This window comes from Scomber scombrus, chromosome 22 (assembly GCF_963691925.1).
Source record: "Scomber scombrus chromosome 22, fScoSco1.1, whole genome shotgun sequence".
NCBI classification, from domain to species: Eukaryota; Metazoa; Chordata; class Actinopteri; order Scombriformes; family Scombridae; genus Scomber; species Scomber scombrus.
Window position 1 is genome coordinate 11128391 of NC_084991.1, and position 128746 is coordinate 11257136.

Here is a 128746-nt window from a genome sequence, read left to right on the forward strand (position 1 = left end):
CCTTTTTGGCTGGTGTTTTTTCTTGGTAGTGGCTGCAAATCATAAATGTAAAGACAAAGCAGATCATGGATTTACATCTACAACGGGCGGTTACGCCCCTCGCAATTTATGTCCAGTGCCAGTACAGTTAGTAGTTTAACCAAGCATTCTAGTTGCCCAACACTAACATACACATACACTACATCACAGTTTGCCATAACCGCTTGTTGTGTGTTTCCATAGTTGCCATATACAGATATTGTAGAGGCAAGACTAGGTTATTAGGTACCACATATATTCCATTAGTTTTGTTATCTTTCTATTAGCTATCCCACTGCATTTAGAGGCATAGCATCAATGTATTTCATGTTGATGCAATTGCAGAAAGTTTTCCTTTTACCAATGATTTAAAAAGGTGGATTTCTCAGGCTGTACTTATCCACATTCTTGTGCTTTGAGTTAATCTAAAATCCTTATCCTTCTGTGAAAGAGAAAATGATTTTATATTTAAAGCCCTTGTTCACCCTTTGTGACCAATGAATACAGCTTATAATTATAGCCTTAATTTAGTTAGGGCTACACTATAAAGCACATCTATATGACCTTCCAACGTGAATATCATGTATATTTATTTTTCTGTTTTATTGGGATGATATCATTTTGAGGTCCAACTGTTTTCAGGAGAGCAATATCCGCAGCAACAAAATGCCCTAATTGCTATATTGGCTATGACAGCCTTTGTCTTTTCATCGCTAACACACTCCATCAGCCCTTTCTGTGTCCTCTTACTATGAACTCAATTCTCTTCCACATCATGCCCTGTAACAATGAGGAAAAATGTCCAATCTCACCAGGAATTTTTATACTTCTCTTTTTTGTCCCTCACAAACACACACACACATTTAATAATTCTGTGATTTCGCCATTTTTCCCCTCATCTTCCACTCTACCCACTCTACCCCACTCTAAATGCTGGAGGTCACATATCTATTTTAAATAGTTTCTCTTCCAGCCATGATGGCACAAAAGAAATAAAAATCAGAGTTATTTATTACGATATAAAACATGTAGTTTCAAGAAAATGAAACCGTGGAAGGATGGACGATATTGAATTTTTCAACATGGTGCTCAATTCAAGTCATTGTCTCACTCTCCCTGGGGACCTGGCCTGTTACATGTTGCATTTAAGCACACAGGTCAATAAAGGTAATTGATAAGCTCTCATATGGATATATAGTGATGAATGAAGAATATTTCTGGTGTAATGAATCAAACTACCTCTGGAGCCATAAACGGATGGTTGTATCCCCCACCTAATGGGAATAAGCATAAACTCATTCCCTATAGTCAATGCCATACAGTGATACAGACAGGCAGCTGTATAGGCTGTGTTATTGGTTCATCACTTACACTTTATGAGCACCACAGAGCTGAGGCAGAAATGGTGTAGCATCTTGGGTGGAGTAGTCATACATTATTGGCAAGTCCATTGATCTATCCAAGGAGGCGATAGAAACATGGCATCAATCATCAAGTTGGACCCTTGAAGAAAAAAAAGAAGTGCCTTATACTAGTTAAAACAGAAAAATCTAATGTGAGATGTTCATATTTGGCAGATCCAAACCCATGCGACAGCAAATAATGTAAAATAAAGTGTTAATTTGAGTCTAACCTCAGAAATAGCTTATTTTTATATTCTCTGAGTTTAATCATAGAATATATCGTCTTTTATAATAAAACAACATTTTGCCTTCTTCAAAACACATACTTATATGTATAACATACCTTTTTCAAAAAACATCTAAAAAGATGTTTTCATCACTCAACACTAGTGGACATATGAAAATATGCTACCATCTGGTGGTTAAAAATAACACAATTTTACAAAACTGGAATGATCTTTAATATAAAAAAGACATTGTTTTACACAGACATATAACAAGTATACATGGAAATGTCACAAAGGAAATCCTAACATTACAGCCATATCATAAATGAAACTGACGATAATAACATTTTGTTTTTGATCCTCTAGTGTCAAAAATACATTCAAAGGTGCAAAAACCAGTTCCAGTAATAAAACAAATACTTTGGTATCAGGAGAGGAATTTGTAGCTTATTCTCATGTTCAACAACATTTTTTTTGCACAAGTGTATACTGATTTATGCCAACTACACTGTACATTAAAACTAACTAAACAAGATTTTCAGCACATTTGTGTGTCTAGATTGACATAACACATCCTTTAAAAAAAAAGGAGTAGCTAATATCTAATTATGTTCATAAAACATGCTGGCTCAAACTGAAAATATAAAAAAGTGAACTGAAAACCTGACATCAATACAAAAATGTAAACCGAAATAAGACATAAAAACAATATTTTCTCAGTGAGTGAGCATTATTATGATTCAAAATATGAGTTGTTTAACCTGTGTACTCAGGAAAACAGTACTGACAGACTTGCTTAGCCCCTACTACTGTATTGCAGAAATCATTTATACAGTCTCTTGAAAATTCACAATACAAGATGTCATTTTTACTTGCATGACTATGTTGTTGCTAAGCAAGTGGTTTCAGAAGGTTGGAAAAGTGGTCCAGTGCATCTATCTCGGAAAATGGGCTCAGCAGAAAACCCCCATTGTCCAGTTTTGATATGGTTTTGTCTCTTAATAATAAGAGTTTTTCACATGGTTCAATAAATTCTCCAATATGGAAAGTCAAGAGCTACTCTTCCAAACATTTCCAGATCCTTTACAGCACAAGGACTGATCTCCTTTAGTCAATAACCAAAGTCACCAGAATACGGCAACGTGGAAGAGAAACCTGTTGGTTTGAAAAACAACTCCAGTTGTCATTTAACTATAAAAATATTAAAACTCTGACAGAATAGAGAAAAAACCTTAAAAAGTCTGTGTGTACACCTGTAGCAAATTGTTTTTGTTTGCTGAGTTAGCACTTTGCTACAAAGCCAACTGGCCCACATTTCATTTAGATCACGCTCTTATCCAGAGCAATTTACAAGAGGAGAGCATTCGGTCTAAAATCAGTTTGTCGGGTAACAAACTGTTAACTAAGCTATAGCAGTTGAGTTTTTAAAAAATATATATATTTAAAAATCATCCTACTGTTCAAAGCAGGGTTTGATGATTAGCTGTCAGGCACTCAATTTTTATTGATCAAGAACAGCAAGCACGTATGGCCAGCCACAATTAGCACTGTTCCTTCTCATGGCGACAAATCCTGTAAAACTGATGCTAAAAAGAGACAGTTTTTGGCCTCTATTCAAGCATTGTCATTAATTTTTGTCATCGTCCATGTGGGGCCTTCCTGTTGATGTTTTCCAGGCTGTGTGCCAGCCTCTTGGTGAAGAGCGCGTGGGATTTACCACAATAAGTATGTGTGGTCTTCAACAGTTCGTCCTCAAGAGGAGTCAACAAAGAAGTCAGAGGGTCTGCGCCAAATAAGTACTGGAATGACAAAAACGAGTCATGGGTTAGATTTAATGCAGCATATTGTTTTCAGATTCCGACATATTGATTCCAAAGCAATCGAATACCATCATCGAAAGAAAAAAAAATGTTATTATTTTTTTAATTTCTTATTTCTCTGTCCAGAAAATTTGATTTCAAAAAGTGCAGTCCAATTCCTCAGGCAGTGCTTAGAGTATTTCCACCATCCTGAATGATAACGCCAAGGGTGACGTCTCTGGGGGTTTAGGGTTTAGAGGGGACACTGGAACTGGCCTGGAGACTGCCTGTTTTCCACTAATTTATATGGACCCCAACTCTTCACGAAGAGGCCAAGAAGTCCTGTTCTGAGCGTAGTCGTAAACTGATAATGAATAACTTTTGAAATGTGCTTCGCCAGTGCAGCTTATCAGAATATTAATTCATGTTCTTTTATGTGTCCAACTAGTGTAATTTTGCCAGGGGAGTTCACTTAGATTTTCCTACCTCTCCCTCTTCCTTCAAAAAGCTAAAAAAAAGTGGGCGGTGGTGGCCTAAAGGTTGTGGAGCATAAACTGAGCAGTAGAAATCCCAAACTACTGTCAAACTCCCCTGAGGAAGACTCTCAACCCCCCACTGTTCCTGTGGAATTGATCAGATTCCCTCAGTAAGTACGCAGAGTAGTGCTAAGGGCAGCATTTGGGCGTGGAAGATGTCTCTCAACTGGATAAATTAAAAACTAAATCCGCAAGGCATGCTGAACTCAGATGGGACTCCAAATCAATTCTGATTGGTCAGCAGGGCAAAACATAAAGCAGTCCGCGCTGCTGAAGTCACTTTTATGCTATAGGCTTACCGTCGGGTGATAACTGGGGATTACAGAAGAAATTTCATGTCTTCCCAATAATGAAGGAGCCTTTACAATGCTCAGAGGAAATCAAAGGGGAATTACCATTTTTATGCTGGCTCATTTGCTTGCGGTTGGGTTCCTGATATTGGGTCACAAAGAGAATGGCGTTTTTATGAGCACATACTTACACACACACATATACACACCCGCCGGTCATAAAGTTGCATTTACAGTTGTTGTATTGATTTTGTGTGGCTGATGGGGCACTGTTGATGTGCGGACTCCAACTCTAAATGTACCATCCGTCGTAAAATTTAACTACAGCTTCCTGGCTCAGCTTTTGCAGAGAAGGGAGGGAGGGAGGAGATTCTTTATGGCCAACAGACTGCTGCGGTCTGTTTGAAACACAGACATACATACAGAGGGACAGGAGCACTGCCGTCTGTATTCTCATCTCTTTGTGTCAAATTTTAAAGCTGCTATTAATATCTTATTTTGACATAAACAATACACAGTGCAGCAGTGAAACAGTTTTAATGATCCATTAATTGTTAAAATAATTTATCAAGCAAAAATGCCAAACATTTACCGGTTCCAGCCTCACATTTGAGCATTTCCTGCTAACAAGAATGTGTATAGTTTTGCAAAGTTGGTTGGACAAAACAAGTAATTTTAAAACATCATCTAGGCCTATTACAACATGTGAGGCCACCTTTTCATAATTTAACTAATGAATAAAAAAAAATCTAAATAAAAGGATATGTTTATCAGCCTTTGTCTCACTGTGGTGTGTCTTGGCTTTTCAGTGACGAGTAAAGAACTTTTTAACCATTTGCAGTTGGTGAGCATTATGTGACTTTGGTAAGCAGAAAAATAGGTTGTGTTTGTTTGGTCCCCTCTAGCAAAGATGTTTGTGTTTTTTACAAAATACTACGTACAGATATGTGTTTATATATGTGTCAAACTGTGAATAAGAAAGCTGAGGAAAGAGTAAATGCTACTTTTTTCAATGGTTTTATCAAGTTAATCCTCCCTTCACAGCACTTCTGCTCAACCTGCATTACTACTCTGTCATTTACTCACCTGTCCACCAGCTGTCCTCAGGGTTAGGGTTATGTTTCCCTCCTTGAGCAGTCACCTGACTACACACCTGCTCCCCATTAGTCATCAGCTAAACTATATATGTGCCTCCATATTGGACACTTGCATGGCTGCATTAGCCTCTTTTGGTTTTGTCTGCCTCTCTAAATGGCTTCTGTGAAAGTCAAAATGTTCTGCCTTTGCAAACTTGCATATCAGATGAAGAGGAGTTGAACTTTTCATTATTATTAAATGAGACAATAGATGGGAGGATAGGAGTGCACATTGAGTTATCCACATGTGGGTTAATTTATGAATTACTATAAACACTCTAAACTTGAATTACTTGTTTCATTCCTGAGATGTTTAAGATGTCCTAATAATTACGATATATTTCAACATGGAGTAAAAAGAGTACCCATAAAACTTTTTACGTTTTTGTTACCTCTATGTTTTCTGTGTGAGTCTGCATTTGACTCCTCTTTCCTCTGCTAGTTTTTTGAAACATGACACTTTTACCAAGTTGCCAAGGTGTTACCTTAGTTATTCACTCCACGCAGTAAACAGATAGCCTGAGGTGCTGCTGCAGTGGAACAAGAAGAAATGAATGAAATGGTCTGTCCAGGGAGATTAAATGCACAGACTACCAATCTATACTCCTCCATCCTCCAGGCAAACCAGACTTAATCACATATCTATAAGTATCAATACCTACTGTATGTAAACTATTGGAAAAGCAGTGTACATGCACGCTGTCTGTTCATGAATGCTATGGGCCTTTTGGTATGTTAGGGTTAGTGTGACAGCACATACAGTGCAGGTACATATGTGTCTACTGTCGTAATTGATCTTGCCCTATAATGCTGCAGTCTTAACTGCAGGCCATAGATAAGGTATGGATCAGCCATCGCCTTGATCTATGTTCAATGCTTTGTTAATAGGAAAGCAATGAGACCCTCAACGTTGATGGCTTCATTAAGTAAATGCCACTCCTGTCGTCAATATCATTACACTGCTACTAAACAGCCCATAAACATCCTCACGGGGGGAATTAGCTTTCCTTCCAGCCTTCTGCCAGAGGTGGAGATTTGTGTTTTCCAGAACAGATAATCAGGTGTCACCGACACTTAAGGTGCCCACACAATCAGCGGTAAAACCGCTCTCTCCTGGCTGTGCCATTGCTTTCCTAAGGGGAGAGCAATGTGCCCAACTAGGCGGAAGCGTTACCCTTGGTGTGCAGCACCGTTCGAAATTGCCACCGAGTGGTACACTCAACGTTCAAATTATTTCAACTTTGACCTCCGTTGCCACTGACCTTTCAAAGTGCAACAAATGAGATAACAACTGTTTGTGGTGTAGCCAGAAGGGACTAATGCAACCAGGGGAGGAAGAGAGTGATGGAAGAAAAACTGCACTATGCTCTATGCCCAACCTCACAGTGAGCAAGAGCAAATTTCTTATCATCTCCAGGCAGCTTTACGGCCTTTAGGGTCAGCACCAATCCAAGATCTCATCTTGGATGGTAAAGAAACAGCAGAGGTGTGTCACTGGGGGTTATAAAAGGCCTCCTCCCATCAGATGTTTCACTAAACCACCTGGAACACTTTTTAAAAGGCTCACCATGTTTCTTTTAACCTTGATGTACCCAAGAGACATTTGATGGGTTGCACTTGTTCCCTTTCAGTCACTGTTCTGGTGGACTGCTAATTTTAAACTCAGCCCTGTGGGCACAAAACTAACTTAATGCCTGTAATGCATACCATAAAAACACAATATAGAGGATTCTTCACACACTAACACAACACACACCGAGGGATACACACCTTTCGTATGGCCTCATAGACGGCTCTGAAGGCAGGTTGTTTGTGGTCGTGATAAACCCCTCTGTTTCCGTGCAGTATGTAGATGCCATCTTCCTCAGCCGAGGCACAGTTACTGCCATAGATACAATGGTCTGGACGATAATTCCACTGGCACGGAAACTCCAGCAAGCTCTCTGGAGAGGACAACGCACAAAGACCATTTAGTTGACAAATGAATGCTACAAAGTGGGGCATCCTGTGCTCTTTTACAGGTGTGATAAACTAGCAAACTTGGACCTGTCAATGACAACAAATTCCACTTCACTTTACCTAATGAGGGCTAAAACACAATATCTGTGTCTATGTGCATATGGACTAGGGCTGGGCAATTAATCGAAAAATAATCAAAACCGACATTTAGAAACTCTAATCGACTTCATCTTGCTCATGTCAATTAATCGTGCTGTTCACTGTTGCCATGACAGTAAAGGTTACATATCTTTAAGGAATTTGAAAACTTGTCTCCAGTGATCATTTTAACCCAAACCATGATTTTTTCATAGTTCTAATCAAGTAAACTAGACAATAACCACAGCGTTGCATCTTAAAAAATCATTATTTTCACTCCCTAAAGTTACTCATGTGCGAAAATATCACAAAATATCGTGTGAGGGCAGTGTAAAATACAAAACAAAAGAAACTGTGAAAATACATAATGGTTCATCAAGGGTGGAGATAGTCATTCATTAATCGTAAATCGAGGTTAAAATTTCAATTAATCGTGATTTCTTTATTTTTGTCATAATCGCCCAGCCCTAATATGGACATATACATACTGTATATGCACTTACCAGGGTTATGGTGGAAAATGATATTGAGAAGATCCTGATCTCCCCATGTTATGTTGAGTTTGTATTTTTGAAGTAGAGGCATCAGCAGCTCCTCCCAACGTAGCCCCACCGACGTCATGTCATTCTGTCAGCACACACACATTTAAACATAAGTCACACTTATATGTTTCAAGTTAAGCATTGGCAAATTTGTATTGCACCCAGATCAAACTGAAGCCCTATAAAGAGCTGCAAAACAATTGCAGCAGAAGGGAGACACCAGGTGGCCAATAAGGGTAGTACATGTAAATCCCACAACACAAATATATCAGTCAGGATACCTTAAAGAACATTTTCCTCATCCTTGTCATGTTCATGAGCATGACCCCTGAGTTGATGCCTGTCTTGCCGTAGAAGGGGTGACGGGCAAAGCGGTTGTACCAGGCAATGCGGGGCTCCTCGTGCTCTGGGGCCATAGCCGCCAGCTGTGAGGAGTTAAACTGGGACAGAAATGCCCACAGCCGGTCTACAGGTTGCAGGAAGAGGATGTCTGAGTCCACGTACACTACTGAGTCAACGTGCTTTAGAATCAGCTGCAGAGATGGCAGAAACAAAGGAAAATGGTCAAAAAGATAGTAATTTAAAGGAAAATATGAACTAACTAACTAATCTAACCCTAAATTTCGTCAGACACTGATTTCTGCTGAGTTTTCTGTTTGTAAGAAACTCACAGGTAAGAAGAGCCTCTGAGAAGCGCAGGGTTTGAAGAGTTTTTTCCACTCTGCTGCATTCTCACTGGGGAAGCTGATAGAGTACACTGTGTAATTGAACCTGGAGCGAACAAAACCAGGCCAGGACTCCAGCTGGAACACAAATAACATGGGTTTGCTGGCGGCAGAGATTTATAGTTTTGCTGTTTAATAGTCAGTTTCAAATATTTCCAACTCACAGCTTCCATGAAGCTGGCGTGTAGCTGATCTTCAGCGAAGATGTGCAGACAGATGCGTTTGATGCTGAGAAGCACAGCAGATTTGATCATGGTGAGGGTCTCCTCCAGCCTATCACCACAGGCCACCACAGCCAAGTGCATGGGAGGTTCAGGTCTGCTGCCACCACCTGCCTCGACCTGTCCTCGCTGACGCATGATGTACCTGAGTGAGAAGACAGAGTTATAAGTGAGGAGACCAAATTTAAAAACATTGGTCGCAGTGTGGCTGACAACAATTAAACCTTCCAGGCACACAAGTTTTCATATGTTTTTACTTCTGATTTTCTGACTCAAGACTATGACTTCATGATCCAGAGAAGGTTGCATTCAGTGTTTTCTTTTTGTTTTAAATGACTTTCCTTGGATTATTGTTCGCCTACCACACCACCATGTCTTCTGTCCTCCTGATATAAAATAATGACTTATGAGATAAAACTACAAAAATCCCGTGGAGGAAATTCAATAATGTGAATTAAAGTCATTATGACCTGATCATTAAGCAATAATAACCCCTACTGATTCTACTGATTTGAATTTAACTTAGTAGAGGAAGGTGCACACAGGTTGTCAGGTGTGGAAAACATAGCTGGGTTAGCAACAGCATCATATACTAAAGATTCTTTTGACTATAATATCATCATGATGTGATGGCTGATGTATGGATTTCAAATATACCTTAATGGTTTTTTATCCATTTTTAAATTCAAGTTGACCAAAAATGTATAATTAACTTGGGTTGTGGTTGTGGTATTGTATGACAATGGTATGAATAACCTTGGTGAAACAGACGTCATACTCATGGTAATCTCTGATCTGCACGTTAAGTCTCACACCTGCCCACATTTTGTTTCCTAGGATGGCATAGCATGACCCGCCATACTATGCCTCTAATTCGCTTACACTGACATTTTTACCTCTGCTTTAACCAATCTCCTCGTTCCCCATGCCTAAACCTAACCAGCCCAACCAACGAAAGCAGTAGTGGTCGTAGCCAGTCAGAGGCTAATGCAGGAGTGTGCCTTCACCATCCTAGGAAGGAAAATCGGCATACAGTTCCAACTATTATGATGTATTCGCTTCACCAGCAAGCGTCACATTCCCATACATTACACCAGAATGTGATACCTACATGTGAACCCACGCTTACCGTGTGAAATACAAATATGTCACCTGCTTGGATATTTAAAAGTAGGAACACGACAAACCCCGACACTTACCTATTGTACCAGTGTGGGCTTTGGGGCCCAGTTTTGTCCCCTCGTCTGGCTCCGGGGACTCTCGGTGGGATGAAAATCCTCTTCGCTCCGTTTCCGTCCGAGTCAAACAGTTTACTGTAAACATACAAGCCCGAAAACACGGCGAACACCGTGCACAGCATTAGTGCACGAATGTAACGCCGCATTATGGAGTTTGAAAACGCAACTCGGAGCCAAAGTCATGACACAGAGACGAACCAGTAATAATAACTGTGAAGCCTAACGCAATGGTTAGGCATTTCCGGTTAGATTTGAGAAAATAAAACTTTTTGAAGATTTACAGCTGTAGATTTACGCCCTCTGGTGGTCTGCAATGCGTTGGCTGCTGAATTCGTGGTTCAAGCTTTAAAGGACTAGTGTGTAGAATGTAGTGGCATCTAGTGGAATAGACTTGGCATAAATGGAGTAACAAACACTGGCATTTTTTCATGAGTTTTGCAGCCACCATAAGTTCTCATACACGTTTGGACTTTGAAAGTCAGAGGTCGATAGTTCTGAGTTAGTCTCGTCCTAACTTCCAATCTAAACATGTCCCATTTCTACTCAGGAAAACATGGACGCATGCAGCAAACTAATGACTGAAGGACCGTGCACATGTAGGATTTCACTACAACCCAACACTACAACAGCTGATTTAATCTATTGTGTCTCAAGTTCCAAGTACAGTGATGATATATTAGTTGGTATCACAAGATTACTTGGTCTGTGTGGTCATTTATGACTTTTAAGACTCAGTTGTGCAGATACACACACTATGTCTTTTTCATTTGTTTTCAAGATAGTACTTGAAAGCCTCAGACTGAGTGAGACATGGCATGTTATCTCAGAGCTGCTGAGATATATATCTTTTGTGTATTATCAGTCTTGGGGCCTCAAATATAGAGCAAACCTACTTGTCAGTTTTACTTTAGTCCAATCCCTACCAATTCAACAATTGACATTGGACAAAATATCTCTCAACCGCTTAAAAGACAACAAGTCTAGGACTGTCAAGTAATGGATCAGTTTGTATTTGATTTTATTGTGTGTAATAACACTTAAATGCGTAACAAAATGTTGTTTTGATGCTTACAGTTTAAAATAAGTTTGGAGGTTCTGTGTCTTTTAAAAAAAATGACTTCCACACAGTTAACGCTTTTATGTTGAAGGCGATAACAAATATCCGGATGTTGTCCTTGTTCCCTGTCCTTTTACTTGACGCACATCATGAAAACAGAACCAACAGGTCGGGACCCTAAATGGGGGAAGGGTGGGAGCAATAAGCAAAGTTGATCCCCCTCCTGCCCTCCCCTCCCCTCCCCTCAAGCTCTGCCTGCTGCAACTTTCAATTGATTTCACCTCTGAAAAGACCCATTCATGCCTTTAAGTGACTAGTCGTGTATTGAGGTGGCTGCTCTAGACAAATAGAATAGAATAGGATGTCAATTGCGTTTTCATGTAGTGTGGGAAAACTTAGGTTGTTGACTGACGATGTAGTTAATTAGCATATTAACAATAACTGGGTGTTGTTTGATCATTAAAACCATTTGATAATTTACCCTCCATCCAGGTGAATTCAGGGCTAACCTTTTTAAACTAATGAAGATACACAGTACAGTCTACATACAATGTCATGAACATGCTTCAACCTGCTTGATGTAGAGCACCTAAAATGAACTAGTAGACAGGTAAACACTATACCATTTTCATGCATAATTGTGCCTTATAAACCTATACATGGGTGACAAAGGAAAAACCAATTACTAACCATTTACTAACTGTCTTAGTAAACTAGGCTACAATGTTCGCCAGAACAGCTTCAGTGCTCCTTGGCATTGTTTCTACAAGTCTATGAACTCTACTGGAGGCATGAACACCCTTCTTCCAAAAGATATCAACTTATTTAATCAAAACATCGGTCCAAAATCTCCCATGCATGTTCAATTGGCCAAAACAAGTTCTGCTCAGCATCTTTATAACTGCCACACAGCATGATTGGATGTTAATTGTTTGATTGTGTACCATGCAGTGCACCTGTCTGGTAGCATCTGCATTAATTATGCTTCTCCATTTGTTTATTCAGGTGTTTCCTTTGATTTGTCACCCATCTGTAATCTGTTAATTGAAGTCTGAACCTGAATATAAGGAGATGAAGAAAGAGTAATTATTGAATCACTCAACAGATGGCGCTAAAAAAAAAAAAAAAAATACTGACGTTGCAAAAGGCTAAACAATCAAACCAGTGTATATGCATGTGATTAAGTGCCAGAAGGTGGCTACAAGGAGAAAAAGTAGAACCGTGCATAAGAAGAGGTTCTTTGTTTTTTTTTTACTTTTGTTATTTTCTTATTCAGACATGTAATAAACAAGTTCACACATTTTAAAACAATAGAGCATGGCAAAGCAAAACAAACAAATTATCATCAAGTGACACCAACACATTTTTAAGTGTCTTTCCATTTTTGCCACAAACGAATAACAAAATGTCTCTCTAAACAGTTCTCATCAGCCCACACACTTAGTCCCAGCTAGTGCAGTGAACCTATGAGAATACGTCTCTGACACATTAAACGATACTAACAAACTAAGAGACATAGCCTGTCCCACATTATACCGAGACCATATATTATCATGCCATGACAGTTCTCAGGATCTGTACTAAAATGTTAAAGAAAGAGTCTTGACAATAACACTGTATGATGGATAATACAACCACATCAAAACATTGTAGTACAATATTTTTTAGAAATATCCATTTTTATCTGTGTAATTCTACAGGTTTTTTTATAAGTTATTGTGTAGTTAGGTTGATCTATAGTTGTTCTGCTGGGAGTTTAGTATACTCTAAAGCTCCTCCACTTTGCTACATCAAAATGAAGGAATTTAAACAGTTTCTGAAGTCCTTCACACTGTAAGCCATCGCCTATACAGCAAATAAATGTGTCTGTCCAAAAGTCACAACTCTTTTTTTTCCTCCTCCATTGTGCGCGCATCGTGCTGTATCCAAAACTGGGTCCGCTGTGGGTGCGAGGACAGTTTTCGCACCTTCTGGGTTTCCACTGGGATACTGAGCAGGTGTAGTCCTATTTGTGCAGCAGAGACAGAATAAAAAGGAGAATACCGATGTTTCTTTTTTTAATCTGTTGAACTAATTTCACTGTCTTAGACCTGGCTTGAAATGAACTCTTGTACCAGATACCGAAAAACAATAGCAATAACAGACACATGATGATACATGTTACAGGCTACAAGTTTTCAAAGACTTATTACAGTATTTGCAGAGACTTGCATTTTGTTCTGCAGGTGTCAGCCCTGAGATATTATCAAATTTAGCTGTTATGGCCTATGTACATATATATAGCAGACACATACCAACATAGGCGTCTCTTTAGATTCCTGTTTCTAGCCGTCTGAGATAGACAAGTTCAATATTCACTTGACTTTTAGTTCTGGTTGGGTTTCTACCAACACTGCTAGAGTCTCAACTTTAGCACCTACTAGTTTACTTTAACTCTCTGGTGTTTTTCATGCTGCCCAGGTAGCGTAACAGTTACTGTCTGTAGTTTATTATGCAGAGTGGGTAGCAGCAGTAACACCATCCTGTCTATGTAAAGCCCAGCAAACCAAAACAATGAGCTAAACGATGCATGGTAATTCTGTGTATGCTCAGCTTCTCACATTACACTAGGTCACTTGTTTCCATGTTTCTATGAAATATGACTTAATGCAGATTTATGTCTGCAGTAGTTATTAATATACTTCACATAAATGAATAGAAGCCAGTAAAGAACAAGCAGCCACATTAGCGGCTTTGTGCGGCTGCATTTAGACACGGCGGGGCTTTCCAACTAAGTGCTAACATCAGCATGCTAACAGGCTCACAATGACAATGCTAACATGCTGACGTATTACAAGAATGTTTACCATGTTCCCCCTCTAAGTTAAGTATGTTAGCATGCTAACATTTGCTAATTAGCACTAAGCAATGTATAGAGTAGCTGATGCTGATGGGAATGTGATTAGTTTTATTAGAATTGATCCTAGGGGGACACATACATGTGTGCAAATTTCATGGCAATCCATACAATAGTTGTAGAGACCTATCACTCCAGGTCTCAATGTGAACCTCAAAACTCATCAAGTTGCTAAGAAATAAGAATAATGTAGCCTACATTACTGGCACAAACTTAAAACACACAACACACCGGTATCATCCTTTTTAAAATCTGCTGCTGTATCTTCCTGCACCATTAAAATCGGGCTTTTCCAAGAACTACCAGGTGCCTTTTATATGGGCGAAACAAGCATACCTGCACTGAACAACCTGCTCCAAACATTATGGATGAACACCAAATGGTGCCGGTAAGAGTACAGCACATCCGCTGTGTCAAAAAAGTCACTCTAAAGTTCTACAGCAGGAGGCAGTCCAGAAGTAAAAGCTTGGGAGTATCAAGATCAGGAGAGAAGGTTCGCTGTGAGGTCGAAGGTTCAGTGTCGGGACACTGACGGGAATAGATGGTTCAGGGTTATAACAGGTAGGTAAAGCGTCCAGACGGAGGCTGAAAATTCCACATGGGGGAAGAACAGGTCAGTCTGCTGGTCACTGAGGATAGTAGGGATAGGGCTGCACACTTCATTTGACAAAAATATTGTTGGGAAAAGAATGAAAATTCGTGAAAAGGCAGGTGCATCTGAAGGAAACGACAGAGGATTTAAAAAAAACAGAGACAGTCGAGCACACTGTCCAAAGCTTGTCCAAACATTTATTCATCTTTCTCAGGTCCTCAGGTCAGCTCTGAAGCAGCAGAGTAAATATACTAAGTGGCAAGCTTTAAACAGTGTGTGTTCTATCGATTACACAAAATATCCAGATGAAAATGTGGATTACTGCAACTTCCACGATGGAGCAGAGGAGGATTCATATTGCTTTCTAAATGATGATGAGTTCCAGAGGTGTGGAGCATCTTTCAACTTATTAAAACTGGGCAAATCTGATGGGTTGGCACCTCGCTCTCTGACAAATGGGTTCACAATTCCTACTGAAATTCAAATATCCATAAGATTAAAAAAAAACATTGTGCAGTTCTAAAGCAGAGGCGGGGATGCTCCTCCAGTAACCTGTGGACTTGCAAATGAGATGTATGTGTGTGTGTGTGTGTGTGTGTTTGTGTGTGCGGAGGCTGGGGGTGGGAGTGGGGGGCGTTCGATTCAGGGGTTGACTCAGTGGGACTCTCCGTTTACCGAGCTGCCCTCTCCTCGGGGTGAAGAGGAGCGGGAAATCCCCTTCTCTGTGTTTTCTGAGCTGGAGCCGTTCTGGCTGTGGTGGTCGGCGACCGATGCGGCGCTGGAGGACGTGGCCGAGGTGGACGAGGGCTTGGCCTTCTCCTTAAAGTCTGTTATGATGACTGTCAGGTCCCCAACCGTCACCTCCAGGTGCTGGGCGCTGCTCCGGTCGATGTTTTTTAATCGTGGCCTGATGTGCAGGCAGAAAAAAGGAGAAGTGAGGAAAAGACTAAGCTGAAAAATGTACACAAATAGCCCTATTGCTGATATAAATAAAAACAAAATAAAGTCTTCATTTCCAACCTAACAAAGACTGCAGCTTTTTTTTTTTTTGCTACAATAACAGTGAAAACTCCAAAAAACATCAAGACACCACTTTGAAAGTTATTTATGGTGTTTCCTACTCTCTTCACTTTAATCTTTTGAAGTTTCTTTATGAAATATGACAACACATCAACCTAACTTCAGATGACAATATGAACACCATCTATAGTTCCTAGTGTTTATTCATGCATCCCTGGAATATCTGATTCCCGTTGATCTTCCGCCCCACCCCGAAACCCGGTGTCAGCTTGTTTACCTCATCTTCTTGTGATTGTTCTTCTTGAGGGCTGGCTCTTTGTCGCTCTTCTCCCGCTCTACTCTCTCTTTCTTTTCCTTTTTTGGCTGCGAGGGCAACACAAACTGCTGAGTTACCTGCTGCTGCGAGACGAGCTGGGAGACAGGACGAGGTTTCCTGGTCGAGGGAGAGGAAAGGAGAGGAGGAAGAGGAGGGTGGGTGTTTGAGATTTGAGGGTAAGAAGGAGACATGAAGAGGGAGAGAGGAGGGGGAGAGTGTGGCAGATTAATGAGAGGGAAAATCACAGTGAACACATGGCTTCATGCTAGCGTACCACCATAATCAAGAGCCAATAATCACTGCCAGAGCTGGTTAAGATGGCATTACTGAAGTGTTCTTTACACTGGCAGCCAGTGACAACACACACTTTGTGCTTTCCAAATAAAAACACAGTATTCAGCCATCTGTGAGATATGTAATATACCTGCACAGGCTTGTTTTTTGCATTCACAGGGTTACACATTGACAAGATGAGATCTGTTTTGGTGAACACAAAGATCCAACTGGAATTTTAAGTGTGCAAAAACATACTGAATTTCTTTGCATGCATGTTTGTACTGCTTTTTTAAAAGTTGGGTGTTTTTCCAAAAGCTTGAGGCTTACACACAAAGAAATGATGTGGGTGTTGCAAGTGAAAGGAGAAAGATGATAGTGCTTCACAAGGTGCGACATGTACAGAAGTTCACGCTACCTGCTCCGGATTCCTGATCACAAGCAGCTGTAAGAGCAGTAACAAGCAAATGATCCCTAACTGGCTTCCCACCACAATCACTGACAATTGTATTTGTTGGAATATGTGACCGAGATGAGTCAGGGACTGCACTTGGGTCTTGAGAATTTAGTCCACTTAGACCCACAATGGCTTCATTTGAGAGTAATTACACTTTTCATGGTGGTTTACAGGATTCTCATCATACACGATGTACACAGCGTGCATAGAATTCAGAATTGCACCTGCCTTTTTTGACCATTAAATCATTGCCTGATTGTATGATCATCTGTCAAACCAGGATTATTCACCTTCACACACCTACATACATAGATACAGTCCACAGAATGCCAAAGACTGAGCCAATATCTAATATATTTTGTGTTTCTAGGTGTTTCTCACAGTCACATTTCCATCCTCCATAAGTATCTGCTGTCTCAAAATGATGCATTATGCAATTGGTCTGGCAACAGTTTGCAAGCATGAAAGCTGCATTCGTATTTCTGTGCAGAAGTGAGTGTGTGTGTGTTTGTGTGTTTTGAGGCTGGCAAGAGAGAGGCTAGTGTGTTGAAAAGGCCATCTGTTGAGGTTCCACACATCTAGTGCCTGATTCTGCACAAACAAACACAGATAGTGATAGGTAAGGATGCTCATCACAGCATGCAGATACTCTACCAAAAGCTATATATGTGTGTACAAATCAAAACCTGGTACATGTGAAAAGGTAATGCATACTTTATAAGTCAATGCAATCCAAAGGACTACACATGAGGCCCATTTAGGCTCATGAAATGACTGCACACATGCATGCACACAGACACAGCAATGAGCAGATGAAGCATGAGGGCCCGATGAGAGCGGCGGAATAGCCCAGTGTGTTAGTTGTCTTATTTGTAATCAGATCTGATGCGTTAAAACTGAAAACAAATTATATAATTCATCAGCCAGTTTCACTGTTTTACTAGCTTACTGGCATTAATAATAGATCAGGACCTTCAAACAGTGACCGGCTGCAATGAGACCAAAATACATGCTGTTTCCTGTTGCCTACATTGTGATATGTGAGATGAAAAGTACTGCTCACGAAACACAAAAAGTGTAAATGCTCCAAAAGCCCTGCTAGTAATACTATACAAAAGCTTTACTCAAGTGTACTAACCTGTGTGTGAACCCTTTGAAAAGTACTGCAATTATCAAATATTGCCCTCCAGGTGCATCATGAAAAATGGTCCTTTGCACTTGCCTAATGTAATTATAAGGGCACAGTACGCGTACAGAGTGTACAAATGCACCGTACTCAATAGAAAACATCCACAAAATGGGTTTGAGCACCTGGTCAAGTGTTGCTGTGCAATGCACCAACATCCCCCCCCCCCAAGCCTTGGCGGCCTATTTAGTTTAATTTAGAGGAAATGCATAAGACAGTGCTGCTTGTCTTCTGTCTTGTTCTCAGGGCAAAGCTGTTGTTTAACAATTCTAGGATGACCTAAATTGGGGCCCGGCTTCAAAGAGTCTCTCCCAGAGTCAGTATTTTTTTCCTTCTGAGTTATCATTGCCTTCACAGAACATGCAGTGATGCTAGCAAGGCTAAAGCGAAATGCAAATGGGTCTCTTGGCCTACATAACTGTCTGATAGTGAGGAGATGTAGAGATCCTCGAATATATCTGTCTTGTCAGCAGGATGCTGCAGAAGCGCTGACACCTTTTTAAATAAAAAGGCAGAGGCCTCTCACAGTCGTCTGTTCCCAGCTGAAGTAATTTGCTGCTCTCCTTGACATCTTTTACCCCGATACTCCTCCCACAGCAACAAAGCACTGTCTTGTTTCCTGGATTGCTTTTACTGAAGCACACACAAAACACAGATTGTCACATCCAAAGCGGCTTTCCTGTCCTGAGGCTAAATGTTACCAGCTTCCAAAAATAATAACAAGACAACTGGCCTCCTCATTCATCAGCTCCTTTTTTGCTTTTGTGTTTGGCTGACGCTTTCAAGCCAGGATGTTATGCGCTCACATTTTTGTGGCTTCCTGCATGATTTACCGAGTGATGAATAAATTAATTACTACTGTCTGATTAATGCAGCAAACGAGCGCTGTGTGTTCTGTTTTTACTGTCTCTCTTGATGTACGATGGGGAAGAAATGTCACCTGAGGCTAATTGTGATCTTTTTCTATTTAAATGTGAATGACTGGCTGCGCCGCCGAGCGATTGGGGCAAACTATAAACATATTTTGTACATCCTATCTTCCTCATGTTTTATAATGAAGTCTATTTTCACTAATAGAGCCAGCTCAATAACCTGGAGGTGAAAGAGGAGACAGACAACCTAATATTATGGTGAGGCAAAGCAGCAGGCCTAAACAGAGCTGCCTCTGTTAACCCAATCAAATGGTTATTATCTTAGCACTTAGACCTTCACTAGTGGCCTCCATCTGGAAGCTGTGTGTGTGTGTGTGCGTGTGTGTGCACGTGTCTATTGATTCCAACAGGAATTTCTGTGCCTAATGTAACAACCTATTCTTTCAGACATTAATACTGCGTGTTGGAACGGTTGTTCCAATCGATATTTGCTCCACTCATGCCATCTATTCTACAGCAGCTAATGGAGTCCCACACTGGGAAATTAGGAGGTTATGAGCAGCGCTTAAACACACTGAATTATATTTCCTTTTTGAAAGGGGAGAGCAAAAAGAAAAAAGTCAAAATTTCATTGTTTTTTTTTGGCTTTCTGAGAGACTACGTAGGCATGTTTGGTGGTCCATAACTTTTACTTTGGATGAAGCAAACAAAATAAGCAGAATTCTCACTCCCTGGCTCTCTAGCTCACAATCTGTTACAGCTTTTTGCTTTTAACCTCAAGCATTAAGCTCGTCTCATCGTGCAGACTCGAGGGGCTGCAGAGCACGAATGCTGCCACTGATCCCTCACACATACACACCCTTCACTGACAAGGGAACTCTGGCTGACCCCTACCCAACTACATGTCATAAACGCACACACACACACACACACAGCGTCTATCGCTATCTCACTCCTCTACCCTTTCACACTCTCTCCCTCCTTCTGATGCACCCACTGACCTCACACTCCTCTACCTCTGGCCTGTGCTCAAAAACAGAGGGAAAAAAAAACCCCGACAAAAAAACAAGAAAGCAGCTGTGAACCAACATGACCAACAAACATGTTCCTCCTGTCCGGACTTTTCACATGCTGATAGTGAATGTTTGTTCATAAAGGATTCAGTACACGGTGGAACTGTGAATCAGGATGGCTTACAGGCCAGACTGTCACATTTTTGCCACCGTGGACAAACAGGTCATCAACACCACTGTTCTGTGACTCAGCAATTTGATGTGGTAGTGTGTGTGAGAGCCAGAATCTGTTTATGGATAAATATGATAATAACAACCATTTTATATTTAAAAAATGTTTACTATTTGACCCCAAAAGAGGCTATGGGTGGTCTAGTCTACTGAAACTTCCATTCATTTCCCCCTCAAGATGAACTGTAAAAACTTTAACAATCCCTTAAAGGAGGCATGCCATTTATTGTGATTGTCTTTTCTTTTTATACTATCACTATACTATTATGATGTCCGATGTGGTTGTTAAACATGGTTACAAAAACAACTCCCTCCTCATGATGACATCAGATTGTTCACACGTGCTCACCGATGCTCATCAGTTGTGTAATCTTTGTTGCTAAAGGATTGTCCAGTCGTATATGAAGTAATGTATTAGAGAATCAATTTAGGGTAAAGATCAAGAAAACAAAGTGAAACGCTGCTGCTACTGTTTATTTCCGTGTTCTCCCGTCTGATCAGAGCAGAATGGTCTCATCAGCAGGGGTGCCTTAAAGAAACAGGAGCTTATTGGCATATTGGCTACTGATCCCTCTACAGAGGCTGAACTGAGGGGCTGCATTAAAGGACAAGTGGATGAGGATATTCTTGAACTGTAAATCATACCAAAATACACCAGCAGAGCTCCAGAATATAAATATAGCTGTGAAAATGTACACGACACATCCCCTTTATAACTTTTCACATGGCACCAGGTCAAAAATGGAATTAGTCCTATACTTAATATGACTGCATACTTACAGAATAAATGATACTCTCATCATGACAATGCATGCATTGATGCTGTAACAAATACTCCACTGCAAAGATTTCTGCAGGAGTGCTGAGGTGCGCTGATGAATGTGTGCTCCGTATTTCAACTAGAAAAGCATTTATCGATTGTTATTTTCTCAAATCTATCACGAGTTTAAGATTTTTATTGCTCGAAAAGATGTTCTTAATCATAGCGGGGGCTGCTCTGGCTGTCGTTCCAGACATTTTCTCCTTACTCCTTTCCTTTTGAACTGGTAATGAGCTAAATCCCGCGAAGAATTGTGCAGATGTTTGGATTGCTTGCTAACATCCGTCAAGTACATTGTGTGATGAGCAAACAGCCCACGGGACTGCTGCTGGACTGCAAATAATCACTGGAGTGCTCTGCTCTAAACAAATCTCATGTCACTGCTCTGTGATGATTATAAGATCATTGTGAAATAGCTTATTTTATGCCCTGTTGAACACCCTCAGTCCAGGTGTGTGTATATATGTGCGTGTGTGAGGTTTTCTATCAGCAAGTAGTAGGCTGCTCCTGGGGGCTCCTCCAACCTGATGATTAATGTCTTTCCTTGCCTGTACATGCTACTAGCGTGCGTGTGTGTGTGTGTGCGCGTGTGTGTATGTGTGCGAGAGAGACAGATGGCTCTCCATGTCCTGTGGTTTATGACACCTTCCACCACCCGCTAGCCACACTATACCACATTTTCGTCTTGCTACACAGCCCCACTTGCGCACACACACACACACGCGCACACACACACACACACACACACACACACACACACACACACACACACACACACACACACACACACACACACACACACACACACACACACACACACACACACACACACACACACACACACACACACACACACACACCAGTATGTCATGCATCAGTGTCACCGCAGTAATTACAGGCTTATCACGTAGCCATAATCTTGAGCCACAGTGACGTGATAACAGCCAGCTTCATTGTCCCTGGTGTACAGTGTTTGTATGCTGTGCGAGCGCTAAAACCAGTAACCCGCACAACCCGAGCAGAGTGCACGACTTAGAAGAGGATGTAATCATTACGACGGGCTGAATAAACATTGATTGGCGATAGTCTCGTTTTACACGCGTGATACCTGTTAACAGATGCCATTTGTGTCAATCATTTTACTTATTAATAACTAAATAAAACACTCGGTTTATCAAAATCAAACGCTATTTCCAAAGTAAAGAATCCACGAGACTAAAAAGGCTGGAAAACATGAGCTGCTGGGTGGGTTTTATCATGACTGAACCTTTAGCATCGAATGGTGTTGCGCAACTATACAACCTAACCCAGCCTTTTGTTATTAGCACACAATGGTGGATGAAAACACACGAGTCTCAGGTGAGAACCAAATGTGTAGCTCCCTGCTAGTGGGAGGTTCTGTGTAATCAGAGAGAGAAATTAACACGGCGGCACAAATGAGAGATCAATTTTGGTTGGTGAATTAGCTTTCTCTCACACAAAGCAGCAGCAGCTAAATAACCTGGCTGTTTTCTCATTTATGAAGCTTTGTTTGATTCTGGCACCTGTAAAAGGCTGTAAAAAGAGGAGGAAACACCCGATCAAGAAGCTATTCTACACTTATAGAGAGATGTATGGATGGAGTTATTGCACAAAGTCTTGTATAAATGTCAACGCAGGCAGTGAAACAAGATGAGACTAAAGCTAACTCCCCGTTTCCACTGAATTACAAAATATTACATTTTTTTCGTTCTCCACGCAGCTTCCAGCGAAAAGCAGCTGAATCAGGCGCTTCCCAGTTGGAGGACGGCGAACTTCCAGAGAACAAAAGGGACCGGAGCGCACCGATTAATTCACAGCCTTTAATTGTGCAAACAGCTGTTTGGCACCATTATGTGCTAATAAAGTCCCTTTTGTTCTCTGAATTCATCTTTTCCTCAGGCGGCATCCTATATTACTATTCCATGGTGGTTGCACACTTTTACCAATGCGGCTATTTTGAGAGAATCAACAGATTGAAAAGAGAGATAATGAATCATTTTCATCATTGCTTTAGATGAGATTCTGCGTGCAAATTTTGAAATCCACCATCCACTCTGAAGATAAACTTTCACACAAACAGTAGGCTGATCAGTATCTTAGATTTACAATGGAAGTCACTGGTTGAACTAATAAAATCCATGCATAAGCTTTACATGCAACTTTTCTTAATGCCTCTGTTTTATGTACAAAATCAAGCTATAAAAATGTGAAATTATTGTACCAGATACTGTAGACTGAATCATATCAAAAGCTAATTTTTTACAAATGACCGCAACTGAGCAAACCGCACAATTCCAGCCAAATGTTTGGTGTGTGTGCACTGCACGTGAACTGTGAGGGTGAGCTTGAGCGGAGGATGATAAAACAACATCCAACCAGTCAAACGCTGACAGGTTCTCAGCCAGCCAGAATAGCTCATGCTTGTTTATGTGGAGCTGACGAAACCTGCGCATCATTCAATCTGTCACCAGAAAAAACGCCCTAGGTTAAGTTCAACTGCTGGTGAGAGCGAGGGGGGGAAACGCAGAGAAGGGGAAAAGACAGAGGGAGGGATGAAGGTATGGAGAGACACAAAGAGAGCTCAGGGCAGAGGGAGAACTAATAGGAACATGATCAAGCTCACTGTACCTGACCTGTAGAAATATAAGGCCGTCAAACAAGCTTCTGAACATGCCGAGCATGCTCACGGTGTGCGTTTCCATGGTGGGCCTGACTTGTCAGAGCTCGGCTCAGTGAACAGATGCAGGTGTTGTAGACTAAACGCCAGAGAAGGTCACACATACACACAAAGCTCCCTTACACAAAGTAGCACTGGGCTATTGTTTAGGTTTAACTGCTGTCTGTCGGCCTCAATTCACGCCACGTTCCAAACGCCTGGTAGCAGCGTTAACATGGCCGATCTTTTATCTTACACTTTAAACATTAAGATGACACTTTAATCCCGGAGAAGTTGTAATGTGTGCACCGGGAGGCATTCGGCGTCTTGCTCAAGGACACTCTGACTGGTTATTTCGGCTGATTTAAGAAGCGAACCCGTGACCTCGCACTTATCAAACAGCTTAAGCACCGCACGGGACGCTGTATCGTGACTTTTCATCGATCACGCTGGGTTTTCATAAAGGCTGGGACCGAGCCCAAAGAGTCACAGGAAGATATAATGGCTTGCCCACTTTTTTCTTTTTTTCTTCTTTCTTCTGCAAAGTACTATGCTAATGAGGCAGCATGATGTGTTGTGATTCCAAAAGCTCCTTTCTGTGTTTCTACAGACAGCTTTAATTAAATACTTTAAGCTATCAGCTTGGCGTGTACAACCTATTTTTCCATGTTAATCTGCACTAATGCTTGAGTCAGGTTTGTGGGGGGAAAAAAGCTAAAATTTACACTTCATCAAAAAATGTCTGGGAGAATATGACTTTTTGCTAATGTGGTCCAACCCGATGCAGACAGGCTCCAGTGAGACAGCTTTTGAACAACTTTTCAAATTTCCCCTTCCCTGGCTGCGTGAGTTTCAGAGCCGCTGACAGAATTAGCGGAACGTCAGCCAAGCTCCCTCCTTTTTTTGTCAATCTCTTTCTCTTCCATTTCACTCTTCACTCCTCCAATAAGTGAGTCCAATTTTGCTGATGTATCCCTGTCTTCGGTCGGGCTCGCAGCCTCGACGGCGTGCTTTCAATCAGCCTGCGGCTTCGGGTCCCTGCAGTAGATCATCTCTCCACATCAGAACAGATCTAGGCGGCGAGATCTGCAAAACCTCTGCATCGTAAAACATTGATCATTCATCTCCTGACGGCTATCTACATGCAACCTCTCTCTCTCTCCAACCTCCTAAAATATTTCTCTTCCTTGTCATAGAATGTTCCATCATCTCTACTACATGCACCGAAAGACGCCGATCCTGTCAGAAAAGGTGACATTTTATGCATTTAGTCTCTGCTCTCGGCTATCTCAAGTGATGAGATGATTTGAGCCACTTTTTCACAGAGCGCACACACCGGCACACACAAATCTGCGACCTTCAAGTTATGGGACACTTCCTCTAAAACGCTGGACAGGACATGCCTGTGTCACGCTTTTATTCATTACTTCACAGTAATGGCTCAGTCATGCTTGTTTAGTAACCAGCGGAGGAATGTGCAGTGTCCTACATTTATATTCTATGTGCCGTTTGCCCTTTAGCACCTTCGTCTTGCTCGCCGAGAGATCCGCGTGTCTGTTTTGTTCGGTCATTAACAGCTGCGACCACCTGTGTGACCGTTTTGCTGCAGTATTAGCCTGTGTTTGGCGTGTGTGTGTGTGTGTGTGAGAGTGTGTCCTGCTGAAAGAGCATGACAACTAATACTACAACACTTGTGCAGCACTGCAGTTGTGAAGACAGGGGGTTATTAACACTAAATAAGACCTTCTCCTTTTCGAAATGTGTTGCTGAGTGTCAGGGTAGTATGCGAGGAATTCTGGGTACTTGCTTCGTTGCCAAGTCCCCCCAACAAAAAAATGCCCAGATGGGGAAAACAAAGGATGTCACAGCTTCTCGTGACGTGAGGACTCAGACAGCTTCTTGGCAAAGCTGCAGGCCGCTTGTTTCTACGGACGTGAACAGAGTCACTGAAGTGTCCTTTGCGCAATCAACGCTCAATTGCAATAAGCCGGACCCTATGACAACAGCATGTCTGCTGCTCAATCTCTTTGTTTGTGCGAGCGGTAACTGTGCACTTGAATGTGTGTTGGTGTACCAATGTGTAGGCAGCCATGTGTAAAATTGTTGTCATGTTGAGTGCATCTGCACGTGTGCATCTCTGATGACAGCAGGCTGATTAAGCTGTTGCATAGTAATGAGCTATGGCTGTCTGTCTGGCAGCTGCTCTGAGAACCTCTTTTCACAACTAACCCTCCCACCCACCCACCCACCCACACACTCACTCACATACACATGAGTGCACAAACGTGGAGTCGTATAGTCTAAGCTAAAGCCAACACCAGAAAACGCCACTTTCCGAAAAAGGTGTCGGAATTGACAACGGCATCGGTGCTGTTTCTGTTTTAGTTGGGAAAGATGCAGAAGAGGATCATTGGTGATGCATTCAAGAGGGAGATCGTGTAACAACACACACAGTTCCCCAAAGCAAAAGCTACACTTCCTCTCGTTCACCCTTTGTTGTGTTTTCCTCCTGATCCTGACTCTCACTGAGGAATAACAGTCATTTCCTGGCTCGAATCACTGATATCAGGACAAATATCAGCCACAGCACAGAGGGCACTGAGTGTATGTGTGTGTGTGTGTTTGTGTCAACCTACATGCTGTGTATTTATATGCTTGAGCACCTGTGTGTGAGTTTGTGTGGAAGAGGCATCTCGTGCACACACGCCCCCTCCCTTCCTCCCTCCCTCCCCTGTTACAAATATCTCTGGGGCAACAAGATGGATGTGTGTGCTTAAAAGAGCAAGCCATCCCTCTCCCTCATTTCACTGAGGTCAGTGTCAACACCCTGGCAAGAACACAGAGACTAATGCACTGCTTACAGGATACACGTGTTTGAGGAAAATACTGACTAAGTATGTCATCTTTTCTTTAGCACACAAACTTATATAATAAATGCAGTTATGACCAGAAACTAGGGCTTGGCAATATATCCATATTATAAAGATAACGTGACTAGACTTAGATTTCGGATATTATAATATCATGATACAGCATAAGTGTTGTCTTTTCTGGTTTTGAAGCCAAGTGTTCTAACTGTTCTATTATTTGCTTTTACCCACATTACTGATGATAATTTATCAAAAATCTAATTATGTAAATATTTTGTGAAAGCAGCAATAATCTTCCCTACAATACTGTCCCAATATCAATATTGAAGTATTTGGTCAAAAATATAGTGATATTTGATTTTAGTCCCTAGCCTACCAGAAACTACTGCAAAAGAACAATATTCTGTTTGTGTATCTCAGTTCAGCTGTAGCTAACCTAAATGCTAACAGTGCAGAGTCATAAAGCCTACATTAGTTACCATAATCAATTGTTTTATGGTGCTAAATAAATACAGAACTTGCTTAGAGGGAGAGGGGCGGTGTAGTGAGATTAAACTAACTACTAACCCCTCCCGAGGAACCCCCCTCTTGGGATTCGCTTATTCAAAAAGAGAGCAAAGGTGCAGTAATGTATATCCATCGTCTTACCTTGTTGATGTCCCTTTCCTGACATCACACATCATGCACTTGAAAGCCTCTGCTGTGTTCTTGTACGTGCACACGCTGCAGTCCCAAAACCCCTCGTCGGAGGAGGGCTTCGGTTGACGCTTCGGCCTTTGAAAACAATAAATGAAGAGAAAAGAATAAGAAACACCAAATAAAAGGAAATAGAAATTTAAAAAAAACGAAAGGAGAACGTGGGAGAGAAGAAGGGGGGAAGGGGGGGGGGGGCAGAGAGGAGACAAGAGTGAGTTCAGTTTGCATCCACGAAGGCTATCGATGGCAAACATCTGGGGTAAGCCTAAAGGATTTAGGAAATCATCTGCAAGCGAGCTGTGATCCGACACTGTAATTGGCGATGAGGTTTTAACACCCGCGCGCACACACATACACACACACAAACACACACACGCAGAGGGAGAGAGAGAGAGCGAGAGAGGAGAAAACCCATTTTTTTCCCGAGCGCTCGCCGATGTCCGTTCCTCCCCCGCCCCCTCAGCTTGAATATGTAGGACGCTTTAACTCGCTCCTTACCTTGTGGGACTCCTCTTGTCGCCCATGCCAGACCAGGGTTTATCTGGAGGTGCGGAGACGAGCACAATTGTTGTTATTTCTGGTGATTTTTTAAGCAAAGAACCGATGCGCCTGTGCAGCACGGCTTCCAGCTGTCGTGGAAACTCCGCTTGGGAAATAGTCACGTGAGTCTCACCGGCCAATCACAGGCCGGGTTACTTCCCGAGGCTGACATTCCTCTTGATGAATCCGTGCTGCTTTCAGGGACGTAATGTAAACTCTCACTCCCGTACATTCAGGGTGTTAAATATGCAAATTATAGGGGGTATTATGACAAACATGACCTTGTAAGGGTAATATGCGGTCCGATATTCAAGAAGAAATGATTATTTCACCAATTCCTTAAGGGAGGGGAAAAACATTTAATAAATATATTCCCATTAAGTTTTTAATTTAAAACTAATTATTTAATTGTCTTTCTGGCATATTATGGATTATCTTCATCTCCAGTTACAGGGCAGCATATGCACAACATTTATACATTAAAAAAAATGGAATATTAAATCTGAAATTAGAAACATAACGTTCAATACATTAACCTAAACATAGTATTACATATGTAATTTAAGTGCATAATTTTACTACCAGCTGTCACAGCTAAGAGAAACATGTTTCTTTAAAACCAGTAGAATATTCCTCTGTTCATTCTGTTTACCATGATGAGTTTTGTAATTTCCGATATTACCTAAATGCAGCAAAAGACACAGTAATGTTGCGTCTCCGGCAGTGTGCTAACAGGGGTCCCACTCACATTAGCTCACTGCACATCCTTTCGCATTCATGCTTCTTCGCCTTTGCCTGGCACATTGCAGAAATGTCGCAGCTGTTTAGATCACAGGCAGGCGCAGATCATCGGGGATTCCCTGGCTTTAGTTTCTTGCTGACGCAGGATGCCACCATCAAAAACACAATCCTAACTGAACAGACAGGCAACCAGGAATTCCCAAAGCTTTTAATATCAAGGACAAGCAACTGGGTCTGTATTTTCTCCCGGCAAAGGGATTTTATTGTAGGAAACCTCAAATGCAACGTGTTTGTTGTTGCATGATTTAGTGGCTGCAGCTGCGCAACTGAAGGTGATTTGAAATTGGTCGTAATGATTTTGATAATCGTTACACCCTGTTTAGTAATCTAATTACTATCTAAAAGAGGTTGCCCAACATTATTACAGACTATACTTGGCTTCCTTTTCTTTCTACTAGAAACATTATGAATATCAGAGTCTTAGGATCATCTGATTATTACTACAGGGTCATTTCATAGACCAAATCATCATCACATTATACAGACATTTTTACGTTAAATTCAACAATGGCAAAATTAATTTCCTGTGTCCATTGACATCTCTAGACTTAGCAAAGTTGCTCAATAAACCTCTTATTAAATGCTGATAAAGATCATGTGGTTTGATTGCAATCTTCTGAACAGCTGCTAAATAGGCCACAAGGTGAGATTCTTTCATCATCTTCTGTTTCCAAGATCAGGAATTAAGTATGAAACCCTCTGTTTTATTTCAGCATCCGTTATTTGATTATCTAGTTAACCCTGGAATAACCATAACATTATCTGGTCATCAACAAAAAAGGTTTTATTTACTGACAAAAAAAACGCATACACACACAATCAGCCCACACAACAATCACACAGTAAATCTTAAAACATAAAAATGACTCAGTTCTATGTACAAAATAAAAAAATCCTCAATGTTGAAGGAAGAATTTCTTCCACACCCCCATTGTGACAAAACCAGCTTACAAAACTAAATTGGTCAAGCTATTTGTCACTGAAGTCCAAATAGTGTATTATTACACATTAATCACTGAGCTCTTCCTCATCACTGAAGTATGCACTCTTTTTGATCCTTGGCTTCCTGGAATCTGAGGACGTAGAGGCATGAGCATCTTCCTCCTGCGATGAAACTGCCTGCGTCTGATGCTTCACTTCCTCTTCCTCAATACGGGCTTGCTGGAGGGACACAAAATAATAGAGAAATATGTCAGTGCCAAAAGATAATAATGTAAATGATAATGGAACTTTTTTTCCTTCCTGTTTCCAGAGCGCAAAATCATATTGCCTCCTTCCTATCCTCTTTTTGAGATTATATGTATGTCTTTGAATTGTGATGTTGAAGTGAAGTCATGGTTTGGTCAAGAGTACACACATAAAATGCAAACTTTCCAGAATATAATTAAGTACATCATAATTCCATGCATTGAATAAAATATGTCTACATTGGGTATTTATTTACCTGAAAAGCTATTGCTTGGCTAAGACTATCTAAGGTTGGGTCCTCTCCCTCTTCCTCACTTTCTTCTTCACTGTAAGAAAAAAATAAAATGGTAAAGATGAAGGAATTACAAATAAATTACACATTTTATTATAAGGCAATTTCTCACAAAATCTTAATACTTACATCTCCTCAGGTTCTTGAGCCTTTTTCTTCTTCTTCTTTTCTTTCTTCTTTGGAGGTTCTCTCTCTCCCAGCATGTTCTTTGGGCATGCATAGCTTAGATGTCCTGTATCCTGTTGTGTTTCGTTTAAAAACACACAAAGTAGTCATAAAATGACCAACACATATCTGATAACGTTGTGTAAGTGGATGCAAAATGAAAACAATTATATAGCATTAATGGAAAAATAGGTTTTCTTACTTTTTATTTAAGTTCAGAGAGGACAGTTAGATATTACATTGGGTTATATTAGCAGGCATATTTTTTTTAAATGTATCTCACAGGTTAAAGAATATTAAATATGTACTAACCCCACATTCATAACATTTGGACTTGTCTGTGTAGTTGCGTCTCCTTATGAACTCAGTTGCTCGCCCATTGTCGACGGCAATACTTGCTTTCACCGTTCTGCCAAACAGCTTGGAGACAAACATAACGGTTAAAGTCCTTAAAAAAGACAGCAGACAAAGACATTTCAGTGTTTAAAACTTTAGCTTCTGCTCAGTGGAATACACTATTTGAAACTCAAAAACAGTAGCACAAACTCACCTGTTTGTTGTTCACCGCTCTTGCACAGTTGTGAGCTGAGTCTCTGTCCAGGAAAAGAACGAACGCCACCCCTTTACTCTTGTGAGTGTCTTTATCTTTTACAATGGTAACCCTGAAACAAGCATGACACTCATCAATACCTGCTTTACATATTGGAAAAGACAACCCTAACCCTATGTTTTTGTAAATGCTGAGTCATAATCTGTTTCCCCATCATTTTGCCTTTCCCCTAACTATTCATCTTTACCATAATCTAATGTTAACATAAATAAAGCCATAACCCATACCATCAAGGCCAGCACTATGAAAACACTATTTGAAGGAGTAACATGCATCACCACAAGATATGCTTTACACATTATAATAAAGATATACATAAATGATGACAGAGCCATTACTTACTTGACAACTTTTCCATATTTGGTAAATAGCTGAAATGAGACAAAGTGATCGGTTTCAGTTTAAATTGTTTGGATTGGGTGTAATTTCTCATCTGTGGTTTCTTTTTTGCCAAACAAGAGCAACTTTCATAACATTGTTAACTGTTACCCAATGTAAATCGTTAATTACCTTGTGCAGGTCATTGTTGGTGAGAGAGAACGGCAGGTTGGACACATACACTGTGCTTTTGCTTGGTGCCAAACCCCCACTCATGCTGGACTCTTATAAAATACACTGGAAGACAAAATAACACATCACAATCGATCATATTTTATGCACAGCCTACTAGTTACCTAGCCAGTAAAGTTATCTCTACTTAACATTTCTTCAATCGGATAAACATAGTAACCAAATGACTTACCAACACAGCCGCCACCGTCAGAAATATATTTATAATGTTCTTTAAATTGCAGTGTTTTGTGTTATTTGCGTGCAGCTAATATTTAGCAAACAGAAACAAACGCCATGTCTGCACGTCGCAATGAGATGACGTATCTGTTTCGTCCAATGAAAATGCTGCTTTCCGTGTAGATAAAGTGGGAGGCTAGACTAACCAAACGATACATGAAGGTAAGATGGTTTTGGCATAAATTTAACGCTAATGTAACAAATGTTTATATATGTACGGCTATAATTCACATTAAATATTTTGGGGGATTTTTCTGTGGCAGTAACGATGAGCTAACTTGCCCCAACATGAAATAAAATGTGTCTGTGCAGCTGATATGGGGGCTAACTAATTAGCAATGCTAGCCTTCGGTTCTACTTAGATGTACATTAGTTTCTGTCAAATTCACTCAAGCAGAAATGCTGTACAGATTATTTGAACTAATGTAGTGGTGTTTGGGTGCTATAAAGTTGGTGCAGCGTGTAACCAACTGGATATTCAACCGTAGTTATTAGTCTAATCTGCAGAAAGTAACCTGAACCGCATCATATCATATGGTTAAAACCTGTATTTGTAACTTTTGATATATGTTGTCGAAAACAGTGTACTTTCCACATGACTGACAGAAGACACGTTTTTGTATCTTTAATATATATATATATGTATATGTATATATATATATATATATATATATATGTATATGTATATATATATACACTTTTATAACATGAAGCCACCTCTCAAATCAGTTGTCTGGAAACTTTAAGGGTATATTATTAAATCTCTTTACAGATTTTGTTGAAGATCTTATTTTCTGCATATTGAGCCGAGTCAGAGAAGGCAAAAAGTAAGTGAATGACTGACAATATGCTATGTAACACTGCACATCTAAAATGAACACATTTACCTACCATCAAATGGCACATGCAAATAAAGTATTTTAACAAGATACATTTACCAACTGAAGCCAAAACCACCTGATGTAATCAGCTTGATTATACAGTATCTAGTGGGTTTATGTTTAACTGTAATATTGTTTCTCAAAGAAGAAGTTGGCTGATTATCTCAACAAGAACACTACCACTATATTTATTATACAGACTGGTTTGCATTGTTTGTTTTGTGGCACCACCCCTGGATGATGACACGTCTCATGAACACTGTATCTTTCACTCCTTCACTTTTGCAGTGACGTACAGGAGAGAGAGGAGTCTACGAGAGGTGTATGATGAGCGCTTTTTACCGGAGAGGCCGGTGAGAGTATTTCTGTGCATGAGAATATAGTTTTGTTTCATTGTAAAGTCATTTTGTGGTATTATTTTCTTCTATCATTTCTGACTTTGTTGTATCAAATGCAATAAATGCAAAATTCTGCAGAATACAAACAATAAAACTAATACAAAATGCTTAAATGAACACCTACTTATAATACTTTAGTTAGCAGATGTCTATTATGTTAATTCAGTTAATTATTGCACAATTAAGCAGTGCAGACATCAGTTTGCAGTTTTGTCAGCATTACCATTGAACAGTTAACAAAAAATAACAATCTCATCAGAGGTTCAGAGGTCAGACTGATCTTTAGGCAGGGAAAGAACTGAGAAGTTAGCCCGCAACAATTTTTTAAAACAAAGCTTAGTTGAAAATGTTTAATCATATAATCTACCCATCATGTGTAGGGACCCTACCCACGAGCAGCTGGAGCAGTGGACAGGAGAGGCCCTTTTGGCAGGCCAGAAGACGACTACAACCGCGGCAGTTATGAATACGAAGGTGGTCCACGCTTTTTCCCGAATGGAGGTGGTCCTCGCAATTACCATGCAGAAGATCAGAGGGGCTACCATGGTGACAATATTCATTTTCCTGCAGAACGCAGAGGTGTTCAGCCTTCAAGGAGGGTAAGGATTCATACTGTTAGCATTGTTGTATAGCATATAAACAAACTGGATGAAAAGTATAGTAAGTGATCCAACAAGATGATCTTCACAACTCCCTAAGACTTCCTCAACTCTGAAGAAACAGCCTTAGACAAAAAATATAAAGAATTCAAGTTAATCATTTCACAAACTTAATTACAATGAAGTGAATTAACTAGAAGCACATGTTCAATTAATAAGGCCAAAATCTTATATGAGCTAAAGAGTGAGTTATGAAAGTCAGAAATCTCAGCAAAATATTCGTCAAGTGTACTTTTTTATATTCAAACTGAAAAATGTAAAAGTCAAGTTGCTATAACTAATGCAGTTATATGGTTTTTAATAACTAAAACCACTATTGTGTAGTACTTATTTTAGTGCAACTAATATGGCAGTGCTTACAGTTATGTTCAGTCCTTTGATAGATGGATAATGCAGGTAATTACCTTTCTACACATGAACCATTGTGTATAGTTGCAAACATTTTGCAACTGCATATAAAAATGTTGGTTAAATGTTCATATGTAATTAGCCAGCAGAGGGCGCTATAGTTGAAGGTATAGGTTTAAATACTTTCAAACCATATCTCAATCACACTGTATGCTGCATTAGTAGTGGATTTTTCTTTATAGCTAATGCACATTTTCATAAGAGTAAGCATGTCATGGCATTTAGGCAGCCACATCTTTATGTTGACATTATTGTTTTTTTGAATTTTATTGGCAGCCATGTCTCCAATATATGTTATTACATAAACAGCAGGAGGATAATAGTAGATGTATGGAAGTTAAATGCACAATTTTAAATAAAAAAATGTTGTATTTTTTGTAGATTCAGACAGACTATTTAAAATTAAATTCCAGTATTGCAGGACATAACTAAGTCATATGACGAAAATGTTTGTATTTCCTCTTTATGTGCTACAGGAGGACTATCCTTACAGAGTACCCAGAGATGATCCACATACAGGACGGCCTATGGAGTTTGGGTAAATGCTTCTGTTTATCTTTTGGTGCTTGCTACACTTTTTAAAAAGAGGGCTAATGATTTATGCAAGTTGTACTTCATATCACTCAGGAAATTCTGATGTTACCATTTTGGACAGTCGGGTGCAGTAAAGGAACAAGTCCTATTTTGAGGCAGAGGGGTATCTCTGCAGGAGTAGGCCTCCGTTTTCAGTATTCCTGTTTTGAAATGTTTGTTCAGAGTTTGCAGCAATCATAACTCATGGTCTGCTCTGACCCATATTGCCATGTCTCGTTGTATTCACATTTCTTGCAGTCTCAGTCTTGCCTGGCTCTGCAATGCTACTTTTATAGGTTAGACAACTGTTTAGTGAACAGTATCTGTATTTAGGCAAAAGATTGGGTTGCAGAAATTTAGGTTTCAGATTTTGGTTTACAATACTAATAAGAAATTGCCAGCTCTGGTTTCACTGTTATATTGGTACAAGTATATTAATCTACAAAGATAACTGACCATAAATGACATTTGCAAACTTTATGTATTTCACCTGCTTGAAAAGTAAAACATTGAATCTATAGTAGTGCATGATGGGAAACACTTCATAGTTCATTAATGGGAATGTTGATCAGATCTGAGCCTGTGTCAGGGCGCACCTGTGCTGTTTGACAGTGCCAAAATAAATGATATATTTGAGGTCATATTATTTGTTTGGTCTACGGCGGTTCTCTCAGAGGTGAGCTAAGGTAACACAAGTCAGCATGACACTAGAGGCTCTGTGTTGTATGTGTTGTAATATCAGCAACATTTAAAAAGTGAAATAATTTCAGCTTTAATACCTTCGATAGTACTGGCACTGAAAATTGGCAGGGGGCCAATAGGCTTTATGTTACAACACCTACTCTTGCATGGTATTATTTTCAACTCTTGTACACAGCAGCAAAGTCATGATAAGAAGTTAAAGAGTTAAATTAAACTGACTGGATTCACCACTCAGTAGGCACAGAGGGAAATTAACTCTTTCAACTCCTGATAGAATAAAGCAGAAGTGGTCATATATTCATCTTAAAATCTTGGACGAGTTCCACCTTTCTCTAAACCTAACTCTGGCAGAACTGTATGTTATTATTAAGCCACTTGAGTAAAAATGCATCAAATTTGATTGTCATGTTAAAAATATGTTGTAGTGTTTGTGTAGCTAGCAATAACTGAGCCACGTGTTTTTTACATTTTTTATTTTTTTTATTCCCTCAGCAACCGTGCACCACCTCCTCATAGTGTGCGAAACCAGGGCATCTACCCAGCACCCAGATCACTCCCAGAGAGCGGAGAAGACACACTAGTACAAGCCATCCTTAACCTGGACAGAGGGTACAGATGAAAACATACTTGTATCATTGCTTAAAGCATCATTATCAAAGCATTAATTGCCCAAATGTATGCAGCTTACTCATCAACAAAGCTTAGATATACTGAAGGATACTACAGCAATACAAGGAATGACATGTGTTGTTGTTTCTGCACAGTGATGTTTAAAATGCTAGATGGCAGTATTGTGCTTTGGTAGCACAGACATAGAAATCTTTGATGTGCTTGTGTTTACATTCTCTGAAACGGCACAGTACCAGTCGTGGCTGTGAAAGATGAGGAAGAGAAGCTAATCATTCATACACCACCATAACTTCATGATGCCTCACACATTCCCTCTGCTCTTTCAGGGAGGACAGAGACCATTACAGGAGAAAGGCAGCGCCATTCCCTCCTCCCAGAGAGCGCTCTCCTGTCCGCCGTGAGATGGCCCGCTCCCCCCACAGTCGCTCCGGTTCCAGTGTCAGCAGCAGAGGCTACTCACCAGACAGAGCCAAAGGCCTTCCATTTCCCTCACAAGGCAAGAGTATGTAGAATTCTTACAGCTTACCCTCCCCTGATGCAGTGTGGAGCTCTTTTTAAAAACCACCTTGTGCCCACCCTGGCACAAGAGGAAATCCAAAACTATAATTAGCCTGATAATTGGTTAAGATTTGCAGGTGTAGCCGACACATCCTAAATTGTATGAGAAAAGTATAGTTTTTCCACAAAACCTAACACACAACAAATAGGTGACAAAAAATGATTACCTATCTAAAATGTCATATATCTAAAATGGCTGACAAAAATCTCAAACATTATGTAATTTACAAATTGTCACATTTGAGGATTAGGAACCAGCAAAATAACGAATATTTTTGTGTTTTGGCTCTTCTCTGATAAAAAGAGGTCAACATTTGAAGCCTTTGTGGGAAATTGTAATAGACATTTTAAAGATTTTTTTGACATCTGCTAACTCGGTAACATAAAACAGAAGAAAATAATTGGTTCTTGTCCGTCTGTTATCAGATGTTATCAAAATATTGATTAGAGGAGGATATTCAGTCACTGAGTGAAACATAAGTAATTTTAAAAGCAGCACCTCATTTACATGATAAACAGAACAAAATAAATAAAGATTAAATAACAATTTTTAAAAAAAAGATCACTTAATGTGCTTGTTTCATGTGTGATCTGTTGAGTACACCCCTCCCCCGCTAACTGTACATCCACTGTTTAGTACCAGGTCTCTCAATTTTTCATCCTCTAATTGTTTTTTTTCCCCTGCCTATCTATGATTTATAATTTGGCTGACCGGCTTTTCAGGTATGGACGGTTCAGAGGGACACGCGGGTGTTTCTGAGCACCATTGGGGGGCGCTCTTTCCTCAACAGAGTGGACATGACACTTTGGGTCTGTACTTTAAGCCATGTGAATAAGCCTGGACCTCGGTGACAATAGCTGATCTGTTACTCGCACATCTCCTTGAATCCTTGTCAAATCAGAAAAATGTTGAAAGGTAACGTTGCTTCCCTGCACTCCAAAGATGTCTCCACAGAGGAGTCTTGAGAAGGATACAAGGATAGATGAAGAGATAAATACAAATATGTGGACATTTTAAAGTTGAAATTAGAAAGAAAGAAGTAAGAAACATACTTTTCTTAATAAGTCATTTTAAAACCAAAAAAAGGCTATAACATTTCCAATCACAATTAACTCAAATGTCCTTTTTGACATTGATATTGTGTCACCCAGGTCTGAATGAGGTTCCATCATGAAGTTTGTTTCTTAATTACCACCTAGAGGTGACTGTGCTGTGATGGGTTTCCTATGACATTTCAACTACTTGATTAGGAGATACATAAGCACTCTCAAATGTTCCTACACTACACAACATAAAACATTTTGTTAGTTCCACTGGTGCAATTATAGATCTGTGATCTAGTTGTATGATGATGTGTAGGAACAATGGATTTTACAGTCCAGGTCAACATTGTACAACATTGTACTTGCATGCAGGTATTAGGACATACAGTGCAGCTAAATTTCTAACTAAGAAGAACATCTCTATTTCAGATTTATATGTTATGTCTTTTCTGATAGTCTACAGTCTGATACTGGATATGTACTGTATGTCAAGTTTTCACAACTGATTTCCCAGCATACCACAAATTAATCATAGATGAACTGGACTGTAAAATATGTAAGTGCTGAAGTATCTCCTTGTTTTTACCGCATGTTGTTCGTATACTTTATAGATCCTAACTTCCCAAACTAACAATTTTCTCACTAGCATCGCAATTTAATTTAAGTATGTTGCCATGTTCAGTGCTGTTTTTTTCCTTTTTTAAAAACTCCATTTGAGTGGGGCTTTTTTGCTCATGAAGTGAGCCCATTGGACCTCGGAATGTCATCATGCTAATGTTGCAAAATGACATGCACTGTTGCATGATTGTAACTTTAAAAACAGAGCATAATGTCAGTCATATTTTAGTGAAGTAACAGGGCAGTGAGTTTGCTTGCTAGGCTGCTGTAAGATGAGAAAGGTCTAGTTATTGTGATGTACACAGCCAGTGACCTTACGGTTTGGTTTTCCTACAGGGTATGAAGAGACTTATTCTCAGAGCAAGATTTCTGGTAAGTACTGTTCAGCATAGTTGTTTGTCAACAGGTTAGAAAAGTTAGCTGCAGTCCAGAAGATCGGGACTTATACTAGTCACTTTGGCTCGTAAACAGCCATCATATGGAAGTGGATTTCTTAGCTGGAGAAACGAACAATTACAGCACTACGCTCGCATCGTATTGTACACGGTATTGTCTTCATTCTTCTAATTTTCAGTATAAATGAAGGAAAGCGAGATGAGATGACATGCAGAGAAATTGTTTCAGAAATATACAAAGGTTACAATCGTTAAACTTAACCTATTCCCAGTCTGTGTAACTGGAGAGAGACTGAGAGCGTTTCTAATGTGTCCAGCAGCCAGTCTTCCTCCCAGCTCTGTCTGCCACTTTGTCAGGCCTCATAAAGATGCCACAGGTCGTGTGTGGAAGAAGAGGGAAAGGATATTGGATGTCTGATGGATATTCCTGAAGGGGAAACCCTCCACATCATCAGGGTGTTTTTGTTTCATGGCTGGGTTTTAGAGTTCATCATTTGTTAGAAGACTGCGTTAGTTAGTGTGATGCTATCATTGATCTTTATTACTTTTATTTCACTGTTGTTCGATTTCTGCACCTTATTGTCACGGAAACTTAATTTCGGTATTCAGAAAATATGTCATACATTATTTTTTGTTATTCTAACATGTTTCAATAATTTTATCTTTTTTTTTTAATTAAGATTTACAAAAGAAGTTTATGGGAGGAACAGCAAGTGCTAAAGAATTCACACATCATGCACAGCAGCCCCATGTGAAAATCCATTCAAACATGATACCTGTAGCGCCACCATGTGGTCAGTTTTGGCTGATAAGTCATGAATCGTGAGACATAGCAAAACAGTATTTGCACAGTGTGTTAGTTTGATGAAGCCAATTTGACTGATATCAGCAACGTCCATTTGCGCTTATAAAATTCTTCGGCCATTTTGGAATTTTTCACATTTTTTGCTTCTGTTGGCACATATTTCATCTTATCTTCACCATTGACAAGTGAGTGATTTAGAGAGGAGATGGTGTCGTGATTGTTAGGTGGAAATCTGCAAAAGGATTAAGAAGGGGTGTGACAATACGCTAAGCTCACGAGACGAGACACGATATTGGGTTCACGAGATCGAGACGAAATGAAATTTTAATAATATTTTTAAGAAAACTTCAATGAGGAAATATGACTTTTATTTGAAATTCACAAAATGGAAATAATGCCGATGCATTTTGAAATGTTTTAACTAATAATCTTGTAATGAATCACTTCTGTTCTACTTTCTAAATATATAATTACCATATGCACATAGGGCCCATCATATTTTATAGATGGAGAATTTTGGTATTAATGGAAATAACAATCATAAATACAAAAGTTAGATACAATCACAAATACCAAAAAGTAAATTATAAAGAGTAGAAAAAATTCTAATATATAAAGAATCCAATTATAACATATTGCTAATAAAAAAACACAGAAATAAAAGTAAATTGCACAAATCCTTTATCACATAAATACACAAGTAGAACAACATATAAATTGTGTTATAATTTGGTAGTGTGACTCATTTTACTTTTTGCATCATTAGGCTTCCATAGCTGCGCTAGATTCCCTGCTCCTCCTACCTCAGGCTCTCAGTGTAGAGACCTGAGGTTAACCTGCTCCTCTCCTCGCATAGTTCTGACTGAGATCTTCTCAGCAGGTAGAAGCTGCAAAAAGGTTAATGATCCACACGTGACATTATAAAAAGAAGACATGACGTGCAAATGAGCGATAGAAAACCGATCGTCTTTTCTTTTTTTGGTGCGCCCCTTAATTGTAGCTTTGCGAGACAACATTCACTTCGACGAGAAATATCGCCACGCTGTGGTTCCACGAGATCTCGTGGCACAAGATGGTCTCGTGGTCTCGTCTCGTCACACCCATAGGATTAAGTGTACATTACAATCCACCCACTGGACTATGGAGCACGATAGTGAAGCATCTGTTTGTTCCAGATGTTCTAGCTTAGGTACCTGTCTGGATCCTGGAAGCAAACACCTTTCCTAAAGCACATACAGTCCATGCTCACTTACTTTCCAGATGTACTAATTGATATTTTTTCCTATCGAATATGTTCCTCTTTCTGGATTATTATTTCCTTTTTTCACACCTTAATTTTTCCCCTTTTTAAACAAATCTCACTGTGTCAAACATTGTCTCTTTTTAATCTCTCCAGACAAAATTCCTGGCCTGTCAAGAGAGGGCTCTCCACACAGTGCAACCTCAAACAAGGTGAGCTCACTTGGATGAAAAGAGTGTGTTAGTTTTTGCTGAAATTGTATTCAGTTTACCCGACAAAATGCAAGAGTCTCAAACATACCATTTATTGTATACCATGGACTCCGCCCTGTCACTGTACAGCAAAATGCATCTGGAACTTCTTAAATTCCATCCTTCTAATAAGTGTTTAGTCCCATTGAAGTATGTTAATGGGTTTTAAAGTGGCCCTCACGCAGAGCATAAAAGCCATCAGGCCTATGCTTTGTTTACCTGTGGTATAAGCAAACTTCAATCACAAGAACTTGTAATGATGGAGGGAAAAGGGCTCAAGTGTCACCAAAAGTACCTTGAGTGCTCTTGTTTTAATTGAAAAAAATACTTTTTTTACTGTCTTTTAGTACATACTGAATGTAGATATCTCCTGTCTGCTTTGAAATAATAGCACATTTTGCTGATATCATCCATCTTCATCCATGCAAAGAAGTGTAAATAGAATCAGATGTGATTAGACAAACTGAATCAGAGTAGGGCCACCCAGAAGTGAACAGGGCTAACTCAGTAGCCCGGGTCATAACTTTATCACAAGATCTTAGCCACAAAGCTAAAAGTAGTCCCTATGGAACTCATTGGGATGTGTTTAGACCATTTACAATGAACAATCGTTTCCTTTCTCCGTTGAAGGGTACAAATGACTGTTTGGTAGCAGGTCTTGTGCTTTTGAGAAATTGATGTGTAACATACGGGTCATGGGAAAGGTCTTTACATACGTAACAACAGCTAGCATGTTATGTCCAAGTAACAAACTAGAAAATGTCCTTCAGCAAATCCCTTCCCGATCAGTTACTGTTACTGTTACAGTTACTCCAGCCCCAAATAAACACATCAGCTCATTCTAAACTGCATATTTGGTCAATTTGTTAAGACAAGAAACTGACTTCTTGGTGTTTCTATGGTGCTGGTAACTACAATCTCGGTTGGTAAAGAAGGTTAATACAGCCATTTATCAGCTAAAGCTGATAAAGGGGGCTAAGGTGTACATCAAGTGAATGCTAGTTGGAGAGAGAGCCACGGCTAGCCCTGGCGAAAGCTAAAACTACATTTACTTTTTATTTTTCCCAAAGCTGTTATCTGTAATTGAGTATCAGTTTAACTACCATCTTGGTAGTTCAGTTTATTATTTCATATAACTTAATGAGGCAGCATTTAAATCCAGTCATGAGGAAGAATAAAAACCCAGCTAAACTCCTGTTAAAGGTAGCTAGTGTAGAAGGTTGAAGAAAGGTTGTAATACCTCATTAGGCTGTTAGATCATTCACCCCCCCCCCCCCCCCCCCCCCTTTTTCTTTTGTTTTTCTCAACATAACTGCTCCTTTAGCTACTGCATTCTCTTTAAAGGATTCTCTTTAGATTTGCCAAAAATTAAATGGAGTGTCAGTGAAACCTTTAAAATTGTATACTTTGCTTTTAATGTCCAATAAAGCAGGCTTACTGCATAGCTCATTAGCAGATCCTTGAGGAGTGGCGTAGTGGGCACTTGGATGTCTTTGAACATGGTTATACATCACAAATTACAAGAAGAAACATAGTCCTTTCCTTCCCTTTTAATGTGCATCTCTGTAAGAACCACCCAATCAACCGCTGTGATGAAAGTTGTTCTAAGCGCCCCACCCTTACACACACGCAGACATCACTGCTGCTTTTGCTTGCAGTGTTTGATCTAGCCCGTGGTGCATTGTTTCTCTCTGTTCTGAGGGCGCAAACCCATAACCTTGGCCAAGATGAAAGGCCTGTGCTGTTGCCCCCAGTAAAGCTTGCACTAATGGCCCCGGCCGCTGCCTGCTGTGGGGATTCAACAAACATACACGCAGGCTTTCTGGAGCCATCCCAGACAGAGGAGACCAAAGAGGTGGCCTAAAGAGCAGCTCTGGCTCTGGCTGCGAGCCAGGGTGGCCTACAGGGTGGAGAGCATGTCTTGTAGCCGAAAAGGTCACCAAAAGGTTTCTTGTCTGCACAAGGCAACAAATTCCTGTCAGTTATGGTAACATTTTACCATCCAAGATTATCACTGCAATCTGGTGATGTGGGGGCACTGTTACAACAAGGTCAGGGTCAGACGATCACACAAGCTGAAAACCTGTTGTGACATTTGTTCCCATATTGTCCCGTCCTAGTTGGATATCCTTGATTTGTGATATTCAGTGTGTTTGTAGGAATTATTTTCACTCTTTTGGTGTATTGATTTCTGTCTTACAAGCTTACTTGAATTAATAAATACATAGGCATGTGGCCAACTAACTCATAAACATTTTTTTAGTGATTGTGATTGTCACTGGACAGATTGGTGCCTTTTCTACTGTACTGTGGATTTCTTTCTTGACCGTCGGTGCAAGACAATGAGCCTAAAAGTTCTCATTTTTATCCAGATTCCTGTTGTTTGGTTGGTTACCACAGGCAGACAGTAAAAAGGAACACCACCAAATGATTAAAAAAAATATTGGTTGTACAGTGGGTTTCCTTATAACATGTAACACATTTTTTGAGAGAACTTTTAAAAAGAACTCATAAATTTAACTGTCAGTTTATGGTCCAGCAGATCAAAAATGGTGGGAGTAAGTACTGCAGGGCTAGTAAAGTTATTTTACAAAAAATATCCATACTAGATTCAAATAATTTAATAGTAGTCCGGTATTTATTAATTATATCCGCCAGTCTTTATTGAGAGTCTGGCATCCCTTCCAGGTTGGATTGTGCCCAGTAAGTTGAAGTGAAAGACTCAGACAGGGATATTTTTTTGCTGAGGCCAAGGAGGCTGAAGACTGACAAACGAGATCTTTCATACATGCACAAAGCGCACACACTGGACTTCTCCCAAGTATAGCTTCAGGGAGAGAAATGGAAGGAGGCATAATTGGATGATGCCCTATGAGTTGTGCTTTTATTTTAGACCACACTCGGCTTTGTGATGTACCATCTCCTGTAATTTCTTTCCTCAGTCGTCTAGAGATTTAATGTGACTTAATGTATGAGTGGACTTTAGTCATGGCTGGCCAATTCTGCTCCCTGGCCTTCAAACTCTAATAGTATCAGGAAATGAGCAAAAGAAATTGAGCAGTGATCCAAGTTGGCCTCATTTTTCCCCTTTTGCTTTTTCTTTTGGCTTTCATAGTAATGCTTATGGGTACCAGAGTTTCCAGTCTACCCATTAGATAGCTCATCATGGCTATATTTCCTATTCTCTGTAAGCTATAAAACAGCTGAAATGTTTATTTCTTCAATTTTGCATTTGACTGATAAATTACATCCATACACAGGTTCCGATATCTGCTATTTTTGAGATTTTGAATTCCCAATTCCTTGACTAAATTGCTAATCTAACTACAAGTCTACAGCACACAGATTCCACTCGTTATGTGCAGGCTTTGTAGCTTTAGCCGCTACTTCAGTAAAACTTATCTTCATGCTTTGATACGCCTCATCAACCATTTCTTTTTTTTTTTTAAGTTAAAACAGTCAGTAGGTCAGTTCACAGCATTGTGCTGACTATCTGTGATGCTGACTCATGTCCTCTCACATTTCTCCTTCTCTACATCATGTTGAATACACAGTGTCACTTCATTTTTCATCATGGTGTGTTGATTTTGTTCAGTCAAAGGTTCTGAATTAGATTTAATCAGCAATAGGCTCTAATGGAGTCAGATTTTTGTGTATGATTGTATTGATGTGTTCATTGAAAGCAAGTTTTTAACTTTGTCATGAAAACAGAGTTTTCTATATTTTAGATTTTTGTATAGCAGTTGTAGTGGTAGTGGCAGTATGTTTCCTTGAAGTAGTAGCAATTGTGGCATATCTGTTATGCTAGCTAGTGGCGATCGCTGTTTCCTGACCAACAGTCAACCCAAAGATATTCACATTACTATGATAGATGAGTGAAGAGAACAGAATTTGGACTTGTGGACTCTGGATTTGTCTTAATAAATGACTCAAAATGATAAATCCATAATCAAAATATTTGCTGGTTAATGTAATTTTCTTAGCAACAAATCATTGCCGCTCTAGATTGAAATATCTCAACTGCAGGGCGGATTGCCATGAAATTGTGTACACATTCTTTGTTCCCAGAGGATGATACCCAATGACCCTGGTCAGGCTCTTACTTATCCTCTAGCCTCACAATGAGCCTGACAGTCGTGGTCTTAAGTATAAATGTTGAAATCTGGTACATGTGTATGTTGGCATGCCCTCATTGTACCCAATTTACTTGGCTCCAAAAAAAAAAACAAAAAAAAAACTACCATTCATCTTTTCTTTTCATCTACCTTTTTTAGGAGGAGAACCATCCTCCGGAAGGAGAAAAGGAGGAACTGTTGGTGGCTCCTGTCATGGACGACAGTCAAAAGTCTACAGACAACTTTCTAGAGCGACGAGCCATGGCCATAGCAACTAAAGCCCAGGAGATAGAAAAGGTACATTTACTGGATAAAATATCTGGGATTCTTGACTGGTATTCATGTAGCATTTGTCAAGCAAAAATTAATGAATTAATGTCAGTGACACTCAGTTGTCTGTTTTTGGGAAACTTTTACATTTACAGTCCTTTCTTTACAAGTTGGTAATTTGTAAGACTTTTCTATAAATGTCAGTTTGGTGCATGTACCCTGCACTATACCCTTGGCATACGTTTCCATACATATGGTGGCCTTGGGTTCTCTGACTCACACATGGATCATTTTACGGGTTTGGCATTACTGGAACAACCACCTATTATGTTACTAACAAGACAGGAAATTAACTTTTCTGTCCACCAGTCACAGTGGTAGGTACATCCTAAAAACACACCAGCCACTCTCACTGCTGCCAGCCAGATATCAGTTTTAGCACAGTATTTAAATGTTGCTTAATTATCTGCCAAAGTAGCTGTTTGCCAGATTTACCAGCATTTTCCTGTAGGCTCTTGTAAATCTCCCATCCTGACTCCCTGACTGGCATAAATTCAACTGCACATTTTGCCTCACACCAGCTTAATATCCCACATGGCTCAAACATCACAGCTCTCCCCTAGTGTGACTAATCTAAACAAATGCACACTCATATAACAGGCGAGCATGCAGGGTTTTGGAAACACTTTTCTAATGTACATGGAGCAGGAACATATAAACAAAAACAGAAACACAAGCACAACATAGACAGGACATAGGTTTGTGCGTACAATAAATTGGGAGGTTGACAGAGCTAAAACCACCCCAGGCTCGAGACTCCAGCTCCGCAGTTATCTAATGAGAGCCATGCCTGCACCAGTGAGTGCTACCGCTGCTTTACTGGGACCATTAAACCTGAGCCAGCTCTACCCTGGAGCACACACTCTGAGCTCTCGCATTGAGCTGCCCCACAGATCCTATAGGCTGTTATAATAATGTTGCTGACACTGCAGCTTCTGGCGTGGTTTATAGCTTCTCTTTCTACCCTATATGTGTCTCCTCTCATTTCATAAGATAAACCATACAGCATTTGAACTTTGTTGTGTAAGCTTTATTTTGTTTACTCAGGTATTAAGTAAAGCTTTCATTGTGTACATATTTTTAGAAAATGTCAGATACATCTGGAAAATACATTATTTTTGGCTGCAGATATGCATCATGAAGAGTACTCTTATGGTATTTTAATATGGACTTATCAATAATGTTGTCTAACCATTGTCAGTATGGCTCATGCTCTCCTGCTATAATCTTCAAATGTAGTCATGAAATAATGTCTGGAAAAAGTATAATAATAGAAAATGAAAAATGAGAGAATGTTTGTGCCATGTTCACAGGGATATGAGTTTCAGGTTTTCTACAGGACTGCAATTGTCAGTAGAAGTGAATGTTTATCTAATTTCTTTCTGTGGCTTTTGTGATATCCAGATCACATGCACTGTATGAATTTTATTTGCAACTTGGCAGTCCTCACACTGTCTTTCATGAAAGGCTGGATTGTTGAGTCACCACATAGCATTGTGAAGTGAAGTCAGCCTTTTCTCTATCACACACAAGCGGGTCAGAAAAACACTAATCAAATCTATTCGCTATACACATCTAAAAAGAGATGGATTTAAATAGTCGCAGTTCCATAAACTTTATTTCTTTATTAAACATCTTAACCTGTTAGACACTAATCAAAACCTGAGAGAATTGCTTTCGCATGACAGTTGGTTTTTTGCCAAAGTGGCCCACAAAGTAGACAAACCAACCAGACGCTGGAAAATATATATAAGAAATTGGCTTGCATTTATTTCCCATCGTGCCCAGAATGCATAGCCAAACTCTTAGGTTAACCTTTCTTTTTCAATCTGAAACAACAAAGTCAGTTTCACATGTGTTCTGAGAAGTCGCAGCAGTGTTTCTGTTGCAGTAGGCACTCGTGTTTAACCGCTTGACAAGTGTGGACCAGATGTTTGGCTTTCTGCACCCAATCTGGTCTAGCCATCTCTTCTATACACACGGACAATACACACAAACACACAGAGTCCAGTAGCTCCTATAAAGCGCACTGGCTGCCTCTATGCTTCTCATATAGATCACAAGCTGAGCTTTCCATCATCGGCATGACATCGTGCTGGGCTGCGTTATACCAGGTTCCTCAGCGTGTGTTTGTGTAGCTAAGTGAAATTGGTCTGCTGAAATTCAACCTGAACCCATTCTCATTGTCAAAGTTGACTTTGGCTACAGTACAAACTAACTGGTTATAGTGAGTGACAAGGCATGAGAGCCAATAAAAGGGTATTGTGTTTTACTCCTCACAGTGCAGGCTGCGATACAAAGGGAGTTTAATTTCATTTGTTAAGGAATCTAAATATATTTGGCTACAAGACAAAAATCCAGACAGTTCCAGCTGTGTCGACATTGTTTGTTTGTTTGTTTAAATAGAAATATGACCCCCGCCCTGTTATTCTTATTCTGTCTCTTTCCCTGCCTTAAGGTAATGGTTTATAGCCCAGCCACTATCAGTTTTTTCAAACAAGCTAAAAAGGATTAAAAGTCTAAAAAAGGAATAATTTTGAAATCGTAAATGCCGAAAAACCCATAGATAGTAGCATTTATTCTAGACCGTTCCCACCCAGTCAAGAACTGGTCCTTTCCTTCCTGATTGGATTATAGGGTAGGGCTCTCAGGAAGTGCGTTCAAATACAGGAAGTATGTTTTCAGCACATGATTTAGGAACAACTTTCCCTGTATTCATAGAAGTTTCTGTCAGCAGATTGGATACTTCCTCTGATAAATAAATTCACTGTCATCAGCTGTTACAACTAGGCCACCATCAGGTAAAGATTAGAAAGACAATGTGTTGTTTCTAAATTCAGACCAGTGCAGAGAGTGGTTATCAGACTAACAAATCTGTACAACACGTAAACCCGTGACTGTTGTGTAACATCTTCCACTTGATCGTTTATTGTTCATGAGGAATGTACAGTATATGTGCTACAGGAACACCCAGAGGAGATGGCATGTTTGTTTTACATTAGCACAGTTTCCTGAAACTGTTTGTGTCCTCATGTTCACCACAAATTGTCCTATAAATTGATTTATTCTATTGTTAGATTGAGGTCAACCAAGGAAGAACTAAAAAAATAAATAAATAAAAGTCACTGCTCACATAGTGCTGATGGTGTCTGCAATTAAAAAGACCCTCATCATTGTTAAGACAGAAACGCTGACATTCACTAGGAATCTACAGTGAAGTCTCAATTGGTAATATCAGGAGAAAATTACAGTTCTCTTTGTCCGTAAGAGCCATCCTTCATTTTTGATGAACTCACTATTTGCCAATATAAATATGTAGCTTCTGTTCAACAGTGGAAATAATTTTGGTTAATGCAGTTTTTGGAACATTGCCTGCTGTTGCAAAGCACATTAACTCCGTTCAACAGTAGCAGATCTTTATTTGTCGTCTCTCCCCTACACCAACCATGCTTTCGGCTCTAGTAGCATTGTGAAAAGCTATAAATAAGCCAATGATTTAGAATGCCCTGAAGCACAGAAGCCACGGTTGGTATCCGGTGAATGACTGAAACTCAACCTTTCCTGTCCTAATTTTACATACACACACACACACGCACATAGACACAAATGCACATGTATACACATCCGGCCTGCACACAACGGAGTTAGGACAGAGCACGGTATAGACAGTCTGACAAGAGAATGAAAGGTTATGAAATAGTGGAAGGGACAGATGGAGAAAAATGGATGAGCAGAAAGAGCAGCGCCCCAGAGTGAAACTGAGGTACGAGTGTCCCAGAGGTCTTTGTGTCATAAGGACTTAATTTGCAGAAAAATGGGACATCACACTGTTCATTTGGAAAAGGTCCTTATGTGTGATGACGTGCGTTTCTAAGTCTCGAGAATTTTTTAGGTCAAACGATTTCCCTACATTTTTTTTTTTTTCATTGCCAAAGGGTTGCTTTTATTCCTGATAGTGACCCTCAAATCCCTGCACTTGAACTCACAAAATGTATAGGCATCAAAATGTTGCAGCATGACTTAGACACTCATGCACCCTGAGAGTTTGAAGCCACGAAGTGGGAAAAAAGTATTCCAGAGAACAAGGATTGAGGTACAGGATTATCTCAATTTCTTGTGAGAATATATCCACTGCATGTCTGGAGCTTTTACAAGATATAAAATGACCCAAAAATATTACCATCAGTTGAACTCACTGACCAACAATGAAATCTCAGAGGGGTAAAATATCAACGTTAAGGATCACAAGTTCGCTTTTGGTATTTTGCAAACTGTTAAATCGAACCGCTTTGTGTGGAAACAAGACTCTCTCCATTGTTTTATGAGGCATTTGAGGCTTGGTGTGAAATAGCAGCTCCCAAACAAGACTGCAGCACCTCTTCCTAAATGTCCCTCTAACACCTGTTATAAGCCTCTGAGCCACCACTAAAGTGGAGTTTTATTGCCTCTTGTGCTACCCTGTCCTATATAAAGGGCCCTTATTAAACTCAAGAGAAGATGTGTTTATCTTTTCACACTACATGATGTGTGTTAACACCAGAGTGATCAACTCTGGCACATTGACACTTGAGTATTCACACCTAGGTGACAGGTAAAGCAGGAAGGAAATAACTTTTCATCTCAAGCTGAAGACATTTTCTCTTAAGGCTCATGACCTTGTCAAAAATTGGTGCTAGCAAAATACTTTTTACCTTGTTTGTCTTTTTCTGCATTTTTCATTTAAGCGTGTAAGCCTCTGTGCTTTTTACTCGTCCACTCCCAGGTGTACCGTCAAGACTGCGAGACATTCGGCATGGTGGTGAAGATGCTAGTGGCTAAAGATCCCAACCTGGAGAAGCAGCTGCAGGTTCCCCTCAGGGAGAACCTCGGAGAGATCCGTGAACGTTGCCTAGAGGACCTCAAACACTTCATCAGCGAGCTCGATGAAGTTGTGCGGCAACCAGAACCCTCCGTCTGTGATTCGACCACCCCCTCTGCATCCCTTAGCAGTCATAAACTTTCAAAGACGGGGGTCAATCACAACACAAGTTACTGACACATTGGCCTGATCTGCTCTGTTTGTGTGAGACTGATCACGGTAGGATTGACTGCTGAACATAATGGATACTTTGGATACATTTTGGATTGCTGGAAGCTACTCTGCAGCACATCCACGTAAAGAACAACTCTACATGGATAAAGGATGCAGTCGTGCACTCTATGTGGGGATAAACAGTGTTAGTTTTAATAGATCATTTCTACGTTCATGTTTTCTGTTGAAAGCTGTTGATTGTTAAATATTTAAAAAATGTTCAACAAAGAATGAGCTACCAGTCTTTCATCACCATGGAAATGGTCAACATGGGTTTAATTCTCTAACTATCCCTCAGTTGAGACAAAAGACTTGAAAGTGCTCCAGCATGATCATTTTTTTCAATAAGAAAAGCCAGATAAGACAATAATTTCTGTAGGCTATTTCAGTTTGATTCAGTCAGACATATGACTTGGTGCTGCTAAATTCCCAACAGTTCTTAAGTTCTTGTATACATTTTGTACTGTCTCAAAGTGCCAGTTCGGTTCCTTTTTTATTGTGTTGTTTTGTTTTGCTTTTCAAACTTTATATTTTGACCTCCCCACTACCCCACAAAAACCCAAGCCTTGGTTATTTTGATGACATTGACACAAGGTTTTGCACAAAATGTGTTTGAAGGTTGTAGTAAAACAATTTCTGTTAACTTTGTTGTTGGTTTTATTGTCATCTATTAACACAAGTTAAATGAAAATATAATATAAGGCATTATAGAAATATGAGGTAAAAAAACAATGATTTTATCTAAGATGTGTCTCCATGAAACATGGTTGTTTTTTAGTATGGTATCAGATCCTCATAAACATGAGTTAAATAAGTTCCAACTTCTTATCAGGTTTGTAAAGAAACAAATGAATACTCCAAATGAACATGTTACAGATCAAGATATATGAAGAGATTTTGACAGTTTCCAGGTTTTAAAAGAACGCAGTACCACAAACGTTTTTGATGTCTCTTGCTGTTTTGTACAACACCACTAACATCTGAGGGTTATAAATATCTCATTTAAAAATGAATATGTCAAAACTGAGAAACAGAACAACGATTCCTGAAGCTTTGGAGAAAAATATTTATTACAAGCGTCTTTACATCACAAAGCAATTAACTAGTTATGACAGAGCAAGGGTAGTGAATAGTTGGGCTGAATATGGACAATGCGGGTGTTACTGCTATTCATTTTATGTTTTCTACACCAATAGTGAGCATTGTGGAATATAGGTTATAATAGACATTGTTACATGGCACTTTACTGTGAAGTACACAGTTTATGAAGTGGCACCTTCTTTGTTGTTTCTCATGAAATATTAACGAGGTCTGTTTGTTTACAACTGCTATTTTCTCCTATCACATACTTCAAAAACGTTTTTTTTAAACCACAGATATAAAAATACCAGTATTAAAATCTTAACTTAGTATATACAATGTCAATATGCTTTAAATAATTATTTGGTTAGTTTCTATTTTCTACCATAATTATCAACCTCTGTGTAATAGTATTGCCATTTTTACTGTACACAAGGGTATTGCTGCAAAACTTTTAACTGATCTTGAAACATTAAAAAAAAAGAACAACTTAAAGGCAAATGCTGAAACGAAAAAGTTAAATGTCTTCACTCTGACAAACTGTGCACAATTTCAGTCCACACTGTCCAAAGGAAGGCCTCCAAATTCCCCAGTCCATGCATCATATTAATGCTAAAATTCAACAAGTCCCAGTATCTAGGCCAAATTTGTACAAAAATGTAATATAAGCACAGATCCAGTTTCCTTTTTCTTTTTTTTCTTCAGTTAAAATCAAAGAATTCTTCTTTCCATACATCTACGTCTAAAATACGATATGAATCTGGACATATTTGCCCACGAGTTATCTTGAACTGCCTTTCAAAACCTAGATTTGATCCGTGTTGGCTATCATATGATCAAAGAATCTGCCTTTATTGCTTAATGTGTTGTGGGTTATAATGTAAATATAGTCTGAGGTTTCAAGAGATGATACAGTTTTTGGAACGGTGGCTCTTTCGGCGACCAGTCTGTGAGCCATGACTGTGGGGTGAAAGGGCTGTGACCCGAGTTGGGAAGTCTTCAGCATAGTAGCGCCCTGCAGGTCGAGGCTGGGGGATTGGCTGGCCCAGGAAATAACCTTCCTCCTCAGAGTCTGATGATGATGAAGAGCAAGTAGAGCACCAGTCATCATCATCTCTGTAGAGACCCATGAAATTGTCAACTCGTGGATCTCCTTGAGTTGAGCCCTGGAGCATATAGTCTGATCGGGTTTGCGAGTAGGCCAGAGGCAGCCTGTGTGGGGGATGCTGTAGGAGCAGGGCACCACAAGGAGGGTTTACCAGACCCTGCTGCTGGGGCTCATATGGCCTCTGTGCCTTCTCCAAAGGCACCATGTGAAGGGCATTGTCCGAGCGGGTTTTGCGACTCCTGTGGTGCTTGCCTTGCCTGTGCTGTCTGTGGCGGCCATGGTGGCTCACTGGGCGGCTTCTTTCTTTGCCCATTTCCTCTGCACAGTACGCCCTCCGCTGTGGCTTCTCACTCATGGGATGCTTTCTACTATTCACCTCAAATGCATCATTATATCCATTGTCCACCGTGTCTTCTGAGAACTTGACCATCTGAGGAGGCCTTGACTGTGACTTACTCCTCCTCAGAGCTGGGGCATGGACAAAAGAGGGAGGGAGGCCATCTGAATGTGGGGATAATGAGAGAAGTCCTCCAGCTGTGCCTCCTCTCATTGCCAATGCTGCCTCCTCTTCTCCCTTCTCCGTGTTAAGGTTGAGGGAGTTGTTACTGTGGTGAATATGGGATGAATTAAAGGTCCCCATGTTGCTCATCTTCTCACAGTCTTCTGCCACCAACGGATCCTGCATGGCATGAAGGGAGTAGACTATAGATCTGTCCCTGTCATCTCCATCCACTGATGCACCTAAGGAGAGTGAGCAGAAAAGGCACATTTAAACAGACGTTGGCTATAAAAAAGAAAGCACATTTTCCATTAAATTCATGTAACCAATATTCTTCTTACCAGTGATGTTTGAGAGTGCCAGGGAGTCCATGGAGTCTCGAACACCCTGTTCTGCCTTCCTAAGCTCATCAGCAATACACTCGAGTGAGTCTTGGTACCACTGCCTGGTGTCTGGCCATAGGCCCTGTCTTCCTGTGCCAGACTGCTCCTGATCTTGGTCCAACTCCAGCTCTTGGATTTTTCTGGCACTTGCAGGACCTGGATGACTCCCATAGGCTGAATCTCCCAACCCATCCTGGGACTGAGCCCAGTACATTTCAGGCAGGTGCTTCTTGCTCATCAGTCCAGGGCTAAGGCTGTTGGCTCGGGATTGATTGGAAGTCTGGCTCTGGGTAGGACTGGCAGGGGTTGGTGAGGAGGGGGTAACCCCCATGGATGTAGAGTCAGGCTTTAGCCAGGGGTCAGAGACACTTATTAGCCTGTTTCTGTCACTGCTAGGGCTGGGAGATTTTAGGGCTGGCTGCTGAAGTTGGTGCAACATCCCACGGTCACCAAACTTAAGCAGGAGCTGAGTCATATAGTCCTCATGCTGTGCCCACTCCTCTGGATCCTCCTCTCCCCCAACATCCTGCTCCTCTCGTTCCCTCCAGAACCTTTCCTCCTCCAGGCCTAGACGGGCCAGTTTCCGCCCTACAATATCAATGTCGCCATCAGCATCGCCATCACCCTCGCCGTCCCCAAACTTGTACTCAAATGAGGGGACAGTAGCAGGGGGGTTAAACAGCTGTGACTGTCTCCACTGTTCTGCAGGCCTGCTGCTCTTCCCCATGCGGACGCTGCGCCGTGATTCACGTGAGCGGGCAGACTGGAAGGCAGAATCGGACGAGTCAGAAGCATGAATATCCTCCCCTTGGCTGCAAGCCTTGGAGCAATAGATGCGGCCTTGCTTCGGCAGGAAGGGGCAACCCAGCAAAGATGTCTTACACTGGGCACAACAGAAGCACTGGTCTGTAGCATGCCAGTGTACTCCTTCGTAGGTCATCTGGGCATGGTCAACACCTAAAGGATGGTGGGATAAAGGAAAAAGGAACATAGCATTAAGAATAGTATTTTTACAACAAAAAAAGACAATCAAAAAATCAATTCAAAGCTGGAACATGATAACCTAACACACCAGATGGTTTGTTACACAAAACCATCTCAGAAGTCATCCTAGGAAATTATTTAGAAAAAGGCAGGCACTTTAAAAAAAAATACTTGGCAGGTGATTGGATAAACCATCTGTGTATCACTATCACTGTTTTACTTTGCAAGTTAGCTGGATTCACAAGATCACACAAGAATTCAAGACCTCATGCACCTCTCAACTAACCGAGGTAGTCATTTTGAAACAGTGGGTTATCTTACAACACAATAGAAGACATTTACTCACCAATATTTTCACCACAGGCCTCACAGTACTCAGCATACAGTGACTCAAAGCAGCCACAGCAGTAGGGTCGGCCATCTTTCATGATGTAGCGTTGCCCCCCAAGCAATGTCTCACATTCGAAACAGGCAAAGTGCTTCATGTGCCAGTGACAACCCTCTGCTTCAGTGCACTCATCCGCAAAGATGATCTGAGGAGAAATTCACACATTCGAGTTGACTACGACAACATTAGCACTTTGAGTTGGGAAGTTAATAAGCACATTAGCCATAGTTGGTACTGACTACGAATGCTACTGCTACTTACCTCGTCACAAGAGGTGCATCGTGGTTTGAGAAGCTCAGCATGATGTCTCCCACAGATGATCTTGCCGTTTTGGTAGAAATAGATCAGATCCACCAGCAGTTCTTGACATGTGGCACATACAAAGCATGCTGGGTGCCAGCAGGGGCTCGGCCCTGCTCTGGAGGCAAAAATTGCCATCTCCCCTCCATTGATCCCTCCACCACACTGACAATAAAACAAAAACAACAGATGATCCATGAGATTTATATTTTGGGCATCTTGTTGATGCAGCGGTTTACAATGAAGAACCTTTAACCTTGCTTATGTGATTATTAATTAATCTGATGGTATGCTACCTTAAGAATGAAACTAAACTGTGTGGAGACAAACACTTAAGGGAATGAGATTTTAAAATAGATATGGGATACAGTTGATACATGTGACACATGAAGAATGCAACACAAATAAAAGAGAGCTTATGGAGATAACAATTCAAAATATATCATGTATCTCCTGGATTCTAAAACAAAGGCTAAACAACAGGTGATCATACTGTAAGTGCCAAAGGAATATGATCCAATCAAAATACATCCGTAAATTCTACAGGGATTATAGTCATAGCAGAAATACAGGAGCAGTTGATAACAAGGTCACAATGCAATGTTATCTTTTCAAGGCAACAACCCCCACCCCTAAACTTCAATCACTATTTTTCCAAATGTATTTATTTAAGAAGCAGTCTTTGTTTTAATAAAAGGGTAGATCTAAATCATTTTATTTAAATACCGTCTATTAAAGGCTCATTTGGAAGCAAGTAAGTTAAAAAAAAAAAAAAAAAAAACAGAGCACGGCTGCTGTACCAACAAAAGTTACAGAAAAAATGTCAATTTAAGTTTAAAACATAATTGATGTACAAGTATGTGTTTGCATTTCAGTTTGTATTTGTTCAGCTTTGGTATAAAATGAATGTATTATTCATTGGGTGTCTCTGAAGAACTGGACAAAATTTTTGTCTTGTAAACCTAAAAAGAAGACATCGGCCTTGGTCTTGAGTCGAAAGATCGTATGACTCCACAGAGATTGTCAAAGCATGTCTGAACGTGCAATCACAGGTCTTTATATAACCCAGCTGAGCTATGAGGCACCCACTGGCAGCTATGGGATAGAATGCCCGGCTATTTACCATTATTACTGGGGTGGATAGACAGGGTCCTTGGATACAGGGGTGTTGTGTGTCAAGGGGAGATATGGCAACAGGAAATTGGAGCCTGACAAACTGTGTGAGAATGTGTGTACATTTGTGGATGGATGATGTATCTTTTTAAATACATGAGCATGTACAAAATGTGTGTAGAGGTTGCTTCTCTGGAGTAACTATGTATTTGCAGGGCACGTCTAAGTACGTGTGTGTGCTCCTGTTGGTGTTCCACTATGACCTTGCATCCTTTTGTTGCCGTCTGTGTTTGAGTGGTGATAGGTTACATCTGCCTGTCCAGAGGAATTAACATAACTGGCCTGTTCTTCCTGCATGCCTGGCAGAGGATGTGGTTAACTCACTGGTCAGGGCTGAATTTGCCAAAAGCCACATAACACTAATATTTATGTTTATTGTATCGAAAGGAAGTTTTTCAGCAATATGATTGAGGACAGCTTGAATGCCAATGGAGGTTATGTTTATAGCACCGTCACCAGAGGACAGGTTTCAGGATAGTTTCCAATGTTGTGTTTGTTCGAAGCTCACAATGGCTTTACCCAAGACCTTGAAATGGAGGCTAGATGTCAGAAAAATATCCTTCATCTCGAAAAAATTTACCATGTAGGATACTTTCCTTTGAGGGCACATATTAACATTACACTGTTGGTCTGTTTTCCCAATGGGTACATCTGCAACTTGAGTAAACCCACTTAGTGCAAGAATGTTCAGAGCCAGATGAAGAATCTTACCTTATTCTATAATACAACTTGTTTCCGAAAAAGGTCTTAAAACAAGCTGAATGTGCTGTGCTGCATGCAATTATGTGGAATTATCTGCCACATACTGTGACCTGGAAAAAGTAAGATTTTAAGACTCCACGCAAGAATTACTTATTAACCTGTACATGTTTTGTTGCAGTGTGTCATGCTGAGATATAGATGGGTGGCAGGAAATTGGCTGAATTCCTTGTGAGGAACTGACTTCTCTGCTCGGCTTGAGCATGAGCCTCCCAATTTCCCCGCTTCCTCCCTCGCCCTAATGAGGAAGTTTATGTCCATGATTAAAACCATTGCATTAGCCAATCAGATTTGTGCCTGGGGCTGCCACGAGCTGGGATAGGAGAATGGGTGTTAGCTGCTCACGATATAAATAACTTAAGACCCACCAGTTGGTTTCCCTGTAACTGCTAGCTTACCTTATAGCTATATGAGAACTAAATGACGCAATCGCTCTTATGAGTGCATGTGCATGTGTGTCTGTGTGTGCTCATGGGTATCCATGTGTGGCACCTACATTTTCACAACGTGTGTGTTGCAGAGCTCGGGGCAGGATCTTGGGTGTTCCTCTCCCCAGTGCCTCCCTCTTCCTCTGGGCACTGAACATGTGCAGTTCCCTCTTTTCCTCCTCAGTCAGAGAGTGGCAGTAGCGCACCTGGTGGAGAAAGATGAAAAGATGATTTGAGAAAAGAAAAGAACAGAGAGAGAAACATCCACCCATTACCGATAATGGTTTGCCTTTCATCTTTGCATGCAACTTTTGGGGAAGTGTATCAAACGCAGTCCATATATGGCTGGAAAATGGTTGAATTAAAGCTAATTCCCCTCAAGGCTGCGTTGAAAGGATGGGATGAGTGATACACAAACTCTTCCCTCTGTGTTTAGAGATGGTGATGAAGGCGCAGATAAAAGACCAAGGCTATCCTTACAACCAGCTTGGTTGTTCTCTAAACAACAGTAAATGATGGCGGCGTGTGAGCTCACACACACACACACACACACAAACACACTGTCTCCGTTTCTCCCTTTCACATACACAGAGTGCTTATCCTTCCTAACCACAGTTACGCAAGGAATCCTCAGGCAGTTTGTTTCCTCTACCGCCAGGTCTGCCGACAAACATCATAAAGCCGCCCGGTCAAACAATGTGTGTGTGTGTGCATGTGTGTCTGTGTGTCTGTGTGTCCATTGAGTCTACTTATTGTGTATCTTCCATGTGTGTATACAGGGACCACCTCTGTCAGGCAGTAGCCCCCCCTATCCCCGTCCCTCCCCTCTGGTGATAGCCCCTGTACCATATCTCCTAATGTAAACTCTATTAACCCTGATGTGAAAGGAGTGCTGGTTTACACACCATAAAGCTATTATACGGAAGAGGCTGGCATGTGCTTTACTGTCACAGGAGGGTTTTTTTGTTTTTTTGTTAAATGGCTAAGGGAATGTGGCCATTGTTCTGGTTTTACTAGACTTTAGTCAGCTGCTGGTTTGGGTGTCATTTGAATTTTTTTATTGCCTATATGATCAGATAGTTTCAGCACTGATACCAGAACTATACGTATGTGCTGATATCTCACTTTGAAAACAAGCTGTTCTTTTCTTTTTTAAAAGCTAAACTTCTCAGACTTTAATGTTGTTTAAATACAAGCAGACAAACAGACAAATGTTCATTGTTTGCATTGGAGATGATGTATGGGAGTTGCCATTGAAGCACTTAAAGTACTGTAAGTGTCGGTTTAAGTTAAAGCAATGACATGGTTTGAAGTGTCTTGAATTGTATGAGTCAAAAGCAGTTGATATCAGCTGATGTATAATTAGTGAAGGCATCTGAAAGTTGAAGTGCTGCAGGCAGTTGAATTGTTCTCTAACTAAAAGTAGCTGAAGAGTAGAAGAACTGAAAGAAGGCGAACTGTCAGCATAAGAGATGAAAGGAGCTGAAATGTCATTTGAAGAGCAATGATGAGATGAAAGCACGAGCAGAGACAGATGGAGTGTGTGCTGCAGACACATTTTAGACTGTACCAGAAAGAATATTAAGGCTTGATACCCAGAACAAAGTTTAGTTTCGTTTAAGTTCATTCATCTGTCCTTCAGCTGTATCTGAAGGATACAACGATCTGATTTCAGCTCTGTTGCCTTATTTATTATAAATTAAATGTTTGTATTGTTAATTGTTAATTAATAGTAGCTTTAAAAAACAACCTTCTCTCTCTCTCTGCTTAGCTAATAGTCTAATTCTTTGTTCAAACACTCTTTCTTGTGTTTATGTGAATATTGTAATACCATTATTGTTAATGTAGGAATTTGAGTTTAATCTAGTGTAGCATTTATTGCAAATCTTAAATTCATAAATTATGCAACAAATTCATAAAGCAGCAACTCCTGTTTCTGTATCTACACACTTCGCCCATCTTTCACTCTATCTCATGCCATGCACCCTGTCGCCACACTGTCTCTCTCATTATCTTTACCTCATTGTCGTGTGGCGGCAGCTGGTAGAGGAGCTGTCGGATCCTGCACTTCTCTCCTGGGCTGTTGACATATGGCACTTTGTCCTCTGGCAGACAGGAGAAATACATCTGTACCTGCGGATGAAGACGGATGAATGAACTTTAGATGGCATTTCTTACAGACACAATTAGACAGATAGTTCTTCAAAACGTAGTTATACGCCTGCCTGACTCTCATGATGTAGTATTTAGGGGCTTTAATGTAATTTTGTTTTTGCTGTATGATTAGTTAAATCCCATAAATGTGTGGTACATGTTGCAGTCAGGAGTGCAGCAGAGTTATCAGGATGTCTGAGGGGAAGGGAGGAGGCGAGGAAAAAACTGGTCCAAAGGAGGAGAGAGGAGAAGAGTGTCTCATTTATTGCTCTCAGCGGAGGCAGAAGAGAGGGCAGAATATCAGTGGAGAATGACTGCTGCTATGTGTGTCCTCATTTTGTGACACTGTGGGCCAAACATGTCTAACTCAATCCAGTCACAAGCGCCCAACTGTGACATCTCTTCACACAAGAGAAAGTGGGCAGACTGGGAATGTTGAGCTAATTCTCCCTGACAGGGAAAAGAAGGAAACATGAACAAAATGTTTTTTGTTTTTTTTTACTCAGCATTTCTTTAAAAGAAAAAAAAACAACCTTAGAGTGATTTCTGACAGAGATGTGCTGCACATGTGTATCTTAAACACACACTAATGAATGTGAAAAAAAATTCCTCGCCAGATGTTGGGCTTCAGCCTGAAGCCAACATGCGGTGCTACTAATCCTCTAGTATGGCATAGGGAACAGAATGTCTGCTCACATAACCTTATTTGAACTAAAAACCCATGCTGTTAAGTGTACAGGTTTATACTCTTATCCTCTGAAGAAAAATTTGACCTTTGGATACACAAATGTGTTATATGCAATAAATGTATTTATTTCCGCATGTAATTTTATGCTGGAATTTACATTTGTGTGTTCCCATTACCTTAAATTTCTACAAAAAATATACTAAAAGATTCAAGCATTAAAAGGAAAAAGAGTAAGTGAGCCGAAGTCTTACCTGCTCAGGTCTGAGTCCCGGTGGCACCCAGGCGTACTCCTCCAGTGCACACCCAGAGTCATCGTCTGAGGTGGAGCTCCTCTGGAAGCCCACAGACATCTTCCCGATCTTTCCCCCAGCACGAAGCTCCATCTCTGGGCCTCGATGTGAAGGACGCTCCCCTCTCTCACTGCGCTCCAGGTTCATCACACACGGGCGCTGTGAACAAAAAAATGAGGATTTAGGAATTTACTTTACCAACTTTCATTTTTTCCCCCCTCCCAATCCCTCCTCTGTTTGCTTTATACTTTTTTCCTAATTATAGCCAAAGCTCTGGCTTCTACCTTTTCACTCCTTGTTACTGATTGGCTGGTATACTGCTGATTTAGGATTTTTGCGCTCACTGTTAATTCCTTTGCATTTTGTAAATGCCTACAATCAGCCAATTACTTTAAATCTCTTAATTTCTCAGCAAGATAATTATTTTGATGCCAGCGATGTTGTAACAGTTTAACATAGCGGTTACAAAAGAACAGCGCAGAAGAGTAAAAGGGACTCTCCTCTGTTGGGTTTCTCTTGCCATCGCACCACAGACTGCCAGCCTTTCACAATTCAAGTAACATATGTTATTTTCCACCCCATTAGTGCAGTATGTCATACTTCCTTTGTTTATCCATTACAGAATTGTGTTTGATCAGACACCAAAAATAGCACTTTCCTACTTTCAAGAGGCACTTGAGATGATATATAATGGAAAATCATACCAGGCTTTGTCAGTATGGTTGCACTTATTCAACAGCAAACTGAACATGACTTTTCTCTCACATAACAGCACTTAACTCACATTGTAGGAATAACACATAAAGTTACAAGTGCAGCATACAGAGGGGCAAAGACTGTGTATTTCTGTCAAAATTATATCATCCACATACAAGGGCACATTTAGACGGTTACTTAAAACTAGGAGTGTAAGACTTTGACATAACATGATGCAGCAGATGTTTCCAGCTGTTACCCAGCAAACATCTGTTGCACTTCTTCACTGTGCTACAAAGTACTTAAGTTTGGGAAACATCGTGCTTGAATGAAATTCAAGGAATCTCATAACTCGGCAATGATGATCTGGAAAATGCAAAAAATAACTAATAAAAAGTATGGCAGCTTTACCAATTAAAAAATATCCGTAACCTTAAAAAAAAACTTGCATATGTCCACTCAAACTGCAGCATGAATCCTACTATCACATTTCAAACTGCTTCTTTTTCTTCCCTTCACAAGCTGATAAGAATTGAACTGTTGGACATAAATAGGGATTTATCAGTCTCGTCTTTGCGTGCCTGCCTTCAGCAGTGGCCCTCTTATCTTTGACATGCAAATCGTGTGGTGGGGGGGGGGGGGTCACACAAGCCCTCAAAACTTCATGTAGGTTTGATCTTTTACACAATAGCAGTGCTATCAGGGTCATTAGGATCTTGATGGCATCTATTTGCAAAACATTATGCAGGTTAACTGACTGTAGATCAGTCAGTTGAAATTCATATAGAGTAACTGTTGTGCCAGGTGATAGAAGATAGCAACTTATCCAATAGCCTTTGGTCAATTGTAGGACTTTGAAACTTCTAATAATAATTTGTCTTAATGTACAATATAGATATCTAAAGAAAGACACGCATCCCGTCCTTTCAAAGGTCAAAGGTCGGTTACAGTTGTACTCAGAATCCAAACACTGTTGGAGCGCAGGCCCATCCTCGTAGAGATGTCAACCCTCAAGGCCCCTGACACCTCACCATGTAGTCAAACCCCCTTGACAAGAATGGGGAAATATTAGCATTCCCCAATTAGCATACAGTTCAGTTCCATTTAAATGAGGCCCAGGGCCTCACAACACTGAATTTACCGATTAGAAACACTGTAAAAAGTCAAACCAAAGCTCTTATCATGGGGAACAAAAGTGTATTTGGGTGTTGCTTTGTTCTTAAGTGACTAATCTATCAGGTTTTATGGTAGGACAGATAATGTTATCACTCGCTTTTCTTACCTGTCTGCTTTATCTCACTTAACCCAGTTAAGACAAGTAAGTGGTGCACTTAGATGAAGTCATTTTTTTTTTTGTGCCACCATAACAATGGCACAGTGTGTTTAGTTTAGGGTTAAAGAATTAAATGATAATGTTTTTGTTTTGGGTGACAGCTTGGGCACAGGTACAGTTTCAGGGACACACAGCAAAGGTTATCAGGGACGATAGATAATGCACAAAAGAGTGCTGTTGAAAGGGATACAGCATGTCACGTCCAAAGCTAAAGACACCATGAAAGACCTTAACTTTTTGGGTTTTTTTAAATGCGTTTTTGATCACATCAGCTGATATTGACTGCACTTTATTCTATTTAACATTGCATTCGGAAAGGCATATTCCCGCGACATCTTGCTTTTTCAAATTCTTGGACCAGGACTTGACACTTTTGGTATCTATCCTCCTCTGTCCTTCAGCTCTCCTGTCTCTCCTCCCACAAACTGCAGGGAAAAGGTGACTGCAGATTCCTGAGCCAACATACACAGCAACTCACATTACACCATGTCACCCCTTTGGCAATAACACAATGGCCGTCTTTGTCAAAAAACAAAAACAAAATGTCCACCCGTTCCTCCACTCGTCCCGGGCCGCGGCAGAGACATGACAGGGGGGTTGACGGGGGTTAAAAAGGGAAACTTTTTTTGAAAAGGGTATTTAAAGAGTCACAACATTGGGTCCTGTGTAAACATGAGCCAGATGTAGTCAGCTAAAGGTTAACCGTGTGCTCCTCCCCCGCTTAACTGACACTTTTTAAAAAGGGGCTCTCCTTCACCAGAGAGGCTGGAGGAATTAGTAAATCAAACACGTGTTATTTTCAAATGAACACAACCTCGGGCAAACTAAAGGAATACATCCTAATCTACTGGAAAGTATTACTTTTACAGATTGAGCCAAAATATATCAAATTCTCCCAATGTGAGAAGATAGTTATTAAAATATCAAACTGGTGAAAAAATTAAAGCTTTAGTTGCCTGCGGTTAATTTAAGGGACATAATTGGAGATGGCAGGTTGGGAAAAAAATGTAACTATAATGTTTAATTGAATCTTTGAATGTCATGTGATTTGCTTTAGGAAAACCATTAAATTGTAGAGTTCAAAGGCCGAGGTCATCACTCTTTGACTGGCAAAGAGTGTTATTTTAAGGCCAAATGGGTGTCAGGGGGTGCACAGAAGACTTAACACAGCTGGAGTGAGACCACCTGCACGCACACACACACACACACACACACACACACACACACACACACACACACACACACACACACACATATACACACACACCTCAGTAATGTCTATGGTCTATACACACAAACACAAGACCTAGACATACACCCACACACAGGATCACCTTTCAGACACACTTTAGCACTTTAATCTTGAGCTAAGTTAAACTAAACCCAGGTAATGTCCCACAATCCATAGCACGCCTCCTCATCTACACATCTAAACTTCAGTTGGTGCAAACATTTCCCACAGTATAAATGCAAGTGTTTTTCATTCTACAAAATACTTTCAGCATTTAAAAAGTTCAGGGAGTTTTTTTTTTTTTTCTTTTTTTTAAAATCTTACCTCCAGGAAAAGCATCTCTCTTTCCACCTGCACATAAAGCTCTCATTCACTTCCACAGTCTCCTGGTCAAACAGCGCTGCAGCTCTGGCTGCATGTCTGCTGCATCAAGCTCAACGGATTCTTGCTTTAATCGAATCCAGATCCTGCTGAGTTAGAAAGCGCTGCCCCAACGTCTCAGTCTTTGGAAGTCAACGTCAGCTGTGAGGAAGTCTAAGAAGGTGCAACTCTCACTCCACAGCTGAGGAGCACCACATTTAGCAATCCAAAATGTTGAGGTCTAAAGAGCAAGGAGGAGGGCAGAGAGGTGATGTCTCTATCTGGAGTGTCTCTGATCCTCGTGAGTGTGTGGGAGTGAGGGATGTGTGTGTATGCATGCTCTTAGGGCAGCCAAGTCTCGCATGCCCCTCCCTCATTCCTCCCCTCCAGAGCAAATCGCCTGCCACTGCACTTCAATCACACACACATTTTAGAGTCAACACCCCCCCCCCCCCCCATCTCCACACCCTTTCCTCCACCAGAGTGACACCCGGCCGCTCCACCCTACCCCCCTCAACTTGGCTGTAGGATTCCTGAGAGCCAGATGACATGTCCGCTCTACTCTCCCACTCCTTCTCTTTGTCTTTCTTTCAGTCTGTCTCCCTCTTTCACAAATGTTTTGTTCCACAAGCCAGACAACTGTCTCATAGGAGAGTGGTGGAGGGGAAATCATCCCAAATTCAATTTCAAACTCAACTTTAATTGCAGAAAAGAGGTTTTTCCTTCTTTTGGAAAAAAAACTGATTTGCATGATTATTTGGACTAATTTCACTGCTCTTCCCACAAATTACATTTCCATCTATTATGCAAATTAGTGCACATTCTGTCAGTTGCTCTGTCATTAAATGCTTCTTGGGGTCATCCAGTCTGATGCATCTCATGTCATTTGCTCCAATAATGTCACATTAATTTATTTGTCACAGATGCAAGTGTTCGTGGCCCAGCTGCTCCATTATCTCAGCAGCAAAATTAATCGTTTGTGCACACATGAGGGAAAATTAAAGTATTTTAAGGGTTTAATCATAAATGCTACTTGATGAAAATTGTGTTGTTTTACAAAATGATGAATAGCACAAAGCTGAGACAAATTATGGTATGTAAGTACATTGTTTTTGCCAACAGATGAACACTTTGACAACATGTATCCTCTCTGATTTGGAGGTTTTTTAATTATTTAAAAGAAGCTTTCTTTTTTCTGTTTAAATATTGACTTTGCTTCCTCCAAGGTCAGCCTCATTCTTCTCTGGAAATTCTCACAAATGGGATCTGTCTGCTCACCTCGTCACTGATACTGCTAGCACCCCCTTTCCATTTTGAAGATCTGGTTGAATGGAAGAAGAGTGAGGTACCCATTTCTTATCTTTCACTTTGGCCAATCACGCTGATGTCATTGTCAAAGAACACCAAGAACTTCAAGAAACATCAGACGAGCAGCCAGTGACAGAAGTGAATGCTTTAGGTATAAAATAGATAGACATCTGGATTATTCATTTTTAAAATATAAAAAATTGTCCAGAATGAGTTTCCAAGACCAGTAAAGAAAAACTATCTACCTGATACAAACCAGTTGACAACATACAAGAAATTCATTTGATATGCTGGGGGAGTTTGATGTGATTTATTTGGACAAGGTCTGCACCATCCGTCATTGTGAGAAACTGAAAAGCAGCAACGGCTTAATTTAAAGAGTCTAAAATGACAAATGAGTTTGCTCAATTGTCCCACAGACAAAGACATCCTCTCCCCTGACAACCCCACAAAGTGACTTGCAGAGAGGGCAACAGAGCTGTTTGTCACATGCCAAATTACCTGCTGCAAATGAGAAACGACTCAGCTAGCGAACTAGCTTAAAGGAGTGAGATTGAGCTAAAGATTTTGTGTGTGCGTAGAGATGGTATTGTCTATGTACTTTGCCAACACATCCTTCTTTCCTGGCATATCATTGCATATTTGAAATTGAGAGATAGAGAGAGAGAAGGGATGCTTGGCAGTCCAGTCAGAGGGTAAACCTTTCAGAAAAGCTCTCAAGTTTTCAAGGGGTCTTGGCACCACTCTGCAAAAGCCACTTTGTGTTTAACCCTCGGAATGATGTGCATTGAGTTTCCTGAGATATTTATCTGGATATGCATTTGGAAAGCTCAGACAGGTAGACAGGCAGAGAGGAAAACGTCTATATTTGTGACAGACATACTTAATTCAGATAACGAAAAGAGACAATGAGTGGGTGAGGAATGCTCTGGCGCGAATAGACGACAGGTCCGAGGATGAGTGGCTTTATCCCAGACAATAGGCAGATATCTGCTTTTCAGATTGGGCCTGGGCTTGTGGCCAGAGATGCACGGTTCTTTAGAAAACACAACAGGGAAGTTGACCTTGTAGTCTCCTCTACTTCCTCTTAGAGGAGAGGGAGCGACAGTGCAAAAAGGTTTAGGAAATTCTTTTTTAATAAGCTCTTGTTGTTAGTGTTGTAGGTGTCAGTCTGTTAATCCTTTAAAGCCAAGTGACAATGGAAAGAGATTTTTGACTCGTATTTTTATTCAATTTTTTGATTCATTAAGGCTTTTCAATTTGTTAGATTATCACTTCACTGCAGAACTTTTTAGTAAATCGGATCACAAAAAGGCAAAGAAGAAACATGTCGCCCTCAAGCGCTCACAAGCATTCATCCCGCAGCTTCCTCCCTTCTCAATATAAAGTTGTTTTTAACAGATTTGAGTCTTTATAAGGCAAAGACATCATGTATCAGTTCTCTGTAGGGCCATTTGGACATGCGCTGAATGGATGACGCCCTGGTTGCTTTCACATGTCTGGGGCTGATGAGCAGGAACCAACTAATGGAGGGTTTATGCAGTGACCTTTGACCCCAGTGCTCACAGATACAAGCACATGAACCCGCAGTGTCACCAATGGCTGGGGTTCCTTATATTAATGTTTGAAAATGGCAAGTGAGTAGTATTAACAAGAGTTATATCACTTTTCACAAGCAACTATTTAAGATTAATTCCCGCCACCTATGCCATGACAAAGGAACTATAAATGGATTAATCTACTGCAAAATAACAGCTGAACAAGTCAATTCAAGGATGATTGGCCCAAAATATCAGTCAAGCCCTAAAACCCAGGAACATTGGGAAGAAACCTTTTGATCAAATCTCTCAAAGAACTTTTTGAGCAATTTTTTTAACTTGGCAAAGGCTTTGGACTGGGGTTCAGACAAGATCTAGTGGCCTTTTCAATTCTTGAAATCCTAGAACAAGGCTAGGCTAGACGTTTACTGCACACACACACACACACAAACACACACACACACACACACACACACACACACCCGGCACACTTACTCTTTCTGGCTGCACATTTCATCTATCTGAGAACTCAACTGGTAATTTGGCCTTTTCTTAAACTTTATTGTGCAGGGAGGCTTTGCTGAATACTCCATTTTCATTTAAAACAGTAATTCACACCTGGACTCTACCACCAGTGCTGTGTTTCATCCCCAGGAGGCAAAAAGGGGGTTTAACTGATCCCTTAGAATGCAAATATCAGAGCAGACGTCCCTCTGGTTGTTCAAAACAGAAATCAACATGGGACAATGACATGTCTCAACTTGTTGTGGGACAGTTCATCATAAAAAGCCAAACTTAAGCAGAGCATGAAAGCCATTCCTAATGTTAAAGTAGCGTAGAGTGCAAAGACATGACGAAATATGCAAGATTGTGCCAATAGCTTTTCAACAGATCCAGTGATCCAGAGTTCTGTTTCCAATATGCAACAATTTTGCATAGGTTATCCACTTTTCAGAGCAGAGTACAGAGCTGCAGACAGAAAATACTACAAAGGAGATGATACACAACGAGGCAAATTTTTTACCATGAATAACCTGTCTGTTCCCTGCTCCACATTAACCTGCCTCAACTTTTGCCACACCACAACACAACATCATGCAGAAAGATGTTGGGTTGGCTAGACATTCAAAGGCACATTCCTGGTGGATTACAAACTATGTCTACTGTTTACCTCAGGATGAATGTGACAAAAGATTAATTAATAGTTTTCCAGAGTTGTAATTTTCAGTTTTTTTACACTTTGGGCTTAGTATGGAGGAAACAAACCAAATTCTATGTGTATAATGTGTCCTTAAACGGGACTGGTACTGGCTCGTTGTTTACCTGTTTCCAGTATTTATGCTATGCTTTAAGCTCACTGTCTGTTGGCTGTTAGCTGTAACATCATATTTAGCAAACAGACATAAGAGTGATATCAATCTTACATTTCACAAAATGCTGTAAAACCCTGTGAAAAGGCTGTTCCTCTCCCTTTTCACTAGGCCCTATTCCTCAACATTACCCTTGTTTTGTGCATGGAATCATTATTTTAGGTCACATGTTTTTGTTAATAATAATAATAATAATTAAATCATATGTTTTTCTAAAATAATTGAACACATTGGTTGATAAGTGTAGTGCATTTTGTTGACAGGATTATGATCAGGTAGAAAGGGCCAACTCTGTGCGTTTCTTTCAGTTCTATCTGTGTTGTTGAGGGTAGATCAACTGCTTAATCAGGGTTAGTCCTCTTTGCAGTGAGGGCACCACCATTGTAAGGGGTGTGGGAAGATAGGTAGAGCGGTTCTGTGGTAAATTACATTTGGTTGAATTTGGCACATGTATGACTGTTTGAGTGTCTATAGGAGATTTGGATTGTCAGCAGTAACAGAAAAATCCAATATTAATAATGGTTTGGTGTTGTGTATGCTTTGAAAAACCTTGCATAGGTTTGGTTCACTCCCATACTTACCTGAACAGAGGGTACGTTCCACTTAGGTGAGGCTGAAAAGATAAAATGCCACACAGTGTAGCTGGCAGCTTGCAGTGAGGCTGCAGATTTGTTAGGGTTGTTTTTTTTGCTTTGCTCAAATTGCTCTTGCATATTTTCCCGGGGTTCCTTTTTGCCTCTGTTTCATTAACATTTTTGTTCATAAATATCCCCTCATGCCTGCTGACCCTCTTTATCAACATCCCTTTAAAATAACCCAGAGCCAAACATCTTGTAACCTTAACCCTAACCCTCAAGCAAAACATCCAACTTCTTTGAACCTGTTGCAAAATCTCCTGAATAGTGTGAAAAGTATTACCTTGAAGAAAAACGAACCTTATCTAACAAGTATCACAACTGAACCAAAACCGACAAGCACAGACAAATAAAGCACCATGGGGGCATTTCAGATAAGTCCTCTGGAACTTATGATGCAGATTATTATGGCTAAGAATATTTTTGTTGGGTAATATAAAACCTCTTGTCTTCTGCATTGCCTTGTGTCATATGGCTTAATTTGTTATCAGACTTGGAAAAATGAAGAGACACTGTATCTATTTCAGATTTCAATCAGCAGTGTCCCGGGCCAAATGAACAATGGCTGACAAACCAGCTCACACACAAAAAGACCTCAGATCCACGTCTCAATTCACATCCATTGTGATTCCCCATTCAGCCCCATTCACACTGACAGATGCCTCTCTGCAGCCTTTTACACCAGGAAATGGATCTTTTGCCCTCGCTAACAAGGCCCACCAGCTTGACTCGCTGCCGCTTATCAGCTCTGGTGGAAGTTCTGGTCGGTGGTCTTTCCAGTTCAGTGTTAATATTCCTTGACACTCCTTGGACAAGTGTGATTTAAGTTTCTGGTCATAAAACCCTCTGCTGAGATTTGTTAACCACCACAGGGTGTTACTTACACACCTCTGGGACAATAGGAGCAGCAGTAAAAGTGCTGTAAAATGCAGGAAATTGTCAGCTAACTGGGATAGGGTCTTCAGTAGGGATTGGATTTGTCAACTGCTGGTCTCAGTTTATATTCTTCTGTTCAAAGTTGTACAAATGATCTCTTTACACATGGAGCTTCTGTTTGCAGTAATCAATAAAGCTATATGGGCTTCCTTTTGGGTTTTGAAAGAAAAGCTAAATTCTGTTAGCAGTGGCTAGTATTTCAAAGCTTTTTATCTGGATTTGAGTGATCTGAATAATGAAATCTCCCTTTTCTATCATCACATAATAAGAAAACTCATATTATTTCAATTACAAAAGTATCCTAAATACAGCAAATGGACAATAATGAGTCATAATAATAACAATAAACAACCACCACTCATGAAAACCGAGCAAAGCAACAAGCAAATTAGGCTTACCTATAAATGAACAATAGTAACATGGCAACAGAATGGGATGAATAATCAATTAACTAAAAATAAGTTTTACACACATTGAATATTTGTGAGTAGGCTAAATCTTCGATGTGAACACGTGATTATTCGTGTCCCTCAAATACACACTTCGAGTAGACATTCAGCACCTTGACTGTTCTCCTCGGCTCTTTTTATAATTTAATTTTGAGGACTTGATGTAGTTATCAGATCACACACGCCACTGAATGATGTTGCCTAGCAACTTAAATTGTTTAAACATAAACTACATGGAAATACATGCATTTCATATTGGGCTAGACTTTACCAGGTGGTGGTTGCAAATCTGAATGCCCCTATTTTGGGTCTGGAATTATCGTCACTATTTTTAACAACAGGGGGCGCTACACAGCATTATTTCAGAAAAAGTCAAAGACTGGGGGACATGAATATCTTATTAAAATAAATTTAATTTAATTTTGAAATACCCAAATGCAGCATGAAGAAATGATAATGAATGTTCTATTCATTCTCTTCCAAAATAGTTGGTAACTTACAACAATGACAATAATCGTTGCTTCAGTACAGCTACTGTTCAGCCTGTGTATCTGTCAGTCTTTATTGTGCTTTTGGTCCTGTCTGTATTCCTGCATATGTAGACAATTATTCTAATGTTGAAGCAGATTTTCAGTAAATCCCTTCGCTGCTCAAAGGCTGATTGGTGTTGGTGTGAGGAATGATCCTATTTAAGGCCTAAATAGGGCTGTCAAAAACAACTCAGAGGCTTCTCCTTATGCATGTGTAGAGGTGCATTCTTTTATTATAATTGTTATTTTTCATGACTTTGGCGAGGTCTGCCTCATTTAAAGCACATCATTACCTGAATCTCGAGTGCATACAAGTCCGAGATGTCCCTGTAGGCTGAAACACCTTGCCAAGCCAAAGTATCCTCTTGTGTATGAACTGTTTCATCAGACAATTGAGGGATTATCAATCCATTGCGGATAAACAACTCATAATAGATGATGAAATGGGTTACCTTGCATTTCAAAAATAACAGTAGTCTACGGTTAGACAATGTCCTCCCCCCCTCCCCCGCCGAAGACAAGTTCTTGCATACACTTTACCTGTCGAATCAAAGTAATTATTTTTCCATCTTCCTCTCAATGTTGAGGGAAGTTGAGTGACTGGGGCTAGAACAGGCTGCTACATTTAACTCATCATACTGTAAAGATCCTTTATAATACAGGAAATTAACATGAGAGTACTTTCACACACTCTTACCACTTGAGTGAGGAACTGGATTATAAGTGAGAGACACACCATCACCAAACTGTAATACCTATTAGGAAACAATAGTCCTATAGTCATTATAGTTGTGTGTGTGTGTGTGTGTGTGTGTGTGTGACAGGGAGAGAGAGAGTGAGAGAAAAGAGAGAGAGAAGAAAAAACAGTCTTGTGATACCATCCAAAACTAATTTGATATTGTTAAGTGATGCATTCCGTCTTTAATAAAAGTCAGGTCACTGTAACCAGCATTGTGAAAGAGGGTTGTGTGTGTGTGTTTGAAGTATCCTAATAAAAAACCAGGCTGCTGCGATCACATTGCATCACTTTACAATGATCCTCTGCAGGCAAGAAAGAACAGGCAGATGTTTACAACTGGAATAGAAGAGAGTGACGGTAAAAATGAAAAGAAAAAAAAAGTCAAAAACCAGATTGTCTTGTTCTAGTTGACAGGTAAAATGTCTGTACCACTGCAGGTGGCTAGAAAAGTAGAAGGTTCATGATTATGTCACATATCAAAGTCTTGCACACTGTAATAATTTAAATAAAAGATAAATACCAGCTGTCTTAAAGAGGAACTAGTGAAATATTAAAGCTGCTCTAAGTAAAATAAATAAATGCACAAATCAACTCATGATGAAAGGCTGACAGACTGAAATAAAAGAAGAAAGCAGTTTCTCTTTCGGTTAACAAGAAAATAAAAGTGACATACTCCAGCTGCACCTGCTAGAAAAAAAATATTTTTACTGGCTTCCATGATAATGCCTTGATTAAACTAAGAAAGAAGCAGCATTGTCATCGACTTCATGGGAAGTACCTCTATCAATCAACATATACGTATGATTGATTTACAGCGTGTCGCATATTTCAGCCAAAAGAAACAGTATGTTTAATGAGTTGTGCCAGTCAAGCCAGATGTGAGCATTGGGTATGAATAACAAAAATAACAAAAGGAGAGAGGGAGGCAAATGTAAAAACGGCTACATCTGATGACATATCGTGCAAGATGAGCGGGGTTGTTGCATCACATTTAGTATATAGTGTTTTTGTATGTGTGTGTGTGTGTGTGTGTGTGTGTGTGTGTGTGTGTGTGTGTGTGTGTGTGTGTGTGAATCCCCCATGAATTTTGTATAAAAGATATATTTAGTCCAGGGAGTGGGGTTGTGTACACAGAGGCGTAATGACAGGACCCTGGAGGGATGGCACATCAGTCAAGCGGAACACACAAACACACACACGCACAAAAACTGGCTGTGTATTACACAACTGGTACCCTCACTTTCCCATAATTTACTGCTGGAAACACAACAAGAGCTGGGAATGGCGGGTTCTGACCAAGTTCACAGCCCCAGGCACTTTGTCACACTTGTCCCAGTTTGGCCTACATGGTCTGGCACAGTTCTCAAGACAGCAATGTGTCAGAGAAGGGTGTGTATGTGTGAAACTATATAGCCTTCCCCAGGCGCTTTTTATTTAGCGCTATATGGGTTACTGAGCCAGCGATAGAAGGAGAGATTTTGAAAAGGGAGAGATAACAAAAACAGCTGAGTGATATCAGCTTAGCTCAGCACGGCAGCGGTAACATTTTGGTGGCGGGTTTGGATGCCACGAAGGCGACAGATATCAAGGCTATGTGTTATATGAGAGTCGCTTTGAGCTTGGCGCTCAAATAAACTCACTATCACAGGGAAAATGGCGTGACTGGCGGGGTGTTTGTCTCCCTCCTCTCCCAGGGACTGTGGTTGAATTTGGCCAAGTAGCCGCTGTTGGCATTCCACACTGACCCTCGAGTAGCGGGCCTGAGGTTCATGGGTAAACAGACAAACCGTTTGGTGGGCTCGCTGTGTAATGTTGGAGCCTGTCTCACCCTCGCGTTGTCTGTCTCTCTCCCCCAAGCTCCCTCCCTTGTCTTTTCAAGCCAGCCATATCCTCAGTTGGCCTCTCTGTTAATTCAGACCTACCTGACAGTTCTGACTAAAACCTTCTGGGTTTACTATCAGTCCCGCTCGGCGACGGTCTCAGCTCTCTAAACACACACTGAAGACTAATCTGCAACAGATGGGAGAGGGACCAGGGATGAAGTAGTATAAAAGGATATACAGCATATTTGTACCCCTCTGAACCAAACGATAGGGTTTCAGCGAAGTTCCAAGAAAAGCCGGAGGAAGGTTGTAATGATGTGCACAGCGGCGGCTCCCAGGGGCTTAACTGGACATATTACTTGGAGAAATAAGCTGTCCATCCGCAACCAGATGTCTGGAAGGCCCTGAGGGGGATTCCAAGAGGGCTTTCACTGAAGGGAACATACTCACACACTCATTCACACACTCTAACAAACACATTTAAAGTATTGAATAAATAAAAAGAAAAAACCTATGCAAACAAGCAAATGCCTAAGTGCATGGATACATACAGTACATGTGCACATGCTGGATTTCACGGGTGGCTGGTTAGAGATAATGAACGCCTTAGCCCCCAGTTTACTGTCTGGTTGTCAAGGTCATTAGTGTAAACACAAAAGACATTTATTTACCGCCTCATTAATGCAAGTGTCAATTTAAGCTCGCTTTCACAAGGAAAAAAAAGGGAGAGAGGGATGAATGGATTTCACAGCGCCCAGACAACAGTCAAATCACTGTTTGCATTAGTTTTGCGTCAAGCACTTGGAAAGCCCCAAGCTTTCATCAGCTAACCACTGCGGGTGAATATCTGTTACAGTCTCCCGCTCTTGGAGATGAAACTGTCCTAGCTGAAAGATACATTGCTGCTTGATTACAGAGGATAAAAGGCAGTTGGGGACTTGTTAAAGTGGCTATATAAGACAATGTACCTCTTATTCAAAATCTGCAGGTTTCATTTTTAGGATCACTCATCACCATCTAGAAGAGGCTGGATAAAATTTGTGCATGAACAAATTGATTAAGACCTGTATTAACAGATTTTTTTGGCCACTTGGGGGCAGTGGAAACAAGCTGTAAACAGCACTGACATATTAACGACTGAAAAAATGTATATGGCAAACAGTTGAGTAGTTACACATCCAGAGGATATGCAGCAAAATTAGCATTTAATTTGTGTTTATGGCCACTTGGTAAAAGTAAGATTGTCCTACAGGAAATATCTGGCTTTTAAGCTGTGAAATGCTGCACTATGTTCACTTCCTAGTTGCTAACTTTGTATTTCTGCTTTTCGGTGATGGATCCAAAGAACACTGTAGGTTTTAAGAACTAAAAACAGCTGAAAATTACACTATGAGAGCAGTGATAGTCAGCCAAAACAGTAATGTTGTGTTCTGGAAAACCAAAAAGCAAACAAACCAAACTCAACCAAAGCTAACTGCCAGCTCTGGTAATCATTTTCTGTGTGTTTGTCACTAAGAGTGACCCTTTTCACATAGTCATTTGATCCACTCTTAACATAAAAATATAAATTAAAGCAGGTTTAATGACCACATCCTGCTGAAAGTAAGACTCCAACAAGTGATCAAGCAAAAGCAAATGTGCAGCTTTCGGTGAATTTGGTCAAATTCGGGTCTGTACTTTGTTCCCCACCCTCACTTACGCAGGATTTATCTCAACAAGCCATTTCCTGACTCCGGGTGGCATCAGATTGGATGGAGCCATTTCCCTTCTGGGTGAATTAAGAGGCTGGTATTCCTCAGGGATGGTGAAAGGCAACAAGAAGATAGATAGGGAAAGTCTCCAGAGACTTCTACAGAGACAGGCGACCACCCAACAGCCATTAAAGCCATAGAGAGATTGGGTGAATGATAAATAAATATTTCATCATGTGTGTCTTAAAGAGTAAAACATATTAGCAATGATTAGACGACAGACAAAGCTGCGAGGTGCATCTGTGAGAACATCCTGTGCCATCTGATGATTTGGGCACATTGAAGGAGAGGTGGAGAAGTTAAGGAAAGAGGGTAAACATGTGCTTAAAAGGAAAGAAAAGATAGAAATGCAGCAAGAGGAAGAAAAGGAGCAGGCTGTCCCAAATTAGCCCAAGTTTAGACATTCAGATCAGGAGCTCTTCTTAGCCTCAGGAACACAATGTCCAACACATGAGACCACATGAGACCAATTTAAGGAGGGAAGGCAAGAGTCATGAAATCCTGATGCACATACCCAAATGTTGCTCCCAAAATCACAAAAAGGTTTCCCTCTAGATCCAGTTTTTAATATTTCTGAACAATGACATGGTTCTGCCCTTTTTAAATATAGCTATTTTTGCCAATGGTGGCTCCATAATGGTTTACGGTTCATAATATACTTTATTTTCATGCCAAAAATGTAGGTGTCACCTACATTTTAAAGCACCATTTTTCAAAAAAATAAGCTTTGCATGATGCAAACAACTGCAATTTTAGCTGTTTTCATGAAATCATGGAAGACCATGTTCTGATCATACTCACAGCATCTCTGTCACATGTGCACCATGTATGTCTGAAGCGTCATGATACTGGTTCTCTGGTAATGCATTTGACATTATCCAATGGATTTAGAGCGGGTTTTTGTGAGCCCCTAAGGTCTTATTTTCTCAGACTGCAGCATAGCATGTGATCCTTCAACTGAGGTGAAAACATCAAACTACGAAAAACATCAAACTGTGTAACAGGATCAGCAAAATTATCACAACAGCAGTAATAAAGGAAAAGTGTGTGAGCAATGTAGCACCCAACATCCCAGAATCTGTTATGGAGACCTTTTATGTTTTTCCCAATCAAAAAAAACTGAAAGCTATCATTTGTGTAACTTTATTCCCGCCGCCTCAGGGTGGTCATTTAACTAGGAATAATTACGTGGTTGTTGTACAGCGATCCTGTCTTCCTATATAAGACTCTGCTTCTATCTATACTGTTTACCTTAACTTGAGCTTTAAAGCCTTTTAATTATTATCATCTAATAATCATCACCTTTATGTCTCCATAACTGGTGCGACTGGCGACTGGCAGTGTCTGGGCAGGTGTGTGTGTGTGTGTGTGTGTGTGTGTGTGTGTGGGTGGATGTGAGTGGCTTTAATCATCATCAAATAGAGCTGTGTGTACAGGTAATTAAGCTGGTGCCAAATCGACTCTCACTCGCAGGCACGAGTTGGGAACTCTCAACAACACCTCCGTTTTGCATCGCTTAGCTGGGGGGCAACTTTATTTATGCTCCGCTGCAAGTTTTGACACAGAATTGAGTTCAACTCCTTCCTCGGAGTCCATTACTCAGGGTCTAAGATTCTTCTATGCTCTGGATTACTTTTCCTCCCCACAAACTGACCATAATACTAGGCTTGTGGAGCCAATGCGGCCTGCAGGGTTTGGTCTGTAACCACTCAATGAGCATAAGGATCACGATTAGTGTTCGTATATCAAGGACTGCCGTCCCTACACTCAGCCCCCCACATACACTTTTACACAACGCACCCTTCACCTCCTCATCATCGCCATGGTTTATTACTACTGTGGGCAAACATGCATACACAATATTAGCTTCCTTTTAACCATTTATAGTGCAAAAATTACATCCAACGTTAATGACATGACAAAAGCTGATGCTGGATGAACATTTCCATCAAATGTAGTGATAAGCCAACAACTATTTTCATGTTAAGCTGCAACTAATGCATGTTTTCATATCAGTTCATCTCCTGATTAATTTAAGTCTATAAATTGTCGGAAATATGTTGGATATTCAATATACAACATGCTGCAACATTTGAGAAGCTGGAATCAGGGATTTTTTTTGCTTGATAAATGACCTAAATGATTAATCATAATTAGCATGTAATTTTCAACTGCACCAGATATGTTGCTGAAGGTTATTGGTAGTTTACTAGTAGTCCTGGGTGGTCCCCATATAAAATTGAGAATATTACCTTGAGACTTGTTTTGTTTCTGTACTTCCAAGAAATGTCTGTTTTTCATTGTGCACTGTTCTGTTTCTTCCGTTCAGTGATTGGCCCTTCACACACAACTACGGGGGATATCTGCTTGGCAAGCGAGTGTGTGTGTATGTGTGTGTGTGTGTGCGTGCATGCATGTGTGTGTGTGCGCATGCATGCATGTGTGTGTGTGTGTGTGTGTGTATGTGAGGGTGTGCTTTCTGAGGTTTGGAATGATTTACACAACCCCACACTCGATTAATTCCAGTATGACAGCACAAACCTGCCTGTGTGTACACACGTTGGTCTGAGGTATTAGGCTGACAGAGGTGCACAGACAGAACAGTGTTGACTTACTAATAACTGGAGGTCTCCTTTTTTTCCCTTTTTTACAGATACACACACACACACGAAAACATACACACTTTAAATTCATGTTTATGTTTCTTATTGGTTCCATTTATTTAATCTGATGCCAATCTTTGCTCCAACTCAAACATCAGAACTCAAGAAATCTGTGAATGCTGCATCCCCCCTCCTCCTAAACCACTTTCAACCAGCAAGCCATCCTGAATGTATACACCATTCGTTTGTGTTCAAAATTATGCTCTGTAAATGTGAAGCAATTCTCCAAAATACTACTACTATACCAAACTATACTATATTGTACTATACTACACTATACTACACTATACTATACTATACTATACTATACTATACTATACTATACTATACTATACTATACTAGACATTTTAAGGCGGATTAAAGAATCATTAATTGAAATACAAGAATTTAGGCCTGAAAAAGTTCCAGAATTTGTCTCCATGTTGTTTTAAACACTGTTAATTTCCTTCTGGACTGAACCTCTTGAACTTCAAACAAAAAAGGTTAAACACAACACATCTTGAGCTCTTCAAATAGTTTTTACTGCTCTGATCAGATGAGGTGTTTTAGCTGAGGAGCCAGTGGCTCTAAATACAGAACACCCTTGGTCGCTGAGCAAAAAGGTTTTCCAGGACAGTGTCCAACAATATCAAAACAATCTCTAGGCTGGATTTCCTCTCTGGCACTAAAGCTTCACTGGAGAATGAGAATCTGGGTTGCATATGAGAAAATTAACAAGTATAGGATGAGGCCTCATGCTTCTAATCTAAAGATATGGCTCTGAAAAAAACACTTCTTCTGCCAAAGCTAGACTCATAATGGTTTGACGTTGAATGTTGAGTCACTCTGTCTTTTGTTGTGTCGTGAAAGGTCATCTCTTCAAGAGCTGCTCCACATCTTCCCCTCTGATTCACATCCTCCTAAGAACATTTTCCTCCTCACCTCGCTTTGACTAATTTAAACAAAATCAGCCTTTTCACCTTGGCTCTCATTTGTTAGACCAGCAACATAATTCTTATTATATCAAACTTTACCATTATGCAAACAAACACCTCTACTGTGTTGACTTTGACTTTAAAATCTTTCCACTGGACACATGTTTCTGCAGGTGATGGCATCAATTACAGACAAAAGACACTGTTAAGCATCCATTAAAAGCATAAAATCAATGTTATGTCCTGTAGCAGTCAGTAGTCGAGCCAGGCATACCAATCATTTCAGCTACTGCTTGGCTTGACTCTCCTGTGTGACTCAAATGGCTGACCAATTAACAGCAGCTTAACTACTGGGTCCAAACACCTATCTGATACACACATCCACACACACACACACACACACATACACACACACATATATAAGCATGGACAGCCACAGAAACACACACGCATGCACACACGCACACAGGAAGCTCACAAAGAAATAGACAAGCAGATGCACTGGCACACGAGCACCTAGTACCACACACAGACAAGGACACACACACACACACACACACACACACACACACACACACACACACACACACACACACACACACACACAGATACATACTCATTAACAAAGGCTTAGCATTGCAGAGTGTATCCCCCCAGCAAAGGCAGACTGGCCTCCCACAGAGGGGGAATACACCTCAGTCATCTGATCCTCATTCTTGGCTGTTCTGATCCTGGATCAGCTAACAACGCAAGGAGTTTGTAGTATATTTCCAGTGACCCAGTCTGCACGGCATGACAACTCCATGTACTGACATGGGAGAGAGTACTTCAAAAATATCTCCTAATATAAAAATGTAAATTTAAGCTAAACAGACTGAAGGAAAATGAAGTAAACAAACCTTCCTTCAAGTTTTGAGAGTTTACCCTGAGTAACACTCCACGATGCTTTTGAAATCAAAGAATTTGACCTTTTTCAGCAAATAAAATGCAAAAAAACAACAGCACAGGATCCAGAAGCCTGCAGCTCTCACTGCAGCATCTTCACGAATCTCTCCCACCACTAGGTGCCACCACTGGCTTCAATACAGATCACACCACAGTGAAAAGTCACAAGGGCTCTTATTCACTCTTAAAACATTTTTCCTGTGGTTTCTAGATTTATTTTCAAGTAATTTGAAGTCAGTGTCTAAGAATTAAGGAGTTTGACTGAATTTACAGGAAAAAAAACACACTCACTGAAATCTAGAAACAATTTCACCATTCTGAAAAAGACCAAAATTAAATACTCTAAACTTTAGTCTACTTTTAAAACAGGTGTTAAAACTTTAAAGCATGATTGGATATAAGATAATGATTACAGACAATCTTCCTCGCTCTCTTATTTTGTTTGGCTGAAGTGATGTGGCTTCACTTTGTAATGTTTCTGTGGATCTTGGGCTGTGGTCTGTCAGCACTGATGTGATCCTGACGAGTTCAAGAGCTCGTATACGGAGCAAAAAGAGGAGACCGAGAGAGGCAGTGAGACGGAGACCGCCTGAGTGACAAGCAACAGCTGAGTTCACACATCTGGAAACCAAAATGCAACCCTCCATTAAGTGCGTCTTTACGCACTCACTCCAAATCCCCCAGACTCAGCCGCAGTTTCACTTTTTTCTCTCTTCCCTTCGGGGAAATGTGTCAAAACAGTCTCAACTAACTTTTCTTCTCGCTTTGGTGTGTCTGGTCATGAAGTAATGGAGAGACAAATCCTCTCTTGTTGTTGGTGCATGGTCGTCTCCAGAGGATGAAGGGAAACAACCCTCTCTAGACTTGACCTACAGCAGATTTTTCATGATCTCAAATCTAATACAAACAACTGCTTTCACACTCAGTTAAGTACATTTAAACGGCAAGGTTGCCCCATTTAGTAAAGGATAAAATATTTGCATTTCTGAGCCAACTCACCACTCAGAGACAGCAACTTGGTCCGGAGTCGAGCTGAATATTCCGTTTATCAGGATAAAATCACGAGCGTGGAGGCATCCGGACTTGCTGCAACCATCAAATGCAACTGAATGCCTTTTCGAGTCCAGAATCAGCTCAACAGATGAGTTCTTTCAGTGCATGATCATAGATGGAGAGAGAGAGGGAGAGAGAAAAAGAGAGGGAGAGAGAGGGAGGGGGAGAGAGAGAGAGAGAGAGAGAGAGAGCGAGAATGACGCTCACCAGGGCTGAGCGCAACGCGGCTCTGGCACCAACTTAAAGCGTCGAGAAATGACATTAGCGCTGCTCCATGCCTATTGGCTTAAACACGAAGCTCCCCCCCTCCTCTCTCCTTACTCAACACGCACACACATCTCTCTCTCCTTCTCATTTTCAGACAGTATGAACTATTGTGTACATCCTCTCTATGGATATATGCTTGGAGGCAAAACATCACGTCAACTTGGTGTATTTTTCTAAGGTTCCCATTAGAATATTAGTGTTATAAATGCCATAAAGCATGATGAGGTCACTATAAACTCATTAGTGGCTGGCAGAGTGACACTGCCCAAAGGAATAGTGCAGCAATTATGTAATAAAACGTCCTTTGGGTTCACCTTTTCTTCAATAATTATACACAGGAGTTTTACAAGGAATCCCTCAGTGAATGGTCTGCGTTCACAAGTCACAAATTAGGGATAATTGTCACCAGAAAATGGTACAGATAGCCTTGGATTTACTGAGAATTGAGCAAAAGCAACAACATATCAATATCCTTTCCTGGTTTTTACATGTATGACATACTGTATGCTCGCATGATTGCACCACACAGTAGCCTCCTGAAACTCATAACTGACTTTACGGCATGATGCATGGAGGTGTTATGTACTGTACAGTATGTCATTTCAAACCCTGCTGGACATATGAGACCATGAATGTGTTGTTTTTCAATAATCCAATGTGGCTTACTTTATGTACAGAATGTATAGGCCATTAATATATATCCAAGTTAACTATAGCTGCCCTTTTGGGAAGTGAATGACAAAGGTTGTTGTTGTTGTTGTTGTTGTTGTTTTTATATCTATAGCAGCTGTTTGGTTCTTTAGGATGGTCCAGGGGCCAACACTGAGAGCTCAGGTGAGACTGTGTATAGCTATATGAAAATGAAGGAGGGCAGTACTGACATGACATTTTGAAACTCCCTCCCTGGACAGATGAAGGTTAAAAATAAGTTTGTCTTGCTCTCCTTGTTGGAAAGAGTTTAATTTCATTGCCAACGACCCTAAAGAGTAATATCATGTTTTATTTCAGAACCCATTAAAACATAGCTCCCTGAGCAATTTTATAATATAGAAAAGCTTAGAACATGTTCCCTTACTTTCATATTTTAAACAGGGTAGTACATATTGGGTGCCATCAACAGATTTTTGGGGTGATGGCATGCTGTTACCAAAGACAGCCATGACAAAAAAAGTGTAAGACTGATCTAAAGGTCAACAATAAATCCACCATATTCTCAGAAAACATCAGTAATAGTGCTAACTATTAAACCTTTAACTTAGTGTTGACACTGGAGCCCACTGGAAGTAACAGCCCATGACCCATTGTGAAGCCAGTTATAAAAAGTGACTGCTACTGGCGCAGGATGGACAAAAAACCAACTCATTCCATTTATTTCGTTTACGGTTGACAAAAAGGTAACTGTCTTAGACACAGAGCTGGATAAACCTCAAGTAATAAATAGTTCAAAGTGGAGCAGATCCCAGATCTGTGGAGCGGAGCATTTGGATTGAACTTTAAGTCTCAGCTATGGAGTCAGGGGAGTGAAGAGAGCCATTTGAATGTCCGTGAACCTGGCAGTGGGACAGACAGAACAGGTCAAACAGTATGGCTTATTGTCCCTGCCAGCCAGTCAGCCCACACAGCGAGGGACTAGGACGCCCTCGTTCACCCTGCTGGCTGCTGCTCTGACACTCTGACAGCTTGATTTACAACTTACATTTACATTTCACATTTTAGTGTTTTCGCTACGCTCTTATCCACCAGGACTCACAAAAGAGTGTTGCAGTAGAATAAGTTTCAATTCATTGATCACCAGCATTGCAAATGAACAGGGGTATGGCTGCTATTGCCCTGGCAACAGATGTATACAAGTGTTTCATATGTGCTCAGTATGATGTGCAGAAAAAGCTCTTACACCACGTCTGTTTGGTTTGTTTTTGTTGTATAATCACCTGTTATAGACCACATCACACACATATACACATATACATATGCAGCCACACACCTTAAATAGCTGCTGAACATTTTAAGGGGAAACACATCTTCTGTGTCCTGATTGCTCTCCTTCCACCTGTTCTCCTGGCCTCGATGCAGAATAGAGCTCGTCTCTGTGCTTGGCCTCGGCTCTTTGTGCTCACACACAGACATCTGTAACATTAAGCCTATTTACAGCAGACACAGAGAGAGGGAGAGGGGTATAAAAGGTAAGCCTATAGGCCTACACATGCAGCCAGAGAGGAAGTAAGGATCAGTGCAGCGTGGAGAGCACAAAAGGGGCCTCTGGGTCAGTAAATCCTGGCCCTGTCACCTTCTGGTGCATGAAAACACGGCACGGTTGATGAAAGTGTCAGAGCCAGGCGCAGCACGTTATACATCTCTGATCCCGTCTTTTATCTCTGTCCTTTCTCCTCCTCATCTCTTTTCTTTATGGAACATCGCTTTGAAAACAATCCAAATTGATGTGGGCCTGCGCACTTTCTGAAGGCAGCTTGGATGTCATGAGCAATGAATGGCAAACTGCCGCATGAGGAGGTTATCTTCCCATCAGTGTATCTGGTTGTTGGAGACAGTAAAAGGCATCTTATCTGAGCTACACTATAGACTCATCTGACATGCGGTGGCCTGGTTAGTTATTCCAGATATTGTCATAACTGTTGGAATTGTTCTTAGATGGAAAAAGATTTGTAGGATTTTGTTCATCTGCTCATGTTTGTAGTATAATTTAAAAATACTAGATGTCTAGATAAATAGAACAGAAGTATCTGACAGCAGTGAGAGTCAAGCTAAAAAATGTGGAATATGATTTCAAGACTCATCTGAAAGGTGATATCTGGCCATTCTAAAACTCCACACACCATATCATCAACGTGACTAATGAATTTCTGTGTTTTTAAGCAGCATTTAGCCCTTTGACATGATGTCAGATCAGATAAGTTGTATATGGGTCATGACCAGCTGGAAAACCTACAAATAGCCACCAGCTAAGTGCTGTGAATCCATAAATTTGGCACTAAGCTAAAATTTAGCTTGCTAGTTCATGGTAAACTCTGGGATTCACAAACTGCAACTATGAGGGTGGCAAAATCTTTTCCTGGTCATGACCCACCATGCCAGATTTGATTCCTTCTTCTTTCTGTGACCCTGTATAACCCAGCTCCAAAACCTCCGGTCCCCTCTGTGAGCATGAGGTAAGTGGTTCCAGACTTGGCCTTAAGGAAAACTGTCAATCAAGCTGTGGGAATCTGGGCTGCGTTTCGTCATCGTCCGACTGTCCCCAAAACATCATCTGAAGGAGACAGTGAGCAGGAATGTCATCTGAATCATCCTCTGCTTTCTGACTGCCTCACTAAAAATAAACTTGAGCCAGTCTCCTTAAGATTGATCTTTTCCAAATTCCTTCCTTTGTATTATGAACCTGGATATTTTCTAGAAATTCCACAGAGGATTTCACAATGGCTGCATGTCTGGTCACCCACTGTCACTCATCACATTTATCTACCTGCAATCTGTTGTCTTTCTCCCCTGTCATTCGTCTATCTACCTGTGTCATCTCTGTCGTTACCACAGGCAGAATGAGGGTTCGGGGGGGGCTACTGTTATCACTGCGCTGTCACCAGATGCGTCAGTTCAGTTCAGTCAGAGAGGATTCGGTTACGCTTACTGGAAGGACTTAATGGTGACTGCACAACATGGTGTTCATTTTTCAAATTCTGTTGTGACCGTACATACATGCATGGTCTGCTTTTGTTGGCAAAACTTTTTTTCGGAATGAAGAAAGTAATTTTGTATTTTCAACAATTTTATACATTAAAAATAATCACTTCCAGTTTCACTAATTCACATTTTCTGGATCTTTGAACAAATAGGGTTTTCTCAACATGGAACTCTAGATGTTCAAACATGTCATCATTCTGAGTATCTCCATGTCAACTTAAATATTATAAACAGGAAATATTTAAACTTGATGAAAATTGCAGTTGCAGTTTTTCAGCTACATTACAGCAGCTTGTACTTCCAAGGTACATTTCATAGTATGGCTTTTTAAAATGTCATTTATCCCCAAATTGTTGTGAAACCTATCTGGTCATGGAAATAGGGGGGAACAGCTAGCCTGGCTCTGTCCAAAGGTAACAAAATCTACCGAGCAGAACTGAGCAAGTTCACTAATTAATATGTTATATCTTATTTGTTTAATCTGTATAACAACCTGTGGTTTTACATGGGTTTTGTGCCAGATTACAACATTTCTTTTTTGAACAGAGCTGGCTGTTATCTCCTGTTTCCAGTCTTTGTGCAGAGCTTAATTAAATGGCTGCTGGTGGTGACTTCATGTTTACTGTATAAACATTACAGTGGTATCAATCTACTCATCTAACTCTTGGCAAGAAAGCAAATACAATGTTATTACCAGAAATGCCAAACGGTTCCTGTGTCAACCCCTTTGAAATAAATGAACATTTTAACAAACAAAACAATTGCCCTATTCATAGAAAGCCTGTCCAAGAGTAACTGAGCACAGCGCCTCAAGCCTACCTGCACATAAGTCACTTTACAGAGAAATACATAACTCAGAATGACAAGTGGACCTTCAAGGGTGAGATGTGGTATGACACAAGAGAAGCTTAGCCAACTAATTCAACTAATTCAGGTATTTTTATGAGAGGAAAGGTTCTGAGTGAATGGAGTGGAACACAATCTTTCCTCATTTCTGGAATTCCTGCCACCTCCAAGAGGTAATTGTTGAATGAAGTAAATCAACAGTTGGTGCCCCCCACAGGGACACTCACATATACACACAGTTTTCCATCTCATTGGTGTGTGTGTTTTTTTTTTTTTAGACAGGCGTGTGACACAGAGTGAGTACACTGGTTAAAAGTTAATCCCATTAAGTGGATGTGCTGTTGCTCGCTAAAGGCACATCTAACCTCTCCATTCACACACACAGGCACACACAAAGCACAACTCCTATGGTGTTACCTCTCAAACAGTCCTAATTAGGCTAAGGACACACATCACATCCGGCGCGCTACCTCCAACCTGCACAGGACCTCCAGCAGTTAAGCTACCATAGCTGGCATACCTGAACACTTTGTCAGGCACTTGAACCCCTGAGAGCTTCGCTGTTTAACTCTTGAATCTTTGACCATATTAGGTTGGGTGGTCGTTAAGCTCAACTCAAGTAGATGGAAGTCGCCACATCACTGCCTGCTGCTTCCTGTCGCGTCCCCACTCCTGAACACAATTGCTGAACATGTCAATCACTGCCTAGCCAAGAGACACACATGTCAATCATATAAATCATGATAATATTAATACATTTTCTTGATAAAGTTTATTTACTTATTTATAAACTTTTCAGGGTACTCAGAGACACTTTACATAAGTTAAAAAGATTATAAATGATCCTGATGCTGATGGGATAGTCATAGTTTTGCAGCTATTATAAGCCATAGTATTGGATCAAATTTGACCTGATGATAGAAAAGTTGGGTATCACCAAAGTTAACATCTGTTCAAAATTTCCTGGCAATCCATTCAAAAGTTGTTAAGCTATTTCAGTTTGGACCAAAGTGGTGCAAACCAACTGACTACTGTGGCTAAGTGAGGTTAGCATTGATTATTATTCAACAAAAAATGTTCTGCAATTCAGTAATACAGTTTACCCTTATAAACATTTGGGTGATGCCTTAATTCATAGTGAAGTGCACATAAAAGTTCACCTCGGGATCAATCCTGTCATCATTTAATGTCACATCTCTATCCGCATTTCTCTGTGATTGTGTGCCATTATACTGAGTATTCACTACCAAGAGGGTCAACACTTAACCTCTAAGCTAGTGTTTGGCCCCTTCAAGCAGCTTCATCCACACTTGCAGCGCTATTTCAATCACTTCTGCAGTTTAACACCTGACTGTGTCTATGGAGTGGAGTTTCCCCCTCAGGGCTGTAAGACGGTGAAATCCCAAACTCAGCAGCAGTGTTGTTTTGTGATCTGAGAGATCACTGTGCAACTTAAGATTTAGGATTTGGATCCTATGGTGGCTAATGGCAGCACTCATTTCCCATTGTTACTAATGAGGTTCAGGACAATGAAATACAGTGGACAGATAAGTGGAAGTAATCTTGGCCTAAGAGTTTCTATGACACTGTTATTATAACTCAAATCATTTATGACTATCAAACAATAAAAACTCCATTCCAAATCCCAAGTGTATGTTTGAAAAGTAAGTTGATATAATAATGTATTAATAAAATGTATTCTTACTTGTCAAAACCTGGTTTTTTCTACATTACCCACAAAGCAACTTGACTACCGACGGTTTAGTCAGAGATTCGGGTGTGTTATCTTTCTAGCTCCACATCCCCTGATTTCTTTTTTAAGTTTTAGACTTGTAGTTTTGAATCCAATCAATGTCGCCTCACTTGAGGCAATTCATCAGGCTTTGTGCTGCTCTCTCAGGAGCCACAAAAGGCTTTATACAAATGTTTTTTTCATATATGCAGTAATATTGCCCAAGACCTGTAAACAGACTTTGATGTGTAAAATTGTTGGAGTCCTCCTTTAAAGAGACATATTTGAGTGCAACCGCTCTTAGATGATTGTTTAACGTTGGTAGTGGTTTGAGTTTTTAGACTGTGGGGAGACAGTTTACTTTCTTTTTTTTCTATTTGTTTTGTCAAAGGAAGGTTTCAGTTTGAAAAAGTTTAACAATTTATTTTATTACAATTTCAGATTACTTCATGCATGGATTAAAATTCCTCCTTTCGTAGCTAAATTAAAATTAACACTGACAGAAGTACAAATGCATATGTACAGTATTAGCCGTTGATCTGTGACCACCTATAGGACTGCTCCCTTTCTACTCCATCTCTAGATCTTAAAGTGATTACCTCACTCTTTAGGTTAATACTAAACCTCTCTTATATGACACTGTCTAATCTTTAAACCTTTGCTGGCCCGCACACCTCCATGCAGGATCACTGCTCCAAAGCACTAAAAACAAAAGGGTGTTTTTTAAATGGGTGCATTTTAAAGCTATAATATGTAGCTTTACACTCATTTGCTCAACACAGATGACGGATTCATTTTGTGTTGAGTTTGTGAAGTTTTCATTTACTTACTAGCTAATGTAAGCAAATATACTATTTACAGAAGTGATGAATTTTGATTACAGTGACTTTTAGCTGAAATCCGTGATGTTTTTGGTTAAACGTCTTTGACCCAGTTTACAATTTTATGTATGTGAGTGATAGTCATGCACTGGTATGTGAGGCTCGTGAGCTTTGAAGTGCGAGATGATTTCAAATGCAAACTCACTTCCCTGACAGTTATGTCATTTATTTGTTTCAGCATGGTTTATGAGAAGCAGCTACCCATTCCTACAAGTACACACTAGACGCTCTCTCTGTGTATCTCTCTGTGAGTGCATTGGGGGGGTTAAACAAATGAGCCTTTTGGCTTAGAGCTTACTGGGGTGAGCTAAAAAGCAAACATCAGGCATTTAGGCAAGTTGAAAACACACACATGCACCAAGCAGATAGAATGACGGATTGGGGGGGGGGGGGGGGGGGGGGGGGGGGGGGGGGGTCTCACTGGTATGTTTCAGTCTAATAAAGGAAGTAGCTTGTCAACTATGCATGATATCACATTACCAATCTTTAACATTCATCAAACACTTGTGCTCCCTGGAGGTTACTTTGAATTGAATGTGTGACAGTGTGTATGCTGTGTGGATGGGCAAAGGTTTTGTGTGTATAGTTACCTGTAAACTTTTTATGCATTTTTAAAAAGTATTTCAAGTAAAGAGCCAACATCCCTCCTCCTCCATCTCCTCCTCCTCCTCCTCCTGCTCCTCAGGGTTCTGGCCTCAGGGAGGAAGTGTGTGACAGCACGTAGCTCCTGGACCATACTGAGGAATGTCTCACACAGACACACACGTGTACGCACGAACAAACACACAAACACACACACACACACACACACACACACACACACACACACACACACACACACACACACACAATTCGGGGGCTATGTCAGCCAAGGGCAAGACAGGAGAGAGGAGGGAGGAGGAAGCAAGCAAGGAGAGGAGAGGAGAGGAGAAAAGAGACCTCGGCTTGCACTCTCGCCTTGGGAGGCCAGGGAGAACAAATGTCTTTGACAGTCCAGAAATGAATTTTCCTGCAGTTGTTGCAACTGCAGCCAAATACGTCAAACCTTCCCTCCAGTCCCCCGACCACAGCATGTCAAAGACAGATAAAATATTGGGAAAATACTTTATTTGAAATCTCTTTGAAGGTTCCCAAACAGAGGTGTCCTGCGGGGGTCTGGTGTCTTTCTCTTGCAGATGAAGTGTTCATTTCCAAACCGCTAAATAAAAATATTTGATTTGGTATCCACTTGGTAAGAGTACAATCATTTTGTCCATCAAGGACTCATTATTTAAAACAATTTTTTGTGATCAATCACTGGACAGTTCTGTTCCAAAATGATGGATTATCTCCTTTCTGCCCATTTGAAGCTGAATCTCTGAGCATCTTTTTGTCCCTGCCTACTTAGAAAGCTCCCCTGGGTGGTCAAAGAATAATAAATACTCCTCCAATGCCACTGTCATTCACTCAGTCATACATATGTACATGTGGTCAGAAGTAACACATTACTTTTCTTTGCATCTACCAGGTCCTCTAACATTAGAAAAATATATTTTCCAACATGTCTCATATCTCCCTTTACACATAAACCCAGAGGCTTTAGAGGTGAGAACCTGGCTCAGATAGGCAAATGAAACCCAATGAGAACCATATGTTACACACATGGATTCTCTCTCTCTCTCTCTCAGGCACAAATGAACATTTAACCACACAAACTCCTCATAGCTGTGTTATGTTTCAGATGATATATGCACGGAATATATATATACACAAGGCATAATCAGCAAACTGGCCCTCATAACATATAAGTAATGATATATACGGTGATGATGCAATGCTTTCCTGTCAAACTACGCCCAGTGGAAAGTGAACGGCCTTAACTAATGCTCACACAATGCTGTCCAGCAGTAAACCAAGGTCCCACAGGCTCAAGAGAGAAAACAAGTACAGATTTCAGCCAGATAATGCGGTCATTATTTTCTTTGAGAAGAAACAAAACAGTTTGAGGCCGCACAAATGTGTCTGGCAATTTCATGGAGCCCTGTATCAAATCATATTGATTTAATATGTATGGTTTGGAGTTCAATGAGTTAGTTTGATTCATCTTTTTCTGCATTATATCTGTTGGTCTGATACTTAACCATGCTCAAGAAACTACCATGAGTTCCACATATGCATATATATAATGCATCGCAGATATAAGTTGCTTGATGACAGCAAATGTATTAAAAAAGTCCAGGAGTTTCCAGTGTTTGTGTGTTTAGAGCTCAACAGTTTGAACTTATTACTCAGACTTGGTCTGTGTCAATCGCCAAAGGCACAGTTACAGAACATAATCCAGATAATGAAGAAAAAATATTCAAAGAGTACTATTTCTCTCATCTGCGTGATCATATTATCACAAGCGGACAACCCCTCTTCAAGCAACATGAATCATAGAAAAATGGAGAAGGTAGAAAAGAGCTCAAAACCAGATGTATAAGCATTAGTTGCCTCATTACCACTGCTTCAAAACTGACTAGGGACAAGTTTAAAGCTGCGCAGGTTTGGCTCTGTCCACTTGGCAGTAAAATGCATTTTGGAGGATCCACTAACAATGGGCAGCATTTTTGTTTTGGGCATTTTTTGCCATTATCTGCAAGTGGACTGCCAATAAAACAGCAAACAGCAACAAAGGTCTTAAGTCACAATCACAGTAACTTGATCACCAGGTTACCAGAAGTCCCACAACAAGAAAGCCTTGAACCCCTAAGATGAATATTTTTGATCAGATCACAGACACAAACACAAGTCATCAGATATATATTTTTTCTCAACTGTATGGTTATATCCAATTTTCTTTCTTCTTTCAGTTTCTCTGTAAAGATTTATCAAGTTGGCGAAGACTTACCTCAGTTTTCTTGCTGTATGTGCGTAAATGTGGATTATTTTTAAGTTTGATCTGATGCCAATATAAAGCTTCAGCTATCCAAATTAGTCAAATTGATGGATGGATATCTTTCAAAGCTGTGGTTTTTTTTAGTACAAAATTCCCTCTTTCCATTGCAGCTGAACAAGGAAACACAAATACATTTCATAATAAAAGACTGTTAGTTTTAGCTCATATTATATTTACACAAACTTTTAAATGGACTGAATTTTGCCTTCCATCACTTTAGGAAGGGAAGTATTAACGGCCCGTATGAACAAGAAAAGTGTAGATAGAAAGAAAAAATCTGTTACAATTTTCATATGGGCACCTGACTATTACTAATACACACAAGTATTGGCTTGATTTCAAGGTTTCAGGGTTACGATAAAAGCCTTGGTTGGATTCATATCTAGCATGCAGACATGAGTGTGGTATCAATCTACTCTTAGCAAGAATGAAAATTAACTTAATTTGCAGAATATTCCTTTAACAGGAATTTGTCTCAATGCTATACATTCTTTTTGCGTTACATGGCAGAAGGCCACCCTGCTGCATATTGACAGCTAATGCATCACTACATATATAGGTTAGAAAGACAGCAGGACCTCACATGGACAACAGGACCTCACAGAAAGGCAGTAAGGAATCTTGCACTGTAAGACATGTTTACTAGCTGTGGACTCTACTATACTATATGTTCCACCGTCATCTCTTCAGCCCAGGTGGGTATGGTAAGCTTGAATTAATCCATTCAACATGTGTGCTGTGTATGTGTGTGTCTGTTGGTGTGTCTTGGGGCTCTAGAGGTTTATCTGCGCAACACGTGCCAGGGAAGTTCTGTCATCACCTCCGTGAAGAGTGGAGGAGAGAGGGAGAAGAAGGGAAGGAAGGGAAGAGCGGAGACAGATGGAGGGATATCAGGGGAAGGAGAAGCTATAAAAAGAGTAAGAGAAGGAAAGAGGGAGAATAGGAGGGATAACGGGTGGGACATATAGAGTCGAGGGGAGGGGCTGAAAGTCTCAAGAGGGTGCATCAGAGAAATCTTGGCTTGTATCCACTGAACATGCCTCCTCTGTGCCTAGCCCATCTATCACTCTGTGCCTCCCACTTTCTCCCCCTTCGACTGCTGCTTCTCTCATCCCTCTCTCGGAAGCATCGAAAGCAGCATTGAGCCAGGTCCAGACACTCATAATCAGATTCTGAACCACTTTATTTGCCAAGTGCAACAAATGTGCAAGAATTTGTTTTGGTTTAGAGAAAGCTGGAGAGACACATCAACAAATAATGAATAAGATCGAGTAAATATTGAAACACTTGGCATGGGGGCATCCGGACGGTGCAGACAGTTTGCTGTATATCATTCTGAAAATACACAAATTCAAACACTGTTCTTATTTAGACGGTAGTTATGCAACTGCAGAGAAGATTTTGAATGTCACAGGTAGCACTGGAGAAGATTTTTTGTTATTATTTTTTGAGAAGCATTGCTTCTCTTGAGATGGGTGGAAGGAGTTGAGCTCATCCGTCTCCTCTTGCATTTTACCAACTGCACACTGGCTGCTATCTATTATACAGTTTGTTTCTGGTGTTTTTTAGCTATTATTTCCGATGCTGTATATTATCAGCAAACATTTCAATAAAGTGTTAAATTAGATTTTATTTTATGTTAAATGCCATCATTTCCCCCCCTCCACCTGCACACATCAGCTCAACAGTTTCAAAAGTCAATAACTTCACAGTTCAACTTACAGTGAATTAATACCAACTCAGCAGAGAAAGAGTAGAAGTTCCTAAAACAGTGATTAGTGAGTAGAGAAGCACCACTTTATCCTAATTAGCTGGGGCTAATGGTAAAGTGTGTCAATGATGTAACGCTACACCTGCCAGAGCTCTCCTGAGACTGCTGATGGGTGTAGAATAACACACTCACAGAGCAGGCTCAGGTGTGTGTGTGCATGCGTGTGTGCATGTGGAGAAGAAAAAGAGACGGAGAACTGTTCGAAAGGCTGTTTTTCATTCACCCACAGTCCCACAGTGCACCTCCTGACAAACTATCTGTAAGTAAAGGGGCCACCCGCGGAAACCCATATGTTGTTTACAACCTCATCGCTGCAGCACAAGGAACACAAAATTCTTGTTTAACTGAGTCTGCGTCTTGTCGGATCATTTCATTTCAGCTCAGTGGGAATCCAGAATTATTTGCATTTGTACTGTGGACATTCTGCTAACACCCCAATTACAGAGATTTATGGCAGATGAGCAAAGTAGCCAAAACAGCTCAAACTGAGTGTGAATACTTGGCTCCTAATGGCAACAAATGGGAAGCTGTATAGCCTGAACTTGTGACCTGTACAGTATGTTACAGGAGAGTCTGTTTTGTCCATATAAATTATGATTTGCCATTTGTTATTAGAGATCATTAATTCCTCAAATACATAATGATTATAATATAAAGTAATATTTACTTATGTCTAAAGTACTCATACTCAATAGGTGGACTCCAGTCTGTATTCGGACTGCATAACTAGGACCAAAATTTAACTGCAACCTGACCCTGAGTGCTTATGAGTGACACATTGCTATCACATCACCTCACCTGTCATCAACTGTCATCATTCAAATGCCTGCTTGTCGCCACAGTTATCAAGGCTGCTGTGGAACGTAGGAGCTCTGGTTGTCAAAGTTAAATGGCTTCTTCAAAACTAGCTGATACAAAAAAAAAGGTTGACTGAAAAATATGCATTTAAGGAAGGCTGGACTGAAAAATACAATGACATCAGACATGCCTGTTATGAACAAAACTATCCCAAAAACATGGAGGTAAGAACCACAAACGTGAACCAGTTGATGCTGTGATATCAAGGCTCCAGGAGAATAATTGTAAAACTCTGCAGCAGATTCATTAATAATCACCAGTGTCTCTACCTGGCCATCACATCTTTTTAAGTTTAAGTACCTGGTTACACAATGACGGTGTCACCTCTCACATTTATACAGAAATGCTGTTCATGGACAGAACATGAATCTTTGTACTGAAATATCATGCAATGCACCCTCACTGGACCTTTAATGCAGTAACAATGTATTAAGTGAGCCTCTAAGGCTTGTACTTGAGTAACACTGGTCTAAAGGGTTAAAAACAGTGGACATTTCTACCCATTAATCACAATTTTCAAATAATGACTATCTGATTTTGTACAGAAGCTTTCCATTTATGATAAGTCCATTCCCTTTGCGTGAGCTGTGTTGCTGTTAATCACTCTACATTAGAGTCCAATGAGGCATGTAGCCACCAGAGCAGTGCCATGCTGCACTGTGCTAGCCAGCTGTGCTCCCCTCAGCTGATACTTACAGGTTGCACAAGCTCTCAGGAACAATCAACAAATGGAGAGAAGTCGCCGATGCCGCCATCTAATCATGTCTCCATATCATTAATAGGGGCTCTTAATGCGAACACTGTCTGCAAACGCTGATGTCTGCATGCAGGCGCACAGACGTAAACATGTACGCACATATGTATATGGCGCGCCACCATCAATTTCTGCAACCAAGCATGGCATCACCACCTCCTCAAGTATGTAAGAAAAAGTGAGACTAAATGCTGCTTCTGCTCAGGTTATTTCACACGTATTTTGGTTGATCATACCCCCAACTTTTTCTGTTTTATGAAAGCAAAAATGGTTTGTTTGACAATGCTTGGCCTTGTGTGAGATGGCTTTTGTGTGGGTTTGAAGTCATGGGACTTTGAAGTGAGCACAGATGAAGAAGCAATAAACAGAGAGAGAGAGAGAAATATACAAATAGACAGAGATCGAGAAGAGGAAAACCCATCAAAACCAATGAACTTTCTAACTTTAATCAAAGAAACTGCTGCATCTGCACTGCACCTGGTTTCTTCCTGGTCTGGACTCGTGTGTGTGTGTGTGTGTGTGTGTGTGTGTGTGTGTGTGTTGTAATGACTGAGTGCCATGGCTCCTTACTGTGTTCTTGCTAGCTATGACTCAACGTCACTGCCGCACCAGGCTGCTGCCTTGGCATTACACACTCAGCCAGCATGGCAGCCAACTCCCACAGAGTGTTTTGTGTGTGTGTGTGTGTGTGTGTGTGTGTGTGTGTGTGTGTGTGTGTGTTTGTGTGTGTATGTGTGTCTGTCTGTCTGTCTATGTGTGTGTGTTGGAACGAGTTAGAGAAAAGAGGAAAGGTAAAAAAGAATTTACACAGAGAAAAAAGGAAAAGAACCAACAAAAATTATGTTTCTCCGCTTCCTCTTTTATGAAAGGCGCTTTTTAAATGAAGCTTTTAAGCTGTTTGAAAGAACATAGCCATCTGTGTGCAGCAGCAGGGAAGACAGGAATTGAGATAAAACCTGCTGCTGAGATCAATGAGTCCCCAAGGACCAAAGCTATCAGAAGACGCCCCCGTGGATAAGCTCTTAATTTTATCCCAAATGCTATTCAGCCTGCACCCTTTGGTTTATATCTAATTCTGGTTCATTTCCTTGAGGGGGATTTAAATGTTGTTCAGAATCAGCTTGTATTTTTGAGCAATGGACATGAAAGGAGATGTGCAAATGGGCAGCACAAATAGTTTGATTTAATGCCAAGTACAGAGGTGTTTAACTACGATGCAATCATGAAGAGAAAATATACTTTATTTTTTAACTGAAACCTTAGATTTTGTATTATTTAAAAGAAACAGCTTGGAGCACAGCGTGAAAAGAAATAAAGGTCAGAGATGGTTCAGTGCAGCAGCAGGACTTAATGATTAATTTACCAACAGATGACAGGCCTACAGGATATACACAGATTACATAAGGTTAGAGATCCCTCCATCTACACACAACGGTGAGAGACAGTGTTAATGATGAACTGGTGTTGTCTGCAGTTAATTAGCTGCTATGTACCAACAGTGCGTGTGTGTGTGTGTGTGTGTAACTGAGAGACTAGGAGTCACGCCACTGCGGACTCACTGTAGTGTCATGCACAGGCAGCTAAGCAGTGTCTGTGGGCAGAGAACATTGCTCATATTAACATTTCAGTGTGATGTGCTGCATACATTTACATTTTACAGAGGAGGTTTGGTAGAATATTCATGATTCATGGTAGTATTCATGAGGTGGTGATGCCTCTATATGAAAAGCAAATGAGAAATTTGAAGAATGTAAAACCTTTCCTGTAGTTTGAAATAACTTTTGTTATATAGGAATTTCTAAGCAATTATGAACATTTTATGACAAGATCACAAAGGTCAACAGCAGCAGCAGCAGCAGCAGCAGCAGCAGCACAGAAAGGTATAGATAGACATGAAAATACAAAATAATGAACCAGTATGGCCTATATCAGACATGATGGAATCAAACAAGCTGGATGTTGTTTGAACCACGCACAGATTCATCTCCATTGTTGGTTTCTGGCTACAAATCTCTTCTATAGGAGAAATCATTTGCAGTTTACAGTAATTGTTTATGGGAGTACATTATTTACTGCAGTTTGATTCAAGTTGGATGAGTGCACCACTGGCTGATGTCTGAGAGCGCTCAGAGCACAAAGATTTTAAATCAAGAAAATCAAGTAACTGCAATTATGAGATCCACCTAGTAAAACATTATTTGTTCACATCATTTCACAATGACACATCACACTTTCCCAGGCTATTTGTGAAGCCTGGGAAAATCATCAAAGAAAAAGCATGTAATGATGAATCAATTCGATGCAGCTTGAGTACATGAAAACCTGTGAATACTGGTACACAAAGGTAAATGAATGCATTTGAAATGGAAAAAGAGCAGGGAGAGGTCATGCGTGGTGAGGAAGAAATGCCTCTACTGTAAGTTACTGAGCTTTCACTTGGATTTGAAAAGTGACTTCAGTTCTTATATGGAGAGTTGTTGGGTGAAGGTTTTGGAAGGAGAAATGATAGAGGTTAAGATGGCAAGAAGAGAGAAAGAAAGAGAAAACAGACTTGGATAGATGGATCTTGTTGCTAAATACAGCAACTATGATGAGAAGGATAACAACAAAGCTAAATAAAAAGGAAGACATATACAAGTGCATGTTACCACAACACAAACGCATGGTTTCTCACCTCACACAACCAATCCTCTCAGATTCCTAATGAAAGGTTTCATTACGTGTGTATGGCCACTACTTAGAGTGTCTCGCAGACTAATGATACCTACAGTATTTTCACCACTCTAAACTCTGACACCAAAGACTTCGGCTGTAAATCACTCGCTACTTTTTGCGCTAATTAATAAAGCCTCGCCAGACTTTGTGACTCTGTGGGAAATGCAATAATGTGCACAGAAAAAAACAAAAAACTTCAAAGTCAAACTTGATTATTAAAAAAAAGAAAGAAAGAAGCCGTTTCTTTTTGCTGACTCAGCGGCAGAGCGTAGGAGCCTGGTGGTTGTTTTGAATGTGTTGGTGCTTGCAAATGCGTGCGTATGTTTATCTCAATGTGTGCGTATTTGTGTGTTAGTGTGTGTGTTTGTGGCCTTGGGGCTCCAGCCCTTCAACCCTCACAGTGGGAATGCACCCTCGTAACTGCCGAGGTCAAAGCATGATGCCTCTAGGCTATCAGGGGGTTAGAGGTCATCCATCCTCGGGGGAATCAGTGGCGACACCCAGACCTACAGGCTCGACTTCAGTGTTAACAGTCTGAGCGCTACATCGAACTTGAAAGCCCAAATTTTACACCGACAACGTTCAAGGAAGAAAAAAAATAATAATCTCACTCATCCCAACAGATTTATTAATTGCAGACATTGCATTGTGTTGGACAATCAGCTTTGAGACCCCATCAGACAGACTCTTGCCCTCCGTGCAATTCACCAGGCTCGTTTAGCCCGCTAGTAGCCTGAGGACACACAGAGTGACCTCAGTGCACCGCAACCAAAACAAAGACATTCACAGGGTCGCGTGTGTTACATTAAATGGTTCTGAAATGTTTTGGTGCTCACAGAGACTTGAAGAAAAATACTGAGGTAGCAGCTTTCTGTTTTCTTGCCAACAGCTTTCAGAAAAATACGAGATTTAAAGGTTTAATTCCAAAACCTTGAAAAGCGTTGGATGGCTTCTTGCTCTTTTTTCTAACAGCAGACTTCAACTGTCAAAATACAGAAACAGAGAGCTACTTAGCCATCACGTGCAAATTTGGTTTGGTGTCGTCCTTTTACAAGTCAATCGAATTAAGCACAATTTAAAGTGCTTAGTCAGAGACTAAATAAGTTGCTTGTTGGTTTGATGGATGAGCATTTCCTGCCAACCAGCTCACACTCCAACACAAAACCCTACATCATGTTTGATTATGTCTCGTTTTGTGCGCCTTATATCTCTGACACCTCCACTAGTTAAACTGATTAATACTGAGAAGCGTCACAATCATAAGTCTGCAGCTTTTAAAGTCACATTTACGTGCCGACCAACAGTCTGGTAATTGCATCACAGCCTTCTAATGTTGTTACTGGGCTCCCTCCAAATTCGGTTTTCAAGGCAACCTGAAACAACTTTCCTGTTTTAGCTAATCTTGTCATTTTGAATAAAAAAGACAAGATTTCGGTCTATAATTCACTTCTGCTCCGGTCTGCTCTTGGACTGAGACCACCTAGGAGATATTTTTTTGAGTAGATCCTTGCTGCAGCCATCAGAGCAGAATAAAGACACTATTCATTGACTTACTGGCCCGATTACTGTTGACTTAGGCAGAGGGGGAAGAAAACACGAAAACATGTGCTGATTTAGACTGCTTCAGGGCCTCCAGCGCTGCCTGAGTGAATTTAAATATGAGTCTTACTCAAAATAGCGAACACTATCCATTTCAAATAAACGTATAAAAGTGTGATGCACAAACAACATTGCTGAATGTGACTGAATACTGAAAAGACCTAAAGAAGCTTCTGGCTGACACGAAACCCTAGATAATCCTTTCGTCTTTGACCTCTACCATACAGTGTGATCTTTAATTGTATGCAAACCTCTCCAGTCTAGCACAGTTTGTCTCTCGCACCCTGTGATCCATTGTTTACCGCCAGATCATCTCTTAATGCTCAACTGTGTCCTGCCGAAAGCCCATACGTGTTATTCACAGCCCATTGACTCACAATGAAATCTAACATCGGGCCAAGCGCACGGTCCATATAGCAGCAAAGCCACTCTCTCTGAGCCCAGAGGGGGGTTAGTTATGGAAAGACAGGACTGTGGGTAATGTAAGGTACAGCCCCCTCTAGCTTGAAACGATCATGCCCCTTTCTGTCAGGTGGTACAACTTAGAGAGAAGAGGGCCTCCTAGGAAAGGAGTGATGGCAGACTGGTTACAGAAACTGTTCTGTAATCTAAACGTAGAAGCATTTGCCCGATGCTCAACTGATAATGCATAATTCCAGGATTATGTATTATAGTTATACTTCATTACAATTTGAATATCACATAGTCAATCTGTGAAACAACCAAAGTAAAAAGAAAATAGAAGTATCAGCTCAATTTGTGAGGTGCAAATATGCCACTACAACTGTGAAGAAGAGTGCATTCACAACAATTACGGCAGCTGAAGGGGGGTTGAATCATGCTAGCTTGATTAACCTCGTTTGCTTGAGTGACCACGAGCGCGTGCATGCACATACATGTGTACGTGCATGTGTGTCCTCTTTGTGTGTAGTCTATGTATGCCATCTTTTGTGTGCATGCGTGTGTATTTGGTGTGTAACTGTTGATGTTCATTAAAGCCGTACTGGTGGCGTGGCCTCCTGCAGCTCCAACTTTAATGTAAATATGAGAGCTAGGGCTTAACAGGGCTGTTTTACTCAAGGTCTTTAGAAGTCAGTTGAGCTGCAATGTACGTAGCTAACCGCACATCCATCACATCAAGTTAGGTCAAATTTATTTATAAAACATTTAAAAATAAACGGGTTAATTATAAGTTGGTCTGCAGGGCTGCCTAGGGGACTATGCTGGCCAACATTAACCACATTAAGAGAGTTTTTGTAAATAATGTGGCTGAAGTTTGGTACAGTTGTGAGAAAGCAGTAGCAGTGTTGTGCAGTAAGCTCATTAATATAAAGAGCTACCGTACATTAACCAGCAATGCTTCCCATTCGGTAGTGTCCCAGGATTAGTCCTTTGTCTTGTCATCTTTGCATTCAGGATTAAGTGTTCTACACACTCATTATGTGGATTTACTGTACATTGAGGACACAAAGACTCATTTTTACAGACAGAAGTGTTTACATAGAGTATTTCCCACCAGCAAAATAGGTCACAGCCATGTGGTGGGAACGGCTATAAACTCAAGTGAAATATGTGGAATTGGTAACCATGGAAATTACACAATGACTCTTACTGAATAATAAAAAAATCAGACAAATTGTGTTATCGTTGGATTTTGCATTTCCTTTGAAAAAGTAGTACATTACTTAAAGTAATTTTATAGATGTCGAGTAAGGAAATTAAGGTTTAATGTATGAACTCTTTGTTTCTATTTTGAGTAAAAATCCGGGGGAAAAAGGAAGTGAAATCCTACTACTATGGAGCTAACCAGTCAGTTTTATTGTTTAGTTTGGAGGACTTGTTGATGGTAAAAACTACTTTATTTGCTTTATTCCAACAAGGTTCCACTTCCATGTAAGTGTACACATTGGATGTGAACATGTGCCCTCTAGGGCCACTCAATCAACTCAGTAATGTCAGCTCTGCAAGATAGCATGGGATGACCCTATTCCTCTATGTTGCTGGCCTGCAGATATTAGTTAATATTAGAAATGATTAATGGATATATACAGATGACTTGTGATCTTTGTGTGTGTGTGTGTGTGTGTGTGTGTGTGTGTGTGTGTGTGTGTGTGTGTGTGTGTGTGTGTGTGTGTGTGTGTGTGTGTGTGTGTGTGTGTGTGTGTGTGTGTGTGTGTGTGCGCTTGACATCATTGCATCAATAATCATTTCCTCCACCGCACCCAGTTGTTACAGTCTTGCTGTGCCCAGTTGCTGCTGTTATAATAGTCAGATAATCACATCTTGGATTGGCAAAATGTCAGTATCACGCCATGGTGTTTGCATTCCCAGCTCACAACCTTCAAAGTATTTCTGGAGTCACACTGGGTGTGCTGACATTCATTCCTTTCCTGTGTTAGCCAGCTGTTTGTCTGGACAGGAAGGGGACTAATTGGGACAAATATTTAAAAAATATTTATTTCTAAAATTCTATGCATTTGTAGAAAAAAAGGTTCATTCAAAACTTACTGTGAGTGTCCTCCTTCATTTTATAAAAATCAATCAAATTAATTTCCATTTCATATTCAAATAACTTTATTTCTGACATATTCTATCTGTTTTGGAATCAACTCACCATCCTTTATAACACATCAAAGCTAAATGTTGGTACTTAATATGACACACTTTTTAAGTTCCTCAGATGTTGATGGAGGTCACACCAAAAATATAAATGACTTCTAGAACTCTACATTCTACACAGTTTTCCTGTAACCTTTCAAATTTGGATGACCTTAGTGGCAGCTGAATGCCAAAATCCACAATATTAATGCCAGAGTGGCATAAAGCAAGCTTGAAGTTTAAAATCTAGTTGTTCACATTCAACAGTGCCCTTTCTGGCTGACTCCACTGAGACTTTCACTTTATGCAGAAAGACACTTCACATTGATCAAACTGCCAGACAGGCAGACAGACACACAGACAGACAGATAGACAGGCAGCTGTGTCTGAACTCTGGGTGACTCTTCGTTCGTCCTCGAGCAAAAGCCCATCAGTCTCAGCTTGTAAATGTCAAACTCCAGCTTCACTCAACCTGTCAGATGTTGAACTACATGTGCACCTGTGGCAATGATAGTTTATTTGAACATACCTTAACCTATTGCCACAGTTTTATCCCCCTAACTTGAGGACAATTTTATAGATTTAATGGGATTTATGTCCAAAAACACACCTGCTGTTTTTGTAAAGATTAGTTACTGTACATGTTTTTTTCACTCTCACTCCCATTTTCCCACTTCATTGTCTCAAATTAAGCCATTGGTAGTGCAAAAGACATAAATAGATGTGCCCCATAGCTGACAGCATTTTATTCAACATGGAATTACATTTTCAAAAACTGTTTCTTTTATTGAGTGTGACCTCTTTTCTTTGAATAGACTTTCTGCATTAGGATAATGGGCTGGCTAGTCGAACCACAGTAGGCCCTATATACAAATGATTTGTGACAGGTGCACCAGCCTCATCTGGACTGGTTACTTATCTCATTAACATGTCTTATGGAAATTTTATTTCTCCAAACATTTGTAATGTGTGCAAAAACTTATTACTGCCTTATTTATAATAGCAAATGTTTTCTGAATCATGTGACATCTTAAGTGACAGAAAGAGTAAAAATTTAAATATGAAATGTGTTTGAATTTGTTTCAGTTTAAGCATGGGAAAGTAAGAATTACACAATCATACTATCATCAGATAAAGATCATTAAAAATAATCAGGGCAGTGACTTCACAGGTTCCACCTTCTCCACCATGGAGGCTGTATGACTGTAATTATGTATGTAACAGTGTGGGATGGTTTGTTATTGACACTGTGCCAGCGCGACAAAGGAGGAACAGGCCTGCGGCAGAGATCAGAGCTGTGAAAGCAATTATAGGTTTATGTAAAGCGCATTTACATTCACAAATGCTTTTCTTCTAGACAAGCTGGAAGGTCATGGCACTGTGCTTATATACACAGCAGAAATTCTAAATACAAAACATGTCAAAATCAATAATTATTTTGAGTATAATTGTTTTGACAAATACTACTACTTGTTTATGTCAGCCTGTAAAAACATCAAAAGCAGCATTTAGACCACAATCTATGACTTAAAGATAACTATTTCAAGATTCAAGAGTCAATACTTTATCACCATATCAACATGATTGATTGAAATTGGTCTTTGTGAGCTCACTTAAACAAAGACAGACAAAGACAAAAATATAGTAAAACCACTCACTCATAAAGCACATAATATAACAAAGTATAAAACATATATCCAACCATAAACTAATCATTAAAAACATGAAACAAATGGATAAAATAAAATCCAACAGAACACCACAGATAAACTACTAGCACCTGCAGGGACATAAGTAGCAACATCAAACAACCCACCAGATAAAGTGCCTCAAGTGCATTAAAAACATCTGTCCTATTGCACAATTCATTAAAACCTGCTGAGTGATATGTCTGTAGTGTTTAGGAGGCAGACAGCTTCAAGATATGTGTTATTCTGAAACTATTCTCGTCGTAATGCTTCTAAGTCTTTTTCAAGAAGAAAGGAAATTACAAAGACAGACCTTAAAAGGATATTAGGTGAAATTAGGACCAAAGGTGAAACACACAGACTTTTAATTCATTTACAACATCATCATCATTTTGAAACTAGGTTGTAAAGAAAATTACAAGGTACGAAGATTGTTTTGATGTGGCTGATTTAGTCTTCGTGAGAACTGTAAAGGTTTTAAAAGGGAGAAAAAGGAAGCAGTCCATGTAACTTACGTAAGGGGAGGGGGGAAGTTTCCTGAACTTAATACCCATTTCCTTTTTACATGCAAAGAGAAGAGTCCCTATTAGTCTCCGGAGGTTTGCTGTCAGACACGGCTTAAGCACCGGCGGGCCAGAAATCCATGTACAGGCCTGCGTCTGCTGGGGCCATCATGGATAAAAATGTAAATGCACATTTACAAAATGACCAGCATGTAATCCCTCTACCTTATGTGTATCTCCTTATTATTTTATTTGTTATTAGACCTTTTACTGATACTTTTATATTAAATTAGTGGCTGATGACATTGTCAAATCTACTGGATATACACTGAGGACAGTCAATCTAATCACTAGACACCTCCTCCCCATCCTTCCATTATTATCTGCCTTCATCCTAATAATATATAGACTAAGCACTAGCCTTATTTTGACCCCACTCTCTTCCCAACCCCCGCCCAACTCCGTCTGCATGTCCAGATGATGTGGGACAGCTTGAGAAACAATAGAGAATTTCTCAAAGCCCTTTTAAATTCATCAGTTATCAGTCATGTTTTAGATTAACTCCCAAGGCTGGCTGGCTGTCAGTGGAGTTTTGACAAGTTGCTAATGGTTCATAAAAAGGATTACGATTGTCCAAACAATTAATTAACACAAGGGTCCATTCTCTTAACTGATCATTTATCTTTGTATTTGCCATCTATAACACAAAATGTTCATTATAAAGCACCGTGTAATATTTGAAGTTGCTACAGACTCCTATTTACTCACTTTTCAGATAATCTTATTTAGCAAGTAAACAGTCTGTATTGGGTTGGGGGGGGGATTTTGGTGCCAGTGTTCTCATCACTCATCAGTAATGCTGACCAACTGCAGCATATTTCTTAAACTTGGACAGGCATCTCTGCAGAACCTCTGAGGACTTGAAGTTAACAAGGAGAGAGGTTGAGTCAGAGAGATTTTGTTGACAGGGCTCTCCATCTCGCTCCACTCGACCCCCTGGAGTGTCACAAAACTCAGAAGGGCCCCCAGTTGGGCCCAGGATCTCTGCTTGAGGCCTTACAGGCTATACACATACAGTATAGCCTGTCCTTTTTTCCTTTGTCAGCTTTGATTTTAGTTGGCCACTTGGCTCTGGCCAGTGTTCATGATCGGCCTGCTCTTGAAATCAATTACATGTGTGGAACATTTGTAGCCTAATCCTCAAAAGATCCACTTTACAAATTTGTAAATATGGGATTTCAACTGATCCCAGGACAACTTTTTTCTGTCTTTAGAAATTATTATCAGTGGTAGGGAAACAGATCATTTGAGGGACTGTTTTCCAAGATACTATTGGATACAAACTTTAAACAAATATTTGTTGTATAATATAACTTTTTCTGTATTGAGTTTGGCATGATATCATTCATCATTTTGTAATAATGACATTAATCATGCAAAAATCAAAGTTAAGGCAACAATGCTATCCAGCGCTGCTTTGAAATGCTCTTTCTGTTACAGTATATATAATAGTTGGCAGTAACATGATGTACCACAAATGATTTTGATTTAGAAGACAATCACATTTATCAGCAGCAACAATATCACTATAGACAGACAGTAGACAATAGATGTAACTTTTAGTGATTGCACTTTTGGAACTTTTCATGTTATTTTTGTTTCTATCTTGACTATTTTCTTAAAGTTTTTGTGAGGCTTGTTCACCTGTTATTGACTTCGTTTGTTTTTTATTGCAGTACCTGTGGGTACCTGTGTTTAAAGTTGCATGCATTATATCATTTGTTTGCTTAATTTTTTTCGGATGTAGCGATTTTTTAATATTTAAGTTAGTTGAATTCTGCTTTGACTTTGACTTGGCTACAGCCATCAGCAGAATGGAGCACACCTGCGTGGAAGCACAGGTGTGAATTAACGGGGATGGCGACACTCACTGCTGGCCGAAAACACAAGAGAGGAGAATAGAGCGACAGAGCCAAAGAGGAAGTGAAGCAGGTGGACACGGCTTCAGAGCTGAATCTAATGGGGCAGACCAAGGAACCAAAGTCACAAGGTATACCCACTGAGGCAAGCTACGCACGGTGTAGCACAATGTGTAAGCACAATGTGTAAGCACAGTGACGTAAAGGGTGGGTGAGGAGTAAAGGCTAGTTTTGGGCTTCGCCACTGGTGGCTTGTTGTCTCGTTCTTTCCAGGTGACAGCAGCTGTGTGTGAGTGTGAAGGAGACCACAGGCAGTTACAATGCTTTGAATTGGACTTGGAGAAAGCAGCTTGTCAACGGAGACCCTCTTTTCGGTCTACCTTTGTATTGTCTACCTTTTCATAGTTATTTAATTTTGCCTTTTCTTGTTTTGTATGCCAATGTGATTTTAAATAGCCATCTCTCTTTCTATGTGGGTACTAAACATTGGCATTGGTCAGAATTGCATGTAATTCCAAGGGATACTGCACATACAGTGTGTAATCTTACTCAGTACTAGACACAATAACAGCAATAGAAGAGTGAGAGGAAAAGTCACTGAATGTGCAGTGAACATGTATATAACATATATAAGTTTATCGTGAGATCTACGTACATGGATTTGTTCCTGTGTATGTGTTGTAAGTTCTCGGATACAGAGAAAGGCTGTTCTCAGGCCCCCGTCCCTCCCCATTCCTCTACAAGTCCACATGTGTTTTATTAGCAGACAGGCCCATCGGACTGTAAATTCCAACGGCGTTCTGGCCTGGGGATATGCGCAGCCCGAGGTTGAGAAAGAAAGATCACAGAAAAGACAGGCATGTGAGGAATCACCTCGCCCTTGTCCTCTCTCCTTTTTCCATCTATCTTCTTGCATCTCTTCCTCTTTGTGTCTCTCTTAATTTTAACTTTTTTGAATTATCCCAGCCCTTCATTGCATGCAGGTTCTCGCTGTACTTTAAATCTCTCTGTATCTGTCTCTCATTGTCTCATAGTTTTTCCTATTTCCGACTCTGGTTTGCATGCAAAGTATTTCTGGCTCTTTCTTTCTGTCACCGACTGTCTATGTTTCTCATGTCGTCTCTTGTCTCTGCAGCCCTTGCTCTCTTCTCCCCCCCCCCCCCCCCCCCCCCCCATCTTTCCTCCCCACTTTGTTTCTGTGTCTGTTAGTGTCTCACTACGTTCTTGCTCTGTGACTCCAAAACCGCAGCATTCCCACAACAGCAAACACTTATGAGACAAGAGCTGTGGCTTAAACAATGGTTTCCGTTTGCCCCAGGACTAAATAACTCACTCACCACCACCCCTACACACACAAACTCTCTCTGCTGCTCTCTCTTGCACACACACACCCACCCACTCACACACACACACACACACACACACTCAGGCGCATACAAACGGCCCAGTTCCTATCATTAAAATTTATGTTAGCTTGCTAATTTTCCAGTCTCTTTCCCCTCCATCAACATGACAATCACAATTAGAGCGTGACATGATGGGTCATGACCCGCACCCCTCTGATGCCCTCTGAACCCTTACACCCTCCTCAAGGGTGATTGGCTTACACACACACAGAGAGCCTTGAGGTGCAATGATGGGCTCTCACTTGGAGTGTGAAGGAGGAAAGTGAAAGTGATATGATTTGTCTATTAGTTGGACAAAGTCATAGGGAATATTTGACTTTGGGGTAAATTTATAGTTTTTACTACTTACCCCAAACAGAAAACAAGTCATGGGTGCCTTTTTATATCTCTATATACAGTTTAAAGATATGGAAAACAATGATCTTAGACTTGCTTAGCTGAGTTCTTAGGATGTCTATTGGAGCACTTTAACTCAGAGGCAGCAAGATGATTTTATCCACTCCCTGTGTACTTACTGTCTCTGTGAATATACTGTATATATTTGCAATACAGTACAACTTCATTAAGACATTAGAGCTACACGTTTTTGCCAACAAGAGAGCAGAGGAATATTTTGGTCAATGTGTTAGCAAACTGTTGCTAATCTGGTAGATACAGAGAAACATTAGCATTCACCGGTGTCAAGTGACCACTTAACAAATGTAAGTCCAATATTCACTCTGTTCGGTTATTAACCAACTCCTGAGGGAAACATCTGGCTCTTTATTGCTCCACTATGTTCACCAACTATCTTTGTCTGCCTTTTAGTACTGGGAAGGTAGCACACAATGGGTTTAGCAGAATTGTTTCGATGAAAACCGCTACCTGCTGCATACTTGTTAATATATTTATTAAGAAAAATGGTTAAAAATTAAGCAATTACATCAAGTAATGACTTTTCTGTTACTGAAAGCTGCCACTTGACATGCTACATAATTATTAGACATACACTAACGTCAATCTTGAACATTCAGCATGCAAGGACTTCTGACTCAGAATACATAGTAAAACAAAAAGCCAAAGAATATATATATTTTTAGGTTCTTTGTTGGCAGATATTTTAATGTTTCCTCAATTTACAAATGAATAAAATTAGTTGAAATCATTTTGTGAAAGATGTAATTCTTTATTGGATTTCACTATGTTAAAGGGTTTACCTTGAAGATTAATGTGAAGTACACCATGATTTGCAAATGATTATTTACACATCAAAGATATCATGTAAGGATGATATATCTGAGCGAATGTCAATAAAAAAAAAAGTAAAATAACAGTAGTAGAAGTGGAAATCACATTAAACCTAAATTATTAATCAAGGAGTTTTGTGACATTATGCTTATTTTTCCACACTAGCTTTGATGATAATGAAGTGAATCCTTTTACCAAATTCAACTTAATCACCTTTTACAGATGCTTGGATAGCAAGAGTTGATAAGAATAGACGGAAGAGTTAAGAAGTAAAAACTTCTCTTCAAGAGTTTATGAGTGGTGACGCCATTGAGCTGTGCAGTTTAATTACTTCTCTACCAGCAGGTCTGGTTCCCATTATGTCTGCTAACAGCCAGCTCTCCTCTGTGCTGTTCTCCTCCCCATTGCCTTGTCCTCAGTTGGCATCTCTTTCGCCACAAAAAAAGACTAATCTCAACAAGTATTTCACTCTGGCATTAAGACTTACAGTCCTGGTTTTACTGCAATAAGTGAAATGTTTGCCAGCATAGTTATACAGGTCTTGCAGTTCAATGCAGTTGGTTTGAAGAAAATGTCACACTGGGATACCTGCTTTAACCAGTCCATGATGCTGGCTCATGAGTGTTTTTCCATATGATAACCTTGGCACCGGAAAAGGCATTGCATACCTTGATGCTGTGTTTGAAACTTTGACAGTGCTCTGAAACCGACCCAAAAGATGTTAAGATGGACAGTGTGTGGCTACGTCCATGTGGTACTGAACAGCATCTTCCTCCATCTTTTTTCTTTTTCTCTCTTGGTCTCAGCTTCAAAGACAGGATGTGGACACAGTGTTATACCACTAAGTTAAAGACAAACAGCAATGAGGGGTAAATTCAAGCTGAGGGGATTTAACACAAGCCTTTACTGATGAGAGGATGTGGCCACAACAGCCATTCTCTAAAACAAAATGGTATTATTGCATACAATATCTGAATGACCTGTGTTTTGACGTTTGCAGCGTGAGGCTCTTGAAAGGGATGCTGTTGTTTGCTGTCGTATGGGACAATGCACATTTGTCTTACTTTTCAATGCATAGACTATGTTGTCTCAGCATGAGTTATTACAATTTATCATGTTGAGAGGGCAGTACTGTTGGTGTGTGAGTTAACAATTTTGGTCTAGACTGACATATCTAATTTTTGCAATGATTCATGGTCCCCAGAAGATGAACCCTGCTGTCTTTGGTGATCTCCTGACTTTCAGAAGTTTTGGGAGAAATGTCTTGGAAACTGTTGCATGAATTGCTATAAATTTAGCACACACATTCATGTCCCCCTCAGGTCCACCTATTGTGTGTTCAATATTTGTGTCACGGCACAGGTATTGCTGCTAAAATGTTGTTAGGTCTAGAGGTTGTAATTACAGCTAAGCCTTATGGCTGTGCAAACTACTAAGCGCCACATCATGCAATTTACTGAATGCTGGTTAACTTCCTGCTACTGCTGGGATCTGTCCTCAGACTGGTTTATATTTTATAAAAATCTGCCTTCTTAAAGCTTAAACTAATTGAAAATGACAGATGACAATCTGTGACTGTAACATTCACACTGAGGGATGAAAGTGACCTCCATTTAAGGTAATCAGTTGTAAGCTGTGGTCACTCACTTTAACATGACACTAACTGGATGCTCAGTGCTTCTATAAATGTGTGCTTGCGGCTACCAAATCATTTGCCCAAATTCAAATTAGTGTTGTCATTAGCAGCATTGTTTGCATGCTTGAATGCAAATCAGATTTGAATGAAGTTGATCGAGCATCTGGTCCTTCAGCTGAGCACACACATATATGCAGAGTTAGGGTAATGCAACTGAAGCCAGCGTTCAGTTTGATGACACAGGCCACAGCACTCCATTTAACATTTGTGATAACACACATGCACAAAACTAACTGTGTTCTGATTATGTGCTTTGCTCTCAGCTGGGGGATCCAGCAAACAGTAAAACTGTGTAATTACAGAACTTCTCCGCAGGTTAATACATAGGTTAATTAACTGGAGTAAAGCCACAAGTTAATATACTGTAGCAAATGGAGAATAAAGCCCCTGTCTTTACAAGTTTCAACATGTGTACTGCAAAAAGTCTTTATATAGTAGGAAGGGATGTTTGTCCATGCCATCTCCTGCTGCCCCCCCCCCCCCCCCCCCCCCCCCCCCCCACGGTCTCATTACCTGCAGGGCTTTAGGATGTGGTCTGCTTAGCTAGGATTTACTAATGCTTTCCCCCCAACACAGTGTGCAGACTCCAGCTGTGGGCACAAACACACAAGTTCACACACTTCTACATGTACACACACACACACACACACACACACACACACACACACACACACACACACACACACACACACACACACACACACACACACACACACACACACAATTAGTCCAAGATGACCAATCAGGCACTTGCATGCCATAGTTACCTGTGGGGGAGATAAAAAAGAAAAGAGAAGATAGAAACCAAAGATAAAGAGTGAGAAAGCAGACATGCCACCATGTCTTATTACAAGCAATCTCACACATCACAGCACCTTATTATTTATCTGTGAATGTGCATTTAACGCTAAATGTGAGTAGGCATGCATGTGCTGGCAACCATTATTTGCTGAATCTTTGCATACAGTATGGTCATAGCGGGGTCAGCCAGCAATGTGTGGGCAGACAGAGGTATATATCACATATACCCACATGAGGGGCTGCTCATATATAACAAGACTTACACTGTTAACAGATAGATTTACACAGCAGGTCAAGGTGTCACAGGGCATTTCCTGGCTCTCTCTACAGTGGGAGAAAGACACAAAACACATGAAGGAGGTAAAAAGGGCAGACCGGAGCAGGAGCGTAGGATGTGAAAAATGGGACAGAGAAATAAGGAGTACAGTGTGGGAAAAAGAAGGGGGAAATGACACAGATATGATTAGTGCTTAGACTTAGCTCTCTTTGTAGCCTGTCCAGCCCTTCCCCTTATCTGGGTCGATGCTACATTCCAGACGAATGCAGCACTACATCTACTCTGTCTGTCTCTGAGATGCTGCTAATGTAGCCATTATCTCTATGATTTGGTGATAGGGGATGTCCAGCAACACTCTTTCCAGTTAATTACAGGTTAGCCAGCCTCTGCCAGGTCAGTGTAACTCAGCTTTCTTGTCAAAACCATGAATCTGGAGAAGTTTGCCACAAATGTCATGAAAGAGAGTCATGAAACTTACCTAAACACATAAATACTCAAGTAACTGCTATACACTCCCTGAATATGAATCATTAGCAGCAATTTGTATGAGAAACCATAGATGCGGCCAAATTTTGATAAAGGTCAGATGTGCCTAATGCAGCATTTGAGAGCTCATCACTCATTCCAAGGACTTGAAATGAAGCTGTAGGCAGAAGGACCAGAATGACTCTTCAGTCATCTGAATAATTGCCAAAGTGAGACGTGTCTGATTTGATACGTAGGATGAGGGGGGGAAATTATTTATAAATTACCTACCTATAAAATATGTTGATTAAAGTAACAGAGAGAAACTGGGAGAAAGAAAGAATGAGATACAGAGAAAGATAATAGACTAATGGAGTGGGATGGGCTCTAATACGTCTGCAGGTAAGGCTGATACTATCTCTCTAGAAGGCATTTTCGACACCACAGTACACAGTAAATCACTCATGCTGGCTCTGAAATGCCTGAGGAGGTTTGACTTTCACAAAAGTTAAATCTTTAACACTGTATAAATCATGCATACTTTGCCCAAACAAACTGCAATAAGCCTCTATTGCTTTTCACCTCAAATATTCACAGTGTTCAACTGTATCTCTGACAAAAAAATGTTTAGAAACATCCAAATTTAGACAGAAACAATCAGTTTTGCTCAAAATCCCGTCCCCAGCGGGGGCTCCAAAAAGTGTCAGGGGAGGCTCAGTGAATAGTAGTGAGAATTTTACTGTTTTCTAACTTTCCCAGAGTCAGAATCATAGAAATAACTTCAGTACTTTCATGTATTTGGTCTAGTCAACAGCAATATCATGCTATCTTGGGTCAATTGTAGAGTGTCTATAGGATCAAATAACATAATAATGATGCCCATATTTAGAGTGCGCTGTCAGTGAGACTGTAGTCTTTCAAGGGAAGTAAAATCTTTTGTGGAATAAATTAATCTCTAATCTGTTTTGCAAAACCAAATGTTCCAGAAACAAGATCACATCAAAAAGCAAACCAAATCAGATTGGCTGTGCCATGAAAAGTTCAGCTTGTACCTCTTTTTTTTTTCAGCTGAACTTGTTAATTGCCCACATATTGGCTGAGTTTCCCAGGTCACTCATCAGTAGGAACTGTATGGACTTCCACAAACTTGCTGGTGGTGTTGCTTGCACCGTGAACACAGCTTTCTGCCTTGTGTCCGTCATCAGGCGCCTCTTTTTTTAGCTTTCAGTGTTTCATTAACAGCTGCTTGTGGGAAGTGCAAGTCGTTTCTTCTTGTTGCAAACTGCCAACTGGAAATCTGTTTGAAGAGCACGGTTCTGGTTAAAGTTGTAAAATGATATTATACATTACCTAATTTTGTATATGCTGTGTGTTGAGTGTTAAGGACCGTCAGGAACAAGCGTGCTTACTTGATTTAAAAAGATGGTAAAGCTCTAGCACTGTATAGAGATTCTTACAGTCTCACAGGGGTTTTCCCACCACAAGATTCTGGCTCCAAACTAGTTCTCATTGTAACACTTAAGTGAATAAGGACACAGTTGGGTGACCAACATGTATGTGTTTTTTTAAAAAACCCATGACTTGCAGGAAAGAGTTGTGAAAATGCTTTTCACATTGGCCCGGACCTCCTGCTGATTTTCTGAGTAAGTGTGGAAAGGCTCATTGCAAAACACTTTGGAGGGCCGTATTTCTTCCTTTCAGTCAGTTGTAAGTGCTAAACTTGTGCCCAGAAACTTCCAGCTTGTGTGCAAAATTAATAAAGAAAGAGGGAGGGTGATGGGATGAAGACAGGATAATATAATATAGTTCAAAAAATGAGGAAAAAACTGACGTGAACTGAAGTGGAAAATACAAGAAGTAAGACAGTCAACTTTTTATTGCTTTGATTTAAGAGGCGGTTATCTGTCCAATGGGAGGAGGATGTGGTTTTTATAAGACAGAGCTGTATAAGTGAGCTGGATAGCTGAGAGCACTTTAAATCAGTAAAGTGATGTTTGTTACAGAGCACAGAGGATGAGAAGATGATACTGCTGAGGACACTAACCTGCTGGATTAAGATGGCACAAGTTGCAACATAAAATGTGACATCTTGCTGTCGGGCTTGACTCAGTTATATAATCCAAAATACCCAAACCAAACATTACTTATCACTTATAAACATTACTTATAATAGTTAGTTCTATTGTAGATTTAAATGGGGGCCATTTGGCGCAATTTTCCAACAAATCCCTGCATTAGCCAACGAAAGCCATGATGTAGGGGAAATTTTAGTGAGGAAGAAATGAGCCGGTGTAAAGAGCATGAACCATAAACACTACAAGCCCATACAGAATGATAGTGCTACAACAGAAAAAAACCCATCTGATTCATGTAACACAGCAGTAAGCACGTAGCAGTGCTGGGTAAGACATACAATGTCAGCTGCGCTTTCCCTATACGTTGCTTTATAGCTTCACCATTCATCTTCCCGTTCACACAACTATGCACTGCCATTTGTCCCTGTTATGTTGGAGGATGTCATAAATCTGACCACTGGGAGTCTGTGAGCACATATAAGTGTGTTTGCATTTCTGGTTTAAGTTACAAAACAGACACGATAGAACTTAATGTGTCATCACGGATGTTTTGAGATCCTGTTGTCTTACACTATTCCTATTGATTGGTTGCCTAGCAACACCTTGGATGAAAAAAAGAACAGGATTATGCTTATTTGTTCATTCAAAAACAGCTCAATTTTAATGAGGCTGGGGCTCATAATTGTTTTAAGATGCTCTTGTTCTTTCGGCCCATCTTGAGAGGCTTAACAATGAATATCCTGTGAGTTTTTAGGAGTGCAGAGGGATTTGGGGAATGAAAATGGAGGGGTTTTGTTGGAAATTAGAGAGCAAACAAATAAAGTGCTACAGAATGGATTGATTGATGGCATGAAATATAAATATACGGTATATGTTACTTTTTAAAGAATGGCTCCTCAAATCCTTGCTTGACAAAATTGCAACACTTAATTGCTACTTAAATTCTCAATAGGCAGAAGTTTTTAGGGGGTACATTGTTTGTGTTGTCTTGAATGATGAATTTTTGGTCATCTGAATTCTCTCTCTCTGAGGATTTGATTTCATCACAAATCAACCATGTGTTTCCTACTCACTTTTTTTTTGTCAAACATACAGTATTTTAACCGAGACAATGGGATGGACATGTTGGCTGCTGCAGAGCTCAAACCTGGGACTTTAAAGTTAGAGAACACGCGGGCTCTTTGCGTCTCACGTCTCTCTTTTACTCTCTCCCTCATAGTCTGCGTGATCCCCTGGTATGGCAGGAATGTCACACATCACGCACGCAGACGCAGCAGCCGTCGCGGCGACCACACACTCTTTACGGTCAGTTGACAAGTGGATTATCGGACCTTGAGGTACAGGGACACCAGGCACGTACACACACGTACACACACACACACTCTCAAAGCTATATATTGTGATAAGATCTATCACATCTAGCATAACTGTGTCTTTTATGTAAAGATTCCTTATGGCTTTATTCAGACATGACAGCACATTGATGTGGAGAGCCACATGCTCACCGTATTTGGTGCTCTAGAGGTAGCAGTATCACTGCTTAACAACAGAGGTGAGCTAAAAGTATAATGACAGAAGAAGAGTGTTCTCTGTTGTCTCAGGCTGACGTGCTTATGAATTTTAGAACTTCTGCTATTGAAGCCTTAATTAATTGTTGTTGTGGATGGACTCACCCATGCTTCTCATCAGTTTCATCGTATAGATACATTCACAATGTTTCGTAGTTTATTAAACCAATATTATGCTTAGGAGATGAAACTTATGTGAGAAATGTATTACAGTGATTTTAGTGTTGTTTAAATCAACAAGTCCTCCATATTAAATGGCATAATACATCCTGCATCAAATCACAATTACAAATAAAACCATTGTCTGATCCGACACTGCTATGATTAAGGTTTGGTTAGGCACAAAAACACTTGGTGAGCGTCAGGAAAAAAATGTGGTTTGGGTTAAAATAACTACTTGGTTAAGGTTGGGGAGACATTGTAATTAGGGTTCAAATTACTACTTGGTTGGGGTTAGGGGACCTTTGTCGTCCTTGTAAAATAATAACCCCTTGGTTCAAATTACAGAATGATTGTAACAATGGTTAAAGGAGGCTTTGATGTCAGTATGAAATGGGAAGCCAACAGTGGTCTCCCACGTGGAAGTCCACTGTTTATTTGACCCATCCAACCACTAGAGCCTCTTCCATCTGAGGCCGCTATGGGGCCTCATATATCCCTGTCTTGCTGTTGCTTTTACGTGACTCTGAATATTTGTGGTGTAGAAAATATTAAGGAAATGCTCCGAGGTCCGATGTAGTAAGACTGCTGTCATGACTCTAATGAATTTAGATGCTTATTCAGACGAGAGTAATATGTCTGAAAGGGCCTCTAGTCTGTCACACGTGAACACTTACCACCCATCATGACACACACAGATCTTAAGACCAACCAATCCCTTCAGCCAGACATTTCAGATGATAACTGTCTCACTCTCAGTGTGCTGGTTGGTGACATACAACCCTTGGAGCAGGTCAGCAGACAGGGGTTAAAGTTCAGTCTGTGAACTGAATGAGAGACGAAGACTGATAGAGTTACACAGTTTTACACAGGTTGGGATCAGAATAAAAGCATGAACATGTTAACTATTTTAGACATTCCTTCTGTGAATGGAGACTCTGTCCAAAAGGCCACCCGACTGTAAGGCAAATGTACATGGACTCAGCGGGAGGGAATGTTTTTGCTTTGTTTTTTGTATTAGGTTAACATGATTTCAAGAACCACTTTAATAATATGGAAGCAGACAAAAGCATCACAGCTGCTTAACTGAATAAAGATAAAAATATATTTAATATAGAGAGCTAAATTAAAACAGTGAGAGAGGGAAAGATCAAAAGGGACCACAAAAGAGAGAAAACTATTCATTCAAAGGGACAGTCAGAAAATACAGCAGAATGACAAACTGTGGCTGAAGCCACAATATGACATTTAGATGAGACCATGAAAATGGTTTACTCATTCAATACTGCTTTTATGGCTTTTCTGATATTGCATTGCATATTTCTTAATTGTCAATCTCTTTTTCCACTGCAGACAAATGACTTAATGTTTTTCACACCAGACATACTCCTTTAAGCCGTGAGAACATGGTTATCTTTGATGCAGTTTCCATTGTTGGTGCATCAATACAGAAGAAAGGGACTATACTAGACTAGACTAACACACACACAGTAGCATACTATCCTGACTAAATGACTCCTTTGATGAAGATAATAATGTCAAAATGTTCATGGTGCAATGTGCACATATTCAAGAGAAGTCTCCTGAGAATACATTCTAATGACTCAGGTAATCCCCTGACCTTTTTATTTTTTGCCAACATGAGGTCATAATTGGGTTAATTTCTAATTAGCAAGTGTTAGCATGCTAACAAGCTAAACTAAGATGTTGAACCTGGTTAAGAATCTATGCACAGTGGTGCATTGCACTAAATGACTTTTGCGTGTATTCAATCTAGAACCTCACAGAGCAGCTAACATGGCTGTAGGTAGACTCTTCGTCTTGTTTTTTTCTTTTTTAATAACATTAATTGTCCTCCATTGGAGACCATTGTGATACACTTTTTATTCTTTGGTGTAAAAGCACTACAAAAGTTACAAAACCCCCAAAAGTAACCAACATGACATTAAAAATGATTGAAAGATAAGCTTAAAAAGGTCTAGATTCCCAAATGCAGGTATACATTTATTTGCAATTCATACACTAGCAGAAAGAGATAAAAATGCATTACTAGATATACTTGTAGGCATGTGTCTCCAGGTGGATATGTATGTCTTTGAAAAGACCTTTGGTCCTAATAAGTAGTGAAATACAAGTACAAACACACTACACACACACAAAGTAAAACCAGGGCGATTATTTCCTGATTTATCATGAAATCTGTTTTCATTTTGGAAAGCTAACAGAGGAAAACGTTTTCATTTAGCATAACCATTAACAATATCAGTGATAATATCAGCCATCTATTAAAACACAGCCCTGCTGCTACAAAGTTATTGTGTCTGCTGCTGAAATAATATCCACTGTCTCAGCTCATGGCGGATTTATGACAATGGAAAGAAAAGGTTTTCTGGTTCACCCCGATACAAGGAGGAGCGTAAAACTGCATCATCTTTATCTGTGTATCATATATGCTCACACAGATACATACACACATGGGCCTCTTTTAGGGAGATCCCTCCAGTCTGTCTGTCATGGAGGAATGAGTTTAGATTGATGAAAGTGGAAGAGAAACTCACATTAGAGGGCTTGTCATTATATCACTGAGGGAGTCACATGAGAAGAAGAGAGACAAGGAGTAGGGAAAGTGGGGAAAATAGTGGAAGGCCTGGAGAAGGGGAGACTAAAATAGCCTTGGGGCATTCCTTAAACATCTATCATGGCAGCAACACATGATTCACAGCATCGCCAAGAATCTCTCCCACATTAAACAAAACCCCCAGCAGCTGCCCAGGGATGACACTGACAGACAGGCGAGCCAAAACCAGTCTCCGTCTGTTGTGTGGAAGAGTTTGACAGGCAGGCTTGCAGACAGAAATGGGTTAAAGGGGAAAAAAGGAGTGGTGGTTAACAACTGTACAGACACGCTGACCAAGCTGACTGACAGAAAGAGAGAGAGAGGTCAGACAAATTGAGAGCGTCATGCAGAGGTTCACAGTTCAAATGATGACTGATGAGATCAGAAGGAGAGGATGCAAAGGGTGAAAAAATGTAAACCTTTTTAATTCTCATCATGTGGTCACCTGTCAAACATGCAGAATACTGCTAAACCTGAGATAAAAGTGGAACAACAGAGTATGTGTTGCTTCAATCCTTCCTTTAATGGCTTTAAAGCTGCTATAATCCAATTTTGTGAATGCAGTCACTTGCACTGATGAAACCAAAGAGAGTTATTACCCGACTCTGGAGTTCCCCTCAGCTCTGCAAAACGTTTCAGCCTCTGTTAGCTCATTGTTTTGGTTTTCCTGCGTGCAACTTTAACTTAGAGTTTTTATTCACTCTCACTGCTCTCAGCATCATTTTCAGATGCAGCACACAACTTTCTCATTGAGAAAGCTCAAAAATCCCACTCTACCTTCTCAACACCAAGCAGTACAGATAAAGTTAGCAACTATAGCAGAGAGTTGCCTCAGGCGTTGGCAAACCAGAGCTAAAAGTAGAGTGAATATTGAACAAACATTAATCGGGTGGCCAGAAACATGTAAAATTCCAAAAAAATGCTAATGTTGCTCCGTATGCCAAATGTGTAAATAAGCAACTTCAACTTTAGCACTAAAATTCCCTTTGTGTGCAATCTTAACACCCCTTGAGACACAAAGTTCTCAGAAAATCATTATGAACAACATATTAGTGGTCATATCATTCTACATATGACTTCGGTGATTGTGTTGGAAGCAAGTCTTAACTGAAATGCATAGATGTTCAACATTCAACAGAAAACGTAGATGTACTAGAATGCTGCAATGAACACTGTGCAAAAAAAAATCTTTCTGTGAACTCCTGCCAGTTTTTTCATTAAGCCCTACATCTCATGCAATCCATTGCAACTTTGTATTCTTTGTATAAACATTTACATCTCAGGCGTCTCTCCCTGATTCTCTCATCCAAAGTGACATACGGCTGGAGCAACAATAGAGCAGCTTCATTTCCCAGATCACCAAGTTTCTTGCCAGCCAGAGAGCTGAGAGCAAATTGAGTAAATATCCCTGTTTCTTTGGAAAGATGAGAAAAGTGATAGAACAGATTATGGTAGAATAAGTGCATACTAATTTAACAATTTATGGAAACCAAAAATGGAAGAAAAGTTAAATCAAGAGAAAGTGAAGCAAAAGAAAAGAAATTGAGACAAAAGAGGAAGAAAAAAAGAGACAGTTGAGCAGAGCTAAGCCACAGTCAACACAACCATGTTGAAATGATCAGATAGACCTCTCAGCAGACATCTTATCAATCAAGGACAGGAGACCGCAGTGTGTGTGTGTATAGGAGAGAGAGTGCATGTGATGTGATCTGCCAAGAGATGTTTGTCTTAAGGCTGAGTACAAAGAAATGCTAACAAATGCTGTGGCAGAGGTCCGAGTTGAGTGTACACAGAGATTGAGGAGAAAAAACTGAAAAAACACACACACACATACTTATGCAGCCCGTCCTCAGTAACGACAGTAACGGTTGAAAATTCAACTGGCAAAAACAATCTATACTTACGTTTGAGTGACAAACACCTACTAACAGTTGAGTAATTATAACCTGGAGTAATGATGCAGTTTGGATGACGTTTATATAAAGGTAATACATTTCCATAATCAGAGGTGACGGCTTGGGTGGGTGGCTAGAATAGATAGAGGCAGGAGACCGCCATTCACTTCCAGCTTCCAACTGCAAATTTCATGTTTCCAACCGTGGGTCAGGGCAATTTGTTAAAAACCATTACTACGACTGTCTTGATGTTTACTGTCGCCATGACGATGAAGGTTACCCCACTTGAAGGAAGTAGTAACTTTAACCCACACCACATTTCAAGTGTTTTTTGTGCCTAAACTTGACATGACTTTACCACAGCACTGTCACACCATAAAATATCATTATTTTTTTAATGGTTTTGGAAAGCACCAATAGAGGTTGGTCATCTTGGAGTGCATGGAACAATCAACCTATGTGGTCGTTTACTTATGAAGTTATGTTGACATGCGTGCACGTGCAATCACACTGAGAATTTGCTCTGTAGGTCTGCAAATTTGATAGAGATCTTGCAGATTCAGGGCACTTAGCCTTGGCAGCTGAACAGACAGAGTGATTGCATCTCTCTCTGTGTGTGTGTGTGTGTGTGTGTGTGTGTGTGTGTGTGTGTGTGTGTGTGTGTGTGTGTGTGTGTGTGTGTGTGTCTGTGTGTGTGTGTGTCCTGCCGAAGACACTCTTCAGAACAGGGAGAGATGATGAAGAAAAAACAAAAAGTTAGATGCTCACAGCGATCTCACAGCTGGAACAACGCATGAAGCCAAGGACAGGCCTTCACTCGAAAAACATCTCTGCTTTCTTTTTCACCGCCTCCGTTCAGGTCCTGCGAAAGTTCCGTCAACTTCTTCCATTAAATGCGTCATCTGCCCTCACACCGCTTGGAGGTGAGCGCACAGAAAGAGTTTGTCATCTGCCAGATCTTGCCAACTGCTCCCTACCACTTTGGGAATCAGTCACACTGACACAGCAAAAACAGAGATATATAATCCTAGGATTTAGGGTTTTAACTCAAAATCCATGGCTTCGATTTATCCCAGTGTGGAGCCAGACTTGGCCAGCCCTTCAACAAGGAACCCATTCTTCAGGAAGAGGAATATTTTAAGAGTGGATATCTGAAATGCAATGGATAAAAGTCATCCACCTGACGATCCTTATTCAGTATCCCAAAATAAAGACCAACAGTTAAAGGGAAACTTTTTTATTTTTACTGTTGACTTTTTCTTGTTTTTCTTTTGTATGATGTCTCTATTCCTAATAGTGAGTTTATATATGTAGAAATATATAATGTTGACACGCTTAAATACTGAATGATGGAATGTTAGAATTGAATGATATAAATAAACATTTCATATAAGACAAAAAGTGTGTACACCATCAAAGAAAAACTGTTTCTTCTTGCAATTAATTTCATATCCAGAAGGTGACAATGTGAAAGGCCATATAGTGCATAAAGGTGAAGTGTACAGGTGTAAATAATACAACGAGGACACAAGAACAAAGCCATGATTAATCTTATTAGCCACACCTGTGCTTTCCCTGACAAGTCGAAATGTCTGCTGTGAAAAAGGCCTGCTATTGTTTCCTCTGCAATATGCAAATATGTACTAGTGAATGTGTGTGTGTGTGTATGTGTGCAAACATAAATTTTATTGTTTGTTTGTTATGTTTATTCGGATATCCTTGTATTCCTTTTGAGTGCACCCAACCACTTAATGAGTTAATTGAAAACACCTTCTGCCTCTTACCACCTTCTTCCTGATTGGCTGTTGCTGTCTGTCTGACTGCCAATTTAACTGTCCAAGGTTTATGTTCTGTAAGCTGTACTGAAGACTAATGCCATTCATCATTTGTCATTTGCCGATAGTTGTATGCATTTGAAGAGCATCTCCAGGTTCTTTGATGTTGTCGAGGCTTTGTTCTTTTTAAATAGAGGGACTGATAACATTAGCGTGACACACCTGATATCACTTCCCTGATAACCCTTGACAGCACGCAAACCTTTGCTCATTGTCAACGAACTCAAGTAGAAAACAACCAGTAACCTACTTTGTATTTAACACTGAATTAAAAGAAAGTTTTAACATTTCATACTCATTTGATGAAGTTAATGGGTACATTTTAATTTGCATAATCTCAAATATCACTTTCATAGAAAGCGTGGCAGTGTTGCAGAGTCATCAAAAATAAATCTAATTTTCCATTAACTTAAATCACCTTGAGATGATTTGTTCCAGCATTTGACATGTCAAGCTAATTAAATCATTTTTTTTCTGTCTCAGCATATTTTGTTAGCATGTCTGACCATGTTTCACCTGCTGCTGCAAACTGATTTCTGACATAGCCTGTCACCATGGAATCCATACTAAGTAGATGGATTTAATGTATTCACAGGTGGCCTCTGATGTGAGGTTTATTATGGAGCTGTCTAGGATAAGTATTGTGAAAGCCTCTATCAAAGACACTGTGATCCACCTTTAAAGCAAAGCTCAGCATAATTGATGTGTTGTGGTTATCTCATCTGGCTGATCTGATAGCACGCTAAGCTAAAAGCATAAATGAGGAAGAGGTTTTTCGGACAAATGGACAAGGAAGCAGACACATTTAGAGTAATTACCCTGAAAAAAAGGGGGTTCTGTTTGTGCCAAGTTACAAATATGTGGAGAACCCCGGCCACTTCCATCCAGCATGCCATGGTGTATTGAGGCCTGAGCTGTTGACACAATACAGGACTGTGATTTGACCATCTGCAGATCAGACTGTCTTTATTTTCCAGCACTCCAGTGATCCTCCACACAGCTAAATGCACCCTCATGTTCCCCCAAAACAGAACCATACTCCCACCACATTGTCTGTTTCTTCCTGTGTCGCTTTTTTTTCTTTCTTCTTTTTTTCCCCCCACATCTCAGAAAATTGTAGCCATATGTCCAACGGGACCCCAGGTTCAAACACACACCTTGAGAAACAACACTATTATCTACAATTGACTTTCAACTTTGCAGTGTATAAAGAGAGGGAGCAATCATTCAGGGAGAGAGGAGGAAGGTGGCAGAAGGTGGATGGAGAGATTAAAAAAAGAGAGACAGACGAGGTTAAGAGGGGTGATTTCACATCTTTTTTTTTTTTTTTCTTCTTTTATACGTGCATGTATGTGTGTGTACGTGTGTGCGCGCTTTGGCCCCCCTGCAGTCGTCTAAATCCCAGGGAAGATTGATTGCCTTCCAAGGATAATCTGTCCCAGACACTTTAAAGCATTTCCTCCCCTCCTCTTTCTCCTCCTCCCATCCTCTTCATACGACTCTCCTCTCTGTCTCCCCTTTCTCACCCTTGTCTACCTTCTGTGCCCTTTGCTCTCCCAGTTGCTGTAACCTCCTCATCCTGTCTAAGAACCCTGGAACCTTTTTCCCTCCCTTTTTGCCACTTTTTACCTCCCTTATGATTTTGTTTTCCTCAATTGCACACACAAACATTTACAATAGATGAGGAAGTGTGAAAAGCGTAGTCCAGATTTTGCACTGTACCTAAGTCGCGAAACAAAGATTTATCATGTGACAGGTCACATGTCCAAAGGAAATGTATCAACTTCTCTCTTTTTCTCTGCCTCTTCTGCTGTCTCAGAAGAAAAATATCACACTCTCTCCATGGTCAGTGTCTTTATAACCCTTGAATTCCCTTCTCTCCATGCCCAACCCAAACCTATGTCTCAAGAATTTATATGACAGGCTGCGTAACAAACCTCTTCCATCTGGCTTTAAGATACAAAATGAATAAAACATCTGACAGACAGAGAGGCACCTTTACTCCTCCTTTTCTTGTCCTCTTCACCCTACCACCAATAAAGCAGTAAAGGAGAGAAGAGAACACCTTTTGGGTGATGCAAAGAGTCAAGGTAGCAACTGAATATTTGGGGTAAGCAAGACTAATCTACAGCCATGCTGTACTTGGGCACAGCAGTGCTTTGAGCTAAATGCTAATGTCAGCATGTTAACATGCTTACAGTGATAATCAGGGCTCAAAATTAGCACCAGCCAGCAAATTGAAGTATAATATGCAAGTGGCTGGAAGATTGATTAGCCAAAAAAACAAAAACAAAAGATCTTTGGTAAAATTTGTACAATCACTATCATTTGGCCGATGGACAAAAAATAATTTTGAACCCTCTTAACATAGTGATGATAGTAACAGTCTTTGTTTAGGATATTGGCTATTTAAGCAAAAGCTGATGTTTTTAAGGTAATTGGTCATAAACCAATCCATCAATTTGATAACTTGATGATGGTGCCAGAGAAAAAATTGAGGGATCAGTTATTACAATTCATCCTGAATAGAGCATATACCAAGCTTCAGGGCATCAAATTGTTTTTGAGACATTTCACCCACATTGGCAACCACATTGTGGCACCAAAGGGAAAGATGCAGGATCATAAGTAGGATTTATCCTCTGGGGGACATGAATGTTTTAACACATTTTCATGGCAATCTATCCAATAGTTGAGATATTTCACTCTGGGCTGACAGACTGGCATTGTCATCCATATAGCCAAGATAGCAGTGGGGGGAAACAGGATGATGACAGCACACTTTCTGTGCTCTAATTTTAAAATGCTACAGTTTCACACACACACCCTGTCACAAGAGACACATACAGACATGCATGTACACAAACCACCTGCAGCAAAATGTGGCCTGTCATTAAGAAACTAAAGGAATTAAGCATCAGGAACTGGTCAAACCACCTCTGATTCATTGATAATGGAGCTAATAAACACTGAAGTCAAAACCCAAAGCCTCAATCATGAGGCAAGGGCCTCAGTACTTACAGCAAGGCTAATTGTGAAAATAATGCCCTGCTTCCCTTGAACTCCTCCTGAACCTTTCTTACATCATTCAAACTATGTCCCTGTATTTGTGTTTGACCCCTGCGTGGAAATAACCTCCCCAGTTATCCTTGGAAAATTGTAGGGTATGAGCTAGCCGGGAGTGCACATGGCTATCGGCTGCTGAGGCATCTGCAGGGGAGAGAAAACACATTGTTGCTATTAGCGTGTGACTCTGCCTTTTAACAAACGGCTGATCTGTTGTGACATGCTCTTCCTTTCCCCAGTGGATATGTGACAGCATTGTTGCAGAGATAGGCCGCTGACGACATGGCTCGGCGAGCCACAAACTGTTGATGTTGAGATTTGTTAAGGAGGAATTTAAGCTTTGTTGATTAACAGTAAGCTTCAGGTTTTGTTTGGCAAAATTACAGTCACAGACTCTTGAGAATCAAGTTTCTTACAGAGGAATTGAGATTTTCTGCCCTAAAATGTTTTTACCTCTTAGATTACTTTAGTCCAGTGGTGTAATGTAACAAATAACTTTTTACAATTCTGTCAACTTTCATATTTACCGTATTACATTTCCCCTAAGCGCCATCGTTACTTTGCTACTACAAAGAAAAATTGGAAGAAATTTGGTAGCCTAATGATTCTGCAACACAGACTGCAAGCAAGCACATTTGATTAATTTGTGGTCTTTGGCATGCAAGTTATATCATTGTTTAATCACGTTAATGGGCAAGTGCAAAGAAATGCTCTGAAAGTCACGGTTAAGTTTCAATGTCCACTCAAGCCCAGGCATGTCAGAATCGACTACCTGAGTAGAATTCCACTCGACAATGAGACTGATTTCATGATCAAACAGAAATAGTGACTTTATCTGCGTGAAATGTTTTCTTGTGTTATAATGAAATAATTTTTTGTATCAGGTGAAGTGCCTCTAATGCTTACCCAAAGATACAGAAATATTGGCATTGAAACCCCATGAAGCCACAATGTTAATGTTTAGTCATCATAATTAGCATTAAGCCTGTTCAGATATCTGAAAATGTGTGATTGCTAGCTAACATTGCTGCTAATGTTTACCAATGAATTTTGTTGGAATTAGTTCAACGCAGCTCTTAAACAGACATGACTGAAGACATGTCCATAATCCTTAAACTGTTCAGTATTCAATGTTCAGATTTTGTAATTCTATCTGTCAAATCCTGCCCTTGCACTCAAATAGCCCCTGCTTGTTTCCAGATTTACTGTATTTCTACTCAACTTGTATGCTTGCACTCAGATATATTGTTGCTTGCACAGATTTTCACAGAGTTCTTCTACTCGCACTCAGGCTGCTTTTGTGTGCTCATCAAACATATGCTCTCTTCTGCCCAACTCCGTGATTTTTTTGTGTGCATCAACCCTGTCAAAATTCCCCAGCCCATATAATGCCAGGTGTAGGGTTGACCAATGAAATGATCCATGCCTCCTTGCAGGTGCGTTTGCTTTACTTCTTAGAATGTCCCGTATGGGCGGTTATTCTTTATCAGGTCCAGTTCATCTGATGAAGATCACTTCGTCTCAAGCATGGATACTTGGCCTGTTAAGCAGATCACATGGACTCACTGAAATCCTTCCCAGCTGTGTGAAAGCTGTCTGTGAAGCTGAACACGCCTCTACCTGCCTCAGCGGTCTGTGAAAGGCTATTTAGCATCACAGGGCTTGTCTTCAAGAAGAACAGTGATACTGAATTCTAACAACTTTCAAAACCAACTTCTGTTGAAGATCAACAGCAAGTTTTTCAGTTTTAAGTAATGGCTGGGCTGATACTGGCAGGAAGGAAAGAGAAAAGAAGGGATGGCAGGACAAAGAAAGTTAAGTTAAAGTTAAGTTGCAAAGACATAATTTTCCTTCAAGTCTAATGTAGGCTTTTAAGGTTGCGTTAAGTGCTTAAAAGAATAAACTTAATCATTCACTAATTCTGACTGCTTGCCTTCTATTAACAGCATTTACTTGAACTATTACTTTTCAATAAGTACAGTTAATATCAAACTTACTTTTGATAATTAAGTACAGTTAATATGTATACTTAAAGACTTTTACTCAAGTAATATTCTAATAGATGACTTTAAATTCTACCAAAGTCATATTCTCTTAAAATGTTCCACTTTTTCTCAAGTGTGGCTTTCAGGTACTTCAATCGACACTGCTATTGTATGGTATGTATGTAAGTTACTCACGACTACACAAGAAATGTCCGTTTGTCATTATTGGGCCATTAAACTCCACCAACCAGGTCTGCAGGATGAGCCACCTGGAATGCATCTTCTGTTGAGAAAAATCCATTTGACAAAAAAAAGTGACAGCTGCTCTTTCAAAATGATTTACATTGTAGCATGAATGAAAATTCACTGACATTGCTCAAGTTGACAAACCAACGGTAATTTTATAGGCTGATGATAAAAGGTTCGACAAAGATTTCCTTAACAGGAATGTTAATGTACACACGTGTTTTCAATCTCAGGGAAGATGTAGACCATTCACTTTAAAAATGCCTTCTTATCTCACGTGTCAAGTGTCTTCAACTACATCGTTAACAAATTTTACTACAGCAAGCACTTAAATGCCACAAGGTATTTTCAAGCGTAGGTGTCACTTGTCAGATGGAGGATATCTCGGCTTGGCATGAAACTGGTTTTGTCTAAAGTAGACAGGCTCAGAAGAGTCAGGAGTCGGATCTCAAGATAAAGCTTTGTTTTGGCCTCATTCTGGGAAGCCTGGAGTCTGCATACACTGTTAAAAAAGGGGTAGGGTGTCAGTTATAATAAGCTTTCCAAATTTTTCATTTCCAAATGTGAAAACAATTTGATTAGGCTAATGTAATTCCATGTCTGTCCAAGTCAAAATAGTTTTCAAATGAAATGTCTGATTATTAAAAACATTATCATCACTGATTTTTCCCTTATTTTTGAGCTTTTGGGGATAGCGGAGCAAGCTGTAAACAAAATACTGACATTTTATCACCCATGATGAAGTTGATGGTAGTGTTAATTTGGAGTCAAGTTTCTAACCATCCCACCAATGTAACTCCTGAGGGAAATATGTAACTCTTTAGTTGCTAAATGCTCAACTATGTTTGTCAGTCTGTTGTTTAGTGCTTGGCAGGTAGTGCACAGTGGGTTTATCAAAGCATTTTTTGTTGAAAACAGCTGCCACCTAGAAACGCACTTGATGAGAGTGGTGAAAGGAAACCAAAACAGTAAAGCTGTGTGCTGTAAAACCAAAACAATGAGCTGAGAGAAGTTAAAAAAGCTCTGGTGAGCTGAGCGGGACTGCGGTTGGGTGATAAATGACAGGGTGTTCGTCACTACAAGTGACCTCTTTAATGTAACACATAGTCATTTGACCAATTGTTAATATGACAAATATTGATTGGTGCAGCTTTAAACATTTGATGTGATGTACTTTTGCTTAAGTATCACAGTATTATCGCTGAAACTGAAATGAAACAGCAATGGGATCAATTTAAAACCCCTCAATCCTCAGATCCATTATATGTTACTCGTAAATACTACTAGACTAAACTACTAAATACTATGTTACTAATAGACTAAACTATTAAGTAAGATTATTAACAATATATTTTTGCAGTGTACATCAGGCATCCCGCAATAAGCTTTTGCCCATCCCAATTCTCTAACACATGATAGAGCTTGGCAGTGAAATCTCATATTACTCAACAATAACATCCATTAGTGACGGAACTATTAACCTGATCCAGTTTGTATTGGCTGGCTGTACCTTTCACATGTCCAAGGGGGAAAAGAGCAGGGGGAAAAAATGGCAAAAAAAAGAAAAAAGTCGGAGGCATTAAGGCACTATCACACGCTAATTTAGACGCATTTCACTAAATCCTGTCGTATGGAGTTCAGTCTGGGACATTGCTCAAGCTCTTTAAAGAGATTTAATCCAGGCAAAAGGTGATGGCCTGTGACACTAATAACCAGCCACCCAGTGACAAAGACCACCACTTTGAAAAAATGTCCATACACTTTTTCTTAAATTCTATCTGAGTTTTGCACAAGCAATGTTTGGCAGCAAGTGAGATTATTTCATTTGTTTTCCAGTTCAAACAATGGTTCTTCTCCATGAAAAAGAGGTCACTAATAGCCCAAGACCACCATCTTACTGCTGTAAA

The 128746-nt window shown here is 40.2% G+C and overlaps 5 protein-coding genes across 6 annotated transcripts; 1 reads left to right on the forward strand and 4 right to left on the reverse strand.

Moving 5' to 3' along the window:
• Window positions 1-1966: 1966 nt before the first annotated feature.
• gxylt1b (glucoside xylosyltransferase 1b) lies at window positions 1967-10417 on the reverse strand. The gene is made up of 7 exons (XM_062443845.1): window positions 10194-10417; window positions 8938-9139; window positions 8720-8851; window positions 8330-8581; window positions 8010-8133; window positions 7180-7352; window positions 1967-3447 (listed from the first exon to the last, which is right to left on the reverse strand). Exons 1-7 carry the CDS (start codon window positions 10376-10378, stop codon window positions 3286-3288), a joined length of 1230 nt encoding a protein of 409 aa, XP_062299829.1. The 5' UTR covers window positions 10379-10417; the 3' UTR covers window positions 1967-3285.
• Window positions 10418-12533: 2116 nt separating this feature from the next.
• Window positions 12534-27831, reverse strand: yaf2 (YY1 associated factor 2). The gene is made up of 4 exons (XM_062443778.1): window positions 27707-27831; window positions 27161-27286; window positions 16075-16230; window positions 12534-15684 (listed from the first exon to the last, which is right to left on the reverse strand). The coding sequence occupies exons 1-4, from the start codon at window positions 27730-27732 to the stop codon at window positions 15432-15434; spliced, it is 561 nt and encodes a 186-aa protein (XP_062299762.1). The 5' UTR covers window positions 27733-27831; the 3' UTR covers window positions 12534-15431.
• A 1536-nt stretch (window positions 27832-29367) lies between these two features.
• Window positions 29368-33432, reverse strand: zcrb1 (zinc finger CCHC-type and RNA binding motif 1). Of its 2 annotated transcripts, none has more exons than XM_062443728.1 (8): window positions 33262-33432; window positions 31315-31404; window positions 31147-31175; window positions 30745-30856; window positions 30507-30614; window positions 30159-30268; window positions 29994-30063; window positions 29368-29710 (listed from the first exon to the last, which is right to left on the reverse strand). In XM_062443728.1, the coding sequence occupies exons 1-8, from the start codon at window positions 33430-33432 to the stop codon at window positions 29558-29560; spliced, it is 843 nt and encodes a 280-aa protein (XP_062299712.1). In that variant the 3' UTR covers window positions 29368-29557. The 2 variants fall into 2 exon arrangements, with proteins under 2 accessions (XP_062299712.1, XP_062299711.1); XM_062443727.1 differs by lacking the exon at window positions 33262-33432 and adding an exon at window positions 31547-31676 and having other exon boundaries at window positions 31315-31419.
• Window positions 33433-36364: 2932 nt separating this feature from the next.
• Window positions 36365-51174, forward strand: pphln1 (periphilin 1). The gene is made up of 4 exons (XM_062443729.1): window positions 36365-37212; window positions 40661-40716; window positions 45030-45167; window positions 49963-51174. Exons 1-4 carry the CDS (start codon window positions 37128-37130, stop codon window positions 50233-50235), a joined length of 552 nt encoding a protein of 183 aa, XP_062299713.1. The 5' UTR covers window positions 36365-37127; the 3' UTR covers window positions 50236-51174.
• A 179-nt stretch (window positions 51175-51353) lies between these two features.
• On the reverse strand, window positions 51354-80787 carry prickle1b (prickle homolog 1b). The gene is made up of 8 exons (XM_062443779.1): window positions 80727-80787; window positions 60467-60664; window positions 59393-59506; window positions 57442-57579; window positions 54975-55178; window positions 54672-54858; window positions 53300-54298; window positions 51354-53200 (listed from the first exon to the last, which is right to left on the reverse strand). The coding sequence occupies exons 2-8, from the start codon at window positions 60650-60652 to the stop codon at window positions 52251-52253; spliced, it is 2778 nt and encodes a 925-aa protein (XP_062299763.1). The 5' UTR covers window positions 60653-60664; window positions 80727-80787; the 3' UTR covers window positions 51354-52250.
• Window positions 80788-128746: the final 47959 nt, after the last annotated feature.

Excerpts from the sequence above, each read along its gene's own strand:
- gxylt1b (XM_062443845.1), bottom strand. The coding sequence starts at position 10,378 with ATGCGGCGTTACATTCGTGCACTAATGCTGTGCACGGTGTTCGCCGTG. Across the intron at positions 8,134-8,329 it reads TGAGGAAAATGTTCTTTAAG|AATGACATGACGTCGGTGGG; the intron begins GTATCCTGACTG and ends GTGTGCTGACAG. Across the intron at positions 3,448-7,179 it reads TCTATGAGGCCATACGAAAG|TACTTATTTGGCGCAGACCC; the intron begins GTGTGTATCCCT and ends TTGTCATTCCAG.
- yaf2 (XM_062443778.1), bottom strand. The coding sequence starts at position 27,732 with ATGGGCGACAAGAGGAGTCCCACAAG. Across the intron at positions 27,287-27,706 it reads GACAAGAGGAGTCCCACAAG|GCCGAAGCGTCAACCGAAGC; the intron begins GTAAGGAGCGAG and ends TTGTTTTCAAAG. Across the intron at positions 15,685-16,074 it reads AACAATCACAAGAAGATGAG|GCCACGATTAAAAAACATCG; the intron begins GTAAACAAGCTG and ends CCTGCACATCAG.
- zcrb1 (XM_062443728.1), bottom strand. The coding sequence starts at position 33,432 with ATGAATATTGTCACCATGGTAGCCCCTCTGATCTTCTGCATGGTAATT. Across the intron at positions 30,857-31,146 it reads AAATATGGAAAAGTTGTCAA|GGTTACCATTGTAAAAGATA; the intron begins GTAAGTAATGGC and ends TGCTTGTTTCAG. Across the intron at positions 30,064-30,158 it reads GCTCAAGAACCTGAGGAGAT|TGAAGAAGAAAGTGAGGAAG; the intron begins GTAAGTATTAAG and ends TTTTTCTTACAG.
- pphln1 (XM_062443729.1), top strand. The coding sequence starts at position 37,128 with ATGGACGGTTCAGAGGGACACGCGGGTGTTTCTGAGCACCATTGGGGG. Across the intron at positions 37,213-40,660 it reads GAGTGGACATGACACTTTGG|ACAAAATTCCTGGCCTGTCA; the intron begins GTCTGTACTTTA and ends TAATCTCTCCAG. Across the intron at positions 40,717-45,029 it reads ACAGTGCAACCTCAAACAAG|GAGGAGAACCATCCTCCGGA; the intron begins GTGAGCTCACTT and ends TACCTTTTTTAG.
- prickle1b (XM_062443779.1), bottom strand. The coding sequence starts at position 60,652 with ATGAACCTGGAGCGCAGTGAGAGAGGGGAGCGTCCTTCACATCGAGGC. Across the intron at positions 54,859-54,974 it reads GATGCACCTCTTGTGACGAG|ATCATCTTTGCGGATGAGTG; the intron begins GTAAGTAGCAGT and ends ATTTCTCCTCAG. Across the intron at positions 53,201-53,299 it reads GGCACTCTCAAACATCACTG|GTGCATCAGTGGATGGAGAT; the intron begins GTAAGAAGAATA and ends CACTCTCCTTAG.